Source organism: Triturus cristatus, chromosome 8 (assembly GCF_964204655.1).
Source record: "Triturus cristatus chromosome 8, aTriCri1.1, whole genome shotgun sequence".
In the NCBI taxonomy this organism is placed as follows: domain Eukaryota; kingdom Metazoa; phylum Chordata; class Amphibia; order Caudata; family Salamandridae; genus Triturus; species Triturus cristatus.
Window position 1 is genome coordinate 560,535,994 of NC_140591.1, and position 144,179 is coordinate 560,680,172.

The following is a 144,179-nucleotide window of genomic DNA, read 5'->3' on the forward strand; positions in this document are numbered from 1 at the left end:
CCTGTGAGTGTGCGCAGGTTGGGAAAGTCCAGAGCGAGGTCTCTCATTTTATCAATTGTATTCGCAGACTGTGATGAATAATAAAGCTTGCACATCTTAAAATGCCAAGTCTTTGGCTCGTGCATTTTAGGTGGTCAAAGGAGAGATGCATTTTAAAGTTGCTGTGCTCAGCTGAATAAGGGAGGCTAAGAGGAGGCGTGCCCGTCTCTCGTCTACATTGTGGTGAGTGGATCCTTACATATATACTGCAGTATTTTTTTGGGTTGAGCCTAGGCAGGTACCATGAACTACTGGTTACAGATAGTCTATGGGCTGTTCCATAGGTGGCCTCTGGGGCATACGATTTCTTGAATTTATTGTACATTTGGCTGCAAAACCAGAGCTGTGCAATGTTCACCCTTACAATACGACATCAGGTGAAAGTTATTCTATTGTTGGGCACGCTTACTGCACTATTCTGAAAACAGTGTTTGGAGTTGCCACCTGACTGCTGCAGTAGATACTGTAGCACCCACTATAATGTGCTGCATGGTTAAATACTTATAAGGTCCCAAAGGCGAGACCTATTTGCTATGCCAATGCTTGTTTTATAGTGCAGCTTCTCACCCGTGGTGGTCTCAAGGCACTGGGGGTGGGGGGGGTGACTCCGTAGGGTGCCGGGGTCATCTAAAGAGCCAGGCCTTGAGGTCCTTCCTGAACTGGAGCAGTGTATTGCTTTGCCGGAGGTGGAGGGGGAGGTCATTATGTTGGTTATACATCTAGAGGACTGAAAAGGACTGATGTATAGATCACACAAGCTTTATTTTAATGCATTGTAGTGTATGGTTAAAAGTGTGTGGGTTATGTTTCAGGTCTTTATGTGAATTGCTTGTTAATATATGCACGAGGAGGCGTCAAACTCACTTCTTGGGTCATTCAAATTGTGTAGCTGTACTTATGACTGGAGGGGATTGGCCAGATTGAAAGGAAGTTACGCTTGTGGGCATGTGTTCAATACTTGAGAGAGAATCAATATTGCAAATATTTGAACCACATAGTGTCCTTTTGGTGGCAATAGAATCAGCTTCAGCCGCGGTCGGTAGTAGGAGTAACTGCAGGGCGGTGACGTGGGGAGGGGCAGGGTGGGGCGTAGTAAACTATGGATTACAAAGGTTTACAGGTAAGTTAACATATAAATTAATAAAACGAATTTCGTTGCGTGCACTGCATCGCATTTGGGGATGCAGTGCACGCAACGAAATTCGTTTTATTAATTTATATGTTAATTTACCTGTAAATCTCCGTAATCCATAGTTTACTACCCCCCACCCTGCCCCTGCCCCTCCCCCTCCCCACGTCACCGCCCTGCAGTTACTCCTACTACCGACCGCGGCTGATCAGCTTATTGGCCAATGTGGCCCAGCATCCTTTCTCCGGCCAGGACCATAAATCAAACCCTGTAGCCTCCTCCAGGAACATGTTAGAGAACATTTTTGTAACACATTTTGGGACATATTCTAAGACTTAGGAATGTGGCCACAATGGGGTTATGGAGACAAATTGTTGTTCAGTGTGCCGGAAAATCTGCCAGAGATAGAACATTTAATCTGCCTGTCCACATTTAGAGCATGAAAGAAGCGGCAACAATCATGAGGACCTGTGTTTTATGACATTTTAACGAAGCCATCCAGCGGTCAACAGGGTCCTAGAAACTCAAAAAATGTTCTGGTCCTCAAACGGTACCCAGATCTCTGAGGCTGATGCTGGGTATTTTAGCGATGCTGCCTGTAGAATGTTTTAAGGCTAAACAGTGTGGAAATGCCACGGTAATGGACACACAGAGGTTGGTGGATGAGGGACATCTGCTAAAATCAGCTGGATGTCTTGTCTGCCCTATTTAAAGTGTATACATGGCTAGTCACTCTAAATAGGATGAGGGGGCATTATTTGTCTGTTTTTGTCATATGTGCCGCATCCATCAAATTCCAAATGAGGTCCACAATGATTTCTAACGTCGCAGCTCATGTACTATACCCACAGGGAGCCTTATTCTTAAAGATTTTTTTCATGAGTATTTGTGACCAGGGCCGGGCTGGCCTACCAGGCATTTCGGAATCGTCGCAGGGTGGGAGTCGGTTTCACTGTCATTGGGCCAGTTTTGTTGCTGGGAACCTGCCAGCCACTTTCCTACTTGCAGCGCTTCTACGTAAGCAACGCAAAAACAAAGGGGCAAATTTACGTTCCCTGGCGCATCCCTGCAAATCAGCAGGGATGCGCCAGGGATGATGCGTCACGCAAGTTTGCCCTTGCGCCATTGCAGATGCGCCGCATTTACAATGCGGTGCATCATGGCGCAAAGACAAGCAGATGCGTGACGCATCTGCTGGCGTAAGGTTGGCGCAGTGCTGAAGTTGTGTCGCAAGCTTGACGCAACTCCAGCACTGTTCCAACATGCCCTATCCCTAACATGGTGCCTCACGCCTTACGCCTGCTTGAAGCAGGCGTAAGGATTTGACGCACCAGCGCCGGAAAAGTGACTGCGTGAAATCTCGTAGATTTCACTGCGTCACTTTTCCGAGGCTTTTTCGACGTAACGCCGACCCTGCATACATTAAACCTGACGCAGGTTTAATGTGGCGCAGGGCTTTACAACGTGACGCATCTCCCTAGATGCGTCACGTTGCAAATCTGTCGCAGCATGGCGCTAGCTTTGCGCCGCCGCTGCGTCACAAAAGTGACGCAACGGCAGCGCAAAAGTGGCGCACAGGGCTTGTAAATCTGCCCCAAATGGTTTTAAAGTAGGCTTTAAGCACACTGTTTATCTAGAAAGGCTGCAACTAGGGACGTAGCTGGCAGCTCCCCAGCATCAAGCCTGGTCCTCAGGGCAGTGAAACCAGCCCCCACCGTGACAGCACGCAGAAACGCCAGTCCGTCCCTGGGAGTGACTCGTGCAAATTCAGACGGGCACTTTTCGCCACGTTCACACATTTATTTACATGTGACAAGGGTGGCTTAAAAATGAAAAAAACATTTTCGAAGACTGACAAATCAAATTTATGAATTCACAAAAGTTTACTTGGTTGTCTAAAAGGATTTACGTGCAAAAATTGTGTTTGTGCGAGTAAATAAATCTGTTTCCATAGTCAGGGAGTGGGTATTCCAGGGCCGGAATGCACTGGGTGTTTCTGCATATCCACAAACGGATGTGAATATTTACAAACTCCTGTCTGAGCACTTTTCACCCGAAAAAAAGGTTTGAAACTTGTTTACAAGGAGGCAGGCGTGAATCTGATTTGCGCATGGCAAGGGGCTCGATCGAACCCTAAACCCCGCCACTCCACCCCCAAAATGTTTATGTAAGGGAAGTGGTTTTTTCATGAGGGAAATATTTTTGTCTAAAGTGAAAAAAATATTAGCATTTAGACTTACACTTACTTGCTTATCAGATTTTCAAATGAGCAAATATACAGGTGTATTTTGCTACTGGGAAAAGTAATTTCACATGATTTATTCTTGAAGTATGCCTTTTGAGAATACTTGAAAGTCATAAATCTGTGCTCCTAAGAAGCAATAGACCTCCCTATGCCAATTTGGGATTTTCTTGCAGAATTATGCCCGATGTATGCAGCAGAAGAGCAATTTTTGCATTCACTGTCTACCAGTTATAATCCATAATAGCCGTCGACATCCCCAGCGAGACAAGATATTACTATAACTCTCATGCATCAAACAACTCAGTTGGAACATATTTCAGCATCACATTTCCTTTCCCGTAATATGTAAAATGATGCACAAACAAGTTCATCAAATGTTTTTCTGTAGAAAAATCTTTTTGGGGGTATCTAAATGTAACAATTTGACTGACCATGTAGATCCTATTACGACAATTATATGGTACCCTCGTTCCATCGTTCCTATCACTCGTCTTTGACAAATATATTGCTTAGAAGATGTACTTACAGAAGCATCTGTATTACCAAGCCTCAGAGGCATCTGATGGGCCAGCCAGTTCAGAATGCCCACTAGAATTACATTTCACCATGCTGCTGTAATACAACAACTCAGTCCACTACGGGTACTCTGACATATCAAAAACATTTAAATTCCAGTATGCCAGGTCGAATATTAATCTGGCATTCCAGCAATGTGTTCTCTGCTCTTTCTGAGTATGTTTGCACGCCTTTCCGCGATCTGACAACTCCAATTCACCTCTCTTTGAGTTGACATTTTTTGTGCCGCAAACCAGCATCAGCATCATGCATCCTCCAGTGCTGCCATAATATTTAGGAAGGATTTACTGGAGCCAATAATTCTTCATAAAGTTCTACAACCCTTGGGCAAATAAAGCAAGACATATTAAAAGAACTCACTGAAGGTGGAAAGGACACTTAAATAAAACAGCAAAACTTGCGGTGCCAAAAATATTTTCTTTCATAACTTATTCCCACTGATATCTTTCAGTGAACAATTGTGCGATTTGGAAATAAAAATAAAGCCCAGTTATGACATGGTGTGGATAACTCATTTACAAACTCAAAAACGATATATCTGTATTACATTTCCCCACATATTAACTGGTTGAATTTCAAACCACTAAGATATATATATATATATATATGTGTATATATATATATAATTCCACTTTCTGGTAGTATTCTTTTGATTTTTTTCACAAATATTGCATGATTCACAAACATAGAAATCCAACCAACTCGTGTTTCACAAAATAATTGTTTCTTCAGCTCTGATTTCCCAAAGATGCAGCTTGTACCCAGCTTCTCAGATCTCCTTCACAATTCAACTTAAAATCGGTAGACTGGACCTCACAATATTATTATCTAATTGGTGGCTATCAGAATTGAATCTGATCGGGTCTATCGTGTTTCAGTAAAGAGGAGATGGCCTAATCAAGGGGCATTGATGTTTTTTTTGGAAAGTTTGGATTTCATATTGTGTGTTCCGTCTGGGTCAATTAGATTAATATAGTGTGAGATCCAGTCTACTGTTTTCAAGGCCTATTGTAAAGGAGATGTGAGAGGTGCTCATGGTGCCTGAGACCTAAAACATATATTTTTTTGATTGATGGATGGTCCTTTTAAGACCCCCTCACCTGGCAGAATATGGCCACCCTGCTCTCTTACGTGCCTTTTTGTAAAAAAATTCAGGACTCGGGGACGGAGATACCGAGTCATGTAAGAACAGCCTCAACATGTTCTTCATTGTTGGAGCCATCCATTCAGAACATTTTGGTACCACAGCACTTTTACTATTACCAAAGTTGCAAAATGATCAAAGGGAGCAAAAGCTCCATCGGCCAATCAGAAGGGTGTATTTAAAAACATTTTTGGAACTGCCAGATATCTCTAACTTTTTCTGAAGATTAAATCCTTCATGCTCAACCCGTTCAGTCAAAAGCTGAACAAAGTTCCACCAAATTGAAAAAAGCATCCTTACTGAATAAAGTTCAAACATTTTGCCAAATTTGGGATATTTATTTCAGCTGTTTTATTTTGTATCAAAGAGCAAAATTTGGTATGACAAGTAGCACTATTGGAACCACCTTCTTCGCGTGGCCCCAGCGTGATGGGTCAGTGCAAAACTTTCCACAAAAGAGCCAACGTGGATGAGTTCTTTTTTTAAAATATTTCGTACTGTTTCTCCAAACAGCTCCGAAGGTATTAAACTCACATTCCCACAAAAGACTACATTAAGGGTCAACACAAATGTTGTCTGTTTCCTAATTGAAGCCACAAGAACTGATCTGCCTTGATAGATTCCAGCCCAGGTCAGCAGGCCTTTCATCAAAATACACTATTTCTGGGGCTCTCTCAGAGACATCAGTTTGCAATTTTATCTCTCATACCTTCTGGAGAGCATCTCCAGAAGCACCTGGAAGATATATGACAAAATCTGCCTTATACTTACAAACCTGTCAGAAGTGCAACTACTACCTGAAGCCTTCGTGCCTCTACACCTGTTCCTTAAATGTGCCAGACTTAAAGGACAACAAGCCGCATAGCAGTTTTTGCCGAAAATTCCGTTTTTTAAGGTTGAAAGTTCTATATAGCATTTTCTTGTGAATCAATGGTATGGCAAAATGTTTGCTTTTTCCAAGTATGAACTAAAATATTGCTACAAATATTGTTGACTTTTTTTAGGATGCAGCACATATGAAAGGGGCAATATATTACAGGAAAATACCTATTTTTGATGCTGCTCTATTTTCGACTTTATGCACTAGGAGTCTGCTTATCAGGCCCCAGTGAATGTACCCTGGCCTCTAGAATTTTTTTTAATTAGCTGTACTTCTAATTAGAATATTTAACTTATCTATAATTCCATAGCGTTAGACCTGCCATCCTTGGCGTGGTTTCCCCTGACCTTTTGCCTTCAGACTTCCTGTTTCTGCTGACTTTGTTTTTGCTGTCTTAAGGACTCTGTGCTCTTTACCACTGTTAACTAGTGCTAAAGTGCATGGGCTCTCTGCTTTAAACATGGTGACATTGGCTTATTCACAACTGGCTTATTTAATTTACTTATAACTCCCTAGGAAAGTGCACTACATGTGCACAATGCATGTAAATTAAATGATACTGGTGTGTCTGCAGCACTGATTGCGCCACCCACTGCAGTAGCCCTTTAAACATGTCTCAGGTCTGCCATTGCAGAGCCTGTGTGTGAAGTTTAAAACTACCATGTCGACCTGGCAATTTAGCCCTCTTGCCAGGCCCAAACCATCCTTTTTAATACATATGAGTCACACGTAATGTAGGCTCTCAACAGCCAATGGGCAGGGTGCAGTGTATTTAAAAAGTAGAATGTGTAACTTTAAGTTTGATATGTCCTGGTAGTTAAAAACTCTTACATTTGTTTTTCTTATTACATCTTATAAGTATAATTTCCAATTGGGAAGGGGTGGGACACCCAGGTTTGGTGTCTCTGGAATCCCAATTTATGTTGAAGTTAGATTTTAAACTGTAATTCTGAAAATACCACTTTTAGAAAGTTGCTAAAAGAACAATTGACAGACAGAATGCAGAACAATGTCATACATTGTTGTACTTGGCCTTTCTGGCGGGTTGACCCCCAAAACTTTTTGCAATTATCCTAGCTTTTTCCCTCTGTTGTATAAGGGGTTTTAGGCCTCTAGGCGCTTTTTACACTGTGTCCCAGTGGGGAGTGCGTGCGCGCTGTGTATGTCTTTAGTGAGACTGACCTGCCCTCCCATAGGAATGCATGGGGAATGTGTGTGTCCATGGTAGTTCCTGGTGCGTGGGGAGTGCAGGGTCGAGTTTGGTATGTGCGAACTCGTGAGATTGAATGCTGCGCGATGATGTGTGCGGCGTTACTGTGTCTAGTGTAGAAGTGCCACTTCTAGAAGCTGGCATGTCTGTGTAGTACATATGAAGTGACTGTCTGGCTTGTGATTGGCTGGTGTGCCTGGCTCCAGGAGTCAGGATGGGTCTGCCCCAGTGGTGAGTGGAGAGATCTGCATGATGATGAGTGGGAGGAGTACACCTGGGACGTGAATAGGGCTGGGCTTTCCCCACACAATGCTGGCTCCGCCCCCTGTGGTGCGACTGATGACCCTGGCCTGTTCTGTGAATAGGGAGAGGGGCTGAGCAAAACAAAGTGCTCAGGAACCAGTTGCATCTGGTTCGCCCCTTCCCTGCACCTTGAGACAAGGAAACCTGTGTATAAAAAGGGCTGTGACCCCATGTAAAATGTTCTGCTCTGCTGATCCTAACGGGAGGGGCCTGCTGCGGCCGCTGGGTGCCAGGAGGACCGCCACTGGGGACTGCCTCCCTGCCTGGACGGCCCTGTGAGCTGGCCCCTAGGCCCAGCCCTTGCCCCCTGCCTTCTGAGGGACTTTTTCCTGGGCTTGAAGCTTTGCCCTGAAGTGCGCCTACCCTGAATCTAAAGAGGGCTGGGGATTCTGTCCTGGCACGTGGAGAAGCGCTCCTGTTCTTCATTTGCAGCGCGGGCTGCTGTCTGGCCGATATACAGCAGCGGGTGCCCACCCCGCATTTTTGTCGCCTTTCGTGGGTGCCCACCCCACATAATGGCCGTTTTTTTTACTACCCCTAGCGGGTGCCCACCCCGCCAGGGACTTTATGCTGAAGCCGATCGGGAGCCCACCCCGCATCGGTGCCTTCGCGGCGGGTGCCCACCCCGCATTACAGTACTTGGTCGCGGGTGCCCACCCCACCTGATGGCCATTTGTTAACTACCCCTAGCGGGTGCCCACCCCGCCAGGAGCTTTGTGCTGAAACCACGGGAGCCTACCCCGTATTGCCTCCAAGCTCGCCACAGCACCGCGCCGGCTCCCCGCTGATGTTAGAGGGGAGCCGCGCTGGGATTGGTGCTCGAGCCGGGAGTTCCCCGGCAACAGGAGAGCATCCTTGAGGACGTCAGGCCTGTGTAAGCTTGAGCGGGGCTGATGTGCATGCCCTGGGACTGTCCCTGAACCAGGAAATTCCGGAGTCCCAGACGGGGGCTCCCGGGAGGTGGAGGGAAGCCCCGGAGACTCGCCCGTGCCGGCCGTCGGCCCTGATGCTCTGAGGCCCACGGGAAGAAGCTGCGGGAGCAAGCAGACCGATGAACAGGAGCGGAGTCCCCAGAGAGCAGCCGGGTGAGTTGGAAAGGGCTGGGGCACTCCGTGTGTGTGTTGTTGGTGCCGGTCCCAGACCGGCCTACTTCCTGAGCGGCCCCCGCCTGATTGGGGGGGTCGCTCCAACGTTTGGGGGCCTTATTCTTTTAGAGTCCAGAGGGGCTCCACCGAAGGGGGCCTTATTCTTTTAGAGTCCAGAGGGGCTCCACCGAAGGGGGCATTTTTAGTCTAGAGCCCAGAGAGGCTCCAACGTTTGGGGGCCCTAGCGTTTTCAGAGTCCCAGAGCAGGACTCCAACGTGCACCTGGTTGGTGCTGGCATTTCCCCCAGCTGCCCCGTGTGATAGAGGGCAGCTGCAACGTGGCGCCGTTCTGTTAGAACGGGCATACTGAATCCCCGGGCCCATCTTTGAGTCTACAGCTGCCCAGCAAGTAGTGGGCAGCTGCCACGTTTAGGCCTGATCTTTTGCGCCTTCTGCCTTGGCTGCCTGCGCAGCCCAGCCCTGACATTTGGGACAAGGGCGTTTGAGCCCCTGAGAGGCCAAGTTGGCCTGGGGGCAGTTTTCCTGTGTTGTGCCCTCACCTAGGGTGCATGGTTATTTTTACATGTGTACTTTTGCGCAATGTGCATTGCCTTTATGTTATTTTTATTCCTAGCTGTGTCTATGCTTAGGAGATGGTTTTCCTTGTATAGGTTATGCTAGTGAGTTCATGGTTCCCTGCGTGATATATGCCTAAGGTGTTTAGGATTGTGTAGGGTGAACTTACCTTTTACCAGTAGGTACTGGTTGTGCTCTACAGTGATAATTTATGTTACAGTTGATATATGTTTTACATCTACAATTAGTGATTTGTGCTAATTCTGACAGTGGTCCATGTGGCCCTGTCTTGTGTAAATAGTCCCCTGTAAATTCTGCCAGTGCCAGTTGGCACAGTGTAAATTGTGTGAATATTATCTAATGTGTTTTGGTATAATACAAAGGCTATTTTTATATATAACCTTGTGTGGAGTTTCTTTTGTGGTGGGCCTTGGGTGTTATTGCTGGGTGCGCGCGCAAACGCTTTACACATTGCCTCCGGGATAAGCCTGACTGCTCGTGCCAAGCTACCAAGGGGGTGAGCAGGGGTTATCTTTGGCGTGTAACTTCCTTGCCCTGACTAGAGTGGTGGTTTCTGCCTGGCTTTAGCGCAAGCCCTAGCCAACCCATTTCTAACATACATTCACCTCAGTACAGAGATCTGAGCCTAAATCCATTGTTTCTTGCTCCCCATGCCATTCCAGTTTGAACCAAGCCATATGCAAATCAGTCTTGACCCTGCGCCCAATGGGAACAGTACAGCCTGAACTGCCAGGCCTGGCCCTCCATGGACTGGAAACAAGCATCCTAGGACCGGTGTCAGAGTTTCACCCCTCATCATCCAGGATAGCTGGACTCCAGTGACATGGGGATCATGGGACCCACATCTGGGCATACCTGTCCCACTCGGGGTGACAAATGGAAAAAAGAAAACTTGATGGACAGAACGCAGAACAATGTCATACATTCACCCCAGTGCAGAGATCTGGGCCTAAATCCATCGATTTTTTGCCCCCATGACATTCCAGACTGAACTCAGCCATATGCAAATTAGTCTTGACCCTCCGCCCAATGGGAACAGTCCAGCCAGGACTGCCAGGCCAGGTCCTCACTGGACTGGAAACAAGCATCCTAGAACCCGTTTCGTGGTTTCACCCCTCATCAGCCAGGGGCTGTTTTTCATATATGAATTTCTAAGGTTTTTTTGTTTTATTTTCTTAATTGTGACCTGTAACATTTGAAAGTGGGTGTGTGAGTGGTAGCAAAGGTTGGTGACTGGGTGTGTGAGTGGCTGTATAGGTCTGTGAATGGGTGTGTGAGTGGTATTGTGGGTGTGAGTGCTTTTGTGGGTGTTTGAGGGGCTGTATGGGTCAGTGAGTAGGTGTGTGAGTATCTGCATAGGTCTATGAGTGGGTCTGTGACTAACTGTGTGGGTGTGTGAGTAGTACTGTCAGTGTCTGCATAGATTTCTGAGTGGGTGTGTGAGTGTCTGCATAGCTCTGTCATTGTGGATGTGTAGATCTGTGAGTGTGTGAGTGGTTATATGGGTTTGTAAGTGGGTGTGTGAGTGCCAATGAGGGGGTGTGTTTGTGGCTCTCTGAGTTCCTGTATGGGTCTATAAATAGGTGTGTGAGTGCCTGCATGGGTCTGTGAGTGCCTGTATTGGTCTGTGAATGGGTCTTTCAGTACCTGCATGGGTCTGTGAGTGGGTTTGTGAGTGGTTATGTGGATTTCTGAGTGATTGGAGACTGTCTGTATGGGTCTGAGTGGGTGTGTCAGTGGTTGTGTGGGTCTGTGAATGAGTGGGTATAAGAGTGCCTATGTGGGTCTGTGAGTTGGTGTGTGGGTGGCTGTGTGGGTCTGTCAGTGGGTGTGTGAGTACCTGAGTCTGTGAATGGGTGTTTCAGTGCCTGCATGGTTCTGTGAGTGGGTCTATGAGTGCCTGTATCAGTCTGTGAGTGGGTGTTTGACTGCCTGTGTGGGATTCTGAGTGGGTTTGAAACTGCCAGCATAGAACTATGAGTGCATGTGTGAGTGTCTGTGGGGATCTGTGAGTGGGTGTGTGAGTGGGTATGAGAGTGCCTATCTGGGTGTGTGAGTGGTTGTAAGAGTGTCTGTATATGTGAACAGGTGTGAAAGTGGATGTCTTGATGTCATAGTGGGTGTGCCAATGTCTGAATGGGTATGTAAGTAGGAGATTTTCTGTATGGGTGTCAGAGTGGATATGAGAGTCTGTATGGGTATGGAAGTTGGTGTTAGATTGCCCGCATGGGTGTCGAGTGGATGTGAGAGTGTCTGTATGGGTATGAGAGTGTCTGTGTAGGTGTTAGAGAGGATGTGGGAGTGTCTGTGTATATTTGAGTGGGTGTGAGAGTGTCTGTATGGGTATGTAAGGGGGTGTGAGAGTGTCTTTATGGGTATGTGAGTGAGCATGAGAGTGTCTGTATGGGTATGTGAGTGGGTATGAGAGTAATGGTAGAGTAGGCATGAGAGTGGCTGACTGGGTATATGACATGGTGTCTGCATAGATATGTGAATGGGTGTGAGTGTCTGTATGGGTATGAGTGGGTATGAATGTCTGCATAGCTATGTGAGTGGATTTGAAGTGTCTGTATCAGTATGTAAGTGGGTGTATGAGTGTCTGTATGGGTATTTAAGTAGGTGTGAGAGTGGCTGCATGGTTATGTGACTGAGTGAGTGAGTGTCTGCATAGGTATGAGTAGGTGTGAGAGTGTCTATATGGGTGTGTCAATGAGTGTGAGAGTGTCTGTATGGGTGTCACAGAAGATATGAGAGTACAAATATATATTTTTAGGGCAACATGCACGAGAGCCACAGATCATATGTGGATTTACAAAGGGGGCCACACTGAGCCCTGTAAATCTCATACATGGCCAAAGAAAACATTTTCTGGCATTTTACTGACTATTAAATATTATTTCCCCTCATTTGTAACATACACAAGGGGTCAGAAAAGCTCTCATCTTACCCCTTCAATTAGTATGCAAGCCACTTTTCATCATTTCCCATGACATAAAATCGCAGTCACAACTGTTCTCTCTGGTTGCAGCCAGCCAATTAGGGCCGTGATTTGGGACAGCGGGTGGAGACACGGAGGATCCGCATCCCTAGATATACAAATGTGGCTTTCAGTTAATATCTCAAAAACTTCTAAACAGATTTTACAACAAGTCACAAAAAGCACACTTTCTAGACCAAGAGCAAGCTTTCTGCCAAATGTGGTGTAATTCTGTACAGCTGTTCGGGCTATAGCTGTGTCTAAAATCTCTATGGGAATTAACATGGGAAAATGCATTTTGGGACCACCCCCCCTTCTTCTCGGTCCCCTCTTGACGGCTCACCCCAAAACCTGCAACACAGCAGCTGAACTGAGCATCATACTAATTTTGAAATATTTGTGACAATTCGTTAAATGGCGGCAACTTTATTGCCAAAACAAAAAATGCATTTCCTATTGAAACTCGGTCCTACCTATAACTACGTATTGGCGACCACCTCCACAACGCACTGCTTATGACCTCACATATTACATCACTCATTACATGGCCATTGACATCACTGATGACATCTCAAATGACATCACTGATGATAACATCCATAGAAGCACTCACACACCACTCACACCCCAAACAACTTCTCATATACCCACCCATATACCTATTCACAGGTCAATACAAATATTCACAAACCCACTCATTCATTCATAGAGCTACTCACCCACCCACTCACTCTCCCATACTGCTACTCACACAACCACTCACTCATCCATACAGCCACTCACACACCCACACAATTATGCAAAGAGCCACTCATACACTCACTCACTCACTCATACAGCCACTCACACACTGATATAGTCACACAGCCAATCACTCACCCATGCAACCACTCTCAAATCCACAATCTCAGTCATACAGTCACCAATACAGCCACTGACACGGCCACTCACTCTACATAACATAACATAACATGTGTTTTTGTAAAGCGCACGTTTACCCAAAGGTCTCTTGGCGCTGAATAACAGATATTCATTATTACCCAACTCAATGGTACTCATTTTATCTACCTCAGATGGATGAAAGGCTGAGTGGACCTGCTGGTATTTGAACCTGTGACCATGAGGTAGAACACAGACCCCTGCAATGGACACATTAGCCCACTGAGCCACCAGACTCTCCAATATAGGTAATCATACAACCACTAACTCACCAATACAGCCACTTACACACCCACTCACTCACTCATACAGCCACTCACACACCCATTCAGTCTCCCATTAAGCTGCTCACAGTCACTCACCCATCCATCCAGCCCCTCACTCACCCATAGAACCATTCACACACCAGCTCGCTCACCAATACAGCCACTTACACAGCCACTCACCCCCATGCAGCCACTCACAAACCCACTTAGTCACCAATATAGTCTATCACTCACCCACCCAAAGACCCATACAGCCAATCAGACACACTTACACACAGATACACAGAGTTACACAGCTACTCACATAATATATATTTAGAAATAGTATCACTTAGTAGTACACAAAGTATACTAATTTAACATTTGAAGTACCTTCAAATATATCTTTAACACTAATAAACTATTCATAAAGACTCAAAATCACTGGATGATGTCACTACTGATGTCATTTGATATATCATTAGTGATGTCATCAGTGATGTCACTGACCATGCCATGAGTGCTGTAATATGTAAGGTCATACGCAGTGCATTGTGGGGGTGTAAGTTATCATTAGCTCAGGTAAGTATAACTGCTGAATTTCCATTGTTTTCTATGAGTGAAATCTGAACCTATGAAATCCTTGAAACCTAAGATTTTTAATGCTATTTCTTAATTATAACATCGCTGTAACCTCTGTCTTCTTCGGTGAATTTCTAAGTTTTTTAAAATTCTATTTCCTACCTATAACATACCTGTAACTTTTCTTTTTTTCATTCAATGTCTATGGTTTTTTAATGTTATTTCCTAACTGTAACGCCCCTGTAATCTTTTTTTTTGTGTGAATTTCTATGGTTTGTTTACTTTTATTTCCTAACTGTAACCTGTAAGCTTTGAGACTGGGGTTGTGGGTGGCTGTATGGGTCAGTGAGTGGATGTGTGAGTGGTTATTTGGGTCTATGAGTGGGTGGGTGTGGTTTTGTAGGTGTGTAAGTGGGTGTGTAAGTGATTGTATTGGTCAGTGAGTGGGAGTGGGAGTAGTTGTATGGGTCTGTGAGTGGTTGTGTGAGTGGTTGTATGGGTCTGTGAGGGGTTGCCTGAGTAGCTGTGTGGGTGTGTGATTGGTTTTGTGAGTGGCTGTATAGGTCTGTGAGTGGGTGTGTAATTGGTTGTTTGGGTCTATGAATGGAAGTGTTAGTGGTTTTGTGGGTGTGTGAGTGGATGTGTGAGTGAGTGTATGGGTGTGTGGGTGGGTGTTTGAGTGGCTGTGTCAGTTTGTGAATATATGTGAGAGTGGCTGACTGGATGTGTGAGTGGGTCTCTGAATGTTTGTGTGGGTGTGTCTGTAGCTGAGCGAGTGACTGGGCCAGAACAAAACCTCCCCTGCCCCTTTATCCAACAAGAATCCACGGTTTTGCACAAAAATATCTACCCAACTGGAGTACTTTCTACTGGTTAATTACTAAGTGCTACCTCATTGGGTAAATGTCCAGTGTGTATTCTACATTACATCTACTACGTGTAATAGACCACAAGGAAATGTCTCAGTGAACTTGTGTGCGTTTCAGAAATGCGATTTTTCATGTGCTTCTTTATCTAGAAATCTGTGATAACATGAATCATCCTATAGAGAAGATAACAAGACTACATGGAGGTAATCTCCACCAAACACGTATCCTTTCACATAACAATATGAAGTAACTGCCTTTTTGTTTGGTGCTAATATCCTCATATTCCTCAACATCAACAACGTGTCACCAGAATCTGTGGGAAACGTGCTGGGACCCTTTTATTCAGCTGTCCATCATCCTGGAAAAAGGCATACTAATAATTTGGATGGGGCAGGGCCAATTGGGCAAGGCTTTCTGGAGATTTGCACATTGTCATTCTAGCAGCAATTTAAAGGGTAAACTGTGGATTCTCCTCCCACCAGGAGAGGCCAAGAAAGAACCCACTCCTTACTGTCACTATTTATTGTGCTTCAATAGATAAACGCTGCATTGACCTCCAGGAAGATTTCTTTAAATGCTTCAATAGATCAACGCTGCATTGACATCCAGGAAGATTTCTTTAAAGAAGAGTATGGGGCCATGCAGCACCCCTCCCTGGGCTGATTTCGGCTCTGGGGACTCCATCCCCCAGGGCCTCCCGACCAGATGATGCTGGGTGCACTGGAGCCTACCCAGGGCACCCAGTCTCCAGTGCTGGGGACCCAAGGGAGATCCTTAATACCCCTTTGGTCCAACTGGAGCCAACATTGCTCCCACACATAGGGAGCAGGCCAAAATGCTGCCTACTGCATGTGGGAGCAATTCTCTCATTTGTTTTCCAGTCTGCTTGACATCAGGCAGGAAAAGATATGAAACGTCTGCTGTTAGCGAGCTGGAGCAGTTTATCTGCTCCTGCCTTCTTGGAGCGGACTTACATTTTGTTCTCGCTTAGCGGGAGCTGTCAAAGCTTCCAACAAGCGATAACAAACAGCTATTTCTTGGGGGTGGGCACCCCGCGACATATGGAGCGAGCCCTGGGGGGGTGGTCTCCATGGCCATTAGTGGCTCAAGGAGGTGGGCTGCAGGGCATCCCTCCTTTCTGTTTGAAGTGCCTGCCCGGGGGAGTAGATATTCCCTGTGGCTGAATACAGCCCAGGAAGGGGCCATGCAGCCCTCTTCACTGTTGAATTTATTTTTAGCCCCAGGGAGGTGGCGGTCCCGGGGGCCCTCTTGGACCAAGGAGAGGGGTCCACACATCACCCCTCCATTTTACTACTGAAGCTCGAGGGAGTTGGTGGACCCCATGGCTCTTATGAGCCCAAGAGGGGGGGGTCCAGGTGCCCCCCCTCTCTTTCATTTTAGAAGCCCCGGAGAGGTGATGATCTCCGGTCTCTTTAAAGGCAACCGGCAGGGGCCACTCGGCCCACCTCCGATTCGTTTTTAAAGTGAATCCGGAGAGGTGTTGGTCCCTGGGGTATAAACTGCCCCTGGGGTGGGGGGGCCGCATGCACCCCTTCCCCTTTTCTTTATTATATGCATGCTCCCGAGACCTGGCCCACCCAAGGGCTGAACATGAAATAAATGGGGGAGATCGCACTTGTTTTTTTTTGCCACAAATTTGCAGATCCCAACAATTTTGCAGCAAAAAATAAAAAAAAGCATTTTGCCCTTGCAGAGTCCCTGGGGGGACCAGAGCACCAGGGTTTGGGGGTCAGGGCATTCTTACCCTGCCCCCTTTTTTATTTTAATGGCTGCCGATTCTTCGTGGTTGAAGAGTTGGCTGGCATCAGATTGCAACAAGGAGACTGTCAGATCCCAGAAAATGTGGTTTTCAGTTAATATCTCTAAAACTACTCAATGGATTTACACCAAATCACAAGCACCACACTTTCTGGACCGGGTATTTGGAGTCTAACTCCAAAATATATCTGGTTTCGAGCCTGCGCAGTGCCTTCTGCCTGTCGCCACCTCTTTTTGTGATAGGTATTGCATCAATTACGGAGAATGTTAAAAGCTTGGGATCGGATTGATGCAAATCCCTGAAGTGGCGAGCCACTGGGTAAGTTTGATCCGCGTTCTTAATGGCCCGGATATGCTGTAATATTCTTTTGTGTCCCTGTAGTTTGGTGCTTCCCACATACTTCACACCACAGGGACATTCGAGAACATACACCACGTGATCCATCTTACAGGTTAGGGCCTTGTCAATTTTGATTTCGAGTGAACTGAAGGTTTTGATGTTTGATGTTTTGTTGATACCAGTTTGACAGGCCTTACATGTTTTACATTTTACAAAGCCCTTCCTACTTGAGAGCCAATTACACTGTGATTTTTCAATAGGATTGTTCTGTACTAATTCATCCTTCATTGAAGGTGCTGTACTGTAGGTTATAGTGGTTTTTTTGGGCAGCAAATGACCTATCACAGGGTCGTTTTATAAGGATAGGCCAATTTCTTTTGATAATTTGGTATATCTCTTTTTCTTGTTTGCTGTAACCCAGAATTATCCTGAAAGTGTCTGTTTGGTTGTTGACGTTTTGGATTCCTTGATTGGTATCAACAGGCAACGGCTTTGCTGAAAGCAATTGAGCCCTAGTATGTTTCATACTTTTTATATATATATATATATATATATATATATATATATATATATATATATATATATATATATATATATATATATATATATATATATATAAAATATATATTGCGAGACAAAGAAAGAGAGATAGAGAGGAAGAGGGCTAGAAATAGATATATGGCAAAAATAAAGTCATCCTTGTGTTGGTATAGAGAGGTGGATATATCTCTAGGATGGGTGAAAACAGTGAAAGTGGAACCTGAGTTGTCTCTTTTTTCAGTGTAAAGAATGCATACTGGTTTTGTCAGTTGCAATGTTGTTGTTGAAGTTGATTTTGGTCATATGCAGGTCACAGTGTAAAGACTGTCTTGTATTGGTAGTAGTCAGGTAGAAGCAGGAATATGATGGCAGGGCTACTTTAGTGGTTAACTGCTGTGGACTCTCTTTGACTTTGGAGTGGATGGGTGTTCAGAGTGATATTAAATCTCTGACAACAGGGTTTGCTTGCAGTTGTTTACAGAGCAGTTCCAGTGCAAAATGTCCAGGATACTGATGGAAGAAAATAGCGCACAGGTGGATTTTGGGTTGGTGATTACATTGTTGATGGCAGAGAAGAGGTTTGATATAGGTGCTTATTATGATAGGTTAATTGTCATCTTTACAGGAGGAATACGTAAAAACTGTCAATGTAGGAGAGCAGATAACTTCAACAAGGTGTCCACTCCTTTAATATATAGTGAGAAAGCAAAAATACAATTTATGAAATCAAATACTAGTGTAAGTAATGTTTGGTAAAAATAAAGTCATCCTTGTGTGGGTATAGAGAGGTGGATATATCTCTAGGATGGGTGAATACAGTGAAAGTGGAATATGGGTTGTCTCTTTTTTTCAGTGTAAAGATTGCATACTGCTTTTGTCAGTTTCAATGTTGTTGTAGTAGTTGATTTTAGTCATATGCAGGTCACTGTGTAAAGACTGTCAATGCAGGAGAGCAGATAACTTCAATAAGGTCTCCACTCCTTTAACATATAGGGAGAAAGCAAAAATACATAAAGGCTCTTCTTTAAAGTACATTCAAGCAAACACCAGGTGAAACAGCTTACAATAACATACTAAGATTGATATATTTTTCTATGTAGCATGAATGTTGCCTTTCGTAACTGAGAGGAATTGCATACATAAATTATTAGTTCATTGGGTACTCGCAATACTCAAAACTACATGTACCTTTACGTATGTTCTTTAAGTATCCTACTTAAATTGATGCATTGCTATCAGGTTGGCATGGGAGCGACAGAGAGATCCTCAAAGATGTACATGCAGATTCAGTTATTCGGCCACCTTTTGTATTCCTAAGGGATAGCTGTGAAGTATGACACAGCTGCCAGGAACATCTGTGAAACATCAGTTAATCATTTTAAAATGAAGCCAGCCTTTCATCCTTCTGAGTCTGATGCAATTAGCACAAATCTTGTTGTGTTAATTATACCTTGTGAGCACATTGGAATTTGAAGATCTAAAGCCAAATATTAATTTCAATTTTTTACTGCAATATATAATTACACAAATATAGAAACATTTGCTACGAGATCCCAAGGTGCTTTTTTTAAGCATCTTGATTTACATTTCTGAGCTAATCCAAATAAAACTGTGCAGATATTAATTAGATTTTTCAAATTCCGGAACAAATTAAAATGTCAAAACTATCCCCATCCGTCAAAGTGTTTGCAATCATTTTTCAAAAGTGTTTTCTCTGGAAATTGTCGCCTTGCCTCCTTGTTTTGGAATTGGTTTCAAGGCACATTAGGAGACCACTTGCTATAAGGAAACTATTGAGATGATTGAAAAAAGCCATCAAACATAAGCTCAGACTTTTTTTATAAACTAAGCTAAATGATACATTCCATTCAGTATGGAGTGCTCCTATTCGAGCTCTATATTTAGAATACATATCTCAGTGTTGCTTTTTCTGGTCTCGAAGTACCATTTTCCTTATACTGTGGTGTATTTTGGAATTAATATTCCTTAATTTGTGATGAGCCCAAAATGTGGCGTAAATTATTTGCATGTAATGCATTTTACAGGGGTGTGCCTATCATTCCATGTGCTTCCAGGGGATCTCCTCTAGATTGCAAACAGGTTCTTTTTCCAAACATCTGATCTTGACATTTGAATTAATCTGATTTTGAAAATACTGTATGTGTAGCTAAGGAAGTTGTATGAAGATAAGCTGGAGTGTCATGTTGATCACAACAGATAAAACTATGCAGTTGTATGTGTCTATTTTGATTACATGTTCCAGAGAATGCCTTATATCTCATGGTCTGTCTACATATATGATATCCCCAGACATTATTGTAATTGTCAGGTAGGTATATTCATCAACCTGAAGCAATAAAGTGTCAGGGTGCGCGTCCAGAGCCATCAAAGTCAGAAGTCCTCACCAGTCTTTTTCTTTCATAAGGATGGTACGTATCATTAAAAGAACCTAAATAGAAACTATCTAAGACCTTTCCCTTACTGATTCTTGCTATGATCCTTGCCTCAAAGGAACAGCAGGCCCTTGATGCACTCCTACAGTAAAATACCATCATCTGAAATTCGCATTTTCTTTGAAAAGATTCTCAAGGCTTTGCATACAAAAGAAACTAAAGACTTTCACTGGATAATGTGATCGGCTGCACATTTGGGCGGAAGTGCTGTTGATCTTCCCTCAGTCTATTTCATGGGTCAGCGCACCGGATAGCTGAGTCACCAAAGTCATTGGGCCCCAAAGAGTTGCAGAAATCCTAAGGAAAATTCCACTTTACCTCTACTGCAAGAAACAAGGTGATATGGGAAATTTATATACACCTTGATATTAAGCCTCAACACAGGGTGTGGAACACTGTGTTTTAAGTTACAGTACAGGTCTGAAGCACTTTTGATGTTTTGCCTACAACACTACAGGGGAGACTGTATCGGAAGGTTCACCTAAAATGAAGGAGCACAGTAGAGTGGAGATAGCACCAAGTGGAAGCCTACACAAAGAATGAACAGATAAGCAGATGCCATGCAGCAAGTGCCAAGAAGATGATCATGGCTGCAGCGCCACACTCCCTCTCAGCAGTCATATTCTTACACAGAGGCAAATGCTTGCAAGAACACCACAATATCTCACAAGAGATTCATCTCCTTGTGAGATATAATCACCACCTTGTAGTTTAGAAATAGCACACCTTCAAGTTTATTTGTGCTTTCAAATAGCATTCCAGGAAGCAGTAGTAAGTAACTTTCAGACCTAGTCAACTTATCCAGTGACCATTCAACACTGATTCACTCAGTAGTCTGTGGTGAGACATCATCAGAAGTGGATATCCTTTAATACAGAATAAATGCATGATGAGCACAATCCATTACACTTCCACAGCACAAGTAACATTGAGCTAGGGTAAAAAGGATACAGGAATGCTACACTGTGTGACGAGGTGCCTGTTTTTTTGGGTGTAAAAGATTTAGGGCCGGATGTGCATTGCTTGCATTTAGCGAGTCACAAATTGTGACTCCCAATTTGCGACACGCTAAATGCAATGTACAACAGTGTCTCAAACACTGTTTGCGATTCCCAATGAGGTCGCAAATTGCATGCCTCATCAATATTCATGAGGCAAGCACAATTTGCGACCCCATTGGGAATGGCCAGCACTCACAGGAATGGTGGCTTGCGGGGGTCAGCACACCACCATGTCAGTGACGACTTTTTCAATGAAGCAGTTTTCTTTTTTTTTTAAATGCAACCCGTTTTCCTTAAAGGAAAACAGTATGCATATAAAAAGAAAAATGAAACTTTTCAAATTTATTTTTTAAGGGCAGGCAATGGTACCTGGGACCACTGCCTACTCTTAAAAAAAAAAAATGAACGCACCCATTCACAATGGGAAGGGGTCCCTTGGCGACCCCTTCCCGTTTTCAAGTGGCCGAACAACCTTCTGAGTGTTTTGCGACCGCAAATGCGGTCGCAAAACAATCATACTTAGGTGTGAGACTTGCTATTAGGACGGGGCACCCTTGGCACGCACCCCTCTTAATAGTGAGTCACAAACCATATTTTGCAAGTCCCTAATAGGTTAGCGACTTGCAAATTATGGTTTGTACACAGGGATGACCTACTTTGCGGTCGCAAACGGGCCACATTCCCGTTTGCGACTGCTAAAACTCATAGTACATCTGCCCCTTTAAGACTACTTGCCAACGGAGGGTTTTGAAACTGCGTGCAACATACACATACAACAGTGTATAAGACTTTGTGTCACATACGCATCTTTTGCAAGACGACTTACTAGGCATGCAAAACTAGTAAAGAGAGAGGAGTTGGTCATGGCTGAAGGAAGATGCAACTTCATATAACCCACATACTTCCCTCCATTCTTGTACATCTGGAGGAGGCCTTGAACAAGTTTACTATATAGCACCCTTTTGAAGAATGACTAGTTTATTACTTACTAGTAATGCATCTAGGGACAGTTAATTTAAATCTACATAACTTACTAAGTCCTTAGGGAGAGATAACACAAAAGGCTGTGATTGATCTTGGTGCATGTATTCAATTTATCTTTTTGTCCATCTAGGTATTGTTTTGATTGAGTTCCAACTCAATCCTAGAGAAACCTGAAGGCATGGCTGGAACAGCAGACCAGACTTAAATGTATACTATCTTGTTTAAAAAAGGATTAGTACAACCAGAGTTTATTCTGTTGGATTTTCCATTCTTTGGATGTCTTTTGTTGTTAGCAGCCATACTCGAGACACTTTCTTCCACTCGCCTGGCCAGTTATTGTTTCAGTTCCCCATCTCATTTCTTTTGGGGCTCCCTCTTTGTTTTCTGTTAATTCAGGGGTGATGGTTGATGGTTGCTAACAACAGGTTGATGGTTTCAGGGGCGGTAGTGAACTGACGACAGGCTCCTAGAATCCACTGTGTAGAAATACCAGGAAAACCCTGACCCATCCAGATTGTTACAACCATTACACGAGTGAATATAGCAAAAAAGAAAACATCTATATCTTCCATTGGTGAATTCATCCTTCCCTTTGTGCCTGAAACATAGGACAATTAAAACAAATTGACGTTACTCTCTTGTACATGATTTCAAGTGGATTTCTGAAACCTTTTGCTAAACCTTATTGAGTAATGATTTATAGACAATTTATTGAAGAAATGTTATTTAAGAACAGTAGTGAATGAGGCTGTGTCTGTCAGTGGCATTGTGAAGGTTGCAGACAAATTGACATCTAGCGTGTTCCTATTGGTTCTGCAGCCTAAAAGCTGAGAAAATACTATGTTCAGAAAGCCTTTGTTTTGACACTCTGCATATTGAGGATTCGATGGGGAAAATGTATTCACGTTTGTTGGGTAAAAAAGTATTCACCAATTATATGCCAGCTGAAAATGTTTAAAAAATGAGCAATTTTCAACAAAGATCCACTTCATTTGGTGAATTATGTATATATTATTCTGTCACATTGGGTGATGGTTTGTTGTGTCCTATTTGTTCCCTTTTTAAACATTGACAGTAGTTGTATCCCTTTGACAAGCAGAGTGAAAACTTGCCTTGGAGGTCTGTTTACTGTTATGTTGAACTTACTTTAGGGTTGGTCATAGCCAACATTATACATTTTCAGGAAAAAAATGTGTCTCCTATTTATGCTTTGATGCCTATTATGTAACCTCGCCTTACTCCTTTCTGTTATTTCCTTGTGTTGCTCCACTTTTTTTCAATAAAGGGATTTGGTGCACGCTACTTTCTCCTCATTAAAAAAAAAAAAAAATACCTATTCATTTTAACTCCTGTTCTCAGCCTTTCAAAAAAACGTGAGCCTCAGTCAATATAAACAGGCCTACATTTATTTTTGTCCCTCTCTATATGTGTTTGAGTTTGATAGTTGCAAAGTGACATAAGAGCTATCTAACTTATATTGCCTTTTGTTGCCTTTTTATGAGGATTATTTTTCAGTGGTGTATGATTTTGCTTTGACTCATTGACTTGACTGGGTTAAAGCCCACTATCAAGAGAACTTCAAATGTAGTATGTAAAGAAAGCAGAAATCACCAATTGATAACTAATTCAAACATACTTAATACATTACGAAGAATACTAGAAATTACTTGTTTAAAAAAAAAAAGAGAAATGACTATACTATACCACACAGAATTATGGAACTCATCACTGCCATTGCCTTATCGGCGCTGGTAGTGAGCAGGATATTCTTAGATGCGCGGCTCACGGGTGGAAGGCCGATGCCCACCCAAGCCCAGTTAGCTGTGTGTGTAGCTTGTATGACTCTCACACTGGGGCATTGCAAGCTTCATAGGAGGGATGGATACAAATTACAGTGGCCCACGTTGTGAAACATGTCTCATCATCAACTTGCCCACTTCAGACAGCCTCGCTCTTAGTGCAGGGCCTCTTCAAGGAACGTGGCCTTGTGTGCAATGCCTAGAAAGGAGGAGCGGCCACTTGTACTATGAAGTGGTGGGGGGGGACACAAATGAAGACAATAACATTTCACTTCCGTGCTCCAACGGCCGCCGTCTTCCACCCGATCCTCGCGTCCTTGTCAGGAACTTGAGGCACACTGCACAGGCTCTCATCTCCCAATCCCAATCAGATTCTGGGAAAACTATTCCCAGCATGTGAGGAGCACTTGGATTGGTCTGAGCACCTCGGCTGGCGCTCAGACATAGACTGAGTTGTTTTCTCCACCCAGATGTACAGCACAGCTAGGTGGAGAAAGGCTAAGTGCGCATGATGGTTTGGCCGGCCCTCTGGGTCCGGCCAAACCATCATGCACATTTAGCAGAGCCCAGCACCCCCCCCCCCTCCTCCTTGCTGCTGCAGCTGCAGCATCACTGTGGATGTCCTCGTCCATCCCTCGGCTAGGCTGGCAGGCAGCATGCAGGACGCAAAATAAAACATTTGAATATCATTTTATTTATGTCCTTGCCTCTGCTGACTTTCAGGTGGGGCCACACTCCTCCACCACAATGGAGGAGCCGCCACTGCTAGAAAGTACCCCTTAATTATCGTAGAGGGTTCATGATCCAAATACACCTCAGCACCTACACCTTTTTGTTATATCTTCGGAGGTTCCCTCTTTTAAGTTACTAGTTCAATACTTACATTGAATACATAACATACTTTCATTGCTAACTCAGTTAGTTTCTTTATACCGATATAGACAAGGCAAATGCGAATTTTATAACAGAAAAATCCTAAAAGCCATATATTATCATCATGCACAATCTAATAGTGGCTACATCTTTAAAGTTCGTAGTTATTTCCAAGTTCCAAGACAAGGACATGCTGGGTGTCCTTGCTACACAGGGCGGCATGGATTAGATACTGAAAATTTATATTTTCATAGCTTTTTACATTGTTTTATTTGTCATTCTACTAGATAATACATTGAAAATGCATTCAAATATGCATTAAAACACAGTATTTGCCACAGGTTGCCAGGTGTACCACGTCTATGATGATGACAGAAAATAACCAATTTCAAAAAAGCAAGGGTATGCACAGACAGGCATTGACAGATATTAGAGTAAGATCCAATAGCAGAAGTTAAAGTGGTAAACATTAAATTAAACTTCACCATCCACTTTGCAAGTGCTGCACGGCAAACATACAAACGTTTGTAGGATTGAATAAAGCACATCAACCAAAATGACTGCAAAGGCTGCACAGTTGGAAGTGGGCGTTTTGGACCTTTTTCACAGTTTTTGCCGTTCCAATAATCTGTCAGATTGTCCTCTCTTCACATATGCCAGTGATACTGAAAAGGCATTAAAGATGAGGCATCAGTCACAGACAAAACAACCTCCACAACTGCCGAGTGCCCAGACAAGCTCATATTTAATAAGCCATACAAGCTTGGCATTCGATTCTCCAAGAAATTAGTCAGATCATGTATTTTCGTCAGCTTTCTGTTCATCACCCAATGCAGCTTTCCTTGGTATTCTCTCTGCATCAGTTAGAATTCATTTCAAGCACTTTGCCAAATGCAAATTCAAAATGTGAGAGGACTTCTGGTGCCAAGTGTGCCTCTTAGGCAAAGAGCATTAGGCATTCTGAGCTATCCTGTAGTATTTTGGAAAACATAAAAGAAAGTCAGGAGTACAGAAATTTGAATGCTGAGTAGTCATTTGGCTGCAAATATCGCTGGTTATCTTTACAGTCTCAGCCTGCACCGCTGCATATCAATGCCTTGCAGCTCTAAAGACTGTGCAATACTCTCAGTTATTGGCAATAGTTTGCTTTGTACCAAAACAACTGATTTCATATTCAAAATGTGATTTGATTGCTTGCTTCAATGGCAGCATTGTATTGGGACGAAGAAGCCAAGCGGAGAAAGGCTGTAAAGGGTGGAGCAGGAGCAAGATAATATCATCACCGTCAGTGCTTAATTTGTAAAATATTAAGTGCAGGGCTCTGACCAGGAGGCCACTGCAGCTTGCACCACCCATCATCTTTGTCATCGCTGCCAAAACAACTACTAACCATCTGTCTTGCATGTAAATGTGACAGTTCAGATTATTCCAGGTCCCCAAAGCAAAAGGAATGGCTGGGGAGGCAGGTATTAGTCATTTTTAAATGTATATCGTTTTCCTAAACAACTGGTATACTGCTCATCTCTAAATTACATGAGCAGCGCCACCTTGTGGCAGACTGCCCTAAGTGTGGTGTTGACAATTAGGTGCCGGTGCCGAGCACAGAAAACCAATTAAGTGCCGGTGCTCAGCACCGGAAAGCTCCGGCTCAAATTAAGCACTGATCACCGTTGCAAAAATACTCACCAATATAACTATTACTCATCAACACATTTACAGCATAGCTCAGCGTATCCTGCTGAAACAGTGGGATTTAAACAGTTGAGCACACTTACAACTTGCTGCATTTCTTCTTTACTACATGAACATCGCCTTCATCCAAATATTCCTAGGACACAAACTGTAATTCCCAAACTCTAAATGTATCAAAGGTTCTCTATTGTGCCACTGGCTGATTTCATTGGTTTCAGACTTTCAAACCACAGGCCAATACAAATATCATTAGTATCAATTCATGTACATGTCGATGTTGCCCTTTACGGGTAGTGAATATGAATATTTATTTTACCTCAGGCACTCCCACCTGTCATAAAAGTGAGATGACCTATTTGCATATATGCAATGATAGCGAAGGGCCACACTCATGAATTATGTTTTTGAGAAGGTGCTTCAGTTCGGCATTTTGAGATGGTCAAAATGCTTTTTCCTATATACTAATCCAATTTTAGGAGCCAAAGGAGTTTTACTGACTCCTAATATGGGATTTCAAATAGATCTTAATACGGTATCTGGAAGCAGCGTGTTGCCGTCATCCCTCCATAATACAACATCGATATTGTGAGAAAGTGTCTGTTTTTGCATGGTCACCCCCATTTTTTTGGGATTTATGCTGCTGATTGTTTTGCACTGGGACACTGCTAATTAGCCCCAGTGCTGTGCTCTGACCCCTAAAGTATTATAAAATGGACTAACTCCTAATTGGCATGTTTAACTTTCCTATAAGGTCTTAGTGTATGCTGCGGAAATGCTCCCAAGACACGGAAAGTTAAATTTCACCTATGAACTGCAGCACCTTTTGTTTCATCTACTAGTGTGACAAAGGAAACATAGCTTCAGGCATACAATTGCAGGTTGACTGCAGTCTAAACTGTCTAAATAACTGTTTTGATAGAGGAAAGATCTTCCTTTTAAATATTAATGTCACCCCTATTTAGGACTTGTAAACCTCAATGTAGAGTGGATGTACTGAAAAGTGGGACATACAGAAATGTAATGTTGCCAAACAAGACTGCAGAATAATATACTAGTTTTGTTATCTCAAGTTTGGGGCAAATTGGAGAAATTGTTGTACTTTTTAAAATGTTTATTAAAAATCCAATTCAATTGTGAAGTTCATTTTTAAAGAAATATTTAGGAAGCGTAGAATTTAGAAAGTGTTTCCTGAAGTTCCTGGAGGTTAATTTGCAATAAGCTGCCAGCAGCTGCCCCACCCGTGCGTGACCTTAATGAAGTGGGAAAACTGCTTCCAGAAAAAGCGGCAATAGCCTAGCCCTTTGATAGGATGGACTGGGTGTGGAGCATATGATACCTATCAGGGCAAGAAGGTCTGTTTGGTAGGGTCCAGGAACTACAATAACTTGAAAGGGGCAAGAGTGAGTACTACTCATTGACAGTTGATTGTAAGGGGAGACATGAGAAAGGGATGTTCTTTGCTCCGTATGCCTTCTGTAGTTGAGAACCAGACCAGTAGGAGGTAACTGGTTTCAGAACACCTTTTTTATAGGTTAAGAGGCAATACATGCTCATTTTCCTTGACATACCCCCTAGGTGGGTTCCTTATCTTCTGGTAGAGATGGTCTGCCATCTTGGATCCCCCAAGAACATTGTACTGTAGGCCAGGTTGCAGCAAAACAGACAGGATGTTCTGCAAAAGTGGGTAGGGTTGCCCCAGGGTATTTTTTCTAATTAATCACTGAGTGCCCAACCCTGCCTCGAAGCCTTCAATTCAAGAAGGTGATGACAGCTCTCAGTTTTAAATCCCTGGTGCAAAATTTCTCTCTATCAAATAATTCTCCATCCTAGTTTATGTATTCTATCTGGACATTGTTGAACATTTTCAAAATAAAATTAATAGTAATGCCCTTCTTAACTCTCAATTATTTACATTGTGTGAAATCTTTTTCACTGTTTAAAAACAATAATCGAGACATCCAGATATTAATTTCTATGAATCTGTGTTCATAATTCAGAACAATTACTGGAAGTGAATTCAGAACATATTGGGAAATATGAATATTCAAACTAAATTATCTTATTGCAGTCAATAATGACATTAGTCAATGTGCAGTTATGTTAGAAACATCTAAATAAATGAACATATATAAATCAAAATGGGGATACTTGAAATAGAGAAAAATTCAAACAAGAGGCTATCAGTGGATATAGCCTGAATACTTCAGCCTGTAGCTGCTGGGTTTTAACTTCCTTTTCAGATACTAAGTCAAAAGGTATCATATTTGATAAGGCTCCATTCTGGTTGGCATGAAATTGAGCCTGGATCCCTTTCAACTGGAAACTGCGACTACTGACTTCACTTTTTAAAGGAGCTTGATGGACTTGGCCCTTTCTGCAGAGTTATCCCCAATCTTTTTTTACCTTCTTTTGCCTATTTTCCTGACAGTCTTTTTGTTGGCTTTAGGACTCTGGGCACTTTACCACTGGTAATCAGTGCTAAAGTGCATGTGCTCTCACCTCTAAACAAGGTATTATTGATTTACACCTGTTTGACATGTTTGATGTACTTGTAAGTCCCTTGTAAAGTGGTATCCCATACACCTGGGGTCTGTTAATTAAATACTTCTATTGGGTCTGCATCACTTACTACGCCACCCCAAGTAGCCTTTCAAACCTGTCTCAGGCCTGAAATGACAGGGCCTTTGTGCCTAGTTTACTGCCACTTTGTCTTGGCATTTAAAATGACTTGCGAAGCCTTAAACTCCCTGAAATGGGGTTTCTGGTTGGCTGGGGTACGCACCTAAGCCAGACAGAACCCACCACTTTAGTCGGTGTAAGGGAGTTACACACCCAAGATAACTCGTGCTCAGCCCCTTGGTAGCTTGGCAGAGCTGTCAGGCTTATCCCAGAGGCAATTTGCAAAGTGTTTGCACAACACACCCACACACCAGTGACACACTAGGCACACAACAAAAAGAGACTCCACACAAGGTTATTTCAAAATATCCTTCACATTATTCATAAAAACACATTAGACCACAATCACATAAGTTACTGTACAACCAGGCGCTCGTCGTGATGTCACATCGATCATAAATACTTTGGTAGTATGTAAAGTACATTTAGACCACCACTCACATAATCACTGTGCCATAAGCATAACAATTAGTGCAATAAACAAATTATTCATAAGATGCACAGTACATAAACACCATCAGGAAGACATTCAGCCTAACATCACAGTTAGTGCCCATACAGTAAATACTTGTAAGGTTGCACCCATTATAAACCATCATACAGCTCCTGAACATAATAGTTGTTACTCTGGGCAGTATAAGGCCTACATCATAAAATTAGAGCATGAAAATGCAGCAGTTAGGTTAGGAATAGGTTTAGAAAATCACCAGCTGTCACCGTGAGCCAGTAGGGTGCAGCTAACTTGCATTCCTACCACTTTTGGTATGGTAATTTCACCGGCACTCCTGCATGCCTCACCGTGCTTACCTGGGTTTCTGCATCCTAGTCCCTATGGGACATTGGCACGTTAGCCATAGGGGCAGAAACTTGTGCTGTTAATCACTGAAGCATTCCCCCACCTACCCTTGACATCGCTAGGGCTGACAGCCACCGCCATCTGAACCCTGAGGGTGCCCTTCTTTCTATGGTAACCAACTACCGGGTGGCGCATAGCACTGCAACCCGGCTTCACGTAGGAGGTGCAGCTGGCTGCCATCAGGCTCCCTTGGCCTCCAGGTGGTGGGTGCCCAGTGCGCTGCTGTCGTTGCAGCACAGTCTGATGAGATTGTCACACGAGGTCTGATCCCTACCTCTGAACACATGACATGGCTAAGGATTCCTCCAGTGGGTGAGGCTACACTCTTAATTGCTCAGCAATGCTCCTGTGGGGGCAGCCAGCACTCAGGAGCACCATGCTGAGAAGGGACATGGTCCCGGGTGCAGGCCCATTGCTCTCCCTCTGGGGACTGAACACTGGTGCTGGTTGCCACGCTGAGGACCCTCGCATTGTAGGCCCAGTGGCCTTCCACGCTTTGAGATCCCAGTTGCCACGGCAACTTGTCAAAGCTCTAGTAAAGCTTCCCGGCAGGTGGTGCTCCACAGTAGGAGGTCCCTGCTGTGTGACAGGTGCTTTTTGTTGTTTTTATGCCCTTCCCCAAGCCCAGGTAGATCGATAAAAAAAATGAAGGTGCCAGGTGTTTTCCAAGAGTGGCGCACAAACCCTTCAGCAAAGCACAAGGAAGCTCAAATAAATGCCAGGAAATTCTCCTTAGATGAAACTCCAGCATTCAACATGCCCTTTGCAAAAACACATCGCTCCTGAAACACTTTTCACCCTTTTCTTCAAAACAGAAAGGTAGAAGGACAGTCCAGTCCTTTTCCTTCTCTAACAGCGACATCAACTGCAGGCTGTCTCACCCCACACATATCAGGGGCAGCAGTCATCATACAGTTCATCCTCTTTCCTTCCTTCCAGGCAGATTTCCTTTTTAGATCCAGCAAGGATCTTCTCATGAATTATTTTATCTCCCTGAGACCTCCAACAGTAGGACAGCACACAAAGGCCCTTGGAGATTCTTCACAAGCAGGATACCACAGCAGGGCAAAAAGAGTCTGTCCATTTCCTCCACCACAGACAGAAGCAGCAACTGCAGGCCAACCCACTCGTCACACAGAAAAGGCAGTGCTCCTCACCCAGTCTTTCCGCTCTACTTCTTGGCAGGTTGGCATTAAATACAGGTTATCAAAATAGATGAAGGACTGCAACATTCAAGTTCTTTTTTCAAAGCGCTGTTCCTGCTTTTGATCACTCCAACAAATATTTTTTACACAATTGGCCCCTACTGTGTAACGCATGGCAGACAAGCCAAGTACTGGCAGCCTAGGTACAATTAGTAGGGCTGTACTTACCTCATGTTGATGTAGCTTTAGTTGATACGGTGTGGTGTTCAGGTTTGTAGTTAAAGTGCACAAGTGTACATAGTTGGATATAGTCTGAAATGAATGGATGTCTTTTCTGTCTTCGGGGCCTGAAAGTGTGAATGAGGCACACTGGATGGCACACACAATGAGAGCTCTGGAGGGAAGTTTCAGCATTTTATTGCCCATTAAATGGTACATCAGAAAAGGTCCAAGATGCTCTACATCAGCCAGACCGTAAACCCCTTATTAGGGTGTTTGTGGGATGAGAATCAGTGGGGTAGCAGTGGTCCTGAACAGTCAGATGTGTAGTATTAGAGGATGCAGTCCATATGCATGCACAGGGACACACTGGAAATCTCTATCCACAGCTTTGGTGGTAATTAGCCAACTATTAGACATCCTTACTTTTAAAATGACTTTTAAAAAGAGCGGATTGGTGTGAGGCACATTAAATGTGCAGTAAACAATGGACAACAAACTCAGCAATATGGAAAGGTGGGTGAGCACTGGGAGAAGAAAGGACTAATTTCTTGTCAACCAATTCAAAGTAACAGAGTGTGTCATGACATGACAAGCTCATTTCATTAGCACATTCATAGATAACTCATTTTTAGATATGCAATACTCTGATCATTCTGCTAAATACTGTTGTCAACATTACATCTTGCAGGACACTCCATATTACTGTTACCAAATTAATGCATTGCTTTTCAGTACATCAAAATACAACTTGTGTGCCACAGAGTGCCATACTGGGTGCAACTCTGTGCCTCGGTTAGCAAACTCTAAATGCCAAACATATTAAGCAGTGCAGAGGCGTTCCATGTTCCTTCATTATACAAGAGATGGTTTTCTTATGAAGTAAATAATGGTTGGATCTGTAAGCATTTGTTCAAAGTTTTCCCTCCTGCAATAGGGACAGTATTAAGAACCAACTCCATTCCTGGCCAACCCTGGTATGTTTTATATTTAGAACAAAGGATTTATATTGTATACCATAAATGTGCACACAAAGCGAAACCCCCTATCAAATGATATAGTCTAACCCTCACATTTGACCATGAATGCAATGATCATGAACTCAGATTTATGGTGAATCAGCGGCAAATATATTTCCACAGTTAACTGCCTTCAAAATATAGCCACTGTGTATGCAGCCCAGAAGTGAATAGCTTATTCTCTGAATTTAATTACCATATTTCAGTTCACCAGAAATATGTATGTTTCAGTTATCCCTGGAATATAGAAAAGGAGGCAGTAAAGGCTTGACATACATCCACAGCAAGGCTTGAGTACCTGATGAAATTAGAAAAACATAGACTGTGTGTTATGTGTTGTGCAGTGCAGTGGCATAAATCGACCTGATGGGAGATATTGAAAATGTGGCCATGAAGATATAAGGCACATTTATCATTTGTGTAGAGACATTATAAATGGCAGTCAAACCAGCGTTAGCACGCATGCAGATTGTGTTCCTGCTATACAATGTTTTACCACCACCAAACATGCCAACAAGTACTGGTGCAACCATAAACGTACACATCTGTTCAAGCAAGCTATCAAATTGGAGTCTGTGTTGACATTTTAAGAATCATATTGTCAGAAATATAAAATATCCTCAGAGACTTCCTAGATATACCTGTCGTCATCATAACATATGTGAATTCTGGTCACACTCCGTAAATAGTAACTTTAGGCCTTATTAAGTGTTTAACACCCAGAGCCCTATGATTTCTGTGGATTTTCTGAAAATAGGCAAATCATATATGGACAGAAGCTTTACGCCCAAACTGCTGTTATTCTGAAATATATTGCATCATTGTAAGATCTGCCCTTTGTAGTGCATGGCATACCAGGGAGCCCATTAGATGCTAAAGGGTCTATTTTACCACGTCCACTGTGATGGTACTACATTATGATTGAAAAGAGCCCTTTTGAAAGCGATTTTTAAAAAAAATAGATGAATGACGTTACCTAAGGGGGTCCGACATAAGTGTCTGTTGGTTAGTCCAAGTCAAATTTCCTGATTTCCAACATGATTCCAATTTAGCCCCATTTACATACAGTCTAATTGGTCTAAATTCGAATAAATTATAAATCTACAGGCACCGGTGTTTGTAAATATTTGCCATGGATGGAGCCTGCAATGACATTCCATTTTAAAAACTGACATATTTCTACTGCCGTGAGTGCTGCTATAGACACAACTCATAATTTCTGTCAGGCACAACAAATGCATTCAGACAGCTGTCCCCTCTATATATTCTCTTTAAATATATATAATGGAAGCTATGCTTGCACTGAACAGGAGGGCAGGAGAAAATCCTACCATAACACGTAGATGTCAATGATAAAGTGCACTGCAAAAAACTGTAATATGCTTAGGGTCATGATGAAATGGTTATCATCTGCTTGCATTGCCCAGAGTGCTTGCTGATCTCAGCCCACTCAGCCAGACCATGTAATGAAATGAAAGTGTATGGGCTCTCTGCCTACGAAATAACATTCATTTCATTACAGTTCAAGTTTTCCCAGGACTTCAGGGACACACAGATCAGCACTCTGCAGTACATAGAAAACTTGCCTAATATATTTAAACAGAAAAAAGACCATTCTGTGCCTGATGCAGAATCATACACATAGGTCAGCTTTTTATTCAAATAGTAAATCACTCGATTTTATCAAAGATGGTAAAGGTGGACTGCAATATCATTTTTTCTTTTTTTATTGAACATATCTGCACTGTTGCTGATACATTACATCTGGAAGTGTTTGACCAAGGAACTTTGTTTCTATGGAAAATATGTCAATTTATTTGTTTATTAATTTTAATTGTTTAGCCTGATAAAGTTTAACTTGTTACACCTGACCACTTAAGAATAATTTGTCAAACATTAATTTGAATTTAATGGATTTTGATGCTAGTTCTCAACGAAATGGTGGACATAGAAAGAACCTGTAACGTAAGTGTGTTTGTGGAATAGTGGGTATATAAAGATGCACATTATGAAGTAAGATATCTAGGTAGTGATTATTATTGCGGAAAATTATGAGAATCACTATAGAGGTGAGCAAATGGATGTGCAACGTATGAGGAAAGTGTGGCCTCTATAATCATATTCCTTAAGTAGCACGCTAACACTTTGTAGAGGGGAAGGAGGAAGAAGATAAGGCAGGTGATGAATAATCAGGGTAACGTTTCATAGTATTGGTGAGAAAATGGCCTAAAACACATGAACTCCAGAGATTCGTGAAAGAGAAAAAACAATAATTTCTGCATCATGAAAACATACATAGAAAAGTATAAGGAAATCTCAAAAAAGTGAAATTGAAAATACTGGTGATGGGAGTAAACTTAGCTGGCAGGAAGAGTTGAATGGAATGGAAAAGGCCTGTTGCAGCAAAACATATCCTCAACCTCCCACACAGAACTCACATCACACCACACCTCATGAAGTTCCACTCACTCTGATACACAAATGTAGTCATTTAAACACCTCACATACACATTCAAGGCACTAGACAACTTAGGCCACCTAATATTCCAGTCACATCTCATTCCAGCAATATCCCACACATGTAGCCACGTAATTCGGAAAATGTTCATAAATGACTGATATATTCCAAATCATAAGTGGTGTCAATGATAAAAGATACCTGGCTACACAACAGAGCCAAGCATGAAAATATCTAACTCTGCTCTAATGATAACTACATATTAAGAGCACGTTAAGCTTAACAAAAGTGACCCCTGGAGAAGAAGTTCTGCAGTTAATTTCGCTGAGTTTAATTTAAGTGATATTTAGACTCAGACATATCATATTAAAAATAAGTTTGGTCTCCAGAGATATGCACCATATTTTGAGGGAATAGAATATATAACACATCCACGCAAAGCATCTGTTTCTTCAAGACGTTTCCTTTATTATGAAGCTTCCTATATTTATATCCTCGTAAAAGATGTGCAAATTGTCATTAGGAAATTAATAAAAAAGTTAAATGAAATAATAATTTTACTTTTCTTTGTAGAAGGGATTTAGACTACAACACTACTACATCGCAGCAATGAATTGCTAAGCAATACATTCTTCATATTGATTCATGCACTTTCAGTTTGTTAAATTTACAAGACAAATTATAGTCCAGAAGCATAAAGGACACATAGATTGAACAAAATACAATTGCCGAATGGAAAACAAATGTTATTGATAATACAGCAAAGCTTCCAAATGATATACGTTTAACATCAAAGGGGTTGATTGATTCCGCTTATTATAAACACACTAAATTTAAGACACTCCTAGTTTGCCATAAAATATAGCAACGTCTTTGTGCTAGGTACCTCATAACAGAGTTTAATAAGTATATGTTGATCTGGTATAATCCCAATATGCCCCTATTAATAGAAGATGGATACCCACCCTACAGGTGTCATTCTTTTATAATAACACTTTGTCACTTATTTAAGGATGGCGTTATGCTAACATTTAATGGGATCCAGCAAGAGCACACTATATCCAAGTAGGGATTCTTTAGATCAGAAATTGTATTTAATATCTCCCCTCTAGGACTCTTGACATTGTACAAAATACATTCCTGGAAATCTTCACTAAGGTTCCCAGAGGAGGGTCTATTAATGTTTTTGATCAAACTTTAATTGATCACAGTGAATGCAATTTTAATATATGATAGGTAAATAGGTTAGGAAACTTTGGATTGAAATCTCAGTTTCGGGTGTTTGTTTAAGTAATCAGATTGCTCAGTTGATCCTTAAGGTTTGCTGCATAAGAGTTCACCACAATAGGTGTGTTATACAGTCTTCATTACACCTCATCTGGATTGCATAAATGGGGTTTAAGAGAATATCTAAGTGCTTCCGCTGTTCCAGTGTGGATGCTGATAGGATATACATTTTTTACACATTTTTTACACATGTCCTAATATCACTTTAAATTGGATTTGAGTGTTCTGTTTTCTTAATAAATTGATATATACTAGCATTAGCTTCAAAGCTAAGCTAATCCTTTTAGGTCATACCCCCACTGCAAAGCTCGGGGTCATATTTTTTGCCATTTTTGTAGTACATTTAGGCATAACGTGTGCCTGGCTTCAACAAGAACCACTGGACCCCAGAGCCTGATAGCAGGAATTTATGTTTGTCTTTGTCTTTGTGTTTTCTATCATACAAAAAGATCCTTGGCTACTTAAGTTGGCAAAAGCGTGGGCCTGTGTATCAGATTGACTTACTACATTGATTCCTGGCTATACAGGCGATGTGAAATGAATCATTTTTAATAATAAAAATTTGATATTTATATTGTACCGAATTATTAATGGCTGATAAGCGGTAGAATAATGAATAATGTCTCATTTTTTCTTTCTGTATTTTTGGAAGGATGATCATTTCTTGTCAATAAAAAACTGCAAACAATACAGTGTTTAAGAGTCAAGTGAACAATGTACTGCATTTTGTATCAAACATACATGTAAGTACCTTGGTCTGAGGACTCTGGCTGATTTCATGCGGATGAGTTGAGGGACAGGAGAGCCTAGGTCCATGACATCCAACACAGGATAGAGCCAAACACAAGGAGGAGAAAAGTAGCACGGGGAAAAGCCAGAGGAGTTTATGTCACCATTTAGAGGCCACACAATTATAAAAAAAACAGGGTGCACCATGTGGAAGGTATAGTGGATAACTGGCACACATGAAATAAGCTCAAAGATACTCAAAGTGTGAAAGAGCGTGCCTCTGTTTGTTTAGGCCAACTGAGGCTTGGACTTAGTGATATGAATAGTAAGAGCAAGAAAGTAAGAGGACGAAAAAGGTATGGGACTGAAGACCCAATGACAGTAAACAGGGCAAGTTGGTATGGTCAAAGGACACTGACAGCTTGCCCAAGAGCCTAAAAGGAGTTTGGCACCCCCATTTATCGAGACAGAGAATGCCATAAATCTCATTCGAAAAGGTCAGATCAGCATAGGGCTAAGCAGAGTATGAGGTGTGCAAGGGTCTGATTATATTTAAAAAATCAAATAATAGGATCACGACTCTAGGAGCAAGTTAGCATGCGCTATAATTTACAGAACTGTAGACTGCACTCATGTTATTATTTCCCATGTGCTCAGAACCCATAAAACTAATCGTGACAAATCCACCAGCACTGGCATCTCCTCACTGAGATAATTTGTTATGATTCCTATGCACCTATGGTTCAGTATGTCTGGTGAAAAGGGATTAAAATGTGAATGCTGGTAAAGCTATTTTTGTTGATAGGTCTCAGCATAACATAGCCGTACAGGTATGATATTAACAGAATAAGGCCAGAATTAATAAACATGTTGCACTGGGTTTGCAAAACTTGATTTGTGCAGGAAAGTTGTCTGAAACTAAACCAAAGCAGTTCTTTGTGCTGCTTTGCATTATTCTGCATCAAGGGGGTTTTACATGAGTGGTACATGGGCATTCCCATGCAACTACCCATGCTTTGTGATGCAAACCCCTATCTACTAAGTATAGCAGACAGAGTATTTTGTCAAAAATAGCACCACTTGAAAGCAGATGTTAAAAAGGAGAGCTATTTTTTATTTCTTCTAACTTTGCATGTGTGCTGCGCTGTACAGCACTCATACGCAGTGGGCAAAGTTTTCAGGTATTTCTAGAAGCACAACCTTTCAGTACACAACATATGCTAGACTCACACAGACATCTTTACTCTATGGTGCTCAGCACTCTACGTGCATGCCTGCTCTCTCTCTCTCTCTCTATCTCTCTAGAGCAGGAAAGACCCATGTCTACAAAGATATGGCACTATCCTTCTCTCTCTCTCTCTCTCTCTCTCTCTCTAGAGAGAGAGAGAGAGAGAGAGAGAGAGAGAGAGAGAGAAGGATAGTGCCATATCTTTGTAGACATGGGTCTTTCCTGTTCCCTACCTCCAACGCAATGCAAAGCAGCAACTTTGGGTGCTGCGCTGCATTGTGTGAAGATTTTGTTAATTTGGGCCCAAATACTTTGTGCTGTTTTCAGAGTAATATTTAATAGAAACATGTGAGATTAGTTAATTTAACAGTGCTTTATTTACCATATAGGTTTGCTTTTGTGTTTGTGTTTTTTGGGAGATTAATAACTTTACAATACTATGCTAACAGATTTAACATCATTATATTAATGAAGAATCTCAGCACTAAAGCACTATTGTCTCAAAAGCACTAAGTAAATGAATGATCTACCTCCCTATATCCTCACTTTCTTTCTGGATGCCTGCAAAACTTTATAGTAGTGTAGTAGTGCTAAGCCTCATAGAAGCATTGTATAAGGTCATAGCGGCACATGTGCCTGTTGCCACAAAGGATGCATTGACAGTGATTAAAATGCAGGACCTCAACGAGATTCTAATGATAATAACAGTGTGTGCGTGTGTGTGTATATGTGCGAGTGTGTGTGTGCATGTGTGTGTTCATGCATGCGTGCGTGTGTGTGTCTCACAAATTCTAAGATTTGGTTTCGGATAGCACTAACACAACCACTCAATGGGCACAGCAGTGTAAAAGAAGGCAGTACCCACTTAACCTTAAAGTAAAATAAATCTTTAAAAATGATCACTAAAAAAGTGTTTGTTAATTTATGGTTTCATCTGTTTAATCACTTGTTTATTGAATAGCATGAACTAGTGAATACACATGTTTAGCCAATATTCAAGCCTTATGCCAAAACTGGGTCTATGTTATTAGGTTACAACTAGAAATATTACATATTGAACTTTAAGTGATCATGCAACTCTTAAATAACTAGGGTGAAACCCCATATCCAACAAACGCCGGGCTGGTCCTCCTTCGACCGTCCATGTTTGGAAACACCCACTGTTCTCAGTATATGCATCCACATGTACAAAAGGGATTCAGTCTGTTATCAGGATTTGCAAACCCTCATTTCATGGGATAGAAGTGCTTTATTTTCATGCCTCTTCAATAAATACCAATCTCAACCTAACCTCCTTCCTCGGTATGGTGCCAGTTAAGTACATTAGAGTCAATATACAGCATTGATTCCAGGAACAACAGATGCAGCTTCATTTTCACCATAATCATGGCTCCAGATGGTGCACGCAGGCTCCAGTTTCGAGGATCCCTGCCTGCTGTGACTGCCTGTCTCCAACCAGCAATCACAACAACTAGGGGATCACGAGTTCACCAAAACCCCACTGGGCTGCCTGCATCGTCCACCGAGAAGCAAGCAATTGTAAGTAACGCTGTTATTCTCTGTAGTACACAACCCCCTCCTGAGTTTCATGCTGTCAATCTAGTGAAGCGTTCAAAAGTCAGCCTCATTAATACGGTCTGTTATCGCGCACCTAAGACATCATTTAAAATTCTCTTATGTTATATATGGAATTAATTAAGATTATAGGTCCAGGGGAGAGTGTTTTACACTGGGAAATTTCCTGACAAGGACAGAGATACAATGGCTGAAGGTTGTTCTTTACAAATGTAGCCCTAGGACAATAAGAAGAGGAAAAGTCATTTTTGCTTTACATGTGGCTTTAAAGAGTCTTTTTTCTAGTGCATTTCCTCATTCTGATTAAGTTCCTGTGAGGATAAATCATATATTCTGGGTAGAATACTGACAAGTATGATCATATTATAAAAATGTAATACATACTTCTCCATATCCTCTCCAGCGCTGTGCGGAGTAATAAGGGGTTAATTGCTACTTTCCTCTGGATCTATTGAAAGCGATACATCTTCACAAGGTTTCAAAGTTTTAGCATTGCACTTAAGTGTGTAAACAATGACGTCTGAAAAAATGTGTCACGCACCTCCTTATTTAACTTCGTTTTGTGAATAACGAAATTCTTTGCAGAAAGAACGTTTTTTCTGGGTACACAATCATACCAATGTGCTTAGAAAAACTATGGAAAGAGTAAACTTGCAGAGAACTATTCTTTATATATTTTCAAACAAGGTTGTGTTCGATATGCATGAACACTACTAGGCAGACATTATGTCAAAATGCAGCAGAATCTATGGCAGGCTGAAGGCAACCCGGGAAATTTCGTAGTAGAAAACGAAAAAAATGGAAACTCGCAAAACTTTGTGGAAGATATCAAAACTTTGCACACCCTTAATCCTCCACTCCCATATAGTCCATTGTTCTGCTTTTCTTTGCGTCACAAAATCTGAATTTAGGAAAAATGCACCCATATTTTCTAAACATGTATGCGGTTTCAAAAAAATTATGTATGTTGTCTGGTATTTCATGGATATAAAGCCTTCATAAACATTTAAGTTTGATTTCGATAATAGGTGATGTATGTCTATTGCATACAACAGTAGTATTACAAACAGGGAGTCTACTAAAAAATTACATGAACCGATGAGGGATATGATAAAATCTGCATCTTCTCAATAGTATGGAAACATACACTTAAGACGAAATAATTGTACTAGTCCAACCAGTTGGCTGATAAACAGTGCCATTCAATGCAATGTTCCCAGACTACATGACTTATTATACTAGTCCGTCCTGATCAATCAGTTCAGCATAGTTCTGCTGAGCTCCACTGACGAGGTCATTGCAGGTCAGTCACTAACAGCATTTAAACCGATCCACATAGCTATTCTACTGAGGGTCTTCACGTGTGACACTAGTGCTTTGGCCTGTCAGTGGTACAATTACCAGCAGCAGTAACCAAATATCTAGAAGCGCAAAAATATTAACATAAAAATCAAGAGTATCATTTTTTTGAAGGCAGGGCTGCACGACCCTGGATGTTAGCAGACTAATTAGGTTCACGTTTTTACGGCCTGCTGAGAATATCAAAGAGTTTTTTATAGGGGTGGGCGGAATTTGCGTATACGCAAAGCTCAGCGAAACGGTAAAAAATCTCCGCGAGCACGCAGAGTTCCGCGAACACTTGTTCCGCCTGTTCGCGATGCTTTTTTCCTGTACGCTGTTTGCGTGCTCGGGGGGAAATATCTCGCAAACACGCATTTTGAAAGTGCGAACAAGCAAAAAATTCAGCGAAGCAGCGGAATTTTTGGCAAATCCTCGTTCTCCGCGGAACGCAAAATTACCCAAATTCCGCGAGCGGAACGGAATTTACCCCCTAGACCTAGTTTTTTACTCAACATTCTACAGGTGCTATAGCAAAATGAATACATTTGGGTGAGCATAGTTTCATAGGTGTAAATGCTCCCTTCTATGCCTTGCAAACAACTATCCTTTTAAACCTTAGCAATTCACAGACTTTATACATTTGGGCTCTCTTATTTAAGTGTCTTCAAACAATCCACTTTCTGAATTTAGAAAAAAAGTTTCGACTGTTATCACATTTGAAATTTAAAAACTACAGGCAAGTATTACCATATACATACATGAATGTGGTTCCACACAAATAGGGAATGATCTTGATAGGATGACGCGGGTAGAAGCATAAGATGTTAAGATAAATGGTCTTTCCAGAGGATTTTTGAAAACATGCATAGAAGTGTGTTTTATGAAATATGCAAATGCTCTTTGGGCATAATATTTAGGTGTATGAATTTAATAATTGTATAATAAGTATAAATATATACATTATCTTTACTAAGAAGCACTCCTTACATGCTTACATTTGGAATATTATCTTGTCCATATTTAGTAACCTTTGAATTCCAAATCATTTTGGATGTGCTTTTGTACCTCTGATTTTCGTTATGGCATAACGTACTTTGAAAAGCTCAAATGATACAATATTTTAAAATGTAATCGTCCATTGAGCTGTAGAGGTACATTAATTAATGAAACTTGTACTTTAAACATTTTTTCAGGAGCAGGCACTTTTCACTTTTTTGCACTGGAGCACAATGCCCTCTGAAAATGAATAAAAGTCTGGAGAGGGTACAGCAGACATGAGTGATAGTAGGAAGGAGATGTCTATTACAGCCATGACATAGCTGAAGACCCAGAATACCCATCCTTCTGGTGCTAAAACTCCTCAGGGCTTCAAAGACGAGGAGCTTCTGGCTGCAGCTATCTGCCTCTGAGTCCCGAGGAGTCTGAGTGAAAAGATACGGGGAACAAAACAGGTGAGACATATTGATCATTAATCCAGAGCCAATAATTACAACCCGCCCGGGAGGAAGCCTTCAGCAACTGTTTTAATGCTTAATTCAAGAATGGGATTCCGAACAGCCTTAAGACAAAGCACACCTCCATTCCTGAAACAAAAATATAATTACTGAACTTACATTTAAAACACAAGGTACATGCCCATACAATGATATTAAAGAAATACTTAGGAAGAAAAAAGATATTACTAAACTTAGAGCATACATTTTCAATGAGATTAATATAAAATATAATCATCAAATCTTGCAAACGACTTGATCTCTCTATAATCGCAAAGCACTATGTACTGTTCCCTCTCACCCTCAAGATCATTCTGCACTCTCTCACTCTCCAACCTCTCAACGTCCTTCAGGCAATCACAATTTTCCTCCTTTCCCCCTCTTTAGAAACATGAATCCCTCCACCACTTCTTGTTCCCTTTACCAAAATTCACAGTAAATTGTTTCAAAGCAGAGTCATATTCATCCATTTCCTCATCACCATGATCCTCTTCCTCAGACATAGATAGAAGGTATTTCAATCCTCTCCTTCCTTCAGCACCCAAACAATGCTTGGGCAAAGCTAACTTCCTTGCAACGGTAAAAATGTTGCCCTCAATTGTTTGCACATAAACTTAGAAGCCCTACCTCCTGTCTTCCTTCGGCATCGCTGTTTCACCAGGGGTATGTATCACAGTAGCAGCTGACAAGCTCTTAATAATGTTTTTTTATTAGTATCTTTCTTCTCCACTCAATAGAGTACCTTGGAGTTGATAGCAAAATGGGGACTGGATCACCTCAAATGCGAAGCTGCAGAGCACTTGCCCAGCTGGAGACCATTTTTCCATGCAATCCCACGTGCTCCTGCTGTGTGTGCCCCCTCGTGCTGTAACGCACTCATTGCATATGTCTGACAGCTGCCTCTTTGTGCTTTCATGGCGTGCACTTCCTTGCGAGTCCCACTGCACATGTGACATGGCATCCTACGCCACACAACTCCAAACAGGGAATCGAGCATCTCCATTTCCTCAAGTGGAGCAGTCCGCGGAAGCAGTCCTGAAGTCAGCTCACTAGTCAGTACAATCAGGGCCGGACTGGCCATAGCGGGCACCGGGCAATCCCCGGTGCGCCGAGACGGGTGGGGGCCGCTTTTGGACCCCTGGGGGCCGTTTTTGTTACAGGGCCGTTTTTGCAGCATAGCTGCAAAAACGGCCCTGTAACAAAATCTGCCGAAAACCGGCCCTGGCATAGAGCTCGGCCAGCGGGTGGAGGGGGTGGCGGCCGAGCAAGTCCGGCCCTTCGATCCTCGGCAGCCTCCCAACGCCATCTCACAGCAGCTCCTCTCCCGGGTGATGATGGGTGCTTCAACTTGTCTCCAGTGAAGAGCTATGCAGAGCAAAGTAGGTAAGAAAACTTGATCTTTATTCTAAAGACAGTAAGTACACATGCCCAGTAGAAATCCTTCAGCAACTGTCTTAACACTTGCTTAAGATTCCTTTCATGAATGGAATCCTCAAGACATATTACAGAGCTTTACTGTGAAAGCAGCCAGGAATCAGGGTAACTGTGGGGCTTCGAAAGCAATACATACAGGAAGAAAATGTGATAACCGGAGCTGGGAAGAGCACAATCAGCAGTGGGTGTCTTTGCCAGGTCTCTCCACCTACGCTCAAGGCCTGACTGTTTGAATGGTCTGCCAATAAGCACAAGTGGCAGGGTTCCGCAGGCCCACCGAAGCTCACATTAGGTCTTTTAGGTCTTTCGGGTCTGCAAATGGCTCACCCATAGCTCTGGACAATTTGCTGAGTTTGGCCAAATAGCTTCCACCTAGAAGCACATTGCTCATGTGAGTTTCAGGCGAGTGCATCCAAAGTATCTGCAGACTATCCTGTTGCCCCTCTAATGTGAGAATTGTGCAGTAGCACGGTAGCAGACCAGCCTGTCAATCACTTGCGCTGTTCCAGGGTGTGTCACTGTTGCCTGGATTCTTATTGACAGGTTTCCCTTCACAGTTAAAGAGCACACCCTCCTGTCTTAAAAAAACACAAATCATAAGTAATAATTGTGCTGTTCATGGAAATGAGAGAAATCTATATATTGAGCATATCCTGATATTTAGAGAATTTGGTACTGAGATTCTTGAGTACACAGTATCATGAGTGAATCATTTGGTCTGAATTAAATTGCATTTAGAAATATGGAATGCATTACAACACGTTGGAGGAAACAACTAGCGAGAAGAGAGTGACAGTTTGAAAAGACGGACCACAATGTATTGAGAAAAGAATAATCAAAAAATAGAAACAAAGAAAGCAGCTATGGAAAGTGAGGCAGACATGGTAAGAAAAGGGAAAACAAACCTTGCACTACGAGGAGTGAAAATAAAATGCACTTATCCAAATATCTCAATATTATTGCTATGTTGGGTGATAAAGTTAATATATCATATCATGCTATGTTAGGTGGTTGAGCACATATCCCAGGAAAATAAATCAACGAAATGTAAGGATAGTGGCATAACTTTTAAGGATTTTAGTCAGTCTAAATTGCAATTTTAATAAATAATTACATCTTGGTAAGTGCATAGGAAGATGGCTTTCGAACAACAGGATTGCTACATTTGTGAAATACCACGGTTTCCTCAAAGAACGATCAGAGGGCCTCAACAATATACACAAACTATACCAATGAAAGTAAAGTTTTTAGTACACATTGTTCAGCTGTGCAAAGACATCCCCACAGTACGATATTCAGCCTTAAATTATGTTAAAGCAACTGTGTACAAAATGAAAAAAGCTGACAGGGTATCTTGAAGACAATTCAAGATTGCCTTATGTTAAGAAAACTGTTTTAACTTAATGTCTCCAGATGTCGCAGCCTGATGTGAGGCAGCAGGGTGCTGTCTTGATCTAAGTCATTAGGCACAAACCATATATGTTCTCTTACAATAGATTGAGGTGGGCCAACATACCCAACAGAAAACAAAATCAGGACAGCTGTTAGCATCTGACTAAGGTATTTAATCAAACCCCGTATGAATTGTTTGCCTTTGTTATTGGATAAGTGCTAAAATTACCAACTGCCAATTACACCTGAAAATCAAATTTGAGAAAACTATGTTTTTTAGATTAATTTACACCTCATGTCTATTTTTTAAATGTTTCATTTATTCTTTCGATAATCTCTTTTAGAACTACCTAAGATCGCTTAACAAAGGTGGTAATTAGGTCAGCATGCTTGAAGATGGCTTTGTTTAATGTTTTGGTTTACAAAGTATGTGGTACTTTGAGAAACAACAATTGTGTTATAAGAAATGTTTTATATTAAGGAATGTGTATTGTGTTCCTTCCCCTGTGTTTATTCATTTGAAGGTTAGCATCCTGACATTGTGGTCTTTATCGAAAAATGAAAGATGGGTGAATTAATCTCATAGATAACAAATCTCCTAGAATAAACCCCTTTTCTAAAGTTGTTAATGTGTATGTTTAGGTTTCTTATGAAGCAGTAAAAGGGTTAAATATTATACAGTGCTTCAGGCCACCATCTTCTCTGACAGTCAATATGAGAAGTGAATGCAACCCATATTCCTATTCCCATACTGAACATTTTTTCAAGAAAGCAAAGTCAGATTAATAGCTTTTTATCCTCGTAATTGCTGGTAAGTGCAAATGCATTTTGGGCGAATAGCGTGTCCCTGTCACGTAGTAAACCACACCAAAGATGATGATTTGGGCTAACACTCGTCATACAAATATAATACATAAAAACAAACAATAACATTCATAGGCATAAAAAGTATTACACAGTGGTGTCCGAAGGAACTGACATTTGGATACCCAACCCTTCGTGGTCTGTGATGCAAAGTGTATAATCTATGGATTCCAGGCACATCATGTCCACTATTTTTATTTGGTCACCTCCACAGGGGCACAAAAAATCACCTCTTGGTGGGAAGCTCACTGTCGAGTTGCTGAAGCTTCTATCTTGTGCTTGGCCAGTTTCAATGCTTGCCTTATTATTACTCTAAGGGCCATATGTAGGTAACATACTATTTACCGATTCATAAATACCGAATTTTACCGATTCGGTATTTATGAATCGGTAAATAGTATGTAGGTAAACAATCGGTAATTATTACCGATTCGGTAAATATCGGTATTTATGAATCGGTATTACCGAATCGGTAATAATGCATCCCTTCCCATTCATTCCTATGGGCCTGGAGGCCCATAGGAATGAATGGGAAGCCATTTACTATTACCGATTCGGTAAATACCGAATCGGTAATAGGGGAAGCATAATCATGGGTGGCAGGGTGTCACATTGACACCTTGTTCACCCCTGATTCGTGCATGTGTGCACACGTGGCGCTCATACATGCCCTAAGGGCATGTATGTCTGCCACATGGCACTGTCAAAACAGCCAAAAATAGATTTTTGAAAGGTATTCGATATTTATCACCAACCTGTATTTGGTGGTAAATACCGAATCCTGAATACAATGAAACACTCACTTGAGTGCTCCCTACATATGATTTAAGGATTCGGTAATTTACCGAATCTGTATTTTACCGATTCGGTATTTTACCGATCCATTACCGATTCGGTAAATTACTGAATCCTTAAATCATGCCTCCTACATCTCATATGCCTAAATACCGGTCGGTAACGGGATATTTACCGAATTTCGGCCGTTACCGACCGGTATTTAGCTACCTACATGAGGCCCTAAATGTCTGTTATGCTTTAGGGTGTTAGGCATATCTAACAAGGTCACAAAGCTGCTCTTTCAAAGTGTATGAAAATGAGAGAGAACACCATGTATGAACTTAAAACAATATACCACAATAGATATAGTCCATATCATGTAATGACGTTCACACATATTAGACTCTTTAAGCCAATTAAGAAGAATATATTCTGGAACCATGATGCACCAATATTTCATTACGAAACAATGGTCCTGATCTTAAGTATTTAAAAACAAAGCAACAGAATATCCTTACTTAAAATGCACATTTCACTTACTAGATGCCTTATATGTATGTCCTGAACAGCCCATTAAAGCTGTCTATAGGATTCTCCTTACCCATCTCTCTCTTCCTAAAACAAAATCACTAATTGGCACACAGTTATCTGCCAATGGATGGCCCTTCAATCACTAGACCCAAATTTTGACAAACCTGAGATCTTCTACTCCCTCCAAGCCACTTGTGAAGTGTTTCAACTTTCCAAGACCAATCCATATCCCCTCTTTCAACTCCAAGATGGCTGTATGTAATCCCATACTGTGATAATAAAGTCAATAACCAACTGAAGTCCCACATGGACAAGCATGGATCAGCATATATAAACCCTCTCAAGCTCTTTGGGCTGCCTCCCAGCAACACCTTGTTAAAATTAAGTATCCTTCCATTTTCAGAACCCTAATGAGACTCCCTCTCTTTGCTATGCTTCACCAGAAGACAATTCCATGGTCTTTAGCACATCCTTCCTTCTCTCTGTTTAGAAGGGCACTCAAACTGAACTCATCATTTTGGGGGAGTATTGTGAGGATCCATCAGCTCTTAAATCACTGGATCTGAACCAATCTCCACATTTCATCCATTGATCTTCACCTGTTTGTTTTGTTCTTCTCCAAAAATCCATTCTACACATCTTCTTTATTTATGTGATAACCAATGGTCATGTTCTCAAAAACCATCATTGATAATTATCACATGGTGTGTCTGGTAGAAATGCAATGGTCCACATGTAAATACTAAGATGGAAAATCGTCCTGGGAAAGACTAAACTGTATCATTCTGTCAATCTAAAATTGGTCATGGAAAATGCCTATCTAAATATTGCTATAAACGACAAGATTGTTATGCATGGCATCCGTAGGAAGCCTCTATCCTTTAAACCAGACTCTAGATCTGGTAACTCATTGCTATGATAAAGCAACAGTTGGTAGCAAAACTTGTTACTCACTGTAGCTACATCATAAAGGCTTTCCAGGCCAGGCTGACAGGATTCTCTAAGAGCCTGTCAGTGCAGCACTCATGGACATCAATTGGGGTCGCCAGGAGTCGGCTGCAATCCCTGGCTTGCCCTTTTCTACCCCTGGCAGAGTCCCTGAGACCCGTGACTTTCAAGGCTCACTGTGTAATGTTTTATTTCTGAAAATGAAAAACAAGCATTCTGCTGTAGTGCAGCTTGCTTGTCTTGAAAACATTGAACAGCTATTGACACATTTAAAACAGTAACTTTCCGTTTTGTTTTCACACTGTTTTAAGTGTCTAAATACAATGTTGGAAAAAGTAATCAACTGACAGGTCACGAAATTAGTGCCTGGTGTCACAGAGATGGACCTCTGCGTGTGTCTCTGGAAAAAAAGTGTTTTAACCGTGAAGGACTTATAGAAACACAAACGCGAGATTCTACCCCATCACCACTAACATGTGTGACAACATACAACACAGTTTCTAACAAAGTCTCAGAGATCATCCGGAAGCACTAGAAAATACTGAAGACAGGCAACCTTAACTGGGCACCACCCCTTCCCTCTAACAAGAGAGCCATATCTATAAAAGACGCCATAGTGTCCACTAAACCGACACCGCCAGAAAGACCTGTGAGTACTGTTCTCAATGCCTGGGGGCTCCCTGGCATCACAGGCCACTTCCCGTGCGGGAACTGCAGTGTTTGCCACATCACTGAGACCGTGAAAAACCTCAACTTGGAACCAGGAAAGATATGGGAGTTGAGAAAACACACTAACTGCAATACTGACATGTCATATATCGGATCGTCTGCACCTGCAACCTGACAAACATCGGCATGACGACTCGCAAAATTAAAACAAGGATTTGTGAACACCGCAGCACCATACGGTGCAAGAAAAACTCCACCAGGATGTGACAAACCACTTTCTTGAGACTGGCCACACGACCAATGACATGAAATGGTCTTAGAAGCACTAGACCCCAATTTACCAAACATCCAGATTTGCCTACTTGAGAAAGAATAGAGATGGATATATCGTCTATGAAGCCACATCACAGGCCTGAACGACAATATCCCCTGGAACAGTCTGAGAAGACCATAGACACCCAGTGGAGATACCCAGACTCGCGCACCATCCTCTTGTGTATCAGAGCTAACCTGCGGCCACATCCCTCTTTTTGCCCTCTGACTAAACCTAACACACTATGCCAAATAAACTAACCAGAATGTGAGACCAACAGAGTCAGGCCTTCTTACACATTGCACCAGACACAATACCCAGTCTGCGCAACCCATATCGTTAGGCCTTACTGGCTTCACCCTTCAGGCTGAACCCCCCTTCCCCCAGAGCATACAGCGAACCGCCACTATCATGGGACTCCACATGAGGTTCACTCTGCTCATCCACACCTCGTTTGAATACCCAGCAGAGTTCTCATCTTATACACCACTCCCTATGCATCATTATAACTCCTTGAGCATAGCACCATTCCAATATGGCCGAGCGCCCCACTCCACACCATGGGCCCTTTTGCGCATGCGCACCCGATGATAATCTGTCATCATCCGCATGCGTGCGCTATAGCATTTCATCGCCGCGCATGCGTGCGCGATAAGTTTTTCCCTCCCGCGCCCACACCGGCACGTACTCAACTGATGCAGCTGATACTTAAACCGAGCCCGCGCTGGGCCCCATTACCATCCGCAATGACGGGAGACCACAACAGGTTTTTGTCGGGTTACGCTCTGATACCAAGTAAGGTTGCGCTGCTGATAAAACCAAGAGACATCCGTGAGCATTTTCTATCTTGTGGCTCACATGCCTCTTACTCTGACATTTCTCTCCCCAAAGTCTGACAGAGGAGCGAACTCCTACCGAGCCCCGATCAGCTGTTAAAACTCGACCATAGTGTAAGTATTTATCTTTTAACAACAGCGCTGCTTTCTGAAGCGATCTTGCTTCCCTTGCATTCGCTTTTAATAGCACATATCTCTATACCTGCGCGTCTCACATGACGGCACAGTGCCGGTTTCCCACAAGTGCGTTCACTCTCATAACAACCACGCACGGCTCATTCACCACTGTGGATAAGTTCCACACTAACGCGCTGCAGCACAGTTTGATACGGTGGCCACAGCCAACATCGTGGCAACCCTTGGTTGCCACTTCATTGTCACTTAGAAGTCTGACAGCTTCATAGCAACGCTAAGACTGGATATTACCATACTAGCTGCTGTACAACCTCTGCATGTAGCATGTCCACCATATGTATATATGTATTTAAATGTACTAATCATCAGGCAGGTCAGTTTGGATGACCACAGCCCTTAAGATTGCATTTTATGTTGCTTAAATACCACTGTAAATATGCTGTCTGTCTGTCATGTGTATATACATGTTCTGTGCTGTTCCTATTCCACAGGTCCTTTTTCTAAAAGTGTCCGTAAGTACGTAGACATGCAGTCCACACACCTTAGCGCGTGTGTAGGTACTAGTTTTTCACTTTTTTCACGTGGCACCACACCATGGGCCCTTTTGCGCATGCGCACCCGATGATAATCTGTCATCATCCGCGCATGCGTGCGCTATAGCATTTCATCGCCGCGCATGCGTGCGCGATAAGTTTTTCCCTCCCGCGCCCACACCGGCACGTACTCAACTGATGCAGCTGATACTTAAACCGAGCCCGCGCTGGGCCCCATTACCATCCGCAATGACGGGAGACCACAACAGGTTTTTGTCGGGTTACGCTCTGATACCAAGTAAGGTTGCGCTGCTGATAAAACCAAGAGACATCCGTGAGCATTTTCTATCTTGTGGCTCACATGCCTCTTACTCTGACATTTCTCTCCCCAAAGTCTGACAGAGGAGCGAACTCCTACCGAGCCCCGATCAGCTGTTAAAACTCGACCATAGTGTAAGTATTTATCTTTTAACAACAGCGCTGCTTTCTGAAGCGATCTTGCTTCCCTTGCATTCGCTTTTAATAGCACATATCTCTATACCTGCGCGTCTCACATGACGGCACAGTGCCGGTTTCCCACAAGTGCGTTCACTCTCATAACAACCACGCACGGCTCATTCACCACTGTGGATAAGTTCCACACTAACGCGCTGCAGCACAGTTTGATACGGTGGCCACAGCCAACATCGTGGCAACCCTTGGTTGCCACTTCATTGTCACTTAGAAGTCTGACAGCTTCATAGCAACGCTAAGACTGGATATTACCATACTAGCTGCTGTACAACCTCTGCATGTAGCATGTCCACCATATGTATATATGTATTTAAATGTACTAATCATCAGGCAGGTCAGTTTGGATGACCACAGCCCTTAAGATTGCATTTTATGTTGCTTAAATACCACTGTAAATATGCTGTCTGTCTGTCATGTGTATATACATGTTCTGTGCTGTTCCTATTCCACAGGTCCTTTTTCTAAAAGTGTCCGTAAGTACGTAGACATGCAGTCCACACACCTTAGCGCGTGTGTAGGTACTAGTTTTTCACTTTTTTCACGTGGCACCACACCCTTTGCCACTCACCACTATTCACGGTCCTGAAGAAAGCTCCTCCTACATTCACCTGCGGGCTGAAACATGTAGACCCACCACATAGACAACTAGAGGATAATTAATTATTTTTTAGTTGCAACACACACATTTTTAATCATATCCTGAGCCGCAGCTAATAAAAATACACAGGCAAGGATTCTCAGAGGTATTTTTAATTCACATCACATACTTGCACCACACCAGCTCTGCTGTAATCAGGCGTCGTAGCACAACCGGGAGGCATTCGGCCACCCGGTTGGGACCCCAATGATGAAGCATGACACCAACTAGGTTGGTGTGTGAGGTGTCTTTTAACAAACCCAGTGGGTTCCAAACACTGCCCATTAGTGATTGTACCACACATAGATTGGGTTCGTCCATCATTGTTTAATATAGGATTCTCTAGGAGCCTGTCAGTGCAGCATCCATGCACATCAATTGGGGTCGCCCGGAGTCTGCTGCAATCCCTGACTTGCCCTTTTTTACCCCTGGCAGAGTCCCTGAGGCCCGTGACTTTCAAAGCTCACTGTGTAATGTTTTATTTCTGAAAATGAAAAACAAGCATTCTGCTGTAGTGCAGCTTGCTTGTCTTGAAAACATTGAACAGCTATTGACACATTTAAAACAGTAACTTTCCGTTTGGTTTTCACACCATTTTAAGTGTCTACATACAATGTTGGAAAAAGTAATCAACTGACAGGTCACAAATGTAGTGCCTGGTGCCACAGAGATGGACCTCTGAGTGTATCACTGCGTGTGTCTCTGGAAAAAAGTGTTTTATCTTTGCCCCTTGCTCTAGGCCCATGGAGGAGTGTATTCTGAAATGGGTTGATTGGAGCTACCCAACGCCAAATGGCATTAAGAGTTGCATGACAGTGCCACACCAGCAATTGTGCTGCAAAAGACAGATCGAATCTCAAGCAGGTCAGTCAAGCACTGTGTACATTATTTTTAAAAGCAATATAGAGTAACTGTTGAGGGGTGCCCTTAGATTGGTACATCCGCAACTTAGTGCTAAAATGAAAAGTTAAGCATTCTAAGGACAATGGACCACACTGAAAAATAAAACTAGAAGACATATTTTGGGTCAGCTTTTTCCAGCATCTGAAGAATAAACTGAAATATAAATGCTATTAAAATGAGTTGATAATATCAATATCTATAATTTACAGTGCTTAGAAATTGCAGAAGTGTGGATCGAAGCGCTGTATAAAAACAAGTTATTATAATAATAATAATAATAATAATAATAGCAATACTGATGGTAAAAATAATAATAACTTGTTTTTACACAGTACTTCCAACCAGGAAACAAAAAACAAGCTTCTAGAAATTTCTACCTACACTTGTCCGAAAATCATTAAAAATACAAAATGATCCAGAAAACATGTATAACGAGTCAACTGGCCTTTTGTGTTATTATTTATATTACAAATAATAACAATAATACTAATAACAGTAATAATAATTATAATACAGCTAAGAAGAACAATAATAGTATACATGTTGGGTATTCATGCAGCCTGTGTGTAGACTAATTGTGAGACAGAGTGGAGTCTGCACGTAAGTTTCTATGAGGCTGTACCAGGCCATGCCAAGCTATAAGGGTTAATGAGAGTATGTGTTTGGGAAAAACGACTCTGGCTGAGCATATGAACATTTTGCCTGGGCATATCATGATGTAATTTAATATTACATTTTTATGCTTGGGCATTTGAGGCTGTGTCTGGATATGTGATGGTTGTACTTCAGCATTAAATGGTTGCACCTGTGATGGCATACCCCTTTGCTGATCACTGTTGTTTCTCGGGCCTACAATGCTGTACCCTGCTTTAGATATGGGTGAAAAGTTACATAGTGTTATATATTTTATCGTATTTTCTATTATTATGTTTTTATTGTTAGCCTTTCAAGTTCATTGCTGTAACTTTCTGTGATCTCACAAAGATTTATAGAAGTGGAATCAATTTTTTTCAGTTTCCTCGCACTGGGCCAATACAGTCAACAATTTATTCAGTTTCTATACTTCACAAATAGAGGCATTGGTTCTCAGATGGACCCTTCTCTGTCATCGTGAGGGTGAGAAATCAGTATGTCCCACTTTCTGCAACCCAATGAGGACCAATAATTGGTAGCCAACTCACAAATAGGAGATCAGGTTCAAATACACTACTCTCAGAACCATACTATACAATAAAAATATTGCAATTGGAAGACACAACCTCCTAAAGAAGTTCAGTCCGACAAGAATTATGTAAACCAATAACTCTGCTGTGGCTACACAGAACAAGAGCAAAGGAACCTGATGTTCTGAAAATAATCTACGTCTTTCTCTGTCATGCATTTAGAAATCAGATAGTTGGACGCAAAGTTTTTGTAGATAGAACATTAAGACACAATAAAAGATTCAGACAAATTTAGATAATTTATTTATTGAATTAAAGATCCAAAAGCAATGCAAATGAGTAACATTTTAAGAAACTCTGTCATGAGTCTAACAGTTCACAATATAAAATCACACATCTAGCCACAGTAAATCTATTTCTAAATAATAGTATCCATAGGAGGATGGTTCTGAATGAGAGATTCCTAACACCAATAAAGGCAGGAGGATGGTTCAAATGAATTCTGTTAGCATGGACAAAGTTATCAAGTTAAAGTCCACCAGGGAAAAGTCCATAAGCATTGGCATTGAGAACGGAGCATTATTCAGGAAAGTTCAAGTCTGGTCTCTCACCAGACAGCTCTGAAGCATCCAGCAGACACATTCATCAGTAAGAAGAAAAAAGACAACTAGTATGAAAAGATAGTCTCGAGGCAGTCAGCAATAGAGGAGAGGGGGAATGAAGAGCCTCTCTCTTCTTAGAAAAGTCACTATTTATATTCCAAATCATCCATTTGTGACATCTGTTGTCACCATAGGATGGTCCGATCGTCATGCGATCATTCCTTCATTCACCAGGTATAAATTGATAATCGAACATGCTTTCCCATGCTGGTCATCAGAAACGACTGTCCATTCCATCCTCACAGGTTAGTTAAAAAAGAGCTTATTTACTTTGTTGCTCTCCATAGATATAGTCCAAAGGTCGGATTACCACCAATTCAAACACAAAGAAATAATGAAAAGTGTCTTATTGCTTAAAGAATGTTGCATTAAAAGAACAGATAAAGCAACATTTGTGGAAACTTAACAAAAGTCAATTTCATGGCTATTAAATAATGCAGCCTAAGGGGAAAATGGCAATTCAATGCAGTTTTAAAGTTAGCATTTCTTACTTAGTAAAATGAACTGCTAATTCAGTTCAAACATAATAAAATCAATAAAACATATCATATATGAGCATATTTGTAATGTTGTCATTTAAACAGAAATGTTCAATTCTAGTTATGGCCTACTACCAAAATGTCAAAGGTACCTACACGTTAACTATTTCTAAAAATCATTAAAATAAAATTGTTTCTAAGTCTAGAGGACCTTCATAATGTTAGGTACTTATACTGTAAGTTTCAGTCATATAGCATATTGCATACATGAATTGCACTATGTTCTGTACCGTTATGGCGCTCCACAATGCTGTCAATAAAAAAATAGTTTCATCATTAATTTTTCATGCAGACTTTGTTAAAATATACGGTAATCAGTTAATAAACGTGTTAAATAAAAAAAATTATTAATCCTGCTAATTCTACCTATCTAAGCACACTGTTACGAAGCTTATGCTTCAACTTTTCTCAGTCTCAGTGTTGTTTTTCTAGACTTGTGCAAAGTGCATATTTGAGTTTACGTTGTCAAAATCGGTGTATGTGTTGTGTAAAGAATGATCAGCTTTTATGCTTCATCAAAGGGCATGTCAAAGTGTGTGGTGTCTCTTCCACTACCCTTGGCAGTTTAGTGAATTTACATCAATAGCAGTACTGAAAGCAGAAAGCACAGCTGTAGGAGGGGTAAAGAAAGTAGGGAAGCTGGTGTGGGGTTGGTTACAGGTGGCACAGAATGTTTTTTTTCCACCTTTAGGTTAAGAAGGAGAGGTCATGTTATGTACGGCTCCCCCTGTACTCTTCTGCCTCTGCATAGCACTTGAAAGCAGGGGCAGATAATTTGAGGGGCCATACATATCATAACTCTATATTAGAGTGGTAAAAAAAGAATTAGGGAGATGTTTTTCACCTCGAGGTTGTATGTGACATCATACACAATTTGATCTTCGCTCTCGTTGTCTATTAGATGTCATTCAGAAGCTCTCAGTGAAAAACATCCCCATCATTCACTGGGACCCGTTTATGATTATATATGTAACCAAGGCCATGGATGGCGTCATTACCCCCAGGTCCCTCCGTCCTCGACACCATCATGGACAAGTGAGATGTAACTATCTCACTGACAGAAAAAAGAACGAAGGAATGCTGGACCTACCCTTCCCCCTCCCACTGGGAGTACTTAAGGAGTACCGTCCCAGCATTCCTCCTGTTCTTTTTTCTGTCATCCTGACAGTGTGTGGACGCGGCAGGAGCAGGACGCTCCTGCCTTGTTTCTGGACTTACTTGGGGGCTGCTGGATCTTCCTGGTGCCGGCGGACCTCCATGGATGGCCTCTCCCTCCCTGCCGGGCTTGGGGGGAGTGGCGCGGGCTTCTTTGTGGCTCTCAACCGCGCGGCGGTGTAATACCGCGTTGGTTTTGTCTTCGCCCGATGGCCGCCCCTCCTAGCCTGCCGGGCTTGCTAGGGGGCGCGGCCGAGCCGCTCCTTGCTATTGGTTGTGGCTCCTTCCCCTTCCGGTTTTCATCATGCCTGACTTCCGTTTTTTGGAATTGAGGACGATAGTCAGGCGCCTCGAGGTTCCCGGCTGGGGGATGCTCGTTAAAAACGAGCAGGGGGGGTGAGTACCGCATAGCGGTTGTTATTTTCTTGTGTTTTGGCGGTGTTTGGTGTGTTGTTGACGATGGGGAAACATTCCAGGAAACGTCATCACAGGGAGAGGTCTTCCTCTTCTTCTAGTGCTTCCAGGTCTCCCTCCCCTGCCAGGTCCCGGCGCCGGGATGGTGGTGCTGATGCGCATATTAAGCGCTTAATCAGAGAAACTTTGACGGAGATGGGTGATGTTGGATCTCGTCGCAAGTGCCCTGCTCCTGTTTCTTCGAACTCTAGTGGCGATGAGTCTGCGTGGTTGGGGGACAAAGAGTTGAAGGGCAAATATGTGGACAAGGAAGCTATGACCAGTGTTTTGCAGCATGTTAAAGAGAACATGGGGTTCCCTGACGGGGACGCACCTAGTACCTCTAGGGGCCCTTTGTTGCGACAATTTCAGAGTGCTGCCACTGTCGATGTGCATGTCCATCCCTTCATAAAAGATGTTTTGAAGCGCGAGTGGGCTGATCCTGATCGCATTCTGATTCCGCGATTCATGGCAAAACTTTATCCTCTGCAGGATATGGCTACTGAACTACCTGATTCGATTCCTATTGACTCCTTTGTGGCTAGTTTGGTGGGGCGTACTTCCCTTGCTGAGGACGCTGTGCTGAAAGATCCGGTTGACAAGAAGGCGGATGTGGCGCTCCGTAAGGTGTATTCTGGTTCCCACCTGGCCTTGAGGGCGGGCATCTACGGGACTTATGTGTCGCAGTCCATGCAGTCTGACCTGAAGTCTCTCTATCAGTCTATGGATAATGCCACGGACTGTTCTGGTTTGCTTGAGCAGATTGAGCGTCAGGTGGAGCTTCTGTCTGATGTCTCCTTTGACGTTGTGCGTGCTTCTGCTCTGTCCGGGAGGGCTTGTGTGGCTGCGCGTCGCAGTCTTGTCCTTAAGGACTGGAAAACTGAGTCTGCGCAGAAGGCATGCGCATTGAGGTTGCCCTTTCAGGGTACGATGTTGTTTGGGGGGGAGTTGGAGGCCAAATTGCACAAATTGTTTAAGGAGAAAAAGCATTCTTCTTCTTTTAAGGTCTCTACTGCTGCTCCTGTCCCTTCTAAACCCAAATCTTTCTTTCGCCCTGCTTCTCGTAGACAGTTTGTGAGGGGCCAGGGTAGGTTTGCTTCTGGCCGTGGTCGGGACCGTAAGGCTAAGTCCCCTCCGCCTGCCAAGCCGCGTTCCTGACTCTTTGGCGGTGGTTCCCGGGTTATTGGTTGGAGGGCAGCTGCGCTTCTTCCTGGATGCCTGGGTTCAGTCTTGTTCCGACGTCTGGGTGTTGGAAATCATTCGCCAGGGTTATGTTCTGGAGTTCACGGCTCCTCCTCCAGACTCAGGTGTTCGGCCGACTCCTTGGCCTTCGAGTCGTGTGAAGCGGTCTCATCTTTCTCGTGGGATTCTGGACCTTCTTCGGAAGGGTGCCATTCAAGAGGTTCCTCCGTCGGAGAGAGGGGAGGGCTTTTATTCCCTGATCTTTCTGGTTCCCAAAAACACGGGGGTTTCCGCTTGGTTTTGGATCTGCGGGTTATGAACAAATGGGTGGCCAGAATTCCTTTCCGCATGGAGACTTTACAAAGGGTGATTCCTTTGGTGCTGCCGGGTCACTTCATGTGTACCCTAGATCTTCAGGATGCGTATTACCATGTTCCGATCCATCCTCGGTCCCGCAGGTTTCTGCGGTTTTGTGTTCTGGGGTGTCATTATCAATTCATGGTGTTGCCATTCGGTCTCCGGTCGGCGCCGAGGGTGTTTACAAAGGTGGTGGCGCCTTTGGTCGCGTGGCTTCATCTCCAGGGGGTGATGGTATACCCATACTTAGATGACTGGTTGATCCATGCTCCATCTCGGGTCCTGTTGCTGGAGGCCAGGGAGGTGGTGTGCTCGGCGTTGCGGGCCCATGGTTTCCTGATCAACTTGCCCAAATGTCAACTGACGCCGTCCCAGGACATGGTTTTCATTGGGGCCCGCTTCCGTTCGGATCTGAACCGTGTGTTCCTCCCCAAGCCTCGGGTTGTGACGTTGGTGTCCCTTGCTCGTCGTTTCTGGGTGGGGGGTGCCTTTCCGGTGCGCCTTTGGTTGCGTCTTATGGGTCTGATGGCGGCGACAGTTTTTACGGTGGCCTGGGCACGTTTTCATCTGCGCCCCCTTTGGGTGTACCTCCTGTCTCTCTGGGATCCCCTGTCCTGCGATTTGGAAGTTCTTATTCCTGTGTCTCCGGTGGTCCTCCCGGTTCTTCTTTGGTGGTCTGTGAGGGATCATCTGTCTTTGGGTCTGCCCCTGCAGTCTTCTCCTTCTCTGGTCTTGACAACGGATGCCAGCGCCTTGGGTTGGGGTGCGACCTTGGGGTCTCACTCCCTTCAGGGTCGTTGGTCCATCTTGGAGAGTCGCAGGTCTTCCAATTGGAGAGAGCTCATGGCGGTGTCCCGAGCTGTGATGGGTTTTCGGGGACTGTTGCTAGATCGGAATGTGTTGGTGCGGTCCGACAACATGGTGACGGTGGCTTATCTGACTCATCAAGGGGGGATTCGTTCGGCATCTTTGAATGCGGTGGTGGTACCCCTGTTTTGTTGGGCGGAGGGCCATCTGCTGTCTCTGACGGCGGTTCATCTTCGGGGAGTGGACAACTGTGTGGCGGATGCCCTGAGTCGGTGCTTTCCGGATTCTCTGGAGTTGTCTCTCACCCTGGTTGCGTTTCGGCTTGTGTGCGGGAGGTTTGGGTGTCCCTATCTGGACCTCTTTGCCTCCCGGCACAATGCTCAGCTCCCACGGTTCTGCTCTCGGTTTCTGCAGGAGGGTTGCTGGAGCATTTAGCGGTGGCTTTTCAGCGTTCCCGGCGGCCTTCTACCCTTAAGGCTTATGATAGGCATTGGGGTAATTTTGATCGTTGGTGTTCGGCGTTGGGCGTCTCACCTTTGTTCTGTTCCTTGCAGGTTGTCCTTCAATTTTTGTGGGAAGGTTTCGAGAAGGGTTTGGCTGTGTCTACTCTGCGTGCCCAGTGGGCCGCTGTTCGGGCTTTTCGTTCCCCGTGGGGGACTCTTTCGGATATTGAAGACTTGGTCTCTCGTCTTCTATGCAGTTTTACTGTTTCTCGGCCTGTGCCTCGTCCTTCTTTTCCCCTGTGGGATTTGCCTTTGGTCCTTCAGGTTTTGATCAGTCCTCCTTTTGAACCTTTGGATGTGGTGGATTTAAAAATGTCTCACTCTCAAGGTGGTTTTCCTGGTGGCTGTCACCTCTGCTCGTCGTCTTGGGGAGTTGGGGGCCTTGATGGCGCGGGCTCCTTTTCTTTCCTTCACGGAGGATGGAGTAGTGCTCCGACTGGATTCTTCTTTTGTGCCGAAGGTTTCTTCGCAATTTCACAGGTGCCAGGAGTTGGTGTTGCCTGCCCTGGGCTCTGTTTTGGATTCTCCTGGTGGTCCCCAGTGGTCTTTGTTGGATGTGTGCAGGGCTTTGCGCATTTATCTTGACCGTACGGCGGTTTTTCGCAAGTCGGACTCCCTTTTTGTCTCCTTTGGTGCGGCTTCGCTTGGGGGTAAGGCTTCTTCTGTGTCCATCGGCCGTTGGCTGAAGCAAGTCATTTCCTTGGCCTACTCTCTGTCTGGTTCTCCTCCTCCTTTGGGGGTTCAAGGTCGTTCTACGAGAGGGGTGGCTGCTTCTTGGGAGGAGGTTCAGGGTGTTCCTCTCTCTGAGATTTGTAGGGCTGCCACGTGGGCCTCTTCTAATACTTTCATCAGGCATTATCGAATCCTCAATCTGTTGGGGGATGATGGAGGTTTTGCATTGGGGGTGTTGAGCTCTGTTCGCTCCTAATGTTTTTTTCTGCTTTCTTTCCAATAAATCTCTGGGTTTGTTTGCTATCCTGGTGATTTGTTGTGTTTTCTGGTATGAATGCCGGTGTTTGCTTTGGTATTTCTCACTTGTCCATTGTGGTAAATAAAAATTCCTTTACCGGGACTGAATTTGATACAGAAACATTATAAAATAGCTCAGTAAATGAGAGGCAGAATCCGTGATATTAGAGTTTCGGAATGGGCTTTATTCCAGTGATCGATTATAATCGGATGCTCCAAGTTCCATCACCACGGGGGTTCAGGAAGTGAAGTACATACTTTATTGACAAGAAGTAACTTTTATAGTACATATATTACAATGAAGCGAATACAGTAGGCGTAACAATTGATAAGGAAATTGACGTTTTGTCTGCGTAACTGAAAATGGGTGTAATAATGAGTAAAAAGGAACATAATTGGTTATGATGTCATACATAGGTGGATCTATAAGATAATACTTGGCCTAGATGCGCGCGCAGCAGCATGACGTGTAATTGACGTGTAACTAGGGGGTGAAGGGGACTTGACATTAGCTCTACATGTGGAGACGAAAAGTCTGGGGGGTCAAGTCAACCTAATCCCAAATCATATCTAACATCCTATGTTTAAAGAACTATGTTATCCACAAAAGAAGGACTCTCGGATAGAATCTATTCTATACTGACTGTGCGTGCGTGTACAAGCGTCTAAGTGTCTACACTGAATGCGAGGGGGTAGGAATATTCCATGGTAACAGGGCTATGAATTACTTGCATGAGGACAGAGAAGCCGGGCCTTTTGCCTGGTAACTGGAAGAATGTTTACTTAAACTACTAGGCAGGAATGCATCGGCTGGGGGGAAGCAGATAATTCGAAGGTGAAATACAGTTCTTGGCAGAGAATAGGCTGATGTCAGGCTTAGTGAGCCGCGCAGAGAATGAGACAAAGTTCATGGTCACAGATGCAGGCTCAGACTGGAGCTTTCAGAGGCAGAAGGCAAAAGGAGTTTTGATGACAGGATCAGGGCCTACTTGCCTGGACTGTAAAATGGCATAAGTGAACCATATAAAGCCGGTGGCCTTTCATATTTAGGAATGGAATATCCGGCCTATTCATGGCGGATCTGACAGAGGACATGTTGACGGTGGACGCACATGTATTTGCGTCTTCATAACTGGAACTGGAGGGAACATACATGTACTTGTGACATGCACATAGAACCGTTGGGGTCCAAGATAGGGGACATAACTGACCAGAAAAATCCATATTTCCACATTCCCTCCTTGTCCCCTACTTGCCCTTCAAGAGATATCAATCTTCATCAATCCATTGATCTGTTCATATAGCATCATTTGTTCTTCTTTCTTCTTTCGTGACGAATGAAATCTTGGTGGTGGAATACACGATGTGGCACACAGACCACAAATCGCTGGTCCACATTGTAGACATAGACAGCAACTGAATAGTATGAGAAGGCCAATACCTAGGAAGGATAAAACTCTCCATCCCCAGGCTGATACCACATTCCAAAACCAACTGGACCAAGTCCAAGTGCCTGGGTTCTTGTGTATCTGGTTTACAATCTTATGAAGGCGAGTGATGGCTTTATATACAGATGGCGAATTTTCTGGTATGAATACGCAGCAGCTTGATCCGATGACCCTACAAGCTCCGCCCCTATCAGCCAGGATGACGTCAAGGACAAGACGATTTTGAAGCACAACAATCCGCATAGCAGACTGCTCTTCCGTTAAATTGCCTAAGGCGGAAATAGTTTCATTCACTACTGCTTCAAGGGTTCTAGTTAATCTACGTATCAGCTTACTATTAGTAACAGTACCTATATAGGGAAAGATACCTTTATTAAAATCTACATACTTGTCCCATGCCGTCTCAGTGTAATCGACAATGGGGAGATCTCTCCGCTCTCTGTTGTGTACTAAATGAATATTTCTGTAATAATCAGGAGGAGCTAGGAAAACAGGTGGCAAAAGGAATGCAATGTAGCAGGTACCATCCCAATCTAGAGGTAGACGCATATATGCAGTCTGACCACATATAAAGTAGGAGTGGCGAGAAGCTCTAAATGAAGATTTGCCTTGATCACTGAATTCTACTATAGTAGTGCATTTACTATGGCCCATATGTATGGAACCAACCTTTCTTACACACAATTCACCTTTCGCTGGGAATACTGACATGGTGGGTAAGACTAGTTCAATTTCGGATACGACATTTAGAATCATGAGATTAGGTGTAAAATTACCTAATCCATATACTTCATTTTCTAGATCAGTTCCTGTTCTTTTGGGGCGACCCTCCTTGTCAGGGTAGCAGACCTTGAGTAAAACTAGGTTCAGGTTTCCCCATATCCAATGATCTTGGTAAACTGCTGTGTCTGAGTCTATGGAATTGATTAAACTGAACCATGCTCCACAGGAGCCATTATGTGTAAATGGGTGTGGAAAGAAAGGCAGGACTCCTTCATAATTCTGATAGGGAGGGAGTCGGCCACACACCCAACAATTAGTGGCATTACTAGTCTGATGGGAATGATGTAACATACTAATGAAAGTGTTATTGCGCAGCGCAAGTCTATAAGACAATTCATGCGGAGGTAAGTCACTAAAAGAATGTTCAGCAGCAACATTATAAACATGTCTAGAAATAGGGTAATATATGTGCAACAACATACTTGTAATAATTATTAAAAGACTCAATAAGAACAAAATTAATAATGTCACTATGCAGTGGCTACGCAGTGATTTACAATACGCCTGTCGTTTCAACATTTTCCGCGACTGTCCATGATTTAGGTCTAGATGATACATGTCAGAGACAATTCAACCGCTTCACCTTGGAGAGGACTTAAACAATCAAATTGTCTGACGTTCTAGGCCTCAATTTTACTTTATAGAGTTCGGTTTCAGTTTTTTCAACCAAAGGAAGTTTTGAATCAGTCTGTGAGGGAGTGCAGGGCACAATGTCTATATCCGAGGATAGTCCATGAAACTTCTTGATATGGCTTGAATGAATCCAGCCCTTGCGGCCCTCGATCTTCACGGCTGTCCTTGTGGTCAGCAGGACCAACTTGGGTGTCTTCCACCTGGGCTCCAGCTGAGTCTTTCGGTCGAAATTCCTCACAAAGACAAGATCACCCGGAACAACGTCATGGGGTTTCACCTCAGTGTTGTCGGGAAAGGCTGCAGCTACCTGTGAACGACAAGATTGTAGTGCAGACATCAAGGAAGCCAAGTAATCTGTCAGCATATTACAGTCAATATCAGTTATTTTGCGTGGTATAGGCGTCCCCCACATATTCGGTGGTCTGCCGAAGATCACCTCATACGGGGATAGCCCTGTTCGAGAGTGTGCTACCATTCTCATGTAAAAGAGTGCAACTGGTAACGCTACTACCCAGTCGACACCTTTTTCTCTGCATATTTTGGACATTCTGATTTTCAGTATCTGGTTATGTCTTTCTACGAGACCTGCTGCCTCGGGGTGTCGGACACAGTGGAATTTCCACTGATATCCTAACAGAAGTGAAACGTGTTTCATTAATTCGGATGAGAACGGCTGGCCGTTATCTGAGTGAACAGCACGTGGTAAACCGTATCGTGGGAAGAATTCTCGAACCAACTGTTTGGCAGTAGTCGGGGCAGTGTAATCTGAAACCGGGTATGCCTCTGTCCAACGGGACAGAGCGCAGACAACTACGAGAACATATTTGAATCCTCGACATCGTTCCATCTGGATATAGTCCATCTGGAGTACTTCAAAAGGATGATTAGGAGTATGAAATCCACCCTGTTCTACGGGAACGCTTTTTCCTGGGTTGAACTGACAACAGATCATACAGGTACGGACCTTTTGTTTGGCTGCTGCTCGTAAATGTTTATTGAACCAAATGTGTTGAATGCTGTCTAGCATAGCTTTTTCTCCTAGATGTGCTGGACTATGTATAGTGTTAATTATAACTTGGACCATTGAATCAGGAAGGAACCATACAGACTTTTCCTTCATCATCCATCCTTGGTCCGTTTGAATCCCTCCCAATTCAGTCCATTTCTTTATTTCGTCTGGTGTAGCATGTGTCTGTATGTCAATTACGTCGAGTAGGATCTTTAACTGTCATACAATGTGTCGGTGTCGGGACTATTGTCTTTGTCATGTCGGGGGTTTGAGTTTGAGCAGTCTGTTTAGCTGTTCTGTCGGCTAGATCATTGCCTTGGGAAATGATATCAGTAACCTTCGTATGAGCCTTACATTTCATAATTGATATTGCAGTGGGTAGATGTATTGCATCTAATAAGGCATGAATGAGGGGTCCGTGCTGAATGTGGGCACCGTGGGAAGTTAAATAACCTCTCTCTCGCCACAGCACGCCGAAGTCATGTACAACTCCGAATGCATAACGTGAGTCAGTGTATATGTTGACTTTTTTATTCGTAGCTTGAATACAGGCTTGTGTCAGAGCGATAAGCTCTGCGGCTTGAGCTGACAAAGTATTTATACGATTAGTTTCAATGACTTCAGTATCTGTGGTGACTGCGTAAGCAGCCACTAACTCTCCTGTACTTGTTCTCATACATGAACCATCTACATACAATGTCAGGTCTGGATCTGACAATGGGACATCGGTTAAGTCTTGTCTGGGTTTTGTCGTTATTGTAATAACTTCAATACAGTCATGAGCTAGTGGGTCTGTTCCGATTACAGGTAAAAGTGTGGCAGGATTCAATGTGTTACAGCGTCTGATTTCTATATGTGGCTGAAACAATGTAAGTTTGTATCCTGTAAGTCGCGCTATAGTCAAGTGTTGTGTTTGCGTTCTATTTACAAGAACCTCTACTGCGTGTGGTACTTGAACTGTCAATGGATGTCCTAACACTATGGCATCGCTTTGTCTGATTGCTAAAGCTGTCGCTGCTACTGATTTTAGGCATGCAGGCAAAGCCTGAGCTACGGGATCTAATGTACTAGAAAAATAAGCACATGGTTTGTGTGCTCCTGCTTGTTCCTGTGTGAGTACTGACAAGGCAGTACCTTCGCGTTCTGTAACAAACAGTGTAAACTGTTTTCTGTAACATGGCGTTGCTAAAACGGGTGCTTGACATAAAGCTTTCTTTAGGCTTTCAAAAGCTTGTGTGTGTTCCTGAGTCCAAGGGAGAACAGTCGGTGTGGCTGCCTCCTGTGTGGTTAACTGAATGAGTGGTTTTGCTAGAAATGCATACTGAGGGATCCACTGCCTACAATATGAAGTGAGGCCTATGAAAGCTCGTACCTCCTTTTGTGTCTTGGGTATTGACATGTTAGCTATTAACTGAATGCGGTCGGGTGTAAGCTGCCTTCCCTCCTTGGACAGCGAGTGTCCAAGATAAACAACTCGCTGGACACAGAATTGCAGCTTAGAAGGGGACACCTTGTGCCCTTTTTCGGCTAGAAATTGTAAAACTGTCAGTGATGCTGTTTCACATTCCGGTTCGCTTCTCGCGGTGATCAGCAGATCATCGACGTATTGAAGCAGAGCAGTGTTAACTGGCATGTGGATACTGTCAAGTTCTCGTTTCAGTGCTTGGCTATAGATGCTGGGGCTTTCTGTAAATCCTTGAGGTGCGCGTGAGAATTTAAAGCTACGCCCATTTAAACTAAATCCGAACAAATATTGACTTTCCGGATCTATTGGGACGCTGAAAAAGGCATTCTTGAGATCAATTACAGTAAAGAATGTTGCTTCGGAATCAATAGCTGTCAATAATGACGAGATATCTGGGACCACAGGAAATTGTGGCACAATGCATTTGTTTAACTCGCGCAGATCAATAACCAATCGATATACTGGCGGAGCTGTGGGATCTGTTCGTTTAAGAATCGGAATTATCGGTGAATTACATACATTGGAGTCTGTTTCTACAACTACTCCTTGGGCAATTAGCTCGTCAATGATTTGTAGTAAAGCCACTACAGCATCTGGTGGTAACTTGTATTGTCGCATTCGTGGTAGCACCACTCCTGCCTTTAGTGTGACTCGATATGGTGTAATATTCATGCAACCAACATCAGTAGGGCCTTGTGCCCATAGATGTGTAGGTAAAGTCTGCAGTCGGGGATCCATGTCTCTAGACACATAGTGACCTTTAAAGTCACGTAAAAACAACCTTACTCCTTCCGGGGAACAACATATTATGGCTCCTAGGGCTTTCAACGTTTTTATTCCTAACAAGTTTTCTGGACATGATTTAGTAAGCAATAAATCTGTAGTTCGGGTCAGAGGTCCTATCGTAAGTGGAAGAGGCTGTGATACCTCATTAACAATAGGTTTTCCTGAAAAACCAAGGGAAATATTCTGAGAGCCTGAGAGGGGTGCCCCTGGAACTTCACTACGTTTTATAGTTGTTCGACTTGCCCCTGTATCGAGTAAAAATTTTCTATCTTGACCTAATAATTCACTATGTACATAAGGTCCTTCTTGATCTACAGGAATCTCGATAAGGGGTAAGTCAACTTCCCTCTCTAGGCTAGTTCATGCGTAACGCTGATACTCAGGATATTCATACTGTGCAGTCTGATACATTTGTCGTGTTGTTGTCTGTGTGGCAGCAACAGGCAACGGTGGTGCAGCTGGCACAAACTGTATTGGCTGTTGTGCGGCTGGCATGGCCTGGGCATGCTGCATAGCTCCTTGTTCATTCTGATCTTGTCTTAGTGGCCGTGATCTTTCTTGTGTTTTACCTATGGCGATATTATGTTTTAAAACTGGACAATCGTGTACGTAATGACCTGGCTTTTTACAGTAATTGCATGTCCCTTTTACAGGTCCTGCTGAATCGGAATGTGTCATACCCTTTTTATGTCCTTCAGCTGGAACTGTCTGGGAAACTAGCATTTTCATTTTCGTGTCTTTCATGCGTCTGTGTTCATGTTCTTGTTCCTCTCTAATTCTATTGTGATGGTACTGTAACATTTGTAACATTTGTGATGGAGTGTTACCTTGCCAGGTACTCTCGAATTTTAATACTCTATTCTTTACTGGGGGCAGGGCATTTTCTACTAATTTTGTTACAAACAGATGCGGGTATGATTCGCTACTTGCTTTTATGCCACTATTTATACCAAAACATTTCTCGAATCGGGCATAGTAATCACTAGTGTCTTCATCTTGCTTCTGTTTACAGGCTGAAATTGTACCCCAATCTTCCTTTTTCGTAGTTAATAAACGTGGCAGTACCTGTACTAGTAGACCTGGTAGTGCTTTAGTTTTGTCCCCAAGCCCCGAACCTGGACCTCGGGCCTTTTCCTCTGCTTCTAATGCTGACCATTCTATCTTTTGGTCACCTACCTCCCACTCTTTTTCCTTGAGTTTCTCATAAATGCCAGCAGGCATCAATACCTTTAATATTGTCATAATGTCGGGATAGGTATACTCTCCCATGAGTAACATGTCTTTAATTTCTCGGTGAAAACCCGCTGGATCTTTGTCATGACTGGGTACCACTTTCTTCATTTGCAACAATTCTATTTTTGATATGGGCGTATATACAAATACGCGCCTAAACTCGTTGTCCTCGCCTTTTATTGGGTGCACTTCTCGTAAGGGATTCTGTCTATCCATGTGATACGTGGTTCTTTCCTTGACGGGCAATGAGACATGCTCTGAGCATACAAAAAGAATATACTGCTTTCTTGACTCTAGAATTTCTTTAATTAATTTAGTACCTGGACCTCTCCATTTATTCATAAGCAATTCAGTCAGTATGTCAGGTAAGGGACCAGGGTCCGAATGCTGACTCCGATATAGTATAATGAGTTGTTGAATCATATAAATCCCAGCTAACCTCTGTTCATCTGGGGTGAGATTCAAAAATGTGCGTACTACTGTATCATCACTATATTTTCCGGGACTGTCCACCCAATGGACAGCTGCCCTTGCTAAATCTTGTTCATCCATAGAATCGAGAAAATGATAACCCCTTCGTTCTCGGAGTAGTTTGTCGGCGGTTTGGAACGAATGCTCGTTAGACCTTATATTAATTATAGGTATTTGGAAATTCCTGTCATTATCTGGACATATCGGACGTATTGAGTCAGTATGACATCTAGTCTGATTCCTATTACAAGATCTTCCTCTACCTACATAGGCTATGGTGTCCGACTGTCCTGCGGGCAGTCCTGACCCTTCTTCCTCGCTTTGTTCGAACTCGTCTGTCTCTAATCTCTCTTCGTGTAGGCGTTCTATTTCTTTACGGATCTTTCGGCACATGGCTATTATACAATTTTGCTTATCGTGTCTCCCCTCTGATATATTCTGGCTCCACCTTGTAAGAATTTGCATTGCATCCGGATCTACCCCCGGTCGGTCTTGATTTCTAATCACACAGTTTATGAGGAAACGTAACAGTTCCCCCTGTATCTCTACTTTCTGGTATTCCATAGCTCTGTAAATACATTCTGGATCTCGCCCTGTTTGGACAAAATGGTATATATTATCTAGATGCGCAGTCATTCCTGGTAACTTCGCTAAATACACTGCGGCTCGTCTGATACGCAAGGATGCCAGGATCATTTCGTCATCTATACCGGGCACCGGGTCATATCTACAATCTACAAGAAGTTCTTTAAGCGCACGGGCACTTACGAATTTGGGTGTACGTGAATGCGCTGACTCTTGAAAAGTAAGTTTATTTATTCTAGGTGGCGTAGAAAAAATATTGGTAGCACCTCCCGTGGCCCCTTCTGGGGCGTCGGGTGTGAAAGGATTCGTCGAACGTGACACGGCAACTATAGGTGTGGACACAGCTATAGAAGTACCTGTAGGAACAGATGCAGAAACAGATGTGCTTGCCGGAACTTGTGACTCGATTTGTTGCTGTAGGGATACGGGTGCTGGATCTTGGCGTTGGACCTCCCTGGTATGCGGTCTATGTGGGGCGGAATTAGCATACTCGGGAGCTGCGTCATCTAAATATGAGGAAAGAAAAACATCTTCTGCGGTTCTAGGATGCCCCTTAGGATGTACCTTTATTGGGAATAATGGGGGTGGCAAGTCTTTCGGTATCTCTGGAGTAGCCTTAGGTAATCCTTCGGCTAGAAGGGGATACATACCATTCATAAGGGCATTTCTTTGTCTGTCTACTTGTTCTGATTTCACTCGGATACCTTCCTCAATTAATAGATTTTCTTGAACTTTGCTTGAACTTTCTTTACTCTTCTCTTCCTGTCTACGTGCTTTTTCCGTACGTCTATGAGATTCTTTACGCCATAACTCAACGGCGTCTTTCTGTGACTGTCTGACTTTCCTTTTCCATAACTCTTCCTCGACTTTCATGATGCACTCTGCATCCCAGGTCCCCGCTGCGGGCCATTTCTGACTCTCTGGTAATCCCTTGGTGTAGTCTACCCATAAATCAAGAAATAATATAGCGTCTAAGCCATGTTTGTGATACATGAAGTGCCCTGGAGTATCCCTAGGAGGAATAGGGACGGCTTCTTCGAGTACCCCTTTTCTAGTAGTGATCTGTCTTAATTTCGAAAAGAGCGGCATATTGACAATCTGATCTGATACTTAATCTTGAACACACTGAATACAAAAGCACAATAATGAACAACCATTCATACCACAATATGCAGGACGTTTAACACATTAAACATTAAACATTAAACATTTTTAACCTTTAAAATAAACAACAATGATGATCGTCTGCATAACTAATCACCACGCTTAATTCTTGACACTAACTAGATACTTCGGAATACTTGATATACTGCTAAACAGTACAGATACACTGCTAAAACAGTGCAGACCGGATTTGTGTACCCAAACCCGTCTTGACCGGCACAACCTATGTGCACGTCAGAATTGCCTCCCCAGTAATGGTACTCACCGGGTAGCTTCGGAAACAGAAGGCCTCGGTAACTTGAACTTGAACCGGACTGGACTCGACTCGACTCGTCGGAAACTGGGCTTGACTTCGAACTGGTGGGTCTCTGTATACCTCGGATCTTGCTCTCTCAGCTAGGCTCTGGTCGGGATACTTCGCACTTCTCACCGCCTCGTCTGGGTGTTGATCGCAGTCTCAGTCGCCCCCGCTTGACCGGAGGGAGATACAGGAAATCCTGCTGGTACGCGTTATTGTCCGTCCAGCTGTGGCAGGAGACCGGGCCTGCTACTCACCGCCGGCGCGTGAGATGAGAAAGTGTCCCTATTCGGGCGCCATCATGTGGTAAATAAAAATTCCTTTACCGGGACTGAATTTGATACAGAAACATTATAAAATAGCTCAGTAAATGAGAGGCAGAATCCGTGATATTAGAGTTTCGGAATGGGCTTTATTCCAGTGATCGATTATAATCGGATGCTCCAAGTTCCATCACCACGGGGGTTCAGGAAGTGAAGTACATACTTTATTGACAAGAAGTAACTTTTATAGTACATATATTACAATGAAGCGAATACAGTAGGCGTAACAATTGATAAGGAAATTGACGTTTTGTCTGCGTAACCGAAAATGGGTGTAATAATGAGTAAAAAGGAACATAATTGGTTATGATGTCATACATAGGTGGATCTATAAGATAATACTTGGCCTAGATGCGCGCGCAGCAGCATGACGTGTAATTGACGTGTAACTAGGGGGTGAAGGGGACTTGACATTAGCTCTACATGTGGAGACGAAAAGTCTGGGGGGTCAAGTCAACCTAATCCCAAATCATATCTAACATCCTATGTTTAAAGAACTATGTTATCCACAAAAGAAGGACTCTCGGATAGAATCTATTCTATACTGACTGTGCGTGCGTGTACAAGCGTCTAAGTGTCTACACTGAATGCGAGGGGGTAGGAATATTCCATGGTAACAGGGCTATGAATTACTTGCATGAGGACAGAGAAGCCGGGCCTTTTGCCTGGTAACTGGAAGAATGTTTACTTAAACTACTAGGCAGGAATGCATCGGCTGGGGGGAAGCAGATAATTCGAAGGTGAAATACAGTTCTTGGCAGAGAATAGGCTGATGTCAGGCTTAGTGAGCCGCGCAGAGAATGAGACAAAGTTCATGGTCACAGATGCAGGCTCAGACTGGAGCTTTCAGAGGCAGAAGGCAAAAGGAGTTTTGATGACAGGATCAGGGCCTACTTGCCTGGACTGTAAAATGGCATAAGTGAACCATATAAAGCCGGTGGCCTTTCATATTTAGGAATGGAATATCCGGCCTATTCATGGCGGATCTGACAGAGGACATGTTGACGGTGGACGCACATGTATTTGCGTCTTCATAACTGGAACTGGAGGGAACATACATGTACTTGTGACATGCACATAGAACCGTTGGGGTCCAAGATAGGGGACATAACTGACCAGAAAAATCCATATTTCCACACCATGACGGTGTCGAGGACGGAGGGACCTGGGGGTAATGTCCTATTACTTACCGGTAATCTTCATTACTCTGGGTCCCGTAGTCCTCGACACCGTCATGACTTCCCTCCCTCCCTGTCTGCCGGCCTTCATTGGGGCTTGGTATTTCAGGAGGAATGCTGGGACGGTACTCCTTAAGTACTCCCAGTGGGAGGGGGAAGGGTAGGTCCAGCATTCCTTCGTTCTTTTCTCTGTCAGTGAGATAGTTACATCTCACTTGTCCGTGACGGTGTCGAGGACTACGGGACCCGGACTAATGAAGATTACCGGTAAGTAATAGGACAGAAGTAACGGTAGCCGCCAAGTTGCCTTTTGTTAAATGTAACACCTTCCATCACCTTTTAGTTCACACTGCGGCAGGGCGCTGCAACATAAGAATGGATAATATTTAGTATCTTGTCACTCTCGTGCCAACTTCAACCTTAATTTCTCATTCTTGTACATGTTATTGGCAGCATGATTGCACGCAAGGCTAGCCTAACGTTTCAAATGTTGCGTGCCTCTTTCCATCAATTATTTGCAGTTGCATTTGCCTGTGCTCATGTTTTTACACCGTAGGCACGCGCCTTACCTTACAATTAGAATCGTCTTCCTCCCTGCTGCAATCTGTATGCGGCGCTGCTTCGGCCTAACCTTACCAGTGCACTTTCTGTAGTTCTGCATTTCTGACCACACTCCAAAGGGCCTCATTAGTGTAAACAATTGAAGAAAGGCAGCGCGCGCATACGCCGCAGCAGCGATCAGGCCCATGAACGAGGAGGGCTGTGGAATCAAAGTGGGTAACACTCTGGCTCGGTGAAGCACCGAGGCAAGCAAGGTGCTGCGGAAATTAATTGTCCTACAGGACAGGGTGTCTGACCTCATTAAAAGCCCCTGAGCAAAGCTCCTTCCTCAAGCCCTGTCCCCGCGCAGCTGCTGCCCTTCGAAGCGCATGCGTGTTGGGACATTCCACACAGGCCGCTTTTCTCACAGAAACCGCGGAGGCCCGCTTTATTCTGTCATTTCTCAGGGACGCGCAGAGGTGAACAGCAAGGATGTTTTTGAGACAACAGGATAAGCAGAGCTGCGCATTTATCCAAATAGGCAAGACCACCAGGTAGACAGATGCGTCGCTTCCTAATTTGAAATTCGAGCACGGCGCCGCGAGTTCATGCGCTGGACAATGCCCACTCAAAGTGCCAGTCTGGGCCAGGTGCCAAGAGGGCTGAACGACCTCTGTTTAACTTATGAGGTAATGATTTTTTTTTTAGCTGTAACCCCCCCTCTCGGGTTTTGCTAGCAGCCCTGCTGAGCTTGGTATGCTAAAACACACTCCTCTCTCACGAGGGAAAAATGAAGAGGCGGCCAGCCTTGGAAAAGCGTCCTTCAATTTTGTTCGATTTAAACCATGTTTATCCAGCACAGGAAGGGGCGCAAAATCCATCATATCGTTCGCGAGTGAGGAGCCTGGAAGCAGCAGATGCGCCCAGTAAATCTGGGCTTCGGAATTCAACCTGATGTTTCCCATCTCCTTGCATTTTCTACAAAGAGATATATGTTTCTGAGGTAATAGTGTCCCTGGCTGCTAGACCTCAGTCGTATCAATGGCAGGCAGCCATAAAGCACCCTGCTTCCAGGTGAGCAAGAACAGTAAATACTTTTTTGAGGTTTATTGAAGAGGTCTTGATTACAGTGAAACGAAGCCCATCCGGCCACAGACCATGCTGAAGAAGGCAGCTGGGGGATTTATAGAGCTTTCTTGAAACTGAACATTTATCTGCATTTTTTTTCCTGTTCTTGCAGTTTATTTCTGCTTTTAAAAGAAGTTGCATTAATGTGTGAATTCACACAAAAACCTCTTTTGGCTCCAGCGTAGGAGTAATGTTTTCACCTTTCTCAAGGTCATCCATAACAGAAAGATCCAGGTAACTTAGCAGTGGAAGGAACAAAAGCCTTTCTGATAACATATTTGTATTGATTGATTGATCTTGTGAAGCTTCATCTAGATTCATGCAGGTGAATGATTTGTTTCCTAGTAGATAGGGGATTGCACTATAGACAGTGCTTAAAATGGGCAAGGACTGTCAGGTACTTTAATTTGAAAGAGACAGTAGCAATACTGCTTATCCCTGGTGCAATACTTTTAATGGGAGAATGCTGACACTTCTCATTTATAGTAGATTGGCGCAAGCTTCAATGTTGAATATATATATATATAGCATGGACGGTTTCTCTGCTATGGTGGAGGAGCATCGCCCTACTGCTTTTGAGCAGTGCAAAGTAAAGGAAACATAAAGTGATAATAACTTTAAGTTGTTATCATTAATATTTCCTTTGTGGATGGGAGTGGCTGCTCTGCACTTGGAACTGAGAGTGGTTTGACTACTCCTAAGTGCACATGGCTGTTTGGCCAGCCCTCTTGGGCCACCCAAAACTGTCATGCGCCTTTTCCCTGTTCTCTATGCGGGCTGCATTACAGCCTGCATGGAGAACATGCCCAGGCCCCCATTCCATGGCTGAGCGTCGAACCAGGACGCTTAAAACCAATCACAATGCTATATTGCAGCGTTGTGATTGGTCAAGGGAGCCTGGGTGCTTACCAATGACAATGCTGCATTGTAGCGTAGTGATTGGTCAAGTGTGCTTCCTGTTTCTCGAGTCCCACGATGAGAGCAGGAGAAGAGACCCGGGACCCGGCTGCAAGGTAAGTGTTTATTTTTTTGTTTTCAATTTTCTTTTGCATTGCACAACCCCCCGCTCCTCCTCCCACGCCCATTCACCACCCGCGAGTCATGCCGGCCGCCACTGTTATATAGACCTCTTCACTGTTATGGATTTTACCTGTGTTCCACTGGTTTTAGTTAAATAACTTTGCATATGAACATCACAGAATGCCTTGACCACACATCCTGGTGGGGGTAAGGAAACCATCTCTGAATGGAGCAAAAAGAAGAATCATGGTACTAGAAGTTACTGGTTCTGAGAAGTCTTCTTTCACGTGGCCCACAGGCCCTATCACTTCAACAGATAATGTAGAAAAAGGAAGAAACTGGAGAATCCTATGCAACATGGATCTATTTTTCTCATCACAAATCAATGCAGTGGTCAAATGTATGAATCCACAAATCCTTTAACACTGAGAAATATTTCTGTCAAGGCAATACGTAGCACTATATAAAACTAATAAATATATAACTTCCAAGCAAGGGAAACAAATCGCATGACATAAACCAGGGGCCCTATTATGTAAAGGGTGCACTTTCCCTGTTTGTGCCCGGCGCACCTTAAAACAAAGTGCCAGACGCAAACATGGAAAGTGCACCCAATTCCTTGAAATGCACTGTCCCCAGGGCACGCTCATACTTGCAGTGGCCTGGGGGTAGTGCATTACTGTAAAATACTGAGCGGCTGCTTTAAAGCCGCTCCATGGTTTCACAGTGCAGGTGGTGACCCACCTGCATTTTGAAGGGGAATTAGACATCCCCTTGCAGGTGGGTACAGTCAGTGACTGCACCTGCCTGCAAGGGAATGTTTGGGGGGTCATAGGACCCCCTTTCCCTCTTCCAAAGGGATGCTCTAAGGGGGTGGCGCACTGTCAGTGTACCTCCTGAGAGCTTCTTTGTCACCATTCAAATGAGGAGACGGCCCTGGAAGATAGCGCTGGCAATTTATGTGCGCCAGTGCTATTGGTATTACAGAAGGGGCCGCACAAGCGTCTGCGGACCTTTCTGCAACACCAAAGCAAACGCCCACTGCGCCCTGGGAGCACTTATGTAATACAGCCCCAGATGGGCATGATCCAAATAAAATATTCTATTTATTAGCATTGGTGGTGGCAGGCAGCTACATCAACACCCAATCAAAGCTTTGCTGCTATAACACATATCAGTTTTTGTGAACAAAAATGAATTTTTTATGCCTGACGGCAAGAACTGGTATGGATTTATTGGAGCATAAAGGGCCCTAGGCACATACTATGTAGTTAACCAAAATACAATCATAAAAGAACAATAGGAGACCCTTTGTGTATCAAAGTGGTTGAAGTTGATTATGAGAGTTCAGGATTACTAAGTACCTTTGAAAAAAATCTTCCTGGGGGGTATCCCGTTCCTCTCTTGCTCGGCCAGGCCCCGGAATCTGTACCTCTCTAAGGTGACGCACCCAGTCCTGCTAGCATGGGATAGGTGGCAACCTCCCGGGGGCTCACAACCTTTCCATCTCCACTTACACCCATAGTGCACAACTCAGACTTCACCCCAGGACTGGACTCGGTGGGATTCTCACAATGGACCATGGGAGGCCAACGCTCTATAGGGCATTTTTTCTACAGAACAGGACCCCTGACTTTCTCTGACTTTCAGCGGACCAGGCTATTCCTGAAACAGAGAGGTTCCGCTTCTTACAGATACAACACTGGAGTATGCACCCTGAGGTGCGGGAAGGAGCTGCTAGGCACCTCGCCTCCTTGGAGAAGTGGCTCCTTACGAGACACACTGATGCCCATTTGACAACAGACTTGTATACCTTTGTTAGGGACGTTCCTGGCGACGGGAAGTCGCCTAGTCAGCTGCACCAGGAGGGGGAGTTGGAACGCTCACTGACACCGAAGGAGTGGTCTGATATCTATTAAAGGGCTAGGCGCACTGCCCGTAATGTGACATCCATTGAAACGGCCACGAAAATTGTCACCTACTGGTATTTGACCCCTCCCCAGCTACACAAAAGGAATCCTGCTCATAGTCCTCATTGTTGGAGGGCGTGCGGCTCCCTGGGCACTCTCACTCACCTCTTATGGGTCTGTCCCTTGCTGTACGGATACTGGACACAAATCCTAGAAATATCGACTACAATTTTGACACTGAGGTCCTTCGCTTCCCAGCGTATGTTCTCCTGGGCCTTCCTAACCTGCTCACTTTTTCACTCAGGACCCAGAGGGGTCGGCAGATGGCTCTAGCCTTGGGGGATGCCCTACAAAATATCCTCTCCTGCTGGGGTACTCCGAAGGTACCACCTCACCTGGAATGGCTTCACAGGCTTTGGGGAATCATTGGGATGGAAAAATAGTCACTTTCCCTCACGCGCCCATGTGCCGCCTTCCATGACCTGTGGAAACCTCTTCTCTCTCTGCTGACTGCAGAAATCACAGAGCTCACCTGTCCTAAGTATCTGAGGCTTCTAAGGCTAGCTGACCCACCCACACGTGTAGAATCGGACACCCACACACGCCCTTAGGACCCTACCATTTGGGATGTCTTGCAGTGTATACTGTGGTCACTCACTGTTTTGATTTGTACTGTTTGAAGTTTGGAGGAGGGGGAGATGGGGGGTGGGTGAGTTGGTATTTTGTTATGGTTTATCACCCACCGAGATGGTCCTACAATTGGGCTACATTACATGAACACTGTTTTTGCTGGGCCTGCGTGTTGGTATATGTTTTTGACATCAATAAAAGAAATCCAAACATAAAAAAATCTTCCTACAACAATGGCTTATACTAATGAAGAAGAAGGTACATGACACTTTCTACTGATGGCTTGAGCACTATACTATGTCATTTAGACAACTGCTTGGAAGCTATTCGCAAACTTCAGATCAGGAAGGAGTGTTCCAAGACAGATTGTTTGTAGAGAAAGGAAAAAATGTCTGACACGTCTGATGGGGATACTACTAAAATACTTGATACTTTTTTCATGGAGCATTATATACCAGAAAATGCACCTGCTGAAAGTGCTGAGCAAAATTTCAAACCAATGAATCAATCCCCTTGAGAACAATGAAGAAATGTATATTGGAAGCCAATTTATTGCTGGATGATGCTGCTATGACAGGATTTAGTGAACTACCAATACATTTCTTCCTTCACTTTACTAATTTGTATGTGCCCATGTTTCTTGACCCACACTCCGATTTTAATGCATAAGGCAGAGTGGTGGGGATAATTTGTAGAAGCCATATTGACTATTTCACCCAAAACATGTATGGTCAAAAAGCAGCTGTAAAATACTTCTTATTTATTTAATCAATAAAGACAGCTAGTTCACAGATACATGTTTGTCATACTGGATTGCTAGTTTCCTAATACTGCGTATAAACTCTGGGTACATGTGTCATATCAATGGCAGCGTATCTTCAGAGAGCAAAAGGCAGCATTTGTAAGGCCTTACATCTCAGAGCACCAACAGTGGCTCTGGCCTTCTGAGTAAATAGGGCTCTTCATGACATAGTACATGTATTTGTAAAATACATTTTTGTCCCCAGGATTATTTTGGGACTCATAACAAATTTGATTGTTTTCCAACTGAATAGCAATAATTTTATTTACCTCAGAGTATGAAAGACTGAGTGGACCCACTGTGAATCAAAGCTGTGTCCCTGGAATCAAGCCCAAATCTCTCACGTTCAAGTACTAGTAGACTGAGTCACCTGATACAACAATTAATTATATTATCACCTTTATTATTGGTAATGAGAACTATGAACCAATCACCGGAGCCTTCATCAATGAGTTATGCCTCATGCCTAGTGACTTCTTGCTTTTTGATATTCTCACACCTTTATTAGAAATATTTCATGTCTTGTACTGCCTGAATAGTTAATTTAATATACAGTGATCCTGACTATTTGACCCAGCTTTGCCTTTGCATGATAATCAAGTAAAAGTGCAAAATTGCAAGAATTAAAATATAAAGAAGAATCTGTGACATAAAAGTATAATAGCAGAATAAATAATGAAAAGCACGCTAGAACTAATTATCTGTGACTCTTGTTATTTGCCTTAGATTTGCCTTTACATGGAAATCTATCAAGTAAAAGTGATAATTGCAAGACTTAAAATTAAAGAATCATTGACATCAAAATAAAATAGTAAAATGAATAATAAAAAGCACACTAATACTAATTATCTTTAATATTCCTATTAGTTTTACTTGGATTCCTGTAGAGATTGGTATATTATTATTATTAGTAGTAGTAGTAGTGGTAGTAATAGTAGTAGTTGTAGTAGAATTTTCATTATTATTATGATTATTAGTATTATTATTATTATTATCACTACTATTGTTATATTATTATTGTTAGTGTTGATCATTAATGTGACAGCTCACTCTTTTTAGGGAGAGGTGTAACAGGTAGCCAGTTAGGTTCACCTCTTTGTCATCAGTAAAAGGCAAAAATGACAGTTGATTAACAGAATGCAGAACAATGTCATAAATTCACCCCAGTACAGAGATCTGGGCCTAAATCCATCGTTATTTTGCTCACCATGCCATTTCAGTTTGGCCCAGCCATATGCAAAGCAGTCTTGACCCTGCGCCCTGTGGGAACAGTCCAGCCCAAACTGCCAGGTCAGGTCTTCCCTGGACTGGAAACAAGCATCCTAGGATGGGTTTTGGGCTTTCAGCCCTCATCAGCCAGGATAGCTTGACTCCAGTGGCATGGAGAGCACGGGACCCACGTCTGGGCATACCCGTCCCACTCGTGGTGACAAATGCAAAAAGAACAACTGATGGACAGAATGCAGAACAATGTCATACATTCACCCCAGTACAGAGATCTGGGCCTAAATCCATCGTTTGTTTGCTCACCATGCCATTCCAGTTTGGACCCAGCCATATGCAAATCAGTCTTGACCCTGTGCCCAATGGGAATAGTCCAGCCCGAACTGCCAGGACAGGTCCTCCCTGGATTGGAAACAAGTATCCTAGGACCGGTTTTGGGCTTTGACCCTCCTTCAACCAGGATAGCTTGACTCCACTGGCATGGAGAGCACGGGACCCACGTCTGAGCATACTCGTCCCACTCATGGTGACATATGCAAAAAGAACAGTTGATGGACAGAATGCAGAACAATGTCATACATTCATCCCAGTACAGATATCTGGGCCTAAATCCATAATTTTGTTGCTCACCGTGCCATTCCAGTACTGACCCAGCCATATGCAAATCAGTCTTGACCTGCGCCCAATGGAAACAGTCAAGGCCGAACTGCCAGGCCAGGTCCTCCTTGGACTGGAAACAAGCATCATAGGACCTGTTTCGGGCTTTTAACCCTCATCATCCAGAATAGCTTGACTCCAGTGGCATGGAGAGCACGGGACCCATGTCTGGGCATACCCGTCCCACTCGTGGTGACAAATGCAAAAAGAATAGTTGATGGACAAAATACAGAACAATGTCATACATTCACCCCGTGCAGAGATCTGGGCCTAAATCCATTGTTTTTTTGCTCACCATGCCATTCCAGTTTGCACCCAGCCATATGCAAATCAGTCTTGACCCTGCACCCAATAGGAACAGTCCAGCCCGAATTACCAGGCCAGGTCCTCCCTGGACTGGAAACAAGCATCCTAGGACCGGTTTCGGTCTTTCAGCCCTCATCAGCCAGGATAGCTTGACTCCACTGGCATGGAACCCTCGTCTGGGTATACCTGTCCCACTCGTGGTGACAAATGCAAAAAGAATAGTTGATGGGCAGAATGCAGAACATTGTCATAAATTCACCCCAATACAGAGATCTGGGCCTAAATCCATCGTTTTTTTTGCTCACCAGCATTCCGTCCATCATTTGTGTGCTGCAACACTTTTCGCGCTAAGTGGAATAGGTATGCCCAGATGTGGGTCCCTTGCTCATTGTGCCACTGGATTCAAGCTAGCCTAGCTGAAGAAGGGTGACATACCCTGAAACCGGTCCCAGGATGCTTGTTTCCGGTCAAGGGAAGACCTGGCCGGGCAGTTCGGTCAGGACTGTTCCCATGGGGCACAGGGTCAAGACTGATTTGCATATGGCTGGGTCCAAACTGGGGTGGCGTAGTGGGCAAAAGAGTGATAGATTTAACCCAGATCTTTTGACTGGGATAGATTGTTTGCATTGTCAGCATTCCGTCCTTCATTTGTGTGCTGTAACACTTTTCGCCCTAAGTGGGATAGGTATGCCCAGACGTGGGTCCCTTGCTCACTGTGCCACTGGATTCAAGATAGCCTGGCTGGAGAAGGGTGACATACCCTGAAACCAGTCCCAGGATGCTTGTTTCCAGTCCAGGGAGGACCTGGCCTGGCAGTTCGGTCTGGACTGTTCCTATGGGGCAGAGGGTCAAGGCTGATTTGCATATGGCTGGGTCCAAACTCAGGTGGCGTAGTGGGCAAAAGAACAATGGATTTAACCCAGATCTTTTGACTGGGGGAGAATGTTTGCATTGTCATCATTCCGTCCATCATTTGTGTGCTGTAACACTTTTCGCCCTAAGTGGAATGGGTATGCCCAGACGTGGGTCCCTTGCTCACTGTGACACTGGATTCAAGCTAGCTATGGCTAAAGAAGGGTGACATACCCTGAAACCAGTCCAGAATGCTTGTTTTCGGTCCAGGGAGGACCTGTCCTGGCAGTTCGGTCTGGACTGTTCCCATGGGGCACAGGGTCAAGACTGATTTGCATATGGCTGGGTCCAAACTGGAGTTGCGTAGTGGGCAAAAGAACACTTGATTAAACCCAGATCTTTTCACTGGGGGAGAATGTTTGCATTGTCAGCATCCCGTCCATCATTTGTGTGCTGTAACACTTTTCGCCTCAAGTGGGATGGGTATGCCCAGATGTGGGTCCCTTGCTCACTGTGCCACTGGATTCAAACTAGCCTGGCTGAAGAAGGGTTACATACCCTGAAACCGGCCCCAGAATGCTTGCTTCTGGTCCAGGGAGGACCTGGCTTGGCAGTTCGGTCTGTACTGTTCCCATGGGGCACAGGGTCAAGACTGATTTGCATATGGCTGGGTCCAAACTGGGCTGGCGTAGTGAGCAAAAGAACGATGGATTTAACCCAGATCTTTTGACTGGAGGAGAATGTTTGCATTTTCAGCATTCTGTCCATCATTTATGCGCTGTAACACTTTTCGCCCTAAGTGGGATGGGTATGCCCAGACGTGGGTCCCTTGCTCACTGTGCCTCTGGATTCAAGCTAGCCTGGCTGAAGAAGGGTGACATACCCTGAAACCGGTCCCAGGATGCTTGTTTCCGGTACAGGGAGGAAATGGCCTGGCAGTTCCGCCTGGACTGTTCCCATGGGGCACTGGGTCAAGACTGATTGGCATATGGCTGGGTCCAAACTGGCGTGGCGTAGTGGGCAAAAGAACAATAGATTTAACCCAGATCTTTTGACTGGGATAGATTGTTTGCATTGTCAGCATTCCGTCCTTCATTTGTGTGCTGTAACACTTTTCGCCCTAAGTGGGATAGGTATGCCCAGACGTGGGTCCCTTGCTCACTGTGCCACTGGATTCAAGATAGCCTGGCTGGAGAAGGGTGACATACCCTGAAACCAGTCCCAGGATGCTTGTTCCCGGTCCAGGGAGGACCTGGCCTGGCTGTTCAGTCTGGACTGTTCCCATGGGGCACAGGGTCAAGGCTGATTTGCATATGGCTGGGTCTAAACTCAGGTGGCGCAGTGGGCAAAAGAACAATGGATTTAACCCAGATCTTTTGACTGGGGGAGAATGTTTGCATTGTCATCATTCCGTCCATCATTTGTGTGCTGTAACACTTTTCACCCTAAGTGGGATGGGTATGGCCATACGTGGGTCCCTTGCTCACTGTGCCACTGGATTCAAGCTAGCCTAGCTGAAGAAGGGTGACATACCCTGAAACCGGTCCCAGGATGCTTGTTTCCTGTCCAGAGAGGACCTGGCCTGGCAGTTCGGTCTGGACTGTTCCTATGGGGCAGAGGGTCAAGGCTGATTTGCATATGGCTGGGTCCAAACTCAGGTGGCGTAGTGGGCAAAAGAACACTGGATTAAACCCAGATCTTTTCACTGGGGGAGAATGTTTGCATTGTCAGCATTCCGTCCATCATTTGTGTGCTGTAACACTTTTTGCCCTAAGTGGAATGAGTATGCCCAGACGTGGGTCCCTTGCTCACTGTGACACTGGATTCAAGCTAGCTATGGCTAAAGAAGGGTGACATACCCTGAAACCGGTCCAGAATGCTTGTTTTCGGTCCAGGGAGGACCTGTCCTGGCAGTTCGGTCTGGACTGTTCCCATGGGGCACAGGGTCAAGACTGATTTGCATATGGCTGGGTCCAAACTGGAGTTGCGTAGTGGGCAAAAGAACACTGGATTAAACCCAGATCTTTTGACTGGGGGAGAATGTTTGCATTGTCATCATTCCGTCCATCATTTGTGTGCTGTAACACTTTTCGCCCTAAGTGGAATGGGTATGCCCAGACGTGGGTCCCTTGCTCACTGTGACACTGGATTCAAGCTAGCTATGGCTAAAGAAGGGTGACATACCCTGAAACCGGTCCAGAATGCTTGTTTTCGGTCCAGGGAGGATCTGTCCTGGCAGTTCGGTCTGGACTGTTCCCATGGGGCACAGGGTCAAGACTGATTTGCATATGGCTGGGTCCAAACTGGAGTTGCGTAGTGGGCAAAAGAACACTGGATTAAACCCAGATCTTTTCACTGGGGGAGAATGTTTGCATTGTCAGCATTCCGTCCATCATTTGTGTGCTGTAACACTTTTTGCCCTAAGTGGGATGGGTATGCCCAGACGTGGGTCCCATGCTCACTGTGCCACTGGATTCAAGCTAGCCTGGCTGAAGAAGGGTGACATACCCTGAAACTTGTTCCAGGATGCTTGTTTCCAGTCCAGGGATGAACTGGCCTGGCAGTTCCGCCTGGACTGTTCCCATGGGGCACAGGGTCAAGACTGATGTGCATATGGCTGGGTCCAAACTGGGGTGGCGTAGTGGGCAAAAGAATGATGGATTTAACCCAGATCTTTTGACTGGGCGAGAATGTTTGCATTGTCAGCATTCCGTCCATCATTTGTGTGCTGTAACACTTTTCGCCTCAAGTGGGATGGGTATGCCCAGATGTGGGTCCCTTGCTCACTGTGCCACTGGATTCAAACTAGCCTGGCTGAAGAAGGGTTACATACCCTGAAACCGGCCCCAGAATGCTTGCTTCTGGTCCAGGGGGGACCTGGCTTGGCAGTTCGGTCTGGACTGTTCCCATGGGGCACAGGGTCAAGACTGATTTGCATATGGCTGGGTCCAAACTGGGCTGGCGTAGTGAGCAAAAGAACGATGGATTTAACCCAGATCTTTTGACTGGAGGAGAATGTTTGCATTTTCAGCATTCTGTCCATCATTTATGCGCTGTAACACTTTTCGCCCTAAGTGGGATGGGTATGCCCAGACGTGGGTCCCTTGCTCACTGTGCCTCTGGATTCAAGCTAGCCAGGCTGAAGAAGGGTGACATACCCTGAAACCGGTCCCAGGATGCTTGTTTCCGGTACAGGGAGGAAATGGCCTGGCAGTTCCGCCTGGACTGTTCCCATGGGGCACTGGGTCAAGACTGATTGGCATATGGCTGGGTCCAAACTGGCGTGGCGTAGGGGGCAAAAGAACAATAGATTTAACCCAGATCTTTTGACTGGGGGAGAATACTTGCATTGTCAGCATTCCGTCCATCATTTTTATGCTGTAACACTTTTCGCCCTAAGTGGGATGGGTATGCTCAGACGTGGGTCTCTTGCTCCCTGTGCCACTGGATTCAATCCAGCCTGGCTGAAGAAGGGTGAAATACCCTGAAACCGGTCCCAGGATGCTTGTTTCTCGTCCAGGATGGAACTGGCCTGGCAGTTCGGTCTGGACTGTTCCCATGGGGCACAGGGTCAAGACTGATTTGCATATGGCTGGGTCCAAACTGGGATGGCATAGTGGGCAAAAGAAGAATGGATTTAACCCAGACCTTTTGACTGGGGTAGAATGTTTGCGTTTTCAGCATTCCGTCCATCATTTGTGTGCTGTAACACATCAGTAAAAGGGGCAGCATTTAATAAAAAATGTGGTGAGCCGAATGGAAAGTGTCTTTTGTGACAGCATTAATAGCACAATGCTTGCAAAAAAAGACAACTTGCACCTGTTGGCCCTTACCTTCCGGCATGCATTTCTTATAATATATATTCTACAGTTAATATGGAACCATGTTTATTAAAATACATTTGAATACATCTATTTTGCATTTTCTTTGTAGGGTTAAGGTTTAACCTTGCTGAGTTTGTAACTTTAAAGGCTACTGCTTATGCATGTAGAAATTTTCCATCCTACTCTTGTTGGTGTTAGAAATGCTGTTCTCTAGTTGGCAGTGGCTTGCACCATGTCTAAGTAAGGGACACTTCTTTCTGGTCAGGGTAAGTGGATTACACACCTATGTTAACCACTGTTCACCCCCTGGATAGATTGGCCAGAGCAGTCAGGCCTAACTTAGAGGCAATATGTAAAGCATGTGTACAAAAGCACACAGTAACAGAAAAAACACTACACTACTAGTTTAGAAAAAAAAACCAATATAAATATATATGCGAATAAAACAAGGCAAAAACAACAAACATTCAACACACACAAAGATATCACTTTTAAAAGGTTCAAAATAGTTCAGTCGATAGGAAACTATTGCTGCTTCACTTTTATCCCAAAGTACCTGTGATGTGTCAAAATCAAAGATGAAATCAGATGCACAGGAGGTGAGGCGCCAGAAAAGCAAAGCAATGCATCAGTTCCTTACTCCCAGGTGAGGTGATGTATTGGTTTCTCACTGCCAGGGGAGGTGATGCGTCGGATCCTTACTACAGTGCAAGAGAACTAATGCATCAGTTCCTTACTGTCGGGAGGTGATGCGTCAATCTCTGGACAGATGGTTCCTTACTGCTGGGCAATGTTGATAAAGAACTTGGCACACAGGTGCGATGCGTCAAAAATCCAAACACGCGAGGTCGATGCAGCAGCGCCGATAAAGGTGCTGCATCGATTTTCGAGCCATGAAGCAGGTGATGCGTCGATTTCTTCAGCCACACAGCAGGGCCTGTGTCTGAGCGGGTGCCACAGATATTGTTGACATGGTGCTCAAGACTCGGCTGATCTTCCCACCATATGGCAGGCACTGCTTCAATTATTCTGCTAACCATGGCGATGCATTGGTTTTTCAACTGCACGGTGGTCCTGCATCAGGAAAAACGGGCGCTGGAGGTCGATGTGTGAACTTTCTTGGTCTTTGCAGAAAATTCACCTCCAAGGGCCCAGAACTGTAATTGGCACCACTTGACAGGTCATAACTCCCATTAGAGGAGTTCAGGGACTGCAGATTAAGTCTTTGATGGCCCTGGGACTTCTTAACAGGGTACAAGCACACATAAGCCCTTGGAGAATTGTGGCAAGCAGGATGTAGACTGCAAAGTCTAGTCCTTTCACTGCCCAAGGAAGAAGCAGCAAGGTTGGTGCTTTCTCCTTATTGGAACTAATTTTAGGGGAGAGGAGTTGGCCTAACGGCTAGGGCGATCGACCTCGAATCTGGGGAGCTGGGTTCGAGTCTTGGCAATGACGCTGAACATCTTGTGATTCTAGGCAAATCACGTAATCTCCCCTTGCCTAACAAAAATTAATGTGTCCTAATATAACGTAACTGGTGCTATGTAAAGCACTCTGATACCCGTTTCGGGTCAATTTCGCGCTATATAAAACTTTGCAAAAAAAAAATACAAAATTTTAATTCAAAATTTTAAAATGTACATATCCGGGTCTGCTTATTGGATTTTTGTTGCTTTTATGTCATTTTATGTAGTAAAATGTACTGTTTTTTTCTAAATTAATTTGGAATTTTTCTTGTGTTGTATTTGCACTTTATTACTCCTTGAGTTTGCTTAAATACTTTACACATTGCATCTAAGTTAAGCTTGACTGCTTTGTGCCAAACTACCAGAGGGCTAAGCACAGGTTCATATGGTGACTTCAGGAGCTTACCCTGAAAAGAATTGTTGTTATTATTTGAGGTAGTAAGACTCCAATTTCCTACTATAACAATGAGCTCAAAGGGCAAAAAATGCTAAATCAATGTCCCCCTATGACTGCTATCTCAAATGTTTCTGGAAATCGTCTTAGGAATAGTGGAAGGAAAATTAGTTTCACCAGTACAAAATGAATCTAATACTTATTCCTCTGGCTCCCTGAAACATAATTTAATGTCCATAGTTTTAGTTATCAGGTTGGGTAGAGAAACAACTGCACTTATGCGTTTCCAAAAGTTCAAAATCCTATTTGAATGTGTGAAGGGGTAATGAGTTGCTCACTTTCTCACCTTAAAATCTGTCTCCATTGAAAGACCCTCACTTCCAGATTCTGAACTTCCCTTTCCAGTTGTTTGAGATATTCCTACCTGAACGTCTAAGCCATTTGCTTTTGCTTAACCCCATTTTGACTGGAGCAAGAATTCTGACTGTGTTCTGAGGGCACAATAATATTAGGTGCATTCTTTCAAAATACAACTCACTGTCACATTTTACCCTACTCTCTGTAATGAGTGGTACAGGGTTTAAAACCAGATTCACATTTAATATTTCTCTTCTAAATAAGAAGGCTTGCAAAATGTTAACTTTGATTTTAAATTAGCATAGACAAACATACATAAACCCGTGAAGTCCTATTTAAAACCCAAATCTAAAGCAAGGTGCCTGCGAGTGAACTCTACCAACTAACAGCACCGATAAAATGGAATGAAACATTCAGATTATTTAGTAGTTCTGAATGCCTCATGATGGTTTGCCAAACTTTTCTTCATTCAGCCAAGTCTACATTTTGTGTCATAGTCTTTTTCAGGATTCATTTGGATAGTGCCAATCTCAGCATTTAGACTACCAATAGGAGAGCTGCATTTATTTCCTATGATTAATTACTTGTGCTTCTATAATGATGACCTCATTGACACCATTTGTGAAAATATCTCCCCATTAAAGGAAAGATTAAATTAGAGTTCCTTAGCTTGACTAACACTCTCCTGGTCAGCATGATTTAGAATCCCCCAGTCACACAATTTCCTACTCTTTACTCAAACTCTAGTCCTGTTCATAATTATTTTATTGCTCTACAGTCTTTCTCAAAGAACCAATCAAGACTGGATAAGACTACAAGTGCTCAAAATCAAGCCATCACTACTGTTTTTGTTCTGCAAACCAGACAAGCACATATCAGCCTACAGTTTCAAATTAAATTGGCTGCCCATCAAACCAGTTATTTTGAACATCCTCTGCATCATCTTGAAAAAGTCCCAAATACCTAAGCGAGTCAATTGCACAGACCAAGCCAGGAAGAAATCTATGCTCCAGCAAAAACATCAGGGGCAGTATTATGGAAGTGCCCTGGGGGCACAAAGGGCATTTGAGCCCGCTTTGCGCACCACTGGGGCACTTTGGTAATACAGAAGGGGCTGCAGACACTTGTGTGTCCCCTTCTGTAATATCAATAGCACTGGCCCGCAAAAAGTGCTGTTTTCAGAGGACGTTCCATTATTTGCATGGGAGCGTGGCCCCATGCACATGAGGTAATCCCTTTGCCTGTGTGCCTACACTGTATTATAGATGTGGGCGCAGAGGCAAAGTAGCAGTCAGGAGATGCACTTACAGTGCACCACCTAAAAGATGATGCACTGTCAGTGCTCCCCCTAATGGCAGCCTTCTGGAGGGGGTGAAGGGGATGCCATGGACCCCCCAGGCATACCCTTGCAGGCGGATGCAGTCACTCACTGCACCCACTTGCAAGGGAATCTCTAATCCCCCTTAAAAGTGCAGGAGGGTTGCCGCCTGCACTGTGAAACATGGAGCGGCTTCAAAGCAGCTGCTCCGTTTTTCACATGAATGCACTGTCCCCAGGGCAGCATGAGTTTGTGGCTGCCCTGGGGGCAGCACATTCCATGCAATAGGGCACACTTTTCCTGTTTACGCCCAGCGCACTTGTTTTACATAATAGAGCCAAAAGCTGTCTATAACCAACTAGAGAACCAAAGGTCTAGGCAGAAAACAAGTACAAAAGTATAGAATGATTTTTCTCTTTTGTGCAAAATGCCCTAACTCTAAACACTTTCAAAGACAACTTGAAAATGTTTTCGACAAGCAATCTTCCTTCTGATAATCAATAGATTCCTGTTTAGTTTGCATTGCCCTACCTCCACACTACCACTCCCTTGTATTCATTCTTCCTCCAACTGTTTTGTCTCTCTTACCTGTGCCTTGAAACTAGACCTGTTCTGGTATAAGCTTGACGTAATAAATAAATAAAACAATATGATACACACAAACAAGCAAAAAATTAGACCATTGTTCAGCTTATAAACACACAAACCCCCAAACATAAAAAAAAAAGAAACAAATGCTTTAGATGCATGCCTTAAAAGTAAAAATATTATCTCAAGTGACATTTGCTCTTCTCTTCTGTGGAAATAACAGACCTTTGCAATGTGCTATCTCTAGCCCCAGAATGCTGTCTCGACCATCTTCAGGTTAGTAAATCTTCCCCATGAAGTTGTACACTCTGGGCAGCGGGATGCTCGGTGCCACTGGAGAGATTCCCCCACAACAAAACAGGTCACAAAATACTTGATCATTATTGTTTACCTTTTAACACTGTTCACATCTATGATTAAGTAACAGCTTCAATAATATAAATGTAGTGAAAGTTGAAATAAGGAACTATGGGTCAGATATGGTAAGTTTGAATCCAATCCAGTACAGAAACCTCATTTTGTTGTGTAAGGGGGGAAATACAGTGCACAGCCATATCTCCTAAGATTGGCCTTTTGCTGCTGTCATCCCTTGTGCTGGCACTCTCACTGGCTGACTAGTGCTATGCACAGCCCTGTACCACAGCGTAGTGAAAAGTGGGCACTGCCTAATTTAGGATTTTTCCAAGATGCAGACCCTTCAAATAGAAATTCCTATGCCTAGACTACCTCAGAAGTATCCCTTTCCAGGGATGTGTTCTCTGCTCTTCAGCAAACATGCAATCAGTTTTGTCCAAGAGAAATGCAAACATTTCTCCTTGTTAATGACTTCTTCAAGGAGACATTTGTTTTTGATGAAAAGCCTGTCTGACTATCTTAGTAGATCAGGATGTGTGGCAACACCTGTGGTGTTGTCGCTAATCTGCCCAAGTAACAACCCCTTGATGCAAAGTGACACAAAGCAGTGCAAAGTTCTTGCTTCACTGAGAAAAGGACACATTTCCTGCACTAATTGCCTTATGCTGGAATGTAAATAGCCATGCGTCATTTTTCACCACTTTTCAAAAGCCTTAGTAAATTTGGGCCTACATCTTAAAATCATGATTTCTCTGCATAAAAATGTCACATATGTCCATGATTATGTTACATTTATATTTTGTCATGTATTTTTCATATGCACTCAGTGTTATATAGCCATATACAAATACTAGAAGATGCAATTGCGTTCACTGAAGTCATTTGTAACTGAAAGATTACATAACAAATGTAGAAATATTTAAGCAGGATTCTTCTCATTCACTGACCATTATCTCACCATTGCTGCCTTGACCTGAGGCTCCTGCTCTGTTCTCAGAATATACAGCACTCTGGTCATTCAGCATCAACTTGTCTCTCTGATAAGTAATCTGGCCCCCTCTTCCTCCCCCTTTCCTCCTCTTCCATCTCTAAAAGCGAAAACTCTGCAACATCTTCAACGCTCGTCTAGGGCTTCCGATTGTTTTCTTCTTTCCACCTCCCAGCCTGCCTCCAAAGCTATCAGATTGACAACACTGCCATGCATTATTCAGGAGTGTGTTACTTCAGAGCTTGCACACAAGTGGGACTTCCTGGCAGACCTCCATGATGAGATCCTCTGGCATACACACAACCAAGAGGAAAGCTGGAACATTTTATCTCAAGGCTACATGTATATCTCTGCTACTGCATTAATTACACACACACACACAAACACACTCTTACTTCCACACAGACACATAAATACTGCCCGCACACACACGCCTGCATTCTCACAGATGTGAACGTACATCCACACATCCACAGAGACACATGCACAATGCCCCCCTAACACATGCACACATGAACCCACAAGCACAATGTCTCTCCCTCACTCAAGGAGCTTGATGATTTTAATTATTTTTTGTGATTCATTGCTTCATAGCTACTCAAGTAGGGAAACAACTATTTTCTTTGTATAATGTTTATTGTAGCACTGAATTGCTTCATGGTAGGGTAGTGAGCTGTCGCTGTTTAAAAATAAATTCCGCCCCTTCCATGAAGTAAGAGCTGCATCATAGCTGTCAGGGAGAATGGCAAAGATGTCCTTTGCTGATAAGTCTATGCCAAAGACACACCGAGTTGCCCCAAAACAACTAATTAGCAGGAGCTAGGCCACAAGAAGGTTTGGGGCTGTCCGTCAAGTAGGTTGCCACTCTTGACACCTTCAGTCGTAACTGTCACTCTGGGCTGTCCGTGAGAGACAGAGCAGGCTTGCTTTCTGTATGGCTGAGCAAGTAGAGAAATAGTGCTTTGTTTTTTATTTGAAAAAAAAGACATAGGTAACAAAAGAAAGCACATTATTTAAGACGAGCAAAAATGAGAAATCTAAAAGTTTTAAAAATTATAGGTAGGTTAATGTTTTATATATATATATATTCACTGAAAAAACCATAGGTTTCAGGGACGTTATAGTTAGAAATTAGCATTTAAAAAACCATTGAAATTCACTGAAAAAACCATAGGTTGCAGGCACGTTATAGTTAGAAATGACCATTTAAAAAACCTTAGAAATTCACTTAAAAAACCATAGGTTTCAGGGACGTTATAGTTAGTTGGACATTTCACTTGCACAAAACCAGAGAAATTCCACCGTTACAGTTAGTTCAGCTAACTATAACTCGTGCCTCCGCAATGCACTGCTGATGACGTCACATATTACTAGTGGGTGTATAAGTGTCTGGATGGATGATTTAGTAGGTGCATGACTGACTGTATAAGTGAGTGATTAAATTTGTCTTACTGAATGCATGGGTTAGTGACTAAACTATGTGAATGTCTGTATCAGTCTGTCTGTTGTTGTGTAAGCTGCTGCATTGGTTGGTGAGTAGCTACATGAGTGTCTATATGGGCTATTGATTGGTTTCCTTAGTATTTGTATGGGAGGCTGAGTGTGTGTGTGGGTGGGTGGGAGGTGTATAACTCTGTACATAGATGTGTGAGTGGTTGATTTACTGGGTGTATGGGTTCAAGAGTGCATGTGGAAACAGCTGTATGGGTGGGTGAGTGTGTGTATGGGTGTGTTGGTGAGTGAATGGATGTCTCAGTGGTACATGTCCCTGTAACTACATATGTAAAAGGCAGTGTATGTGAGAGTTGGAGTATATAAATGACTATAAGTGAGTGTCAGTGATTGGGAGAGTGGCTGTATGGATGAGTGTGTACTTGTATCAGTGATTATATAAGAGAGCAAGTATGCATTAGTATCTGTGTGAGTAAGTGATGTGGTATGTGTATAACTGTATAGGTGAGTAAATGGGAGTGTGATTGATTCTTTGCAAGACTGACTGTGTGTGAGTAACTCCATGGATGAGTGGTGGTGTGTGAGTGTCTGTATAAGCGTATGAGTGCATATGATATTGTATTGATGAGTGACTGCATGTATGAGTGATTGTATGGGTGAATGAGTGCATGTGTGTGTACACCTAGGAATCAGTGAGTGCTTATGTAGTAACTGGTATTGGTGTGTCGATGGTTTCGAAAATGGTAGTCTGTATTTTACAGTGGGTGTATCAAAGGTTATATTAGAGTGTGAGGAGGTGCATCAGATTTTCACATGGATGATGTCATCATTGATGTCATCAGTGATATCATTTGAGATGTCATCAGTGATGTCACTGACCATAACATGAATGATGTAATATGTGACGTCATCAGCAGTGCATTGCGGGGGCGCGAGTTATAGTTAGCTGAACTAACTATAACGGTAGAATTTCTCTGTTTTTGTACTAGTGAAATGTCCAACTAACTATAATGTCCCTGAAACCTATGTTTTTTTCAGTAAATTTCTAAGGATTTTTAAATGCTAATTTCTAACTATAACGTGCCTGTAACCTATGGTTTTTTCCAGTGAATTTTGAAGGTTTTTTAAATGCTAATTCCTAACTATTACGTCCCTGAAACCTGAAATAATCTTGTGAGATGTCTTCCGTGTAAAAACACCTGAAGACGATGCACTAAAACCGTCTTACAAGTGCAGAACTTGCAAGACTTAATGCAAGTGAAGGTGGCCAAGATGCGCAGGCTTCAACATCAAGACCTGGTGATAGGCTGCAGAGCATTCCTCCGACTCTGCCTGATTTTGCCAAAGCTGGACTTTTCTGCCCGAAATGTAATACCGTGTTGAGTGTGGGGAAACAGGTTGTCCAAACCATGATGAACACCATTAACAACCACCATTGTTAATTTTTGTTTTTTTTCCCCAACTAGGCTCGCTGGTTTATGCTTGTTTTTCTGTTTAAATTTTCATGTTAAAAATCTAAAAAACACCAAAAAACTACAAAATAGTGAGAAAAACACAAAAAAATATAAAATAGTTTAAAAAAAATAAAAAAGGTTCTTACAGAACCACCTATTCTGCTTTAAAAAAGAAAAAGTATATATGTTGTGTGAATGGTTGAGCCAATGGGTAGTGTCTGCGTGATTGGATGAGTGCATGCGTTGTGTGTCACTGATTTGATGAGTGCATGGGTACACATGAGTAAATGGATGAGTGCATGGGTACTGCCTGAGTGAATGTATGAGTGCATGAGTAGTGCCTGAGTGAATTCATGAGTGCAAATGTAGTGCCTGGGTGATTGAATGAGTGCATGAGTAGTGCTTGAGTGAATGGATGAGTGCAACACCAGTACCAGGGTCATTGTATACGTGCATGGGTAGTGCCTGAGAATGGATGAGTGCATGGCTATTGCCTGGGTGATTTGATGAGTGCAAGCATAGTGCCTGAGAGAATGCTAAAGATCAAGGATAGTGCCTGAGTGAATGCATGAGTTGAAGAGTAGTGCTTCAGTGATTGGATGAATGGAAGGGTAGTGTCTGGTTGATTGGATAAATGCATGCGTAATGCTTGGGTGAGTGGATTTGTGCATACGTAGTGCCTGAGAGAATGCATGAGTTCATGGGTAGTGCCTGAGTAATTAGATGAGTGCATGGGTAGTGGTTTAGTGATTGGATGAGTGCATGGGTAGTGCCTAGGTGACTGGATGAGTACATGGGTATTACCTGACAGATTGGATGAGTGCATGGGTAGTGCCTCTGTGATAGAATGAGACTATGCATAGTGCCTGAGTGAATGGTTGAGTGCAAGGATAGTGCTTGAATGATTGGATGAATGCATGGGTAGTGCTTGGGGGACATGAGGAATGCAAGAATGGTGTCCGCGTCACTGGATAAGTACATGGGTAGTGCGTGAGAGAATGCAGAAGTGTATGTATAGTGCAAAGGATGAGTGGAAGGATAGTGCCTTTGTGATTTGATGAGTGCATGGTTAGTGCCTAAATGATTGGATGAATGCATGGGTAGTGCCCGAGTGATTGGATGAGTACATGGGAAGTGCGTCTGTGACTGGATAAGTGCATGGGTAGTACCTGAGAGAATGAAGGAGTGTATGCATAGTGCCTGAGTGAATGGTCGAGTGCAAGGATAGTGCGTAAGTGAATGGATGAGTGCATGGGTAGTACCTAAGTGAATGATTGAGTGCAAGAGCAGTGCCTGAGTGATTGGATAAGTGCATGGGTAGAACCTAAGTGAATGCATGAGTGCAAGGATACTGACTGAATGATTGGGTGAGCGCATAAGTAATGCCTTGGTGACTGGATGAGTGCCCATACTAACTATATCAACTGCCTACTCTGCTCTTGTCATCCAAGGCATCACTCACTACCTACCTGCCCCATGTGTGACCCCGGGTAGAGTCACTACCTCTTCTCTGTGCCCACCAAGGCGGTAATTGCTGCCTTGTTTAGTGTGTAACTATTTGTGACCCAAGTCTGGCATTATTGTCTGCTGTCTGAGTGCCCCTAGGCTACGGGATCTGCCTACTTTGTACACATGGATCCCAGCAGTGGGTGATGCCTGCTCCAGAGCAACAATATAACAAGTTGCAGCATGTATGGTCCCAGCCTAGAGCAGCTGCCTTCTCTCTCTATGACCCCAGGCTCAAGTTACTTCCCGTTTTCTCTGTGTGCCCCAGGATGAAGGTGCTGCATGCTCTCTTAGTGGTCACAGAGGAAAGTTCCTTCCTGTGCTCTTTGAGATCCGATCCTGCATGCTCGCTGAGAGCTCTCAGCCGGCGGTGCTGCCTGCTCTTGTTATGACCCTAGACCTTGGCTTCTGCCTGATCAGTGTGTGTAAATATGGGTTGGAGCTCAGCTGCAGAATGAAGAGGTTGTGAGTGTGCAGATCAGGCTGTAGGCTGCGAGGATCACACACAGCCCTTCCCCCTCACCTCAAGATTGGTTTCCCTCGTAGCTCACATTACCCTGAATGGGCTGCTCTTCCCACCGCTGTGCAGCAGTGTGATCACGGATTGCAGTGATGCCGTCTGCATTCCACATCAGTGTGTGCCCTGAGAGCCTTAGAATATCTGAATGCATAATAGAAACTGCACATCTACAGATCAAAGGTGCTAATCCCTTTACTGTAGCTCATGGGAATAATAAACGTACTGCAGAGATCTAGACCTTAATAATAGGTTCCTAAAATCAGTACGATGTCTCATGGGATCAATGTGCCTGTTGCTTACATCTGAGGCTATTCTGCAAATTACAGGCTAATATGCCAGTAGATTGGTGCACCTCTTCAGAGATTTTAGCCTATTCTGCAAACTGCAGGTCTGAACCATTTACAATACAATTACAATTTAAACCAGAGTGTGTTCTGTCATCCTATCCACAGCAATTTTAAATTATCTATAGATACCCGGATCAAATACTGTTACTATAGTATAGTTAGTCAATGAGCACAGCAGAGATCTGTGTGTAACATGCAAGTCACAGATTCCGATCCCAAATTGGGTAGGGGGTAGGTCGATCCACTGCTAAGATATACGTGTAATTTTAGGGTACATCTGCTTGTTAACGCACATGCGAAACATAACAGTGCCCAAAAAGTATACTTTTCTACCGTGCTAACTGGCAACTTGAAAGACACTGTGCTGATAGAGACATGCACAAATCTTTCTGCCACCACAAGAAAGAGATTCCAAACTCAAAAAATTGACCTCCAGGCAGGAGTTGGAAAATCCTAGTGAAATGCGATAGCACATTACTTTGCAATTGGCAGGAGTATAGTTTGACTGTCTCATGAGTAACTTTAAATCTGCCAGGCAACACACCAGCAAGACTCCGGCCATTTACTGTAGCACTTTAACGATGCAACATAAAGGTAGACTCTGAATAATGTTGTGCTCTCCCTCTAAGCCATTGCTCTTTAACTTCCAGAGGGATATGTGTGTGTAAACAGTGAGTGCCAAAAACTCAACAGCTCCACATTTCATAGATCATTGCTTTTCAAGCCAGATAAACATTCTTGTCGTCAACATCCTTCAAAGCAGACATCATCTGTCTGTTAGCATTAATTGTATCCTACCTTTTCAAATCATGTCAACCACTAGTAACTTTGGCTAGCTTCACTGGTCCCTTTGGAATACTGCAATAACTTTATCACACTAGAAATTATTGATATCACAGGTAACAGTTATTTCAGGGTGCAGGATCACAGTAGGATTCCAAGAATTCACTCGGGAAGCTCACTACAAAATGGGGAATTCCCACAAGAAAAATAAATATTGCCTTTAATTCCAACAGTTATTTCCAATTTTCCAGAGCATCTGCATCCAGTAACTTCACCAGCTTTGAGCTGGTTAAATGTCTGGGTACCAGGGGGATTATAGAGAAAGCAGCATTCTAGCATTCCTTGTGATTCCTCATGGTGCCAGAAACAGTGTGTATATATACAATTATATATATATATATATTCACTGTGTTACTCATGAATTGAGGAATTGCGGAAATATATATATATATAAATATGTATATTTCCGCAATTCCTCAATTCATGAGTAACACAGTAGGTAATCGATTTCTTTAATTCAAATTAAATTGTTTGACAATGACTATATTAAAGGAAATGCAACGTGCTAAAATAAAATCCGAATAATCTTGAGCTGTATGTTCACCAAAGAAAGCAACTGTAAATTTAGCATAATTCAATTCATCATACACTTATCACATTAGGCATAGTGCTATATTTTCTATCAACTTGGAAAGCCTGCATGACTTGCTTTTAATGTATAATTTTAAATGTTAAAAGTGCAGCATGGAATGTTTTTCAACATAAAATAACAATGCTCATGCAAACACAAACTACATTAAATTGTGCTGTGCTGTAATTTATGTGATATAACTGACATACTAAATATATAAAACAATTTTGCAACTACAAATATGTGCATTAATAAAGTGAAGTGGTCCATAAATTACACCTTTTCACGAAAAATAAGCAGTTCTATTCTTTACATTTTTATCACTCATTCAAAATCTTTGTTTGGAGAATCGCATAAAACTGTTGTTGCAAAGTCATCCTGTGCTCTGGGCACCCCCCAACTTTTTGCTGACTGATGCTGGTGGTAACTCACTCTGACTGACTCTGGGCTCTGTTTAACCAGGCCCAGGGCCAGTGCTATGCTGAATGAAACACATTAGAATACAGTTAAAACACCTACATACACTTGGGTACACAATGATATGGTAGGGTACCCCTATGATTGGCATGACCTACCCTATAAGCTCCTACTATATAATAGGGCAGAGGGATTGAAACTACCTAGAAGTCCCCAGTACCCTGGGACATGGCAGTTTAGAGGCCAGCAGCTCTTTTTGCACTTGCTTGTGTGCACTGCTGAAGCCTGAGGTCAGTTTAATAGCAGCCTTGGGTGCCAGGACTGCTTTTAAAAAGTAAATTGTGTCCAAATTCGACTTTGGTGTTTGGGGCACTTAAAAATGGATAACAGGGACCCCCAGGGTCTCCCCTAGGTATCCCAGGGGTGGGAGGGCAGATATGTTTAAGGTACACCCTTATAGAATGAGTTTTTATATGCCTGGGTAAAATGAAATTTCACATTTCACTCCCCACATTGTGGTAAATTGCTGCTCAAATTCGACTTTGATGCTAGGAGCACTGGGGAAAAAGGTTCTGGAATATTTCTACAGATTCAGGACCCCTAAAGTCTCCCCTAGTTGCACATGGTGTGGGGTTCCTGTAGATATAAGGCAAGTACTTATAAAATATGTTTTTGTAAGTCCTGGTGCTGGAAAAATGGCCCAAGTCATTTTCCCCATTGCAAATCCCCAGTCACATAGATTAACATGATAGAAAGTTATTGATTAATAGCTCTTTGATAGGAGAGAGATTGAAAGGCCATACAAAGACTTCGCAGAATGGTATTAACAAATCCAACAGTCTCTTCCATTTTTTCTAGTGTTAGCCATATGATTCCAGGTAGTGGGAGGGGGGGAAAGTTCCTTACTCAGGAAGCACCACTGTCCCTTGCAGAGAGACATCTGAAGGCTCAATTAGCTTTGATAGCTTTGGAGCAGAGGAAACTGGAATTGGCTGAGAAGAGATGGCAGAGGGAGGAGGCTTTGAAAAGAAATGGTGGCAGAGAAAATGATGACGATTTTGAAATGTCCAGGGTTGGTGCATTTGATCCTAAACTTCCCAAGGGTATAGTGCCCAAGTACACTGAGGGGGATGACATTGACAAGTAGCTAGCAGCATTTCTGAGGGCCCTTAAAATGAGTAGGATCCACTCTAGGTATTGGGGTATACTCCTGTGGGAGTTGATTCCAGTAGCTGGGAGGGATTGGGTCTTGACCCTGAAGGGAGAGGATGCAGAATCATACCAGCAGATGAAGGCATGCTTAGTCAAGAGATTTGGTCTGACTCCAGAGCAGTACAGGGTGAAGTATAGAGGCACCCAGAAATTGAGTTCAAAGTCTTGGGTAGACTTTGTGGACGTTTCAGTGAAGGCACTGGAAAACTGGATTGTTGGTAACACAGTTGACTTATATGAAGGATTGAATAGTTTGTTTTTGAAAGAACATATTTTGACTCATTGTGCAGAAGAGAGGTTACGCCAGTATCTAGTGGACTCTAAGCTGACAGACCCCAGAGAGCTGGGGGAAGCAGCTGATGAGTGGGTAAGAACCCGGGTTTCCATTCAGCACCAGGGGGTGACCAGAAGAAAGGAGGACAGGTCCCCCCAGGGGAAATCCCAGGGAAAGGAATGTTAAAACCAGAAGGAGTCCTCCAAAGATCCACAATAATCTGCACAAGGAGGGGGGGCCCGAGCCAACCCAAATTCAAAGGGAGGTGGAATCAGGGAAAGAATGGTAGGTCCCTCAAAAGTGGGTAAGTGCTTTGTAACCAGCCAGGGCACAAACAGGGAGATGCTGTCTACACCAAGAAGATCCCCCCTAAGGGGCCATCCACAGGGATTGCCAGTGTAAGTGTAGTGGTGGAGAGTGCTGTCCCAGAGAGGGGTAGTCAGGTGGCGGAAGCAACCTTAGTGTCCCTGGGTGGGGTGAATATTGCAACCCTTGCTGCCTTACCTCGAAACATGGACAAGTATAGGCAGAGGCCTAAAGTGAAAGGGACTGAGGTTGAGGCTATCAGAGACACAGTGGCTAGTGTAACTATGGTTCTGGATGAGCTGGTGCCTTCAGGGAGCTTGCTACCTGGTGAGTTTTACCAGGTGACTCACGCAGACAGCTCTACCAAACTCCATCCTATGGCTGTGGTGGATTTGGAATGGGGAGGTGTGACAGGCCCTATGAAGGTAGCCGTGTGAAATATGCTCCCAGTCCAGTGTTTACTGGTCAATGATCCTGAAGCCTCTGTGTTTTCAGAGGTGAAGAGAGGACTCCATATGAAAATATTGAAGCTCCCTGAGTGGGTATGTGCTGTGACTAGGTCACAGACTAGCCAGAAGGGAGTGGCTGGACACTTGGACCCTTGAACAAAGGGCCAAGCATCCAAAGACAAGGGCACTGGGCCTGGTGAGCCAGCCCAAGAAACTCCAGAGGTGCAGGAAGAATCTAACCCTGATGGGGAGGATCTGACCTCTGAAGGAGGGACTCCATCCCTGCCAGAGCTGTCAGATTTGGCAGAACTGACAGGAGCAGATGGACCCTCCAGAGAGGAGTTCAGTAAGTGACAGCGAGACTGTCCCACCCTTGAGAGCTTGAGGCGGATTGCTTCTAAGCAAGAGCAGGGGGATGACAGTGGGTTTCACAAACTCTACTGGGAAGATGGACTGCTTTACACTGAGGCCAGAAACCTCAAGGAGGGGGCCACCAGGAGGTTTGTGGTGCCCCAGAAGTACAGAGAGTTCATCCTGACTTTGGATCATGATATCACCTTGGCAGGACATTTGGGACAGACAAAGACATGGAACCGATTGGTGAACCATTTCTACTGGCCCATATGTCTGAAAAGGTAAAGTAGTTTTGCAGCTCCTGTGTCACCTGTCAGGCCAGTGGCAAGGCAGGGGGCAAGACAAAGGCTCCCCTAATACTACTGACAGTGGTTGGGGTTCCATTTGAAAGGGTGGGGATGGACATTGTTGGTCCCCTGGACCCACCTACTGCATCAGGGAATAGGTACATCTTAGTGGTAGTTGACCATGCCACTAGGTACCCTGAAGCCATACCTCTTAGAACCATTGATTCTCCTGCGGTGGCTAGAGCACTGCTTGGTGTGTTCACCAGAGTGGGTTTTCCAAAAGAGGTTGTGTCAGATAGGGGCACAAACTTCCTGTCCAGCTATCTGACTGCTATGCGAGATGAGTGTGGTGTCAACTACAAGTTCACCACCCCCTATCACCCACAAGCAAATGGTCTTGTTGAGAGATTCAACAAAACCCTGAAGGGCATGATAAATAGGTTGCCAGAGAAACTCAGGAGGAGATGGGATGTTCTCCAACCATGTTTACGGTTTGCCTACAGGGATGTGCCACAGAAAGGGGTTAGTTTCAGTCCCTTTGAGTTGGTGTTTGGACACCCTGTGAGGGGACCATTGAGCCTGCTGAGAGAGTCTTTAGAGAAGCCTCTTAAAGAAGCTAAGGACAATGTGCTTGACTATGTGCTAGGCCTGAGATCTAAAATGGAAGAGTACATGTACAAGGCAAACAGGAAACTGGAGGCCAGCCAGGAGCTCATGAAGCACTGGTATGATCAAAAGGCTACTATGCCTGAGTATACTCCAGGACATTTGGTGTGGGTGTTGGAGCCTGTGGCTCCCAGGGCCCGCCATGACAAGTGGAGTGGGCCCTATCCAATCTTAGAAAAGAAGGGTGAGGTTACCTATTTGGTTGACCTTGGCACCCCTAGGAACCCTCATAGGGTCCTGCATGTGAATAGATTGAAGCCCCACCATGGCAGGGCAGACATGACCATGTTACTGGTCACTGATGAGGGTGTGGAGGAGGAAACTGAGCCTGTGCCCGACCGCCTCTCCACTAATGTGCAAGATGGGTCAGTGGAGGGAGTTGTGCTCTCTTCCAAGTTGACAGACCAGCAGCACAGAGACTGTAAGCAAGTGCTGGAGCAGTTTGCTGGCCTGTTCTCTTTGACCCCAGGCATCACTGAGTGGTGTGTGCACCACATTGACACTGGTGACAGCTTACCTGACAAAAATAAACTGCACAGGTTGTCTGATTATGTCAGAGCCAGCATTAAAGTGGAGGTTGCTAAGGTGCTGGAACTGGGGGTAATTGAACCGTCTGATAGTCCATGGGCCAGTCCAGTGGTGCTGGTACCCAAACCTAATCCTCAGGGGGGACCCAAGGAGTTAAGGTTCTGTGTGGACTACAGACGATTGAATGCAGTCACAAAGACTGACGCTCACCCTATACCTAGAGCTGATGAGCTCATTGATAGGTTAGGGGCTGCTAAGTATCTGAGTACTTTTGATTGGACTTCAGGTTACTGGCAGATTGCCCTCACTGATGGAGCAAATGAGAGGTCAGCATTCCCCACCCCAGAGGGACTTTAGATTGGATTAAAGAATGCACCTGCCACTTTCCAAAGGTTGGTGAACAGGGTCTTGTCTGGGTTGGAACAGTTCAGTGCAGCTTGCCTGGATGATATAGCTGTATACAGTTCTACCTGGGGGGATCACTTAAACCACCTAAGGGAAGTGCTTCAGGCCATGCAGCAGGCAGGCCTGAATATTAAGGCAAGAAAGTACCAAATAGGGCAGAGTTATGTGGTGTACCTGGGCCACCTGGTAGGTGTGGGCCATGTACAGCCTCTCCAAGCTAAAATCCAAACTATTTTGGATTGGACAGCTCCTGTTACCCAGACTCAGGTCACGGCATTCCTTGGACTGACAGGGTACTATAGAAGGTTTGTTCACAATTATGGGACCATTGTGGGGCCCCTAACAGAACTCACTTCTAAAAAGAGGCCCAAGAAGGTGATTTGGACCCCAGAGTGTCAGAAGGCTTTTGACACTCTGAATGCTGCCATGTGTTCAGCACCAGTGCTACTGGCCCCTGACTACACAAAATAATTTGTGGTTCAGACAGATGCTTCAGAGCAAGGGATTCGGACAATGTTGTCACAGCTACATGAAGGGGGCCTTGATCAGCCAGTTGCCTTTATTAGCAGGAGGCTTCTTCCCAGAGAGAAGAGGTGGAGTGTCATTGAGAGAGAGGCTTTTGCTGTGGTGTGGTCACTGAAAAAGTTGAGACCATATTTGTTTGGGACTCATTTTCATGTTCAAAATGACCACGGACCTCTCAGATGGCTCATGCAGATGAGAGGGCAGAATCCCAAGCTGTTAAGGTGGTCCATTTCCCTACAGGGAATGGACTTTACAGTGGAACACAGACCTGGGGTTGCCCATGCCGCTGCAGACAGACTTTCCAGGTTCTTCCACTTAGCTGATGAGGACTACCAGGGTGGTTAGTAACCCATCACATTTCGTTTGGGGGGGGGCTATGTTGCAAAGTCATCCTGTGCCCTAGGCACCCCCCAACTTTTTGCTGACTGATGCTGGTGGTAACTGACTCTGGGCTCTGTCTAACCAGGCCCAGGGCCAGTGCTATGATGAAGGAAACACATTAGAATACAGTTAAAACACCTACATACACTAGGGTACACAATGGTATGGTTGGGTACCCCTGTGATTGGCATGACCTACTCTATAAGCCCCTAGTATATAATAGGGCAGGAGGATTGAAACTACCTAGAAGACCCCAGTACCCTGGGGCATGGCAGTTTAGAGGCCAGCAGCTCTTTTTGCACTTGCATTTGTGCACTGCTGAAGCCTGAGGTCAGTTTAAAAGCAGCCTTGGGTGCCAAGTAAATTGTGCCCAAACTTGACTTTGGGGCACTTAAAAATGGATAACCTACAATGTTTTGGCATATTAGGGACCCCCAGGGTCTCCCCTAGGTATTCCAGGGGTGGGAGGTCAGATATGTTTAAGGTACACCCTTATAGAATGAGTTTTTATATGCCTGGGTAAAGTGAAATTTCACATTTCACTCCCCACATTGTGGTAAATTGCTGCTAAAATTCGACTTTGATGCTAGGAGCACTGGGGAAAAAAGGTTCTGCAATATTTCTACAGATTCAGGACCCCTAATGTCTCCCCTAGTTGCACATGGTGTGGGGTTCCTGTAGATATAAGACAAGTACTTATAAAATATGTTTTTGTAAGTCCTGGTGCTGGAAAAGGAGTCCAAGTCATTTTTCCCATTGCAAATCCCCTGTTGCAATAGGCTAACATGGTAGGCAGTAATTAATTAAGAACTGTGCATAGGAGAGGACTAGAGATGCCATTCAAAGACTTCTCAGAATGGTATTACTAAATCCAACAATATCATATTGTTGAATTTCTCCTAAAGTGTACTTACAAGAAGTTATAAGACTTTCTTGTTTGTAAGTCCAATTCCAGCCTTCCAGTGGTCTGCCCGGATTGGTCAGAGTTATGTGGATTAGCCAGGCTGCCTTGAAGAGGTGATAAAGAGCCCCTGGGGTTAACCAGCTCTGCTGGGAGGGCAGTGTGCTGTTCCATAGGAATGCCAGGCCATGGGGAGGAGTTGTAAACCATGGTCTTCAAAGGCAGAGGGATGGCCACATTGTCAGTTTCCACTTTACACTTTTGACCCCCACGAGACCTAGGATTAGGGAAGGTATGTGCAAATGTGAAGGGGAGAGTCTATGGGAAAAACCATCTTAGGAGGTGTGTTTAGCCAGCTCTTACCTCCTTGCTGGAAAATCAGCCATTATGGATTTGGAAGATCTGATGCATTTGGGACAAAATAATGCCACACTCTACAAAATGTGATCATAACTTTGAGGAGTTACCCTGCTCCCAGTTGTCAGAAGTGACCCAGAGAACTTGGAATAAGTATCTGAGAGGGGCAGAGCCCTCCAGATCTGCTGCTTGAAACTGAAGAGAATCAGATGGGTCTGTCTGCACTGAAGATTTTGAAGTGCATTTTCAAAGGTCAGGACTCTGAGGTAAAAGAGGAAGTAACAGAAAACCAACAGATCATTATGTAAATAGAAACCTACACACAAGCAGCTTTACATAAATATGGCAGCTCCACAAAATAACATGCAGTGGGTACTTATTCTGCCAAATTGGTGCATGTTTCAATTGCCTGGCCACGTTGGTCAAGCTTTAATCATTAAAAGGGATACTACACCGATGACTGTCATGCCCAACATGACACACTTCTAAAACCTTCATGAATTAGGCCTGGATTTAGCCTGCTAGAGGTGACAGATTTCAGGTGTTTTGCCGCTCCATCATTGTCTACTTTACAAAGCTACTGACACAGCTCTCTTGTCTGACCATACCATTTTACTGCTTTTGCAACTACAGGAAGTTGTGCTCAGCTGAGGTTTGTCAATAACCTTCTTCATTCATGGCAATGTCTTTTGTTCAGATGTTATTTAAAAGCAAGGCTCTCGATGGATTCAATTTGGTTAGGGCAAATCTACTTTATGTAGCTCTTTCTAATACTCTACTGAAACAATATATACTTACTTGTCTCTGTTGATACTACAATGTCATTTTGTATTACCATCCTCTCCAGAAAGTGATGAAGGCCATGGTTGGCTAACATTGCACTGACTTATCCAAGCAGTCCAGTGCTTCCAGCCCTCACCTGTTTATTCATTTGCGATTGACCAGATATTAAAATTTATATAAAACCTTGTAATGCTCAGGTCTCCAATAAAGACAAAGGAGTGGCACAGACCAATGTTGGCTGATATAGACCTTCTGGTATAAGATTCCAACACTTGCCTGTTCACCTATTTTCAATTTAGAACATTTTACCCTCAATGGGTGGAATGTTCACACAGCATTAGAGCCCTCCTATCTCAGACCATACCGGTTGCTAAAAGGCCCTCTCCCTCAGGGGGAGGCTCGAGCCAACACCTCACCAGCCTACAATGCTATATTCTTCATCCCATAGCTATTCTATGCAACACATATTACATAATATGTACTCCTATTTCCATTGGTGGCTCCTCCACAATGGCAGAGGAGCATCGCCCCACTGCCTGACACAGAGCCAGCAAATGTAAAATCAACTTATGTTCTCGCATTGTTTTAATTTCCATTTGCCGGCTCTGAGCCAGTGCTGTAGGGAGGAGCGGGGCTGAGGCACGCGAGGGGGCAGGAGGAGTGCTACATGCACTACCTAAGTGCTCATGTGTGTTTGGCCAGCCATCTCAGGCCGATTACAACACACATGCACAGGTAGGTTTCTCCAGCTCGGCTGCATTGAGCAGCCAGACTGGAGAAACCCCCACAGACTCCCTGGCCTGAGCGGAGCGTCTTTCTAGCTCGCTCGGGCCAATCCACGCTCTGCTCTGCAACATGGAGATTGGTTGAGAGTCTGTCCCAGGGGCTGCTGGGACCCAGGAAGAGGAGAGGCGGCGCAACGCAACGCTGGAGGCTGGCAGCTAAAGGTAAATTTTTAAAAATCATTAATTATTTCAAACACGAGCACGGTCCCCGTCCCCCACGCTCTCCCTCCTGTGTTCCTTCCACCTGCCCCACCACCCTTTGTTTGTGGTGGCCACCCGTGCCTATTTCGAGAAATAAACTACAGAGTTCTCAATTTACAAACTGCTTATTTGTGTTTTGCATTGTTTGTACGAGTTGGTATATAGATGATCATGTTTATATACCTTTCAAGATGTGTTGGGTCTTGATATAGATACGGGCAATTTACAGCTTTTTAGTGAAAACAGAGGATGTAAATGTCCTAATTGCAAGGTAAGATACACGGCAGAGACATTTCTTGTTTAATCTGTTTAAGCAAAGAAGCCTAGAAAACAGGAACGTAATAGAATGGCAATAAAACCAAGTACTGTGCTGTTTTTTTTCTGATTAAAAATCTAAAGAAGAACTTCATTTTATTTATAAGATCCTACATGCCCTGCAGTTTCTCTTTTGGACTTCTTTAAGAATGGAACAATTGAGTCGAGTCATAGCTACCTGGAATATATAAAAATGGTATAGTCAAAGGAGGAAAACACATATATATATATATATATATATTTGTGAGCGAAAGAAGAATGTAGCATAATGATGTTTTGTAGTGGGTGCTTTGTATTGTGCTTCTTTATCATTCCTCATGCAGGTACACTTACTTGAAAACATCTCCAATGAAAGTTGATTTCTATGTAATGTTCCAAAGCTACTTTGAAAATGTCAAGGGAGTATTTCTATTCTGGATGTGTTTACAATTTTTTTTTAAGTTACCATTCTTTTGAGATTCAATACATTCAAAAGGCTTCACATATTATCTGCAAATCTCAGTTTTCTGTGACATTACTAACCACAAACAAATGTTTTTTCTAACAACAGACTTTTCTGTTGCCGAAAAATATACCACTTTAGGTTAGGTTTAAGTGCACCTTAATCGTATTTTAGTTTAAATCACCACTGGAAAAATATTTTTACTAGTGAAAAAGCCCTATGCCCGGCACATACAATCATATGGGGGGGTCACTTTCTCTAAATGTGTGCAGTTACACCTTACCGGTGCAGCTCTCATAACAGGGGAAATAAAGCAAGTCCCAGCAGCCACTGCGGCACAGGGGGGTCCCCAACTCTTTCCGGCCCCCAAACCCTTCATGGGGCCCTTTAAACCCAACGAATGGTGGTCAAATATGGGAGATTCGGCGGCCCCTCTTCACAATCTGCAGAGGGGAGTGACACCATGTTACATTATACCACTGTCTCATAACAAGTTGCCTGAGTTATAATGCGGTTATATTGAACACTGTATAACAGCAGTATTGGTAAATCCAATTCCAATATCACCGTGGGATCAAAGGTTGATCCCTTATAGCCCAGTATGTATGAAATATGGAATAATGTGAGGAAATGGTGGTTCCCCACTGATTCTCACCCATTAATCCTTAATTCCAGCCTATTTTCTGAGGAGAAAGCTCTACAGGTGAAATCAGGTTTATTTGTCTTTATAAAATATGCAGGATTCTTGCACCTCGAAATAACAGGTGTGGCAAACTTGCATCACGTGTGATTGATTCCCAGTCCAGCTGATAACTCTTGTTATCAGCCAGATTGGGTGTTATAATCTGCTCCTGTTCCCTTCCCTCCTTCTTCCCCCCCCTCCTTTCCTTCGCTATTTGGTACTGCCCAGCCATTTCTACTTCTACTGCAACTTTCTGTGAATTTTCACGCTTAGCCTTCCCTCACGCCATAAGGAAAATGCTGTGGTCATATCATACATCGCCCAATGCTGTCACGGGGGTGTCACCTTTTGTCTCTCTCAAAGGCAGGAACCCGAGTTCCAAACTGACTCCTAACTGGCTAAATGGTGGATCCCCGGTGTGGGTGGATAGAGACGTTGGGCGGGAAAAAACTCAGAAACATCAACAAGAGTACAAGCTCAGGTACGACAGTCGTTGGGGAGCATCGAACAAAAGGTGGAGAGAAGGCCAGTGGGTGGTTGTTAAGAGGCCGTCCCTGTCCAAATCCAAGATCTCCTCATTTTCCAAACCACTGAGGATAACGCGGGTTAACAACAATTCAGTTGTCCTGGAAGACGGCGGCATGTGGAGTATGGACAACATAGCAAGTTGTCCAAGCACTACTGGTTTCAAACCCACTTATGAGATGGACCTAAGTCTTGAAACGCCCAGTAGTAGTGAACTCAAGGTGACTAGAGTACGTAAACCCCCAAGTTGGCAATCCGACTACAGAATGGGATCTTAATCTTTCCACCTTGTCTCATTCTCCCTATCCGCTGGTGTCAGAGAGGCTCTTTTCCGTAGGGTATTGGGGGGGATTGCAATTTATGTACTTCTCTATCGCTTTATATGGTGGAAACGTTTATTCATTACATTCATGTCCTTTGGAACGTTTGAAATGATTATTTCTCTCCTCTTTGCTTCTAGAGTTAGACAATGTTATCCGAGGAGTTCATGTGCTGTGTATATTTTTCTCTGCTCCGCAGGGAGATGTGTTATAATCTGCTCCTGTTCCCTTCCCTCCTTCTTCCCCCCCCCTTCCTTTCCTTCGCTATTTGGTACTGCCCAGCCTTAGAATGTTGGGGCTGAAGCTCCTGTTAGAATGTTGGCATTCTCACTACGAGAGGCTGAAGGATCTGTACAATAAACTTCCATCTCCTGACTAACCCATCTTTGTGGAAGTTATTACAACATTGGGAATTCTGGGTCACTTGTAATTGTTATTGTAATTCGCACTTGTAGAGCGCATTATACTCGTAGTATTATACTCAGTAGACTAGACTACTGCAACGCACTGCTTCTAGGAGCTCCTAAAAAACTGATCCTTAAGTTGCAGAGGATCCAGAACATGGCGGCGAAACTGGCTTTATCGCGCCCACGCTCTGCTTCCTCCTCTGCAGCTCTAGCTGATCTACACTGGCTGCCGATACAACAGAGGATCGCGTTCAAGGCGGCATGTCTTGTATTTAAGGCGTTGCATGGACTTGGACCAATTCCACTCCAGGGCCTGTTTTCATGGTACCAAGCTGCCCGGCCTTTGAGATCCTCATCGGCGTTTCTGGTACGGATCCCAAGGATCACTAGAGTAAGGATAGGTGGCCGAGCTTTTAGCCACACAGCTGCCTCATTATGGAATTCCCTTCCGCTAGTGCTGAGGGGTAAGCAAGATCTGACTTCCTTCAAAAGGGACCTTAAGACCTATCTGTTCCCTAGGGCAATGTAAACATTCTTCCGATGGTTTAAATGGGGTCTCAGCGCCAGGATACCCTTGGGGTGACAGATGCGCTTAATAAGAACCAAATACATACATACATACATACATTATCACTGTCAGGTTTCTAAGCGCTGTGAGAGAGAGCCCTACCCTAGCACGTAAGATGTTTATTAATTAGGTTGTGCCCCAGGCTTCCGCAAAAAGGATTGTTTTTATCTTCTTCCTGAAGGGGAGAAGGGTGTGTTCCTTGCGCACATTCTCCGGCAGCTTGTTCCAGAGTAGAGGACTGGAGGTTGAAAAGGCTCTTCCTCCTTTAGAAGTCAAACTAAAGCAGGGGCAGGCCAGCAAGCCGGCCTTTGAGGACCGTAGCACCCTGCTAGGAGTATAGTTGACGATCCTTGATGTACGTTGGGGCTTGGCCATAGACGGCTTTATGAGCGATGCAAAGGCCCTTAAACTTGTGATCAGGGCCTATGTGTAGATGACCATACTTGTGGCAAACCATCGCAAATGTTGTGATTCCCCATACATTTTAGTGGATGCTTACTATATTACCAATGGCCATTCTTCCACCTACCAACACTGCAACTATGAAAGCACAAAGCACACTGCGAATGTTTCCAGTTAAAGAAAAGAACACAAACGCTGATTCTGTAACACAAGATTTTGTATTCCTGACAATTATTTCAGTTTTTAACACTCCTTAGTAAAACCTAGTTGTGTAAATAGTTTCCTGAAAAAGACCATAAAGGCATGTTTTAGATGTTTGTTGTGATGAAAAAGCTTCTGATATCTGGATTACCCATCAAATGCTGAGCAGAGTATGAAAGTTACTATAATTTCTTTATTAGTAGATTTCTCTCGAGATTTTAAACTTTTCCATATACTCCAGACTCTAAATCCTTCATGGATGGCCATATTTAAAGTTCTTTTGTTCTTCGTTGTTGCTGATGTATCTCCTCTGTCACAATGACAATAGAAAACAACAACTTTAGAGTTCAATAATGGAGTCGGGGAGACTTTGTGGCTAATGCAGCTATCTTCTCAGGAGTATAATCACTTATTGTGATATACATTGAATGACATTTCTGCCAGTTTCCATTTTGAAGGGTGGAATTTGTACAATCTGATGTGGATACAGTTACCATAACCTCACACTGGGGGTAGATCATCGGTGTATCCATATCAAATTTTCCTTGCATGCTGTTAGTGCTTCCAACGTATATGGGGCAGTAGATTAAAATTTGATAAAATGTCCATCACCCTTTCCTTGGTAGTCATCCACAGGGCCAATTCCATCAACTGTGATGGTTGATCAGTGTGATTTGATAGGGCAACAGATCCACCATCACCTTTAGTACTGTTAGCAGCACACCAGGTGAACCCAGTGGTAGTGTATGTGATGTCTCCACCTTACAGTAACAGGTTTGGTGCCACAGCCAATGCAAGTAAGAATAACTGGCATTTCTTGGCAAATTCTTTATTTCCACATGTATCTGAATCAAATCTTATGTGTTTTTTCTTAAGAGTTCTATGAAAGGGAGCAATGTTAGAGACAGAGGTATTGTTAGGGATGTTAAAAGTTTTCATACACTCTTCAACAAATTGCATGCTCTCAGTAATCCCTAATGCAAACTTTGCAGACAGGTCCTTTTTCTGACCCACTCTTCTGTTAATTTCCACTAAAAGCCTCAAGCACACCTAACCGGAATAAGCTTTGAATCACATAGGACTCAAAGCAATATTCATGAATGATCACAAAACATTGAGGACAAGATGACTGGATTGATTTGAGATTTTATTAAAGAGGTTACAACCACTAGGCCACAGACTTGAACACTATCAATGTCAGCAAATATTGAATGTTTTCTTATGCAGGGCAGGCCTTTACCATGTACGATGCTGGGCCAAAACTGCAGTAGTTTACGTTCTACTTGGCTCCAAAGGAAAGTGCATTTTAACAGTGTTTCTGGAGTGTGCTGATTCCCATATTTGTATGCTGTCTGTCCTTCTTCTCATGGTTCACTTTTCTCTTGCTTTCCTTCATGTTCCCACTAAGACCCTTCTTACGAGTTTACCGGTGCAGGAGCAGGACCACCCTTCTCCTGCACTGCCAAAGCCGTGGTTGAACCGACTGCCAGATTAGATTTCTCCTGTCTGGCAGGCGGTTCTTTGGCTGTGCGTATGAAATAGACACCGCAATGGGAACGTCAAAATCAGTACCTTCACGGCGTGGTCTGCTGCACCCCATGGCCCTGAGGCAACAGGGGGTCCCGTACGGTCCCCTTTGTTTGCTCTCTGGTACGGTTTTCATGGTGGGCTCACCACCAAGAAAACCGTGGCATTGAAGAAACTTGTAATATGCTTGGAGGGACTGCGGCGGTCCAGCCAAGCATATTGAGATTGCTGCACCACTGCCAGGGATCTGGTGGTTGCAGCTGTTCCAGGGCGCCCCAACTACCCTAGTCATAATAGGGCAGTCGGAAGACCGCCACCGCCGTGCCCCGAGCAGCCTCATAATGAGGTCCGACATCTCCATTATTTCCAACACACAGATAGTTAAAGGGTAAGAATGAGAGGGGGTGCCAAATTCAGCTTTGCCCATGGTGTTTTCTGAATAAAGGCTAGCTCCTGTTATGTGTATCTGTTTGATGCATCCTCCATTCCAGCACTCCCTATACCAGGTGCATAAGACATTTGTATTGCATTGTGACTAACATTACATTATGTCTTGCGCAATTTAGACTGGACATGTTCTGTGGCATATTACAGGCGGCGTGGACCCTGATGCAAACCACATACTAGCCCCGTTATAATAAGAGAGCTTTGAGTCTCTTACACACTTGAGCCTCATCACCACTGCACTTTCTGCACCGTTGATAGCTACGCCCCTGCACAAGTTAAGTACAGATGAACGGAATGGTTTTTTGTGTTGTTAAATAACGCTTAAATTGTCTCTTCAGACAACACTCATTAGAAATGAGAATTGCTTAGAACATTTTATAAATATTCTTATTTTGAAGGAAAGGCAAACGTAAAATAAAATAAATGAAGACTTGAGAACAACTACAAGAACAGTGCAGCTTGACAGCCAGTAGATTATAAATGCTTATCCCAGGAATCCATTAAACGACTCTTCTTTCACTTCTGAACACACCATTGGTATAAATCGATGCAAAATCTGGTTTACTAGAAGTTATTTTTTATTCTCAATGATATTAATTTTCAGCATTTTAAAGGCACCCTAATGGGTGTTTACACTTTGCAAGCTGACATTTGAGTTTTTTTTCTTGATCTGCCTCCTAGTGTGCGTGTCTGGCAGAGGGCTCTTTGGAACTGTTGCTATCTGCCTGCATCATTTTTTTTATTATTTGTGGGGTTAATCAAAAACTGTTTTTGAAAGATAGCCAGTTGAAACGAAAGCAATTATGCCCAGTGCTGCATGCTGGCCTCGCCGAAAAGCGTGGGATGCTATCACAGTAACTCATGACGGTTCTCCCTAAAAACGAATTTCATAAAATTTTTGATGCCAACAAAGTTTCTCACAGACAGCTAAGTGGAAAGTAGAAATGCTTCACTTTTTCCATATCAAAATAATAAAGCTTTCCTGATTTTCATTTGGAGATGTTCAGCTGCATATCATGGACTATCTGAGCCAACCATCTGCACCCTTGAATTTCACACTCGCGCCAGCCATCAAATTAGTGAGTTTTAAGGTCTGTAATGCACACGCGTTTTTAAGCCTTTCCACCCATCTGCAAACCCCCGGGCCTCAGATTTCAATCTGACATTGATTTTCGGATTCCATTCCTTGACTGGAAATGCTCTTATCTCCAGAATTCACACATTGCGCAGTCGGCTGTTCTGCAACAGTGCTTCTCGGTCACGAGAGATGGGGACATGGACACAAAAACAGCACTGGGCTGCACGCAGCCTTGTGTGGCTGTCATGGTCAGCGAGCCATCTCAGCGCGGCTCGTGGCTGCGCATGCGAAAACTGACAGCCTCTGCATTTACCTTAATACTCTTCACTTTGCCAGACATGTAAATGAAAAATCAAAGAAACATAGAAGATGGTCAACATTCTTTTTTTGATACTATATGCTATGCGGTCAGAGCAGTACTCTGTGGTGTCCAACGGATACAACTAGGGAGCATATTTACAAAGAAGTGGTGCAGCGAGGCACAACAGGCAATTCAGCAGCATCGTGCGGTGTAATTAAAAAAAACACGAGGATACATCGTATTCAAAAGAATATAGCACACCCCTGTGTTTTCCCTTGCACTGGCATTAAAAAAAAGCTGCCTAGTGCCAACACAGACACTCTTGCGTCATGGTGCAAGGGTGCCTGCGTTGGAGGGCTGATTCCCTGCAACTCAGGCACCCTTGCACTATGGTGAAAGGGTAGCTGTGTTGCAGGGATTATTGTTTATGTGTAGGAAGGGACACCTTCCTGCACATAAACAATCATTAAAGGTGATTTGCTCCTTCAATGTGTGCTGCAGAATGCAGCACACATAGGAAGAGCAAAAACAAGGAGAAATAAAAGTATTCCTCCTCATTGCGCCATTTTAACTAAGGCCTTTTTTTAGTGGCATTCGTTTTTGGCGCTGATTCAGATTTACACATCCTTGTAAATCTGGGCCTGCATCAAAAACCAGTGGGTGTTGTGGTGGAATGCCCACAGCAACACGCATTGAATGCCCTTTCCATGCAGATACCTGCGTGAAAGGGTACAATGTTTACAAAGTGGTGTTAAGCCAAGCAAAGTATCTATGGAGCAGGGCATTGCACCACCGGAGCGTCGTAAAAGGTGAAGCTTTTGTGGGAAAAACCCCATGTAAATATGCTCCTAAATCTCAAACCGTTTAAAAAAAAAAGAGAAAAGATAGAAACTATGATCTTTGAATGCACACATACCAAACCTGGTTGGTCCTATGAATGAATGCTTGAAGTGGTTGCTGACGAGTGGCCCCAGTTTCGGATGAATCACCTGAAGTAACTGGTCCATTTGAATTCCTGGTTCTGAATGAATACCAGTGGAAAACCACTAATAGTCACAGAAAGTCCCATTCCTTCATGTTATTTCCCCAAAACATGGAATAAACTTTAATTCTCCCTTTGTAATTACCAGGATTTTTCATACAGATAATCTGTAACTTTGAAGTGAGATTAAATTATTAGGACAAATTCAGGCAATGAGTATGGAGGGCTATAGTTTTCAAATTTTCTGCCAATCTGCTTGGAAGAATTATTTTTTAATCACAAACATTTAATGGCAAACACCATACTGTGCTGTGTTACAGGGAAAGGGTAGGAATCCCCATATTTAAAAGAATCCAAAGCATTCCTGTCCTTGTGTCTGCGCTGGTGCCATTTTGGCTGCCTAGCGCCAAAGCAAGCACCCTTGCATCATGCTGCAAGGGTGTCTGTGTTGCAGACAGGGTTGTTTTTGTGCAGGAAGGTACACCTTCTTGCACAACAACAAGCCTGAGATGTTAATTCCTCTTTGGATATGTGCTGCAGAACGCAGCACACATAGAAAGAGAAAGTAATGAGGAGAAATAAAGATAGTTGTCCTCAATACACCTTAACTGATGATGCATATTTTGTTTGCGCATTCCCAGATTTGCCAGTTATGGCAAATCTGGAATGCGTCAAAAATCATGGGAGTTGCGTGGGAACACCCATGCAATGCCCATGGAATGACTCCCTAGTGCAGAATCAGGCAACGCAGATATTTGTGCTGCGTTGCTTCACTCAAGATTTATGGAGCCTCTCAGGGCCATGTCAGGTGGGGAAACATCCATTACAATGCAGTCATTACATCGCACTGCTTTTACAATGCAACTGTTACAACGGAACTGCCTTTACATCGCATGCCATTACAACGCATGTCACTAAAACGCATGCCATGATAATGCATACCATTACAACGCATGCCCTTACAACGCATTATAAGGTAAGTAATTGAGATTTTTTAGTGGGTATTGGTTTTGGGGTAGATGGGAATAGTAGTTTTTACCCCTACACTATCCAACACTTTCCCTACTGTTGCACACACTGGAGTGGGAATAGTAATGTTTATGCCTACAGTATCCAACACTTACCCTACTGTTGCACTCACTGGAGTGGGAATAGTCATTTTTACCCCTACACTATCCAACAATTACCCTACTTTTGCCCCAAAAGTATTATACGTTGTAATGGTATGCGTTGTAATGGAATGCGTTGTAATGGTAGTTTTAAAAAATGCGTTATAATGGCATGCGTTGTAAAATCATGTGAATTGTTTGTGTTGTAACATCATATATTCTGCCAGGTGGCCTTGTGTGGCTTCATGAATCTCTTTTTTGATTTGCATCGCTCCTGCACCACATTGCATGGTGCAAGTGTTACGGAACAAGGCTTGTAAATATCCCCTCTATTGTATGGACAACTGCATGAACTCTAATTAAAATAGGAATGACAATACACTGGCTACCGGTGCTCCAAAAAGGCAGGTTTGTTGTGCTCTTAGTTCCTGCCTCCATTTTATTTGAATGTGGGGTGGTACTTTCACTTCTCAGCAGAAATACATTACTTTCAGTGGAAGAGTAACAACACATCCCAATAGAAAGCTGATACTATATGAGTCCTTACTCATTAGAGTCCATTCAATGGACAGAAACACTGAGCCGAGAGATAGCAGGCTCTGCTATAGACAATGGGGCAAGCTGTAGTCAGCCATCCTGCCACTTATTACCCAGGAGAATATAGGGGGCTGAGATCTGGGAGCTGAAGAGGGGAACTTTGGAATGGAGTGCTCTTACCTTCTATCCCCTACCCTGCTAGCCTTCACTTCCATCTCCTTTACTTTCCAGAGGGGGAGGAGCGTGTAGGGGAGGTTTGCGAGAGACCCTCATTGTATTCAACGGAAGTTCTGGGTGTTATTTGCTTGTCTGAAATACTCAGCAGTAGAATTGCGACTGAGCTTGGACTAGGAGCAGTGACGTCATGGAGCAATGCATGCTCTCATGATGTGAAGGGCCGCGCAATGACAGTACATACAGAACCAGAAAGTAGTTTCCTGTTACCTAATAAACAATTAAACTTAACATTTAAAGATGGACTTCATGACCAGAGCAGGATTATATTTTGAGAAGAATGATTTAGGATATTCATTCTTAATATGATCAAACGCAAAGGTTGTATCTAATATTACAAAGGTCAATGTTTATTGCGTTTCTGAAATAATTGCACAGAACATAGTCTTATCAACCTTATTGCTAATTTTATTGAATAATATAATTTAAATGCATACAGTTTGAAAAAGAATACTCGAGTGTATATTGTACACTGACAAGAGTTAAGCAAATTGCCTGTGTGCCCAAGTTTTAATGCATGCATAGAGTGTTGATCAACAATCACTGAAAGTAATGTATCTCTGCTGAAAAGTGAAAAATTTGAGAATAATTAAGAGAGCTTAGGGTGAGATTTCCCGAGGCTGAAGGACATCTTCATATGTGAAAAAACAAAGATGGTATTTTTACACATAGAGCAAAACGCCTCCATCATAGAGAGCACGTTCATAAACTGTTTTTCATTCGTTTTGTAGACAATAGTGACTAGAATCTAATACTTTCGGATTCAATAAATATTTTACTGTAAAAACAATCTGCCAAACGTCTTGTTAATGAGATATTTACACATGCTTGCAAAAGCGCTGTGCACGCTTGGGGAAGTTCTTCGGTTTAACTAATTTGTCTGCCTTCTATGTTTTATTATATTTGATGAAGCCATGTGCCTTTATCAGTTTTAATTAGAATTTATTTTACCAGTTTCCGTTGAAAAATGTTACAATATTTTAATGTGGTAAATCTATCTATCCCCTTCGTCAAAAGACTAGCAAATAAAATAAACGAGTATTTTACCTTAAGAAATAATTCGAAACTGGCGTTTGTTCACCAACGTTCAAAACCAATTGTACAAAACCGTGCTGTCCAAAATGCTGCACTTTTATTGGCCCTTTTCTCCACACAGAAAACTTCGCCCGGGTCAGATGTGGGAAACTTGGAGAGTTGTCTGATCGATTTCCTGTTAACCGTGGAGTCCGTCAAGGATGCGTGCTGGCACCCACGTTATTCTGTCTATACATCAACGGGCTTATAAAACATCTGGAAGGTATTAAGGACACGGATGCCCCAAGACTTGCTATGGGTCTAGTGCCAGCGTTGATGTTTGCTGACAACACTTTGTTGTTGTCGCGAACATCAACTGGCATCCAGCGCATCCTGGATGGTTTTGTGGATTTCTGTGGCGAAAGAGGCCTTGAGATTAATTTAGCGAAAACTACATTTATGATCCTCAACCCCCCCAAGCACACACGTCCAAACCCAGTGCTGAATGACACTCCCCTCGAGCGGGTAAAAACGTTCGGATATCTGGGGATCATATTACAAGAAGACTTTGGATGGGGGGGTCAAATCGCTAACTCTGTACTCAAACTATCTCAAACTGCAGGAGGAATCTCCAAACTTTTTAGAGGCTCGGTTTCCAAGCCTGTAGCACCTGCAATAGAAATCTACAAGACCCAAGTAAGAGCAGCCTCCATTTATGGAGCTGAACTATGGGGACATTCCAGGGTCCCTAGCCTGATGAGGACGGAAAACTCCTTTGTGAGGAGTCTGCTGGGTCTGCCCCCTAGCTCTCCGTTGGTCCCTATTAGGTTGGACTTTGGGCTGATACCCATGGAAGAGGTGGTAACACTGCGTCCAGTGATACATTGGAGGAGCCTCTGGTCTAATGCTGAGCTGGCCTCCTATCGAGAAGAACTTAAGGGGGTTTGGCCTCTAATTAAAAATAAGAATATTCCATGGTTGAAATTTGTGAAGGATACCTGTACTAAGATCGGCCTCCCTGATTTATGGGTCTCCCCGGAGGCCTCATGTTTGGCCGTTTCGAAGGTCAAACTGGCTGAACAGTTTAGAAATTTCCATCTCTCACGTTTGCATGAGAGCTCAGGCATTGGAAGGTTGACTGCTCAGTTTCTTCTAATCAAATATAATTACAGGAGAGAGGCATTTTTGGATTTGATCTCCCCCCCGGCTGCCAGGAAGCTGTACTTCCAATTGAGAATGGGCAGTCTACCGCTTAGGTCCTTCACCTCCATGCTAATAAAATCACCGTCTGTCCGGCCTGTGGCTTTAGACTAGAGGACGAAAAACATGTTTTCTTTTTCTGTCCTATATACCACCGACAAAGGAAACGCTGGGTTAAGCCCATATGTAGAAACTTGGGATTTCGTGAGTGTGAAAAAGCAATGAGAGTGTTGAAGTACGACACCCACCCTCGAATTGTTTTTGCAGTTTCCCGGTTTCTAAATGCCATGTGGATACAACGCAGGAAATTCTGTAATTAATTTGTAGCTTAACATATTTTCGTAACTACTGAATGTTTTTATATTATATTCTGCAATTGTGATTTGATTCAGATATTTTAATACTGTGATTTGTAATAATATATGTTGCTTTTATGGCCTTTCGGGCCGAAATAAAGTCTATGAATGGAATGATATAATGTTTTCCAAAGTTAGTACAGAAATCACATAACCCACATCCTTGAATGTGAGCAAGGTAAACGGAGCTCTGTAAATTTAAAATCATTATCTAAACATTTGTAACAGATGAACTTCTATAAGAAATAAGGTGCTTTTTCACTTCAATAGAACAAGCCCTCAAAAACAAGTGCATAGGATTGAAGCACAATCGCTCAGAAATATGCTCCTATTTCTGTGTGTTGCATAACTTTTGTGTGAACATCAAAAATAGTTCAACTGCTGAACAAAATTACATCAGAAAGACATAGCTGAATATGTTGGGTACAACAGTCCCAAAAGTGAGGGTTGAGACTCACACAAATTCGCCGCATCAGAGTATCTGATGTATCTGATACCTGTCACCCAGACCAGCACAGTCCACCCTCTCTTTCCAACAATCATGTTTACCAACTTGTACTACAACAATTTTAAAATCTAAAGCCCTTGGGTGTACAGTGGCTCAAAAATATGTTGTTTTAATATCCAGTACAATTCAATATTACACTTTCAAAACTAAATTTCAACTGGGTGCAGCTTTGTTTAATAAACAAAGCAGCTATTTACTCCAGTCTCTGTAGTGCACATTTATTATAAAAAATATATTCTAAATATACACAAATCACTTCTCTTCAAAACAAATTCAACACATTCATATATATAGATAAATTATATTTTATGTCGTTTTTGAATATCTTCTAAGATAATGACTTTGTAGTCTATATATTTCATTTTTATCCAATTTCAACACCTGTTTTTTTGCTTTAGTAACCTTCATTTAGGGCAGTTGCCTCAAATGTAACACAGACAAAACTGTGGTAATGTTATTGGGTGGTCCACCTGCTATTTGGTCAACTGACAGGTGGTCAGAGGCAATAGGTCAATGCATTATACTGTCTTACACACTAAATCAGCCTTGTGGCCCATTTTGATGAAAAACACTCATTTCATTCACAGGCCTTCAAGGTGCTGGCCACCTGCTTCTACTATATAAAAATCTTAAAGAAAATTCTACCATTCCACGCATAACACAACCACTTTAGCAGCGACGGCACGTATAGGGCGTGTTACCGGGGCGGGGACGTGGGGCAGAGGAGGGGCAGGGTGGGGGGTTGCAAAATGCGGCATACGGCCGATTGCAGGTAAGTTACGAAAAACTTACCTGCAATCGGCCGTATGCCGCATTTTGCAACCCCCCACCCTGCCCCTCCTCTGCCCCACGTCACCGCCCCGGTAACACGCCCTATACGGGCCGTCGCTGCACTTTAGTATCATCCAGACCATAGTGGGCTCCTGCTTGGATTTGGCGAAGGACATCTCTTTAGGCCTCCCTGCTTCTACTATCCGAAAATCAAAATACCTCATCAAGGTGACCATGCATTCTCTTATACGGTCTCGTCCCTCTGGAACTTCTTGCCCATTAACCTATGATTTATGATTATCCATATGCAGTTTAGGAGTACCTTTAAAACCAGTTCCAGTGAGGCTCCTCCAAATATGTCTCACTCAGTTTCTCAAGTAAAAAGACGATAGACATAACATAATATATGTTATAATCAATCACAGCCGCCCAGCCTCAATGAAGAAACATTCTGGTTGTAATGAAGAAATCAGGACAACATGCTTGCTGTTCTATCCTCTATAGATTTTAATACTGCAAAACTTAATGTAAACCCAAATAAAATAAAATGCATGTTGACCATTTGATTCAAGACTGTGAAGACTGTTGGACTTATAATAAACATGCAGATTGCTATTTGGAAATGTCCTATTTATCATGTTTTTCTTTGCAGACAGCTATTTGTGGTGTCTGTTATAGACGTTGTTTCAGTAATTGCAGGCTTAGTGGAATTGTTTTGGATGTCTGCCATGCACAGTTTTCATGAGCCAAGCCTGATAGAGCATATTTCAACTTTGGTGAAAGGGGTCTGATGTTTGTCTTCTTTAAACAAAGAAAAAACTACACATTAAAGTCAAATTAATTAGAAACGAGCTGAGTCTTGAGCCCATTGACTGACCTGTTTTTGAGACTTTAGAGAGGGTGCTAAAGTAATTCCAGTTTTCTTGCTTTTCTGTTGAATGTGGATCTTTGAAGATTTGAAGCACTAAACAAACATTTACCACCTGACAATCAGGTTGCTCTGTAAACGTGTACATGCAGGAATGAGTCTGAGAACATCTCATGCGACTATCAAAGCAAAGACATGTCTTAAGACAATACAAATTTTAAACCGAAGTAATGGTAAATCAGCTCCGATGCCTATTTGGATTTGAATGCATTAAACCTGCAAAATATGTGAGCTTTTCAGTTTTTTCTTTTTAACTACATGTATGCCATCATTCAATTGCTATAAAATCCAGTTTAATCAAATGCAATAGGTACATTACTGCTCATGTTGTAAATAATGCAAATTAAATAAAGAATATGCGTGTAGTTCTGAAATGCCATCCCAAAAGTGAACTACCTCAAACAACCTTGATCAGACTTCTAAACCGTGAACTTTTATTGAATGTTAATCCAATTCTGTTTGCATGAAAGTGACAACATTTCATTACTTCAGTAGCACACACTCATAGAAGACTGTAAATTGGAGGTTCTTGCTCAACCTGTAAACTGAAAAAAATGAACCAGAGAGACTAAAAGCAGGGCTAACTTGAGAGAAATGAGGTGCCGTAAGGAAGAGTCATGGCTACTGCCTTCCAAAAGATAAAGATACCATTTAAGAAAATTCTGCATAGGACTTCCTTTTAAAGCCTAAGCAACCAGGGCCGGATTCCCCATGTATTCCATTGGGCATTTCCCTGGTGGGCTGGAGCCACTGCAGGTGGGTATTTGAGGGCAGAGCGCAGCTACTGGCCTCTGTGCCACTTTCTTTAACTCCTCTGAGTTATTTAGAGCGAGACATGGCAGATGCTTTAGGAAAGAGAGAGTTGAAAAAGAGAAAGCAATAGGATTACGGGAGCCATGCTGCTTTGAACATTTTGCGATGGATGCTTTTGGGTCACTCCCTGTATGCATTCCTGTTTTCTTTTTATATTTTGTCTTGATTCACATACCCTTGACAAATAAGTAAGAATGGACTTCTTAATTGGCTCTAAACCTTGAATTTCTTCGGGAAAGGTTAAAGCGGCCAGCAAATTTGTGGAAGGTAGAAAAAGTTATTTAGTGAAACTGGGGTGCGCAGTGAATGTAACACAGAGAAGTTTTATGTACCTGCTTTAATGGTAAATATTCATTTTGCAAGGTCAGGAACATTCACATAAATTACTTTGTTCACCCCGAGGAAGGAAAGATGCTACTGCAGGAAAAATGATGACACCACAACTTACCCCGTTTTCATTGAATTTACACCTCCGTCCCAATGGTAAAGTATTAGGATTTTTTTTCTCCACGTTTTCCATTTTGAGTTTTTGATCACAGTGATGTAAAGACTTGGTCTCATGATAATTGTACGGAATTCAACATGTCAATAACAAATACTTGAGGGTTTAGCAGTTCATCTATTATGATTTTATTGGAGTATTGAGTAGAAAAGCTTGCTAAATTGCTCAGTGGGTTACAATGACTAAAGAAATGTTTGAATGTCCAAAGCAGCCCCTCGTTCCTCTAATGTCAAAATACTGAGAAATATTAACGTAGGTTGTAGACACAACTATTTTTTACAGCACCCCAAAACGACTTATCTGTGGATGCGGGGGCTATCTTAACAAAAATATAGTAATTACAAATATTTATATGATTGTCTCCAAGGTTAAGTTGAATTAACTGAACCATTCACCCAGACCAAAAACACAGGTACAATGTGCAGCTCTGTACTATTCAGCCTTCAGAGCATGTCAATCTGATTTAAAGTGTACATTTGCAAGTGTTATTTAATGCCTTCTGCATGTGGCTCAGAATTGGCCTGAGTTTTTGGGTTGCTTTTTAAAGAATCAGATTGGGACAGAAAATAGGTCTGGGCACCGGTTAAAAAGCATCTCCCAATAGTGAATCAGATAACTTTTAAAGTGGCTCACATTTGCAAATCTGGGTATTATTAAATTTGGAAAGGACGGCTGTGTAGTCGTTTTGCAAGGTATGGGCTATTGTATGCATTTGAGGTGGCTGAAGGCAATATTTGTGGTAATATAAGAGAAAACAAAAGTAAAACACGGCCCACCAGATCACAAAACTAGCCCACAAACAGCCACAGTAACTGTTATACACTGATCTATCAAACCAGTCCTTCGAACATTGCCTGATTGCCCCAGAGGCCAGTCAAACCCTGCAGAGAATGCTAAACTATGAGACAACTCATATGATTCCTACTCCCTTGCTCCTGGAATCTAACGCTATGCTAGAATCATTGTCCATAATGGAGAAAAGAATTGCAGACAATAGACAATCTAAGGCCAAAGTGGGCAACCAACTGGATACATTCATTTGGAGAGCAGCTGCACTTGAGGTGTTTGCATCTGGTTTGAAAGAAACATTTTGATAGTGGGAATTTAGAAGAGGATTGACCATTAGAGATCCAGGGGCATATTTATGAGCCCCTTTGCATCACTCTTGCACCCTGCAATGTGGCGAGGGTGCGCCTCAACTTAAAAATGAGCTTTATGAAGCCGAGTGGCTTCATAAATCTAGAATAATGCAACGCCGCATCAATCGCTGTGTTGCATTACTCTGTGCCAAGGAGGCATTTCCATGAGTGTTGCATTGGGATTCCCAACCCCACACAACCACAAGTGACTGCCACACTGATCAATACAGAATTATGACAATGGCTTGTAAAGAGATACCCACAAGCATGACCTTAATCCCTTTCAGACGGTTACACACGTTACTTATAAACCCATTAGATTGGCAAGGACAGGAAACTCTTTCATCAGCATCCTCTTAAACCTCCATTCAATTGCAGTCATATCAAGAATCACTTTTAAGAGGCTTTTACTTACTTTTAAGTTAGAGCACCAGCCTACATCTGAGAGAACTCAAAGGGTGAAGCAACAAACACACCTCCATTCTACATGCCATGCGAGGGTACCCTGGGAGTGCAGGGAGATAGCTCAGGCTGCATTGTGAGCCATAGGGTGCTGGTGCAATGAGACCACGAGTCCAGGAGCTATGAGGAGCTGGAGACAGGAAGGCAGGCCCTTGAAGCCTTCCCGCACCAGAAGTTTGAAAATCCTACACCAAGAATATGTACAACTTAGAAGCCAGGATGCTCTGATTTGAACCTCATGGCTCCTGGAGCATGCCACTGGCAGCAAAACAGCGAAAACACTATCCACATTGGCCCAACTATGTCTGTGTTATACAATTTTAACCCTGACGGTCATGCATGGCACTTTTCAGGATGCCAGGCTAAGAAAAACACAGTAGTTAAAGTCAAAGATCCCTCAGGGAAAATCAGTGCATCATGTAGCCAGACTAACAAAAGCACATCATTTCATATTTTAGAGAGCCGAGCAGTACTTTCTTCACCTCTGGGGTTGGTCACTGTTCTGGGTGAATTAGTCGCAACATTGCCAACACCCTTGAGGCACCATTGCCCCAGTGGAACTGAGTGTCAAGAGCATGCTGCACTTACAACTGTCCTGATGATCACCACCCCACACTTTCAGTCCCCTGCCTATATCCGGGTATAGCAGAGTCAATCCCTGTAAGCAGATGGAAGGCTGAGAAAGCAGATTGGGTCTACCCACTTTCACCTCGAGCTCCACAGGTCTAGAAGGGAGGCAGGGTAAACAGCCAAGTGCTTTGCTAGCTTTTGATTTGTGCAGGCAGTGAGAATTCGGCCTGGGTAAATCAGCTTGGGCTCCTGCGCAGCGCACAATAATAGTTCATGAGCCAGTGGTGCATAATGAAAAGTGACAAAAAAGGAAGGCAATCTTACCACCAGGATAGGTTATGTATGTTTGGGGGGCTGCTGAGAGAATGACAGGCCTTCCATAGTGATGTAGCGCTTAAAAGTTTGAAAATTGTAGGGGTGCATTATACTCACTGTTAGTCGGCACCCGCATATAATCAAATGTGTACTCAGGTATTTTGTGTGCAATGTATTACGAATTGTATAACCTATATCAATTTTAATAGAAGTGCCAGCTATGTACAAGCATCGTATGTATATATTGAAGCCATGCATAGAGCTTAGTCCTTTTTGAACAATGTGATGTTAAAACGTGTAGATTAGACTTCGTGTCTGTGGACTGTTTAGTTTGACCACACATGAAAGAAAGACGTAAATGTCAATACTGTGATTTAAACCTGCTTGTGTAACCGAAGTAGTGGCCAGAATTCGCATATATCGTTGAGGCGAAAGGCCTGCTATTTTCTTATGTTAGCCAAGGGCAATAGGCCAAAAAGGATTTATTCCAGTAGAGGTTTTAGGCTGTAGTAAATTGCAACTTAAAAGATGTGAAGAATGTCTGCTTTGCATGATCTCACCCCAGGTGCAAGGACAGTTGCTCGTTAGTAGAGAAGCTCTTTGTTAACAAATTGACTTATGTAGTAAAAGCCAGACATGGGAGTGTATTGGAATGTGCCAATCGTAACTCCTAGTGCGGATGGCGTCTGGGACTCAAGGCCAAGCGATGGACGATGGAACTGGACAGCGCTCTGTGGAAATTTACTGAAAGACGACCCCGCAGAAGAGGAGGCGCAAAGGGCGTGTTCTGGGATTTGGGGTTCTGTATTAGGGACAGCGCCCCGAGGGTGGAGGCAGATCAGAGCAGCCCAGAGCAGAGGAAGGCTAGGCGAAGGGATAGAGGGGGCAACTTAGACCAGCTCTCTAAGTGAAGTCTTCTTATGAAGTTTCACTCTGACACCTTTTATTCGATGAGGGTCTCAAGGGATTGCTAAGTAGGGATGTCATCTAGTGCAGAGTAGGGACAGAGATGGTATGGTTCAGTGTCCTTAGTATCGACATTTGCTTGGTGGTGTTCTACCTCATGCTTTTAGAGATTGTACTTTTAGTTATTTTTAGCCGTATGCGGATTCTCCGTAGAGTAGCTTTTGTGTTAGTGCCTATGTACTTGTTGTGCCTCGTATTGAGGACTTTGTATCTGCAAATCTTCATGCTGATAATAAAAACCAGAGAGCCAAGAGATTAAGTCTCGAGTCCTTGATTATGGCAAATTGCGGACAGTAATTTGATAATTGTGTTTTCCCTCCACGCTATTGGGCAAGTAAAAAGGTCCATCTGACCCGAGTGGGTTCCAGTAGATAATTGCGAGATACCCAGATGGGCCGGAGCAGTTGGTAGCAAACGAGGATGGTTTCTTACTGATAGCGAGGGAAGATTAGATAAGGATAAGTGACCCTTGAGGCCCAAGAGACGATAAGTGATGCTGAATCATCAGATGGCGAGCAGCAGACGGCAGCAGATGAGCATCGACGGCGAGTAGCGGTGCGGCAGAAAGCAGCAGTTCCAGGAGTGAGTATGAACATAAGGAGTGGTTGTAGATTGCGGTGTTGATTTGTTGTGTGATGTCTTGCGGAGTTGTTGTGTATGTCGTGTGATTGTGAGATCAGGCTGAGAGCGCGCGCAGCCCGGGAATTGTGGTGTAGAAGACACCTGAGATAGATTTGTTGACCACCCAAAGGAGATCGTGAGGTACCATCGATCACCTGGACCGAGATAGGGGGAGCGAATGCGTGTGTGTATGGCAACTTAACGCTGGTCGTGGGTTGTGGTGTGCAGATCGGAGTGTTAGTAACCTATCAGAGGCGATTTGTCTGGCCGGACGGGGGCAGACGGGCGCCAATCGAGGTCAACAAGGTCGAGAGACTGTGGACGAACAGTCGGAGGCTGTGGACGGACAGCCAGAGAAGTAACTTAATCGGTTATTTCAGTGTGTGAATGGGACGTGAGTAAGCGTGAAACGAGTTTGGGGAAGGGAACTGCTGCGAACGAAGGAAGGTGACGTCAGAGAGTGTCGCGCTGTGATAGGCCGGTTGGTGTGAGTCGCGCTGTTATTGGAGGATTCGAGAACAAGAAGTAAATAGAGCGCGAGATCGAATTTGCTCATTATGAAGTGCCTTAGGGCTCTGCGAGAGTTGTGTAGAGGCGATAAGCATGTGGTTGTTCGTGGGGGAGAAGAAGCCCCTCCCGAGGATACCCCGGCACATTACATGGCACAGAATGTGGGGTTACATACTATAGTTTGGATCGAGAATTGGCACAAGGTTACACAAGGTGAAGGGGAATTAGCTTTCCCGAGGTACGGCTCATTTAGATTAGCGGTGCTGTACCAACTGAAGACGGTGATGGGGTCCTTAAAACCCTTGCCAAGACCAGCACAGTTTGAAGCATTACATGCGTGGATTAGAGCAGCGCATGATAAGGAAAAGGGAAGAAGTCAGGAGAGAATGAGGAAGTCGATTAGGGCATTTCAGGATGCCAAGTGGGACGCAGCGGAGAAAAGATGGAGAGTGCAGACAATTGAGGAAGCGAAACTGTATCCCGCGCTAATGGAGGAGACGGGGATACGCCATGTGAAAGCACAGGAGAAGTCACAAGAGGAAGATAGTGATTCCGATGATGGGGTATTGCATAGATTGCTAGACGAAAGACCACCCCCTTATAATCCAGATGAAGAGGATGATAGGTGGGGTGAGAGGGGAGACTCTAGGAGGGTAACAATACAGCCTGAGACCCGAGTGGAAGGGTTGGTCGCGTTTGAAACAGCGAGTTCACAGGGTCAGTCGGAGACCAGTGGAAGGATTGGAAGAGAGATGAGGTTACCGGATGCCTTGAGGGTACCGGTCACCATTGGACCGATTGTGTCGATATACAGTCCGGAATCAGAGGAAAGAGAGAGGTCAGAACGAGTGGCAGAAAGAACGAGGAGAGAAAGCGGGGAAAGTGAGTTGGAAGGGGCAACGGCCCGACCTCCAAGCCCTGTACAATGGAGTACACCATTAGCAGCGGTGTCAGACACATCTAGGGGCGAAGAGGACGAGAGACCGGTGAGGCCGAGGACTCTGATGGAGGCGAGATTAGATTCAGGGTCATGGGTACCGCCAAAGAAGCAAATGAGCTGGAATATGGGCCGAGCGGGGACAACCCCAGTTGCCTTTACGAGCCATTCTGCTCCCATAGAACTACCAGAAGAAAGGAGAGAGCAGGAGCCGGAATGCGAGTATGATGAGGGACGTGGAGCAAGTTGTCAGGTGTTGAAAGGGGCCTTGAAGGCAGGAATGATAGATGTAGTAAGACTTAAAGCAGAGGCGGATGAAATAATATATGGGAATCTACCTCTTGAGAGAGTAGTGACATATACTCCAGATGAGTTGCTTTTTGTAGCAAAAGATGTGACTCGTAAAGCACGAGCGGCACATGAGAAACTGGCGGGTTTGGCTAGAGAATATGGGGTGGATCTATCCAAGACTAGAGCATTACAAGGGAGCCATAGGATGCATTGTACCGAGCGGGAATTGGAAGAGAAAAGAGTGGTTGGTCTGAGGTCACATACTAAGGAACTGATTGTAGCTATGAGAATATGGCTGATGCTTGACAAATGGCAAGAGAAATGGGCTAGGAAAAAGAATTCTAGGGGAGCGAAAGGAGGGAGCTCTGAAGGAGATTTGCAGGAGGTAAAGATCCTTCCCTTGAGAGAGGTGGCGAATGGAGGATATGTGCATGTACCATGGAGCAGGGGGGATTTGGCATCATTTACGAATGATTTTCCCAGGCTTAGGGAGAAGCCTGCAGAGTGGTACAAGCAAGTTGAGCATTTCGTTAAGATTTCGAAGGTGTTGTGGATAGATCTGAACACCTTATTCGATATCGTAGTTCCGGGAGATCTGTGGAACGCATGTAAAATTGCTGTTGATTGGCCGGACTATGAGCCTGATAGGAACATGGTTACAAATGGTCCGTCGCCCGTGGTAATGAGGCTGTACGATAAGGTAATTACCTGGTTGAAATCGAAGGTTTCACCCCAAGACATCGATTGGGTGAAGATAGACAGGACAGTGCAGGAGCCAAAGGAGACAGTACATGAATTTTATGAGAGACTTTTGAAGGCTTTTAAGCAGTACAGTGGTTTAGATGAGCTGGAAACGAAGGACATGGGACAGTTTGTGTCTAAATTCGTGCTGGGTTTGAAGCCCGAGGTCAGTCTTATGATACAGCAGCATTTGATCTGTTGGCAGAATAAGCCTGTAGATGAGATCTTGCGGTACGCCAGGTACTGCACGGATGAGATTGAGTCCAAGCACAAGAAGATGAAGGATAACTTATTGCTCATTCAGATGCAAGCTGCTCAGGGACCGCCGAATGGGGGTCCAGTGGTGCGGAGACAGGGAAATTATCAGACAGGAAATCAGAATATGCAGGGTCAGGGAAGGCCCGTTGACCCTAGGACAGGCATAGATGTAGCGATCTTGAAAAAGACGACTGCCTGTCACCAGTGTCACCAGGTGGGACACTGGAGGCGCGAGTGTCCCTTGAACCCCTATAATCAGCCGCAGATGGAGGGAGGAATGGGTCAGGTCCCTGGGGCGGAGCAGGTACAGACGGTGACTGTACCGAGAATGATGCAAGGGGGGACCGGCGTCTCGCAGGTGCAGGTTCCCCAGCCACCCCGGATGCAGAACATACAGCAGGGAGCTCGGACTTATTTGCAGATGCCCATGTTCGAAGTAGGAGAGGAGAGGGATGCAGATTTGCTGGCGCAGCTAAGTTTAGGTCAGGACGATGATTGCCTACTTAGGGCTATTCTAGAGGTAGATCAGAGAGGACCCTTTGTGGAAGCAGAACTCGATGGACACCCTACTACCTTTTTGGTAGATACGGGGGCTACCAGGTCAACTATAAGATCAGCAGTGATTCCGGGGGTAGCCCTTTCGGGGGAATGCATACAAGTGGTTGGAGTGGCGAACAAGAGGCTAGTGAGCCCCTTAACGGAACCGATTCCAGTCAGGATAGGAAACTTTAGGGATCGACATCAGTTCGTGGTGTGCGATTCTAGTCCCGTTTGTCTGTTGGGAAGAGATTTATTGTGTAAGCTCAATTGCACAATCTACTGTACCCCGAAAGGAGTAGAGGTACAGACAAGGGATGATGACGCGACCTTTAAGGTTGCAAATCAGCGGGTGTGCGTGGAAATGTACCCAGCTTTGACAATGGAGGAGCTTCCACAGGATTTGAGGGAGTCAGTGTCGTCTGACGTGTGGGATTTAAGCGGAGAGGAGATCGGTTTAGTCAGGGGAGTGGAACCAGTGAAAATACAGGTTAAACCGAATGCAGAATTCCCGAGAACACCTCAGTATAAACTATCGCCTGAAACAGTTGCAGGGATTAAACCTGTGATTGAGTCTATGATTAGGCAGGGAATACTGGTGGAGATCATGGGTAGTCCATGTAATTCACCCATTATGGGACTGCAGAAACCAAGTGGGAAGTTCAGGATAGTGCAAGACCTGCGGAAAATAAACGACATAGTTGTTCCATGTTGTCCAGTGGTACCGAATCCATCTGTGATACTGTTCCAGATCCCATGCGAAGCTGGATGGTTCACAGTGATTGACTTGTGTCAGGCATTCTTTTCGATTCCCCTACATGAAGAGAGTAGATTTCTTTTTGCATTTAGGCTAGAGAATCGTATATTAACGTGGTGTCGTATCCCACAGGGGTATACGGAGAGCCCGTCGATTTTTAATCAGCTCCTAAAGAAGAATCTTGAAAGTCTTGTGTTGCCGAAAAACTCTGTTTTGGTGCAATACATTGACGACCTGCTTGTTGCGTCAGAGACAGAAGACGCTTGCAGGGTCGATACCATTGCGTTGTTGAATTTCCTGGGAGAGAACGGTCACAAGGTGTCTCCAAACAAGCTGCAATACTGTTTACCTGAGGTACAGTATTTGGGGCACAGAATTGAGAAGGGTAAAAGGAAAGTGTCTCCAGATCGCATTGATGCGATTCTGAGGATGCCAGTTCCCTCGACACAGAGGGAAGTTAGAATGTTTTTGGGAATGGTGGGCTATTGCCGCCAGTGGATCCCGAACTTTTCCTTTGAAGCTAAGCCTTTACAGCGGCTGACGCGAAAGGATGTAAGTGATCCGGTACCATGGGACGACGACTGTTTGAAATCATTTCTGAGGCTGAGAGAAGCCTTATGTAGCGCTCCTGCGTTGGGAATGCCGGATTACAACAAGGCATTTGCATTGTTCTGCTGCGAAAGAGAAGGTTGCGCATTAGCAGTGTTAACCCAGAATCATGGAGGTGTCCGTAGACCAGTTGCTTATTTCTCAGCTACTTTAGATCCAGTAGCTTCTGCGTTGCCCGGATGTCTCAGATCCGTTGCGGCAACAGGTGTCAGCATCGAGAGATGTGAGAGCATTGTGATGGGTCATCCTCTTACTGTACATGTGCCACACTCTGTTGAATTGTTGGTGACTAGGACTAAAACACAGCACCTCACGAATAATCGGCTGACTCGTTATGAGCAAGTTATCCTTGCAGCCGATAATGTGACATTGAAGAGGTGTGCTGTTTTAAATCCTGCTACATTGTTACCTATTCCAATTATAGATGATAATGAAGATTGTGAGGACCATGATTGTCTCGATGTGACTGAACTATGCACCAAACCGAGACCTGACATTGTCGATGAACCGCTCCCAGTGTCAGATGAGATTTTCTTTGTGGACGGTTCATGTTTAAGAGACAGTGTCGGTCGATTGAGAGCAGCGTTTGCTGTATGCACCATCACGGGTGTGGTTGAAGCCGCTTGTCTAGAAGGAGTACACTCCGCGCAGGTGGCTGAGCTCATTGCTTTGACTCGTGCCTGTTTGGCAGCCGACAAGATCCGTGTAACTATTTACACGGACAGCCAGTATGGGTTTGGTGTGGTTCATGACTTCGGACAGCTATGGTCCCAGAGAGGGTTTATGACGTCTTCAGGTTCACCCATAAGAAATGGTGATCATGTACGGAAACTGTTAAAAGCATTGCAAGGTCCTGATGAAATTGCTGTTGTTAAATGTGCTGCACACACAAAGGGGAACGATTTCGTTTCGTTGGGAAATAACTACGCTGATGAAGTAGCCCGATTTTGTGCAGAACAGGGATGCAACTTCACTGAGACCCACGTCGAGGAAACTGGGGAGGAGGTGGTGTACGGTCAGATGTTAGCAATGGCCGACTCATGGGAGGAACTGAAACAGCTTCAGGAAGGGGTCTCGGAACAGGAACGTGACAGCTGGATACGAGCGGGATGTGAGAAGGGAGATGTGGATATATGGGTTTCGAATGATGGACGAGCGGTGTTGCCGGAAAGTTTGTTGAATCCCATGGCGAGGTTGATACATGGTGCTGTACATCTTGGTAGGGATGCCATGATGAGAGTGTTCCGTCAGACTTGGTACAATCCGAAGTTTCGTGCAGTGGCTGAAACTGTGTGCCAGAGGTGTGTCACTTGTCAACAGATGAATGTAGGGAAAAGAACCGCTGTGACGTTGAGCCACATAGGGAGGTCAGGGGGACCTTTCAATAGGATGCAGTTGGATTTTGTCGAAATGCCGAAGTGTAATGGGTTGAGGTACATATTAGTGATAGTATGTGTCTTTTCCAGGTGGGTGGAGGCGTACCCTACACGCAGATGTGACACACTCACAGTAGCGAAACTATTATTGAGAGAACTCATTCCAAGGTACGGGTTCCCGACGTCCTTTGAATCGGACAGAGGAACTCATTTCCACAGCGAAGTTATGAAGTTGCTTTGTGCTGCTTTGAATATAGACCAGAAGTTACACTGTAGCTATAGACCAGAAGCTTCAGGGATAGTGGAGCAGGTGAATGGAACTCTGAAGGCTCGGATGGCGAAAGTGTGTTCGTCTACGTCTCTGAAATGGCCGGATGCATTACCTTTGGTCCTTATGAGCCTCCGAAGTGTGCCTGATAGAAGGACTGGGTTGTCACCCCATGAAATCCTCATGGGAAGAGCGATGCGTTTGCCTGCAATACCTGCTACTGCTCTGATAAATATCACTGATGATATGATCCTGGACTATTGTAAAGGCCTTGCTGACGTGGTCCGTTCTGTGTCTCAGCAGGTGCAGACAGCAACGGTTCCAGCTGCGAGTGACCGGTGCCACGACTTGGACCCAGGCGATTGGGTCCTAGTCCGAAAGCACGTGAGGAAGAGTTGTTTGGATGCTAGGTGGCGCGGCCCTTTCCAAGTGATCCTTGTCACGAACACAGCTGTCAAGTGTGGAGGTTTACCGAACTGGGTGCATGCTTCTCATACCCGTAGAGTTCCAACACCCTTGGAAGATACAGCCCCTCTCGAGAACAAAGATCCCGGTGAGCCGACCGAGCCTCCTGAGAGGGCCAGTCAAGCTGTAAGGGTTGCTGAAGCGGCTGCTGGTGCACTGAATCGTATTGGGGAAGAGCGTGAAAGGAGTACTGACCCAGAAACCGGCGAAAGAGCAAGAGGTGCAGTGGGTAGTACAGAATCAAGTTCTGCCGAAGAAGAGGAGGTCAGTGCACAGGGTATCGAAGGGAAGACCGGAGGTGTTACCGAAGCAGAAAGGGTTTGGCCCGCAAGACAGAACCGGGTAAACCTGAGGTTGGCTCCGGACACAGACCTTGCACCAGTTTCGGAAGAGCCAGGAGAAGAATCAGGAGACGAGGAGAATCCTCAAGGTGTGAGAAGATCAAAGAGAACAAGAGTGCCAAGTCGGAAGTACGCTTCACCCGAGTGGGCATATCAAGTGACTGATGCCAGGGTTACCGAGCACGGGAAGGTTGAGGTCGATGACATTGGTCAACAGTGTCCCGCTCCAGAGGGTGGAAGTGTTGCTGAAAGTCCCGGGATTGGAGATCGAAGGAATTTTGACGATTCATATTCCGAGTCCGCCATTCCTGAGTGTCATTCGAGGTATGATCTTGGACAATTTGGAGTTCCCGACGTTCACGACTGTGCCAGACCCACAAGAACTGATCATTCTTAAGCTCGAAATATTGCAGGGAGTCTTGGAACTGTTGGGACCAGCGCTTATGTTAGATTGATTTGAGAAGGTTGCAAGCAGAGAAGAAGATAACCTAGATCCGAGCGGAAGAAGAACAAAATTAGGGATTTTTCCGTTATAGAACGAAGAAAAGTTAGGGAGGTTTGCCTAAGTTCACGAAAGAGACACTGATGAGAAAGAGACTTACCCTTTCAGAGACTGCATTGGACACTGAGTATATTCCGAAGATGGCTGATCCTGCAAACCCACATCGTAGGGCTAAATTGATAATAGGCACATTGGTAGGAGTTGTGATAATCACCATATTTGCGGTAGTGATAAGTTCATACATGGTGGCTCACAGGCAAGAGGGGAAGGTTCAGGGAGCACCCACACCTATTACCCCAGGGCAGAGTGGTGTCAGTATTAGAGAACAGGAAATATCGAAGATGAGGGATGATCGCAGACTCCACATGGATTTGTCCAAGGGTGATTTCAAGCTTAATGCGTACGCAAGGTTGCTGTATGAGTATGTTGATGCGATGGATGTGAAGGATTGCTATGTGTGCATGCAGTTGCCTGCTTCAGTGGATGAGGGTATCAAGTATCATCATCTCCCATTGACATATGGGATTTCTTGTAGTTTATTACTCAGTTTATTTTATGACAGGAGACAGTTCGAGTATTTCTTTTCAAATTTTGACACGGTACTTCCTGAAGTTCCAGCAATCAAGCATTTGAACAAATATGATTCTAGCAAGAAAGAGGATAGACTCCTGAAGTATTTTAGACCGACTATGAAGTTGGATACGGCGCATGCTCACAGGAATAACCTGACATGTGCGTTATCTGAGATAGAGAAGAAATTCATAGACCAGGTAGAGGACAGATACAGACAGTTGACCCAGACACGACACACCGGAGATAGTCCAGTAGATTGGACAGACGAGGAGAGGGCTCACAGATCCAAGGGAAGTTATGGACCAATAGCGTTAGATGAGGTACAGAGAGGGAATTTGTGTATTGGACGGCCTCAATCCGATACGGATAAGGTCGCAGTAGGACATAGCACTTGTTCTCAGACCTTCACAGTGGAAGCTTCTGCTAAGAATTTTATGGTAGGTCCAATAGAGGTAATTCCGACAGTATATTATGTATGTGGGAAGAATGCTTATGTCAGGCTACCTGCGAATTGGTATGGCATATGCTATTTGGCTATTATATTCCCGAAGATCTATCACACCGAGGACTTGGAGTTGTTAGAGACGAAGCGACAGTCTAGGAAACGTAGGGCTACGAACGCCGGTGCAGTAATTGGGGACATATACGGAGCAATGATACCTAGTATGGGTGTGGTGTTGAATGATGTGAAGATCAGGAGGTTGGCGACTGTAGTTGATGAGTTGTCTATGAACACGGCGAGATCTTTGTTGTTGGTGGCTGGAGAGATGTTGTCGATACGGAATATGGTTATGCAGAATCGCCTTGCTTTAGACGTGTTATTAGCCAAAGAGGGCGGAGTCTGCAAATTATTGAAGGTTCAGGAATGCTGCACATATATTCCAGACAACACGAAGGAGATAGGGAAGTACATAGATAACATCACGACTATTCACAAGGAGATTATGGATTTGACGGAGGAGAATGTGTGGGAGAAGATTGGATTAGGATTTGGAAGAGTGGGAACTTGGTTTGCGAATCTGGGAAGAGGATTTTTGGGATCAGTGTTGAAGCCGATTATCATTGCTGTGGTTTGCGTGATTTGTTTGTGGGGATGCGTGAAGGCATGGAAGTGGTATCAAGGAGGCAAGGTTGAAAGGGCTCTTAAGGCAAACGAGAAAAGGATGGCGAAGCTCCAGGAGCAGCAATATGAGAGTCTTAAGAAACTGGAGGGAGTTCGACATGGTAAAGTTATGACTAGCGCGGTCTAAATCCGTTCTAAAGAAGAGAAATGTAATGGTGTGATGATGGATGTCATCAAAGGGGGGAACTGATGTAGCGCTTAAAAGTTTGAAAATTGTAGGGGTGCATTATACTCACTGTTAGTCGGCACCCGCATATAATCAAATGTGTACTCAGGTATTTTGTGTGCAATGTATTACGAATTGTATAACCTATATCGATTTTAATAGAAGTGCCAGCTATGTACAAGCATCGTATGTATATATTGAAGCCATGCATAGAGCTTAGTCCTTTTTGAACAATGTGATGTTAAAACGTGTAGATTAGACTTCGTGTCTGTGGACTGTTTAGTTTGACCACACATGAAAGAAAGACGTAAATGTCAATACTGTGATTTAAACCTGCTTGTGTAACCGAAGTAGTGGCCAGAATTCGCATATATCGTTGAGGCGAAAGGCCTGGTATTTTCTTATGTTAGCCAAGGGCAATAGGCCAAAAAGGATTTATTCCAGTAGAGGTTTTAGGCTGTAGTAAATTGCAACTTAAAAGATGTGAAGAATGTCTGCTTTGCATGATCTCACCCCAGGTGCAAGGACAGTTGCTCGTTAGTAGAGAAGCTCTTTGTTAACAAATTGACTTATGTAGTAAAAGCCAGACATGGGAGTGTATTGGAATGTGCCAATCGTAACTCCTAGTGCGGATGGCGTCTGGGACTCAAGGCCAAGCGATGGACGATGGAACTGGACAGCGCTCTGTGGAAATTTACTGAAAGACGACCCCGCAGAAGAGGAGGCGCAAAGGGCGTGTTCTGGGATTTGGGGTTCTGTATTAGGGACAGCGCCCCGAGGGTGGAGGCAGATCAGAGCAGCCCAGAGCAGAGGAAGGCTAGGCGAAGGGATAGAGGGGGCAACTTAGACCAGCTCTCTAAGTGAAGTCTTCTTATGAAGTTTCACTCTGACACCTTTTATTCGATGAGGGTCTCAAGGGATTGCTAAGTAGGGATGTCATCTAGTGCAGAGTAGGGACAGAGATGGTATGGTTCAGTGTCCTTAGTATCGACATTTGCTTGGTGGTGTTCTACCTCATGCTTTTAGAGATTGTACTTTTAGTTATTTTTAGCCGTATGCGGATTCTCCGTAGAGTAGCTTTTGTGTTAGTGCCTATGTACTTGTTGTGCCTCGTATTGAGGACTTTGTATCTGCAAATCTTCATGCTGATAATAAAAACCAGAGAGCCAAGAGATTAAGTCTCGAGTCCTTGATTATGGCAAATTGCGGACAGTAATTTGATAATTGTGTTTTCCCTCCACGCTATTGGGCAAGTAAAAAGGTCCATCTGACCCGAGTGGGTTCCAGTAGATAATTGCGAGATACCCAGATGGGCCGGAGCAATAGCTATCCCCAACAATTTTTGGTGACTGCCGTCCTACCACTCCCGGCCTGGAGCAAGGAAAGACTGACCCCCGGAGAGAGTTACTACGTTTTCTAAGACCCCTATAGCATGGTAACAGACAGTGTGGTGCGTGGATGTGTGTAGTAAAGTCCTGTGGTTGTCTGGAAACTTCAGTAAATTTTAAAATGAGACCCTTGACACTAAAATGTTTTTATGTTCAATGTTTTATTGACATACATATTTTTGAATATTGATATAACTACATAATTTTAATGACAATAAATAAAATGTTACACTAATTAGAAAGATTTTTCAATGATGAACTTTAGGCTAATGCACTTGTTGCTTTACATTTGAATGTTATTGTAGCACCCTTAGCAAGACAGTAGGTTTAAACATTTTAATAATGCTCTCTTCATGCTGTGCTATGCATAAAGTGGGAGGATTGTTTTTTATGAAACAGAACGTTGTTGAGCACATACCATTAGATGTACCCCCAGCACAGGGGGTCCAGGATACACTTAGGGCATTACTGCACTATTTGACTTTTCTTTTGTGTCCTCTCCCTGCAGGTTGTGAGTCCCTGTAGAAGTAGTCACCATGGGTAATCCTGCCATTTTGTAATACTTGTTAATTAGTAGGTAGCATGTAGTAGTGTTTGATATAAAGTACTTTTCCTTTTCTTTAGAAAAATCACTGACTGAATACAGACATTTTGTTTGTTGTGCTGCTAATTTCTGAGTCTCTAACCCACAACACCTATCCTGCTCTGCCTCACTACCCTGTACGTCAAGTGCTAAACTGAGGTACTTGGTTCCTATCTCGGTGACCTACAGTACAAGGGGGCTCAGGACAGCAGTGACAAATGACTCCAGTTGCTCCGATTGGGGCTCCGCACCATCTAATTGCCCTTTGACCCTCGACCCAGATTTCTCAGAAGTAAACATTTATTATTCAGAGTCAAGATTTCCCAAAAAGTTGAGTATGCACTTAAGACATGCACATATTAAGTCATCTGCTGTAGAAAGTCTGCTTTTCCTTTCAGATCTTAAGCTCCCGAAAGATGTCTAACAGATGGTCATATGAATCAAGAAGGTGTTTTGGGCACTGAGTGGACTGGTACCATCAGGTGCATATAACTTATTTTTTTCTAAAGTGCTGAGACGTTTTCTGTGACCAAATTTACTCAAACATAAAATGCATGGAGCAGCCGCTGTCCATGCAGGTAACATCGGTGGGGTGGTGGGGCCGGGTGGGGGGAGGATTTGCAGGGATGATGCAGAGGGAAAATTAAATAAATAATTAATCTTTCCTCGGCATCGTCCGTTTGAATTCCCACCTCCCCACCGCTGTTACCTGCATGGACCTCTGCTGGCATGGAGTAAGATGAGCCCCTGTAAAAGAGATAGCCAGAGCAGAAGAATCTTTGTTACCTGGTATGGTAAGAGGACATTGTAGACCTGATTCCCCTGGAATAACCCACTCTACCTACTTTTCTACTGGTGCCCCGAGACACAGAAAATGAGTACTACAGTTGTGATATGGCTAAGATTTACAAAAGCAATAACTTTAAAAGCCATAAGCTTTCAGCTTTTAGTTTGAACATGGCTCCATATTGAAGAATGCATTGTGTCATGACACTGTAAGTGCATTACCTGCTGAAATGTTTTGAAAAGGCGTAGTTCGCAGAGTTTTGCTACACAGGACTCCGTGAAGTTACAAAAAACTCCACGAAGATCCGCGAGTGGCGGAGTGCAGTGCGAACTGCAGTTTGTGCTAGAATTTCTGCCGCTCAGGTAGAAATTCTACCCGAGGGACAGATCGCGCTCGCGAACTTACTGTTCGCAATTGTGAATTTACCGTTCGCGATCGCGAGTGGGAAAAAAACTCAGCTACACATCGCGAAGCGGAGTTTTCTGCACTCTGCGTGCTCCGCGGAGTGCAGAGTGCAGAATACTCAGCAAACTCTGCGAACGGAGCAAAGTTCACCGCCCAGACCTAAAAACTAACACATATGAATGATAGAGGTCCCCAGTAAAATCATGACCAACCTAGTGCAGCATTTCCTTGGCATCTCCTTTGAGGTGCTGGAGCATTGGGAGGTCCATTGGACAGCTCTCATTGTTCTACTGCCCAGGGCTTTAAGAGATATGAAAAAAGTGAGGGGTCTCTAAAACAGGTTTGGACTTTGTAATTAGTGGGGTGGCTTAAACACAAAAAACTATGTAGTGCGAAACACAACATACTGGAGATAGTTGACACTCTTAGGGAATACAAGGTTCAATAAAACGTGAAATAGAAAGAGGAACTATACTACTAAAATGGATTACTGTAACTTTTTTACAATCATGTTTCAGAAATGGATCAGTGTTTTGCTACTAAGTTAAGGACATGAATACAGGACCCGACTGGCACCCGTTTCAATGTCCGTTTTTAATTACTACCGACTATGAGACCCAGTGGCATTTAGCCCTCCTAAAGCACGGCTGTTGTCCCCCTTTCAACATTTTGCCGGCTCATCTCCTGGGTACTGAGTACGGCATCTTCAGCGAACAAATAACCCCATTCACTTAACACTGGCCTCATCAGTGTTATACCTGTCCAACTGCATCTGCTGTACTGTGACCACATGCAATCGTGGGAGAAAAGACCAGATTGTCATTTGCAATATTTGTGCAGCCTACAGCGTATGTAATTGTATCCTAGCAAGGCGTTTCCTTTCACATGTCCTGACTAGATTGATAAAATGGCAATCATTTTCAAAAAAATAAAATCAATAAAAATGTGCAAACAAATCATCCATTGGAAAAGATGACAAGCCTGGCCCATGATTCCCCACACAAATGCATGTAAACACACACACAAACACACACACACACAAAATAAATAAAGACTCTGTGCAGCACTAAAATGATATTCTGAAAAAGTGATACAATCTATTTGTCAAAAAATTAAGAACAGAATAGGTTTATTGACAATGAACCGAGTGATTTCAATTCAACTAATTTCTTCATTGACAACAGTTTAATAATGATATAAGTAAACTAGAAAACAGTTCATTCCAGAGAAGATATAACAATGGGGAGAAAATCCACCCATGAAACGGACACGACTTTATTTTTCATCTGAAATGCTCCTGTTACATTTTTTTCTAAAATGTTGCCATGGGTATAATTTTAAATTGATCCCATCAGCCGTATATGTATTTTACATGCTAGAGCATGCTTTAAAAAGCGGTGAAATGTATATCACCTGCGGCTACCACACCTAAGAGGACTGTCGGTTGGTTCCTAGTCTTCCAATTCACGTAGAGCTTTGCATTAATATGCACAATACCGATCCGATTAATTAGCTATCAAGAAAACAAATGCACTGATTGGCTCCCACCAGAAAATAATCAAGCGCATCTTTGCCGACATTGCATTAAGATTCTTGCCTTTCTTTGAAATGGAATTCTAGGTAATCTAATTAGGTGGTGAACAACAGCGCCCTGTGCGAAAGTAACGCAGCGGGCTCTCTTTGAATGTGCGGTATGATATGAGCCGGAGTGGACCTGCTCGGATTGAACTCAGCATTATGAATGCACCAAGGTTGCTCCACTGAGGAGGGGGCGTGCGAGATGGAGGCTGGAAACCAAGCACAGCCTTTCTCCTAAAAGAGCCAATCTCTTTTTTTGTGTGTGTTCTGAAGTCCAGCTGCTGAAACTATTCACGTGCAATTACTGCCCGGCCTTCCATCTTAATATCTCCATGCCGGATGCAATCTGAAGTCATTACTCACGAGGCGGGAGCAATGTGAAACCACTTTAGTGTGGGCTACACATTTGAGCCGTCCCGGTGCACAATTCAGCACCCGGTTTAAATACAGCGTGCTCTCGATTTATGAAAAAGTATTTACCTTCTCTGACCTGCTCGCTGCAGGCTTACATTTGAATAAAATCCTTATAAATAATGTGGCCGGAGATAATGGGAAAAACCTTTCCATCTCCTTGTTTCTCGCGCATTGCTACCTCTGTGGACACTCACGTCACAGGAGCCCATTCGCGAGGACTGATTTTTAAACACAAAAGGCCAGCAGGACGCAGTGGCCTGGAAAATCTGTGTAAAGGCTAGAGCGCTCTTTAGGCCATTTCTTCATACAATAGATTAATACAATTAAATAGGGGGAAAATCTCTTTCAACTGGACAATAAAGATGCTCGGAAACCCGATCTCACATCAAAGACGGCCGGAGGCATGAAGCTTCATTAACAGATACAGGGGTGGAGGGCTTTTAGCTGTATTTGAGTCATTCTTCCAATAAAGAAACCAGGGGGCAGATTTACAAGCCCCCTGCGCCACCAGTACCTCTCTTTTTGTGACGTACTGGTGGCGTATTTCACTGTTCCATATTTACAAGGACAGGAAAAGCCAGAAATACGGCCCCTTTACACGCAGCACTTTGTGTGAAAGGGGCGTTCCATGGGTGTTGCTGTGGGTGGAACCAGACACATTTCCAGATTTACGGAATCGTAAATCTGGAAATGCGTGTGAATGCTACTCCTCCCCAGGGAAGGCGTAGGGAGGGGCAACGAGGAGAAATGTTTTCATTTCTCCTAGTTTTTTCCTCTTTCAATGCGTGCTGCATTCTACAGCACGGATTGAAAGAGGAAAATGCCTGTAGTGATTGTTTTTGTGCAGGAAGGTGCCCCTTCCTGCACGAAAACAATCTCCCCATGACGCAGGCATCCTTGCACCATGGTGCACGGTGCCTGTGCCGGCACATGGCAGCTGTTTGTGAGCAAGCACAGGGGAGAGCACAGGAATACGACATATCATTGTAAATATGTCACAAGATATGTTGTATTCCTGTGCTCTGAAAGTGACCCAGTGCGGTGCAGCCAAATGGCTTGTGGAATGCACTGAGTCACTTTCTCGTAAATCTGCCCCCAGGTATGCAGCGCATTTCAGACCGAAGCTCTAGTTAGCCAGGTTGTCGTTCACTTTCTATTAACCTAACTATTTTTAAACTGTTGACTTTGCAGAAAATTGACTTATACATACCACCAGAAAATAAATGGATTGCCAGATATGTCGCCCTGAAGATTAATTCAAGCATTCCACCCATCATTTTTGTTTCTTTCCTCGTTGTGATGGGTATGACCAAAGGCGGCCCATTTGTTCACCATGCCATAGGAAAGAAGATGCACTTACCAATGGCTGAATTGATTCAAGTATTCCACCGATTTTTTTGTTTTTGTTTTATTTACTGCAATACCTTAAGTACGATAGGTATGCTAGAAATAGATCTCATGTTCACCCTACTACAAAAACAAAGCTGCAACTCACTGATATGGCCCAAATAGTCTGAATTCAATCTGTGGTAGTTTGTTTCCCATTCAGATGCGATCTACCGGGTGGTTTTAGCTAGACTGTTCTTAGTGGAGCAGGACTAACTTCAAACAAGAATATAAATTCCCTTTGGTAACTAAAATAAAAATAATTTATCAAACATTCATCTCAATTATGCCACAAACCATTCATCTCAATTTTCTGAAGATCCACTAAGTCTATATTTGCAATGCCACAACACAGCCACTAAATGTTATTAGAATGTCACCTATATTTTATTAAAAGGCATTAAAACCATTCAGAATTATTAATTATGAAAATTCATAAATCAACACATTGGGAAACATATATCTTTATTATCTTTCATATTTTGCATAAATATTGTGTTGATTGATACAGGTGGAGATGCAAAAACACAAAGTCTTGTATAAAAATGTTAAAAACAAAGATTATATCACATATACATGATATGTATATCATATCCAAAATATAAGAACAGTTTAAAATATTTTTTTGTATATCCTCTAAACAAAGATAAAGATAATAAAGATAAAACAAGATTGGAGAGAAACAAACAATAAGAACGACAATACGCATATTCCTGGTTCATGGACTAATCCAGGTCAGAGAACTCTAATGCCAGACATGTATATAATCCAAATATTATTATCACGATGACTCGCCGGTTCACTGGATTTAGTGTATCCCAAGCGTCGACGCGTTTCGGTGGTTTATGCAGAATAATGGCCACCTTTATCAAGACAGATATAGAATATCTCTCCTTTTACAATCTTCAGATAGCTGCCCAAATCAAATGTGGCAAGTGTCCTAAGGCATAAGCATTACTTTATTGCGAAATTGATCTGCCGTATATTAAGAAGAAATCCTCCCTCTCATCACACAGTACCGTTGAGAATGTTCTGTTCATTAATAACCGTCGATCTCAAGTCTGGATATAATAATCTTCCTTAAAAGGGGTTTATCCCAAATCTTTATTTGCAGGGTCCGTAGACTCCCGAATTTGTATCAATCCGATTATATTATCAGCCCTTCGCCTACCGTGTGTCCGATCACTACTTATAAGTAGGTGTATTGTTGTTCTTGTTGTTTGTTTCTCTCCTCTCTTGTTTTATATTTATCTTTGTTTAGAGGGTAAACAATAAAATCTTTTCATATTTTGATATGATATACATATGATGTAGTGGTGGGAATAGGCTCTGTCTCGTTTGCACAATGCTGTCTCCACCACCTGTGGTCAGGCTGGACCAGGGAGGACAGAATTGGCTTGAGCTGCACTTAGAGACTCTGAAGCTCAGAGAACAATGATAACTGGGGTATAAGTGTAAGACCTTAAACCGAAGGCCTTTAGATTACTTCAAGAAACAAGAGGACCCTACCAAGAATAAGAGCTGAAGAGCTGTGTGAGGAGTGCTACCTTTTCTGTGTGAGGGGTGGGATGGCCTGCAGTTGCTGCTTTTATCTGTGGTGGAGGAAAAGGACTGACTCTTTTTGCCTTGCTGTGGTATCCAGCTTGTGAAGAAATCTCCAAGTGCTTGTGTGTGTTTGCCTCATGTTGAAAGTCTCAGGGAAATCAAAGACTTCATCAGATCCTTGCTGGATCTATGAGGAACCTGACTGGAGGAGAGTTGAAGAGCTGTGAGAGGAGAGCTGCCCCCACTGTGTGTGGGGTGAGCCAGCCTGCAGTTGCTGCTCCTGCCACAGAGCGTGGTGAGCGCTGTATTTTCCATCTGCAGAAAAAACTTCCTGGTGCTTTTGCTTTGTTGAAAGTGCCGGGCGCCAGACGTGTTTGGGATTTTCTGGTGATTTTGCTTTGTGGAAATTTTCTGGTGCCGGGTTTTTTGAAGTTTCCTGGTGATTTTTACTTTCTTTGGGAGAGTTCCCATCTGCAACCACAGCGTGCAAACAAGGCCCCACAGGCCGGGCCATATGGTGAGAAGGGACCTTCGCGCATGGAGCACAGCCTCCT